A 121,896-nucleotide genomic window follows, 5' to 3' on the forward strand; every position below is an offset into this window, starting at 1 on the left:
CTACTCCTCAAAAGGAAAACCCACAGGTCCCTCCTCCAGGTAACCACCTTTTCTGGGTCATGACAGTGACACAGCTGGTCGGGGCTAGGGAGGGTGGAGTGAGCTGGGCTCGGGGGCACAAACAGCGGCATGCTGGGCACAGCCAGGCAGGAGGGCCCAGCGCTGCAGGTGCTGGGGCAACACAGAACAATACCAGATTCATGCCTGCCCTTGGGAAACGTAGACTCTAGTTAAGAAGACCAAAGTAGGCTGGGCATGGTGGCTCACGCCTGTAATACCAGCACTTTGGGAGGCCAAGGTGAACCGATCACGAGGTCAGGAGTTCGAGACCAGCCTGACCAACATGGCGAAAGCCCATCTCTACTAAAAATACAAAAATTAGCCAGGTGTGGTGGCACATGCCTGTAGTCCCAGCTACTTGGGAGGCTGAGGCAGGAGAATTGCTTGAACTCGGGAGGCGGAGGTTGCGTGAGCCAAGATTGCGCCATTGCACTCCAGCCTGGGTGACAGAGCAAGACTCTGTCTCAAAAAAAAAAAAAAGACCAAAGTAACACACACCTAGAGCAAGCCAACAGCAAAAGCATCCCACAGGGGCGTAACACTTGCCAGTGCAGAATGGCAGAGCAGTGAGATCTTGCAGATCATCTCGTCCAACACGCTGTCTCACTGCACAAGAAACTGAAGCCCAGAGAGGAAAAGCAACAGGCCAAGGACACATAAAAAGGATGGGACTAGAGCCCACTAGGCCAGGACTCATTTCATCTTGCAATATGGACAGCCTGGAACAAACCCTGAGACTAGGATGGAGACACAGGGAGGGGGACCTCAACACCCCACTTCAGACAAGCTCATTCATACTATTATCCACCCATCGACATTGACTGGGCACTTCTCAGTGCCAAGCACTGTGCCGGGTGCTTCAGATGGCAACGAATAATCCCGTCTAGGGGAGAGTGGAGTGCACCTGTTGCCCTCCAGGAAAGAACACGGGCTCTGTGACCTCCCTGACCTGCTGCAGCCTCCTTTACCATCAGGAAGCTCTCAGGTCTAACCTCACTCCTTTCTGCTGCAACATCAGCCCAGTTTCCCTTGGCCCCAGAGGCACTGCTTGCTGGCCTGACCTGACAGGTGGGGAGGGTGCTTGTATGGCCCAGGGCCCTCTCCCAGCTCCTGAGTCAGCCTGATCCATTGTTCCAATGACTCTGCCTGCTAAGGTGGCTTGAAAGCCCAGCGAGCCCTGCCAGCTGAAGCTTGTGGGTGAAGAAGGGGCAGAGAGAGGGAGAACTGAGGAAGGCTGATGTTGGGTGGGGAAGCAGAGGGGGTAGAACAGGCAGGTCTCACCCACTGCCTGGCTTCTTAAAGTCAAAGTTTATAGGGTTTTTTTGTTGTTGTTTGGTTGGTTTTTTATTGTTTTGTTTTGTTTTGTTTTTCTGTTGTTTGTTTGTCTGTTTTGAGATGGAGTTTTCGCTCTTGTTGCCCAGGCTGGAGTATTGACACGATCTTGGCTCACCGCAACCTCTGTCTCCCGGGTTCAAGCAATTCTCCTGCCTCAGCCTCTGGAGTAGCTGGGATTACAGGCATGTGCCACCACGCCCGGCTAATTTTGTATTTTTAGTAGAGATGGGGTTTCTCCATGTTGGTCAGGCTGGTCTTCAACTCCCAACCTCAGGTGATCCGCCCACCTCAGCCTCCCAAACTGCTGGGATTACAGGCATGAGCCACCACTCCCGGCAGAAAGTTTGTAGTTTTAAAGATGTAGAGGGGGGCTTGGCACAGCGGTTCACACCTGTAATCCCAGCACTTTGGGAGGCCGAGGTGGGTGGATCACCTGAGATCATGAGTTCAAGACCAGCCTAACCAATATGGTGAAACCCCGTCTCTACTAAAAATACCAAAAAGTTAGCCAGGCGTGGTGGTGCAGGCCCCTATTCCCAGCTACTCAGGAGGCTGAGGCAGGAGAATTTCTTGAACCCAAGAGGCAGTTTGCAGTGAGCCGAAATCGCACCATTGCACTCCAGTCTGGGTAACAGAGTGAGACTCCAACTCAAAAAAAAAAAAAAAAAGATGTAGAGGGAGAAGATCCTAAGCCTTGTGGTGCTTCCTTCTCTTTATATAAATAATATTCAGAATTAAAAATGTTAAATCAACAGACAATAAAATAAAATCAGAAAAAAGAAAACTCTTCTAAAATACTGTCACCTAGAAGTAGCCACTATTTACATTTTAGTATTTAACCTTCCAGGTGTTTCTATATACAAATATCTTTCAATTTATTCAGTCAGCGCATATTTATTGGACACTTACTATGTGCCAGGCACTATTCTAACAACGGAGATATAGCAGTAAACAAAACAGATCATTGCTGAGTGCAGTGGCTCATGCCTGTAATCCCAGCACTTTGGGAGGGCAAGGCAGGAGGATGGCTTGAGTCCAAGAGTTTGAGGCCAGCCTAAGCAACATAGTGAGACTCTGTCTCTACAAAAAATCAAAAATTAGCTGGGCATGGTGGCACACACCTATAGTCCCAGTTACTTGGAAGACTGAGGTGGGAGGATCACTTGAGCCCGGGAGGTTAAGGCTGCATTGAGCTATGATTGCACCAATGCACTCCAGCCTGGACAGCAGAGTGAGACCCTGCCTCTAAAAAAAACATAAATAAGTAGAAGGGCCGGGCGCAGTGGCTCACGCCTGTAATCCCAGCACTTTGGGAGGCCGAGGTGGGCGGATCACGAGGTCAGGAGTCGAGACCATCCTGGCTAGCACAGTGAAACCCCGTCTCTACTAAAAATGCAGAAAATTAGCCAGATATGGTGGCACATGCCTGTAGTCCCAGCTACTCAGGAGGCTGAGGCAAGAGAATCGCTTGAACCCAGGAGGCAGAAGTTGCAGTGAGCCGAGATCACGCCATTGCACTCCGGCCTGGGCAACAGAGCGAGACTCCATCTCAAAAAAAAAAAAAAAAGTAGAAGGAATACATTCTAAGATAATGATAAAAAGTAGAGTAAATATACAAGCCAGTAACATAGTCCTTTACTACCATGATCAAGTAATAATATGTACTGTATGTAATTTCATGTGCTATATATTGATACAATTGGCAGCACAGTAGGTTTTTTACACCAGCATCTTCACAAACACGTGAGTAATGCCTTTTGATACATTATGATGGCTACGATGTCAATAGGCAAGAGGAATTTTTCAGTTCCATTATAATGTATGGAACCATTGTCATATATGCACCATACATACAACAGAGACCTTGTTATGCAATGTGTGACCATACTCATGTGTCTCATATAGCAGTATATTCTACTGCAATAGATGCATCATCTATTCATATTAATACGTATTTCCAGGCCCAGTGTGGTGGCTCACTCCTGTAATCCCAGCACTTTGGGAGGCCGAGGCAGGTGGATCACTTGAGGTCAGGAGTTCGAGGCCAGCCTGGCCAACATGGTGAAACCCTGTCTCTACTAAAAATACAAAAATTAGCCAGACATGGTGACGGGTGCCTATAATCTCAGCTACTGGGGAAGCTGAAGCAGGAGAATCATTTGAACCAGGGAGGCAGAGGTTGCAGTGAGCTGAGATCATGCCATTGCACTCCAGCCTGGGTGACAGAGTGAGTCTCCATCTCAAAAAAAAAAAAAAAAAAAGCCAGGCACAGTGGCTCACACCTGTAATCCCAACACTTTAGGAGGCTGGGATAGGTGGATCACAATACGAGGTCAGGAGTTCGAGACCAGCCTGACCAACATGGTGAAACCCTACTAAAATATAAAAATATAGTTTTTATATCTACTAAAAATATAAAATTAGCCAGTCATGGTGGCGCACGCCTGTAATCCCAGCTACTCAGGAGGCTGAGGCAGGAGAATTGCTTGAATCCAGGAGGCAGAGGTTGCGGTAAGCCAAGATTGTGCCACTGCATTCCAGCCTGGGCAACAGAGTGAGACTCTGTCTCAAAAAAAAAAAAAAAAAAAAAAAAAAAAAAAAAAAAAATATATATATATATATATATATATATATATTTCCCATAAGTGGGATCATATTACACATATGAATTTAAGCAGGCTTTCCCCCCATATCTGTCAATAAACACATCCTTAGATTACTGTGAAAGGCTCAGAATATTCTCTTGCAAGATTCTCAGGGGTTTTCACAAGTCCACTGCCTGATATCTTCCCCAGAGGAGATCTGAGCCTTGGTCTAGAAACCTCATCTGATCACAGACACACACACGCACAGGCACACGATCACGCATACACACACTGGAGTCCATAGGAGCCAGAGATGGTGGTTCACCAGGCAGCCCAGTTTAATCCAGTCCTGCTCTCAGACACCTGTCCAGGATTTTCCAGGGCCCAGACCCATTCCCGGTATTTCCTTGCAAGCAGGAGCAGGAGCAGGAGCCAGTTTCTCCCACTCTTGACTCCCCCTGCAGGTGGCCAGGATTCTTGCAACCCAGATGCCTGGGAGCTGGGCTGGACGCCTGGAATGGAAGCAAGGGGCAGTTCATGATCTTCCTGGAAGCCTCTTCTGTGCCACCACCTCCCTGGTGCCTGATGTGGGGATAAGGCCAGAGGCCCCCAAATGGGGACTCAGAGCGCTGGTGATTCCCAGGCCTTTTTCTAGACCTTGAGAAGTCCAAGTAGGCCCTGGGCCAACCTGGGAAAATTCACAGTGCATAGACTCTCTCGGAAGCTCTCTTGGGATCCTGGAGACGCCTTGGGCAGAACACAAAATGAGGCTGAGGATCAGGGAGAGAGGGGCCCTAGGGGCTGATGGTCAAGATCAGATCAGGGGTCTGACACTATGGGTTCAGACACTGTCTTCACTACGGCCTAGCCATGCGGCCTCAAGCTAGCGACTTAACCTCTCTGTGCCTTCCTCCATTTTCCAGCTATCATAAGGGGATAATCGGCCAGGCATGGTGGCTCATGCCTGTAATCCCAGCACTTTGGGATGCTGAGGCGGGTGAATTACCTGAGGTCAGGAGTTCGAGACCAGCCTGGCCAACATGGCAAAACCCCATCTCTACTACAAATACAAAAATTAGCCAGGCGTGGTGGCAGGCACCTGTAACCCCAGCTATTCAGGAGACTGAGGCACAAGAATCACTTGAACCTGGGAGGCTCGGGTTGCAGTGAGCCAAGATCGCCCCACTGCACTCCAACCTGGGTGACAGAGCAAGACTCAGTCTAAAAGAAAAACAAAAAATCCGGGCGTGGTGGCTCATGCCTGTAATCCCAGCACTTTGGAAAGCTGAGGCGGGTGGATCACCTGAGGTCAGAAGTTCGAGACCAGCCTGACCAACATGGAGAAACCCCATCTCTACTAAAAATACAAAATTAGCCAGGCATGGTGGTACATGCCTGTAATCCCAGCTACTCCGGAGGCTGAGACAGGAGAATCACTTGAACCCGGGAAGCAGAGATTGCGGTGAGCTGAGATCACGCCATTGCACTCCAGCCTGGGCGACAAGAGCGAAACTCTGTCTCAAAAATAAATAAATAAATAAGGAGGGATAATCATTCCTATATCCTAGGGCTGTTGTGTGTGTTAACCAAGATGACACGTGCAGAGTGCTCAGAACAGTGCTTAGCACAGCAGTGCCCACCAACTATTCGATTTTTTTTTTTTTTTTTTTTTGAGACAGAGTCTCGCTCTGTCACCCAGGCTGGAGTGCAGTGGTGCTATCTCGGCTCACTGCAAGCTCCGCCTCCCAGGTTCATGCCATTCTCCTGCCTCAGCCTCCAGAGTAGCTGGGACTACGGGCGCCCGCCACCAGGCCCAGCTAATTTTTTGTATTTGTAGTAGAGACAGGGTTTCACCGTGTTAGCCAGGATGGTCTCGATCTCCTGACCTCGTGATCTGTCTGCCTTGGCCTCCCAAAGTGCTGGGATTACAGGCATGATCCACCGCGCCCGGCCTCGATTTTATTATTATTATCATTATTATCATTACTATCTTCTGAGCCCCACTCCCCACCAGGCTTGGCCTACTAGATGCTGACTTGCCTGGATCTCCTCTTGCTCTCACTGTCATCTGAGGACAACCATCCCTTCTGGCTCCCTGAGATGAGAGGGGAAGAGACAGAGAGAAAGAAAGAAAATGTGTAGGGACAAGGGTATACAGGGAGCTTGTAAGATGTGTGTAAATAAATGGGGGGGGAGCATGAGTGCGAAGGTGCAGAGATCATCTATGATCATGCAGGGGCATGTGCGGGCCAGTAAAATCACAGGGGCTATGAAAGTGACACAGTTATGTGTGAGTGCGCCAGGCATCGGTGTATGTGGAAGGGTGGGGTGGGAATGTGTACCTTCTGGGATGGGTATAGTGGATGCTTGCATGCATCAGTGTGCAAGGGTATGTGTGAGAAAGACAGAAGCTAGGCATGTGTGTATGGGGGTGTGTTATAAATGTGCAGGTGCGGGTGTGTGAAGGTTGTGTGTGAATGTTCACCTTCCCCACCTCCACCCCAAACACATATCTCTTGGTAAGGGGGCTTCAACAGAGACAAAAGTACCCCAGGCTGAGAGAACAGTGTTCCTGACTCTGGAACAAACGATATTTTTCTCTTTCAAAGCTTTCAGATTTCCTGAAGAAGAGCTGCTAGCTCAACCAAGCTCAGCCTTAAACCCGCCCCTCTGATCGAAACTAAGGAAGGAAACCAGCACCAGCCACCCCCGCCCTGCACCCCCACCCCTGCCAGGGAATGCTCTATGCCAGCAGAACGCACGCCACGCCCCCCATTTCTCCCTCCCCGCTTGGGCCCACGTGCTCTCCCCAGCCACTCAGGGTGCCCAGGGCAGCTCCCAACCACCAACAGAAGTTTAAGCCCCTCTCCAGGCTTTGGGAGCACTTTGCTACCTGCCCAGGCAGGCACTACCCTAGGGCAAGCAGGCCACTCCCTGCCAGGGGGAACTGAGAGGTGGGGGGTAGGGGGTGGCAGCTTCAGAACACACAACCAACCCCCTTCCCGGGAGGCAGGCACTCCACCCCACCCCGCATCTCTTCAAGAAGACAAAATCAGGAAAGAGGGCTGGGTGGGGAGGGCATCTCAGGAGGAAAGGGTCACTTAGAGGCAGGGTTTGAATGTCAAGAATGTCCCTTCCTTTCATTCAAGGGTCCCAAAGAAGACCATTCTTCCAGGAAGTTGTCTCAGTTGTCAGTAGTATTATATGTATCAAGAATAATTAGGCCAGGTGCAGTGGCTTACGCCAGTAATCCCAGCACTTTGGGAGACCAGGGCAGGTGAATCTACTTGAGCCCAGGCATTCAAGACCAGCCTGGGCAACAAAGTGAGACCCCCACGTCTCTACAAAAAAAAAAAAAAAAGGAAATTTGCTGGATGTAGTGACTCATGCCTATAGTCCTAGCTACTTGGAAGGCTGAGGCAGGAGGATCACTTGAACCCAAGTGTTTGAGGCTGCAGTAAGCCATGATCGCACCACTGCACTGCACTCAGCCTGGGAGACTGAGGGAGACCCTGTCTCAAAAAAAAAAAAAAAAAAAAAAGAAGTAGAATTATCACTTAATGTTCAACTACTACATGCCAGGTGCTTTACATAGCATACCTCTGATTAATCGCATATTATAGATGGGGAAACTGAGGCTTGGTTGTCCTAGATCACACAACCAATAGTGGCAGAGTGAGAATCTGAACCCAGGACTATCTGTAAAGCATTTCTCAGGTCTATGCCTGCATCTGTCTGTTCTCCAGCTGGAATAGCCACCCCTCCACCAGAGGGGATGGAGGAATCCAAAGAGAGAATGCACTCAGGCCAGATGGGGCAACTAGCAGAGCCATGGGCTGGGCAGCTGGTGAAGGCTCCAGTGAAGGGGAGTGTAAGGGGCCTCGGGAAGAAAGGGAGAGAGATTGTTAAGTGAAAGAAGGGATGAGGAGGGGGGCCAGGCCTCTGTGCCACCTGATTGAGAGGGCAGGCGCATGGTTGCATGCAGTGTGGGAGGGAATAGGGTGCAGAGATGGTGGAAAGGAGGCCTGTGGCTGAGCCCAAGTGCCTACTTCCCTGTGCTGTCACTGCCCCAGGGAGGCCTGGGCCATTTGCCTCAAAGCCAGTGGTGGGCCAGGGGCCTCAGACCCCAAGGAGTGTACATGCTGGGAGCTTCCTGAGCAACCAAGAGCCTCCAAACTCTGGAACGTGCCAGGGTTTCATTCCTGGAGCCACCTCATTCCCAGCCACAGAGAGGAGTGCTCAAGCCCCAAGGGTCTCCAGGGAAGAGAAACTCAGTGGGACTCCAGAGTGACCAGCCAAGAAGGTTCCCAGAGGGGGAACAGAGAAGAGGGGCACCTGGCTGGAGATTCAGGAGACAGGAGATGGGCAGGGAGCAGGGAAGGTGCGGAAAGCAGCAGAGACAGCAGGGGAGGGGAAATGAAGAATGTGCGAGGAGGAAACTGGAATGAAAGTGCCAGCTGGGGCTGGAGCACATCACTTTGAGGAGGAGACAGAGCAAACCTCACCTAAGGCCACCACCCCCAGCCCCATCCCAGCTTCCCCAGGCCCTGCTAAGTGCCAGGAAGAAGCAGTGTCAAATGCAAGGAGGAGCAGGGCGTCAGTTCCCCACAGCCCCTTCCAGGTCTCTGGAGCTCTATTCCGGAAAGGAGAGGGGAAAAGTGTCACTTGAAGCCCCCAGGCCTCATGAAGGCCTTTTGCAAGAGGGAGGCACAGAACTACATCAAACCCCCTTTAAAAGTTTCTTGGCAAGCCTGACCCACCACAGGGTAATAGGCTGGTGCTGCCACAAAGGGGACTGAAGTTAGGTGACTACAGCCATCTCTGAAAGGACAAAGTCAATATACAGAAGGACTAGGTCCAGGGACCCTGGTCAGGCAGGGATAGGTGGCCCCATGGAAGCTGGGAAATAGTCAAAATGTCTTCTCTAGATCCCCCTCCCACATTTGACCCTCTGCCCCAGTCTTTTTGTGCCAAACCACAGCCCAGAGTCCCCATTCTCTGGGACCTCTCAGAGGAACTCTGCTCTCTAGGTGGTGGGGGTGGGGCCCCCGTTACATTATTTTCAGACTCACTAAACACCTATTAATTTGTAGGGGGCAGGAAGACTGGGAAACACTAATCCAACCCCATGGGAGCCATACAGAAACCATATGAAAAAATGAGGATAATGGTCCCTGCCATGGGTTATAGTGACAATTGAGGTTTCCAAGTACTTAGCACATGCCTGGCGCAGTTGGTTACTTGTGGGGAGGGGCAGAGAAACGGACCCTAACGCACACAGACAGGTAGAGAAGAGGCAGACAATTGCAGGGCTGCTGGAGACAGTGCCTGGGCCCAGACACCCTCTGGCACTGGCCAGGCTCATTTGCATGTCATTTGCATGTGCTCTGACACTTGTCACTCCTGTCGCTTCAGAGCCTCTGGGTCACACATTGTCTCTGTCCCTTCCTCATGTCACTTCCTGGATTCCCAAGGGCTGAGGGGACCCCACAGAGAGAAGAGAACCCCGAGTCTGGGGGTCAAGGAGCCTGAGGGAGGACCCGGAGTCTGAAAAGGGTGGGTGCTTTGGCCGCCTGGAAGCCTGGCTTAGGGCGACCCCTGCAGGGCAATCCTAGAATGGAGGGAGGAGGCGGAGAGGTGAGCTCGGGCTCCCCCCAGCTCCCAGGGCGGCACCAGCCTGGCCCTTTTACCTCCAACACGCCCTATGCTCCCTGGCACCCTGGAGTCTGAAGGCAGTCCACCGACCTGGGCCAGATAGAATCCAGAAACTCACAGCTGCCCCAATTAGCTAAAACAAAGGGGGTCAATGTGGGTTGTACCAAGCATCAAAGCAGGAATATCTGGGGGCTCCAGGCCATCAGCAACACCATCCAGATACCACTGGACCTGCACCAGTGCCTACCCTGGGTGCCACAGCCCCATCCTGCCACCCAGCACTGGAAGGGATTGTGATTTTAACTGGGGAAGAATTTAGGGAACAGAGAGGATTGTGAGGGACTGGAGAGAACCTCACATAGCCTGTACTGAAGGTGGACCCACCAAGGTTTCTCCAGCTGGGGTCCCATCCACAGAGGACAACATCGGTGGGAATAGACTGCAGCTGGCGGGATTGAGGTCAGGCCAGGGAGGGAATCCCCACCATAGTGGCGTTACTTGGGGCCCACTGGGAGACACCTAGTTCCCTTCCCACCCAGAGGCAGTTCTGCCTGTCCAGTTCAGCCGGGAGGGAAACAGCAGAGGAAATGCAGCGACTGCAACATTTGACTAAGGGGAAAAAAAATGTCAAAAATGCTCTGAGCCTGCAGTTTGCTTGTTGACATACACAGATGCTCACACTTTTGCCATTGGGTTCCCTCCACCCACCGCCCCTGCCTTGGCTCAGCGTGTGAATGGGGGCAGAAGGGAGGGCAGGGCAGAAGGGTGTGTGTGTGAACAAGTGAAGTCATTCTCTCTGGGTGGCTCCTTTTAATTAGCACCCTGAAAAAACTCCCAGCCAGCAAAATTGAGTCTTGCCAACTGGGAGCCCCATCATTCTGACTCATCCAGGCCCTGGGGGCGAGAGTAGGGGCACGAAATCTGAGAGTCAGGAAGGGGGTTGTTGAAAGCCTGGGCATTTGAGAAGGCTTCTCAGTCTTCTGGAGGACCCTCAGGAAGGACGTGGTCACATCTGAGAGTCAGTTGGCCCCTGGGAAGCTTGGACTGAGTTGGTTCAGAGCAAGAGAATGGAGGTTGGCAAGGCATCAGAGAAATCACCGCTTTCCCCAGCTCCCCCGAGGAGACCAGCCCCTGAGCTTGGCCAGGGTCAGCCCTGGAGGTCATACTACAGGACATTACATCAGGTCCAGGCCTGGGTGAAGCATTTGGGCCATTTCAGTTGTACTCAACATTCTAAGCAAAGAGTCACCTGATATCTTATGGCCAACCCCCAGAATCTAGTCCCCGGAACTGGAAGCAGCAAGTTTACTCTATGAAGGGGACAGAGCAAGCCTCAGGCACCTTCCCTCAAGACCCCTCGCCCCACAGTCCAGAGGACTGTCCATGCCCCTCCTCTCCCTCAAAACTTTTCTGCAGGCAACTGCCTGATAAACCTCCCAGAATCTGTGCCAGCCTCCTGGCCTGGTGTGTTCAGTTGCTCCACTGTTGCCTGGATCTGACACTCTCTTCCCCTATCAGGCTGGGAGTCCCAGAGGCCAGGGCCCAAGCATCTCCTTGCTCTGGTCTTCAACAAAAGCCCTTAGGACCATATAGTCCACGGGAGGGGCACAAACCTGCTCCCTGTGAAAATGGGCAGTGGGGGAGGTGGTGGGAGCCCTGAGACTCAGGGCTTCTCTGGATGGGGAGACAGGAGCCCCAGGTTCAATCCCACTGCTGCTGCTACAGAATCACTGTGTGACCTCAGATGTGAAATTTTCTACCTCGAATGTAGACCCAGTAGCCTTGGGGGTCCCTTGCAGTCTCTGATACTAGGATTAGCTAGTAACCGAGGGTTCATTGTCGGGGGAAACACCAGGGCAATGGGAAAACACTACTTGGAAGACCAGGCTGGTATGGCCGTGATTGAACAGGAAAGGATTCTTACTGCCAGGGTCAGGAGCAGGGATGCCTTCTAGCTCTCCCTGGCTCTAGAGCACCATTTCCAAATGCCCCCAGCTCCAGGAAGGAGTTCAGGCAAGAGCTGGGGAGCTGCACAAGGCAAAGTAGAGCAGAGCTGCCTAAAACTGTCCAGGGCCCAGAGGGCCATTCCCAGGGGCTGGCGGTCCCCCTCGGGCTACTTCCCAGGCCAAGCAGCCAAATCCCCAAAACCGGAATCCACCAACCCAGAGGACCACCGCCCCTGCTGACCGCCAAACCGTCCCTGGAGAACCAGACCATTGTGCCCTCCCACCAACCACAACCACCCTGGGGGCCCCCACCCTGGAGCTCATGCTGTTGGGAGAGGGTAGGGCCTGATTTCAGGTGACAGTGGAGAAAGGATGGGGTGACTGCTCTTGGGGACAGAGAGTGGCGTGTTGGAAGAATGAAGGCGTCCTGTCCCTGGGGCTGAGTGGGAACCTGAGCAGGGCAGGCACCGCCCGACGCGGAGGCCTCCACCCCCAACCCAGCTGGGCTGCCTGCTCCCATCACACCCTGGGCAGTAAAACTTGCTTTTATGGTTGTTGCGGGGGTTGTTTTCCTTGGTGGTGGGGGCAGGGGGTTCTGTTTGTGTCTTTGTATCTTTGTGCAAATACACCTGTGTTGATATGTGCCTGCTCCTATACATGTATTGATGTCTGAGGTTTTGTGTGTGTGTAAATCTGCATGTGTCCATGCCTCTGTGTGTGGATATATCTGTGGGGGAGATCATCATAGCTACCATTTATTATTTCAATGTACTCTCCAGGTGTTGTTTCCTTTAATCCTCGGACAATCCTTTAAGGAAGATATTCTAGCTATCCCCATTTTACAGATAGGGCCATAAGGTTGGAGAGATCCGATAATTGACCCAAAGTCAGATCACCAGTAAGAGGCAGAACCAGGAGACTTCCCTCTACTGCTGAATGTGTCTCTCTGTGTGCCCGAAAATAAAGAGCTATATATGAGAATCGTGTAACATCTGTCTGTGTGTGTGTCTGCACCGTCTAAACCTGTGCATGTGTGTGGGGTGTGTGTGTGTGTTTTGTGGCCCAGGTGCAAGTCAGGTGCACCTGCCAGCAGCTGGCATCACCAAGGTCTTAGGGACAGTGGCCCTCTGAGCATATTTTCTGACTGTATTGTCCCTAGAACAATTTCTGAAGCAGATGACAGCGTGTGGTGTTGCTGACTGTGGACAGAGAACTTCTGCCGTCAAGACCGTAGCAGGAAATGCCCCTGTGCCCCTGAGCCTGGCAAACAAGGCAGCCTGTCTCCTTCAAGGAGGAGCTGAGTGCCCCGCAGAGACATTCCGGGAAGAGCTCAGAGGGGGGTAAGAAGGAAGAAGAGCGAGGCTGCCTCCCACCCCCCGCAGAGCCACCCGTGCCCCTAATCCACAGGTGGGAGTGGCGGGGAGTGGCCCCTCGAAGAGGAGCTGAGACGTCTCCGCTCGGTTCCCCTGAGAGCCCTGTGCTCCGTCACCGACAGCCTCTCTCCAGAAGTAGAGACCATGGAGTCTGGCTGGGTGCCGCGTCAGGGGTCTCTCGGGGCGGCTAGAGGCCCTGGGAACCTGGAAGCCCGCGGGGCGCGGCGGGGCGGGGCAGAGCGCTAGAGCCGGGTGGCGGCCGCCGATTGGCTGGGCCCGAGCGCTCCCACGGCGGCCGGGGGCCCCAGGGCGGCGCCGGCCGCGCCCGCTCCGCGGTGACTCATCCAGCACCCCACCTCTGGAGCTGGACGGGCGCCCGGCCTCTTCCCACCCCAGACCCGCCCGCTAAGCCGGGAGAGCCTGACTCAGCAGGGGGAGCCTGGCCTGCCTTCCGCCCCCTTCGCGTCCTCCCCCGGGGCAGAGGAGAGTGTTGTGGGGAGAATGCGTTTCTGTCCCTGTGGGAGAATTTGTCCCGCTCTAGGGAGGAGAATCTGGTATCTGTTCTTCTGGGAGACTGTGTGTCTGTCCATGGGCGGTGGGGCCTTCTGTCCCCACAACGGGAGGTTGTGTGCCTGTCTTTCTGGGGGTGTCTCTGTGTCTTAAGATCTTTATGAGTGTGGCCGATGGACTGTGGTCTTTTGGAATCTGCCTGTTGGTCTCTTTGGAGCATCACTGACCTCCACCACTCCAGATCATCTCTGTGCCCCCCTACACCCCACTTCCCCAGAAGTGGGGAAGAGCTTAGCAGCTCTGTGCCTCTGTCTCACAGCGGCCAGGACAGGCCCCTCAGGGGTTAGCTCTGAGTAATTCTCCAGCTCTGGCTCTGCCCCCTCCACAGTGCCAGGGCCCCTGAAGGTCTGGGGCCAGATGCTACCCTGCAGGCCAGGCTCAATCCCTACAGCAGTGCCTGAAATATCTCAAAGTGATTTTAAAGCAAGATCTCAAAAGTGATCTTAAACCAAGTGATCCCTCAAAAAGGGAAAAGGACCCACAATTGTCCAGAGACTACTGTGGGCCATGTGTGCCATGCTAGGAGCTTCGTGTTCACCTTATCGATGCTTCTCACAGCAACTCCAAAAACAAACATAATCCCCATTTTACCGGGGAGAAACTGAGGCCTACGTGGTGGCTCAAGGTCACACTGGCACAGTATATGAGCAAATCTGGATTTGAACCCAGGACTCTCTGGCTCTAAAGTGTATGCTCTTTCCACGGCTGTGGCTGTTCCCTGAGCGCCTTAGCCAGGAGTGGCCTCCACCTGGCCCCACAGCAAACCTGGGGGAAACTCCACCACCTCCACAGGGAGACCAGCCTTCAACTTCATCCAGGCTTTCCCATACCAAGAGAGGATCCCCCAGGACTGTGAGAGGGACTGGGGTGGGAAGGAGAAAGAAGCCAAGAGTCAGTACATGTGGGGTTTGGAGTAGGCAACAGGATATGCCAGATCCCGGGGCTGGGGAAGAGGACCCTGCAGCTCGACCCACGCACACTTTGTAGGACACACACACACACTCACATACACATGCACAATGGCTGCTGGACACAGTGCACAGATCCAGCTGTGGGGGTCATTGCAAAGATGCCCAGACACACACACGTGCATGTTTCATGTGGTGCACACCTGATATATAGAGCTGTTACCAACAGACATGAAGGAATCAGTGGAGTCATTACACACAGATTCACAATGGTGTGCAGGTCATTACTCACACACACACACACACACACACACACACACACACACACACAGTCAGAACCACCAAAAAGAGGATGATGAGGGAGTGAGAAGAACGTTTGAAGCTGTTGTAGGAACAAACCAGCTCAGGGGCCTGACCAAACCCACTCAAGCCCCGACCCAGAAAACCTAGACCTCTTCCTCTGCTCCCCACAGGCACTCACAATGGACAGCCCACCAGTGCCCCTCTGCCCTCTGGGCCTAAGACCCGGACTACTGATGTACACACAGAGGAACAGGCATGCACACACACATGCCTTTGAGAAAACACCTATGTGAACACAAACTCACAACAGATGTGTTCCCCAAACATAATATGCAAAAGCCACATAGGCCTTTCCAACAAGCATGTACACACAACAGTCACTCGGGCGCACAACCATCCCACAAACATATATCCATGCAAGACTCTCACACAAGCACATCCAGTGCCAGTCACACAAACACACAACCACCCATGCACTCACACAGACCCATGGATCCATGTACACAACGTAGGAAGGAGGAATACAAATGCACACACAAATCAAATGCACACGCAAATCAAATGCACACATGAGTTAAATGCACTCACGATGGGGATATGTGTGCACAGACCATGAGCATGACACACCTTCCTCCCACAGCACGCACCACTGCCCCTCAACCTTCCATCTTGGCACAAACAAGGCCTGGGCTTGCTCCATCAGCTCCATCTCCTCCATGCCTGAGACAGGCCCTGCCCAACCTGCCCCAGCCTGCTTGAGTGGGGCCCCGCCTGCTCCCAGCACCAGCTGCCAACCCAGCTCAGCACAGGGCAAGCTGCCCACTGCTCGGGCACGTCGCTGCCCCACCCCCTCCTCCTTAGGCCTGCCATCTCAGCATCTGGGCCTCAGCCTAGGCCGCACCTAGCCCATTTCTGCAGGTGAGTGGGTAGGCAGGGTGCTTGATCCCCACAGCTGGAGGTGAGGAAAGGGACCAGGCAGTTAAGACCCCACGAGGAAGGGGCAGCCTGGCTCAGAGCCTCTCACCTCCAACCCTGTGCCTTCTTTTTCATTTTTATTTTATTTATTATTTACCTATTCTGAGACAGGGTCTCACTCTGTTGACCAGGCTGAAGTGCAGTTGTGCGATAGCTGCCTGCAGCCCTGAACTCCTGAGCTGCAGCAATCCTCCTGCCTTAGCCTCTCAAGTAAGCTAGGACTATAGGCACATGCCATCATGCCCGACTAATTTTTTAATTTTTAATTTTTCACAGAGACAGGGTCTCACTGTGTTGCCCAGGCTGATCTCAAACTCCTGGCCTCAAGCAATTCTCCCATCTCTCAAAGTATTGGGATCATAGGCATGAGCCATCGCACCCAGCCCTTCTCCTTTTTAGGTGGACCCCTCCTCACCAACATTGGGTCCCCACAGGTAACTTCCTGGTTGCAGTCAGCAAACACATCTAGAACTACAGTTCCACTGTAAACAAGGTATTCTGTCCACACTGCCCCTAACCAACAAACACATCTACACACACACACAGACACACACACACACACACACAGGCTTTCAAGCACACACACCACCACTGGAACAGATACCTAACCAGCACTCCCTGTCACAGGCCCACAGCACACAGCCCTGCACGTGCAACTCAATCATATATACTCCCAGCACACCACACGGTGTCCCAAACCCCCATCTCACACATAGTTTCATGCATAGTCCCCATAAAATATGCACAGCTGGACACAGCGTCTCTATGCATGTCTCAACACACAGACTTGCACAGTGTCAGGAGGCTCTTGTCATTGTCCCAAACACAGTCATGCCAGCTCTGCACTGGGATAGCTGGCTCTGGGGGACAGGTCTTTGCACACTGCCCACCCATTGGCTTTGCAGTTCCAGGACATCGGAGTAGCCTTCGTTTTATCCCTGCTGCCCCTACCCAAGAGCCATGATAAGCCTGGCTGGGGCAAGGAGCTGCAAAATGTCACTGCCAAAGCCATGCCCTCTCACAGACCAGCCCCTCAGGCATGGGGAAGAAAGCAGAAATAAGCCAATGGCTGGTAAGAGCTCAAAACCGTAGAAGCCCTATGGCACCTGAGGTGGACCTGGGAAGAGGACACATAAACCCTTGAGCCTGCTGGCCCAGGAGGGAGCTGTGCAAGGGCCGGGCAGACCCAGGAGGGAGCTGTTCAAGGGCCCGGCAGACCCAGGTGCTGGAGTAGTAGGGGCAATGACGGTGGCAGGAAAGTCATCAGAGATAGGGCCTGAGGTTAAAAAGCAGTAACACCCCTAGAGCAACTCAGGGCAGGCCAGGCCCTTGGAGGGCGCCAGACTCTCCTCCCTGTGCCCTTCCCCCTCCGCCTTTCAGCTTAGGAGTCAGGCAGCAGGTGTTCAAAATGCTCCCACTAGCCTGGGCGACGTGGTCAGAACTTGTCTGTACAAAAAATAAATAAAAATTAGCCAGGCAGGGTGGCACACATCTGTGGTCCCAGCTACTCAGGAGGCTGAAGTGGGAGGATCACTTGAGCTTGGGAAGTTGAAGCTGCAGCTGCAGTGAGCCTTGGTCACACCACTGCACTCCAGCCTGGACAACAGAACGAGACCCTGTCTGGAAAAAAAAAAAAATGCAGCTCTCACTGGGACTTCTGGGGGCTGACTCTGCTCTGCTTCCTGACATGAGTGCTGGTAGCATGATCTGTTCAGTTTGTGAAACTTCATCACACTGTAGACTTATGACTTGAGTACTTCTCTCTATGTATGTTACACTTCCATGAAAATTGTTTTTGTTTTAAATAAATCTCCCCGTGTGTATGAAGCTCCACATCTTTCTGGGTTGGTGTGCACATGTCTGTCTGTGCCTGTCTGTACCTGTCTGCGCCTATGCACATACAATCTCCCATAGGAATTATTCCTTGTCTCTGGTGCCTGAGGCCCTCCATATGTGCACCTGACAGTACACACACGCGCACACGCATGCACACACCCACAGCCCCCTGCCTGCGTGTCTTCCCTCCATGATGGCAAGGCTGCCGCTGCAGAGGGTGGGGAGGGAATGTAGTAAGGCCTTTCTTTCATTTAACAGCAGATATTTACAACCATCTGCTCTGTGCCAGGCACGGGGATACAGAAGCATTCCAGTCAGACTGGGCCCTGGCCAAGCTCACCGTCTGCTGGGGAGGCTGTGGTGTGGTGAGAAGGGCCCTGTGGGGTAGCACAGGGTAGGGGGAGCCCAGCCTCGGAGGGGCAGGGACGGCTTCCAGAGGAGGAAATCCTAACTAAATTGGGAAGATGAAAGGCTCACAAGTGGATGGGTCAGCCATAGGAGGTGCATTGCAGACAGGGGGACAGCAGGCACAGGGGCTAAGGGTGTGAGGGGGTGCGACTTCCTCAGGGAACCCCCAGGGGATTCAGCTGCCTGAGTGGAAGGCCACGGCAGAGGTGACTTCAGCGGGGTCAGGCGGGCCTGGAGTGCCAAGCTCAGGGGCTTGTGTGTCTCCAAGGAAGGGTTTGGGCCAGGCTGGGACATGATTGGGATCAACTGGAAGGAGTGCTGTGGAGGAAGGCGCACTGAACTGAGAGTGAGGACACGGAAGTTCTCACCCTGGCTCTGCCCGATGCTGCCCAACTCCCCTCTCTGAGCCTCCAAAACGACAGCGTGCTGCACCTCGGAGCCGCTGGCTCACAGGCGGCTGCTTTCTCCTGGGGCCTGTCTGCTGCCGGCTTGCCTGTCCTCCTGGGTCCTGCCCACGCGCTTCTGCCCCCAGGCCCGTGCAGGCGTGGACCTCCCGCGAGGGCCTCAGCAGTCTCCAGGACAGAGAGTGGAACCCGCCACCTGCTGGAAAGGCCGGAGCCGGCGCAGAGCTAGCGCGGGGCAATGTGGCGCCCTCTGCGGGGAGCCCCTGCTGCCTCGCGCCGGCACTCAAACCTCCAGTACACAGTGCAGTGGAGGGCACACCAGCAGCAGCACGCCTGTCTCACCCTGCTCCTCAGTGCCCTCCGCCCTCAGCTCCCCCCACCCACCCCCCACCATGGCCCCTGCGTTGCCAAGGGCACAGGGCATAGGAGGACGTGGACTGATCCACCCCAAGCTCCGCTCACCAAGTCATGCCCTAGCCTACATTTCCCATGAGGATGGGAGCTTCCTCTGATTTGCACAAAGCCCCCCTGTCGGTTAGTGGTGGCCTGCAACCCAACAACCTCCCAAGTCAGCCTCCTGGGATAGGGAGGATGTAGTGAGGGGGTGGGAGGGTGTGCAGGCTCGGCTTCCAGAAGCCGGGAGAGCAGTTTCTTTCCCTGCTCCTCTGCTGCCTCCTAGTGGATGTCTGATGTCTCTCCGGTTTGCACAAATCCATCCCGCTTCGGTCAATCCTAGCCGTCTTGGTGCCCATTCTTCAGAAGTTCAAGCAGGCTGACAGCAGGCTGCAGGGAAAGAGGATAATCTACGGCTGCCCACGCTTCTCTGTGTCCCTTGGGTCCCCAGCACAGCACTGTCCCCCAGTGCCAATACTGGATTCTCAAAGTCTAGAAATGAAGGCAGAAGCTGGTGTTGGAGATTTTGCCCCTTTAATCAGCTGCACCTCAATCCCCTCTGTGCTGGCTCAGGTTCTTATGCTGCAGGAATCAAGGCGAGCCTTGCCTCTCTGGCCTCGGTCTCTCTGCTGTGTTTCCTGTGGCTTGTTTGATTTTGTTCAGGACAGGTTGTTTTGTTTTGTTTTGTGTGTTTTGGGTTTGTTTTTTTTGTTTTGTTTTTTGGCTTTTTGTTTGTCTGTTTCGAGCCAAGGTCTAGCTCTGTCACCCAGAATGGAGTGCACTGGCACGATCTCTGCTCAATGCAAACTTTGGCATACCCCCCCAACCCCCGCCCCCAGTCAAGTGATCCCAAGTAGCTGGGACCACAGGCATGCACCACCACCCCCGGGCGTGTGTGTGTGTGTGTGTGTGTGTGTGTCTCAGGGTCTCACTCTGTCACCCAGGCTGGAGTGCCATGGCGTGATCTCGGCTTACTGCAACCTCTGCCTCCCAGCTTCAAGCGATTCTCCTGCCTCAGCCTCCTGAGTATCTGGGATTACAGGTGTGTGCCACCACACCCAGCTAATTTTTTGTGTTTCTGGTAAAGACAGGGTTTCACCATGTCAGCCGAGCTAATCTCAAACTCCTGACCTCAAGTGATCTGCCCGCCTCGGCCTCCCGAAGTGCTAGGATTACAGGCATGAGCCACTGCGCCCGGCCCCAGCAATTTTTTTTTCCTTTGGTGGAGATGGGGTCTAGCCATGTTGCCCAGGCTGGTCTCAAATGCCTGAGCTCACGCAATCTGCCTGCCTCTGCCTCTCAAAGTGCTGGGATTACAGGCATGAGCCACTGCACCCCCAGCCATTTTTTCTTTTGTTTTTTGTTTGTTTGTTTGTTTTTTGTTTTTGAGACAGAGTCTTGCTCTGTCACCCAGGCTAGAGTGCAGTGGCACGATCTCAGCTCACTGCAACCTCTGTCTCCTGGGTTCAAGCTGGGTAGCTGGGATTACAGGTGTGCAACACCACACCCAGCTAATTTTTTGTATTTTTGGTAGAGACAGGGTTTCACCACGTTGGCCAGGCTGGTCTCAAATTCCTGACCTCAGGTGATCTGCCTGCCTCAGCCTCCCAAAGTGCTGGAATTACAGACGAGCCACCGTGCCAGCCCTCTGCTCCTACCTTGTTTGGATTTTGTGAGATTCCATCTTGAGCCTGGAGAACGGTACATGTATGTGCTTCCTGTACTGAGTAAAAGAGAACCATTCAAAGGAGGGGAAATTGAAGAGGAAAACTAGTAGACAGTATTGGGGTTACAAACGTGAGCCACCCCGTCCCTGGCCGTTTTTTCTAAACATTTGAATTAGTTGCCAACATTTAAAAATCAGAGGCATATGCAGGAGGATCACTTGAGCCCAGAAGGTCGAGGCTGCAGTGAGCTATGATGGCAACCACTGCACTCCAGCCTGGCAACACAGCAAGACTCTGTCTCTAAAAAAAATAAATAAATAAAATAAAATAAAATGAAAATAAAGAGATTTCATGTAAAAATCCAAATTTCTAATTTATTTTGCAAAGTTGAAAATTCTGGCCACTCTGGAACCACATTCCCAGGTGGCTATGATTGGCAGAGGGTGAGTAAAGAGGCTGCCTCAGATCTGATCCCAACATTTGAGGAACCAGGAAAAGGTGCAAAAGGAGAGCCATAGTTCCCAGCTCTTCTCACCTCAGCTCCTTCCTGCAGGCCAGGGGCCTGGCACACAAGTCTGTGGATGCCCCAGCTGCTCTTCCAAGTGCTATCTGTACTAGGCCAATAGAAATATGTAAGTAACCATCCTGGCTAACATGGTGAAACCCCGTCTCTACTAAAAACACAGAAAATTAGCTGGCTGGCCATGGTGGCTCACGCCTATGATCCCAGCACTTTGGGAGGCCAAGGCAGGCGGATCACGAGGTCAGGAGTTCGAGACCAGCCTGGCCAACATGGTGAAACCCCGTCTCTACTAAAAATACAAAAATTAGCTGGGCGTAGTGGTGGGCACTTCTAATCCCAGCTACTCCGGAGGCTGAGGCAGGAGAATCGTTTGAACCCAAGAGGCAGAGGTTGCAGTGAGCTGAGATCATGTCATTGCGCTCCAGCCTAGGCGGGGCGAGACTCTGTCTCAAAAAAAAAAAAATTAGCCAGGCGTGGTGGCATGTGCCTATAGTCCTAGCTACTCAGGAGACTGAGGCAGGAGAACCTCTTGAACCCGTAAGGTGGAGGTTGCAGTGAGCCGAGATTGTGCCACTGCACTCCAGCCTGGGCAACAGGGTAAGACTCCATCTCAAAAAAAAAAAAAAAAAAGAAATATATAAGTAAATTAAATACAAATGGAAGCCACTTATGGAACTTTCTAGTAAACACATTTTAAAAAGTAGGTGAAATTAATTTTAATAATATATTTTATTTAACCCAATATACTCCAAATATCATTTCAATATGTAATTAATATAAAAAATTAATAATATGATATTTTACATTCTTTTTCCCTTATATTAAGCCTTCAAGATTGAGTGTACAATTTATATTCTCAAAACATCTCAATTCGGATTAGCTGCATTTCAAGTCACGTAGCCATATGTGACTAGTGGCAACCTTACTGGACAGTGCAGATCTAGACACCCCTAATTCTCACCCCAGCTGCCCCAGGACTAATAGTATGCAGGAAGTGGGGCATGGGGAAGAAGTCCAAGCAGCTCCTGGAAGAATGCTTAGGCCATTTGGACAGGACTTCAGGACACAGGCCCTTTCTGGGCATGTGCACTCCCTGGACCCCTCGGATTTCTCACCCGGGGGGAAGAGCAAAGCCAGAGGAGAAACAGAAAATTAAACCACACTTGTGTCTACATTTCAATCTATGTGAGAGAATAAGAGCCCCATATGCTTCAAAAAAAGTAAGGCAGGCTGGGCGCGGTGGCTCACACCTGTAATCCCAGCACTTTGGGAGGCCAAGGCGGGTGGATCCCCTGAGGTCAGGAGTTCGAGACCAGCCTGACCAATATGGTGAAACCCCATCTCTACTAAAATGACAAAAATTAGCCGGGTATGTTGGCATGCGCCTGTAGTCCCAGCTACTTCAGAGGCTAAGGCAGGAGAATTGCTTGAACCTGGGAGGCGGAGGTTGCAGTGAGCCAAGATCACACCACTGCACTCTAGCCTGGGTGACAGAGTGACAGTCCGTCAAAAAAAAAAAAAAAAAGTAAGGCAAAGCATAATTCTTTGTGAACACAAGGAATATACCAAAGTTTCAATGAGCAAACAGCATTATGTGTCTGTCTACATTTTCTTTTTTTTTTTTTTTTTTTTTGGGAGATGGAGTCTCACTCTGTCACCCAGGCTGGAGTGCAGTGGTGTGATCTCAGCTCCCTGCAACCTCCACCTCCTGGGTTCAAGCGATTCTCCTGCCTCAGCCTCCCTAGTAGCTGGGATTACAGGTGCACGCCACCACACCTGGCTAATTTTTTGTATTTTTAGTAGAGATGGGGTTTCACCATTTTGGCCAGGCTGGTCTCGAACTCCTGACTTCTTGATCCTCCTGCCTTGGCCTCCCAAAGTGCTGGGATTACAGGCGTGAGCCACCATGCCCAGCATAATGTCTGTCTGCATTTTCTTATAGACTTACTTTGTTCTTTTACCTTAGCTGCCTGCCCCCATTGGCATTTAAGATTTTTATTCCCTTGGCCAAAAAATAAATAAATAAATAAATAAATAAATAAATAATAAAAAACCAAGGTCTTATATTCTGTCAACTTTTAACAATGAGAGTCAGAAATATGCCTAAGTATTGATGTTATCTGAGCATTAAGTTTGAGGATAGGCCAGGGCATGGTGGCTCATACCTGTAATCCCACACTTCTGGAGGCCGAGATGGGCGGATCACTTGAGCTCAAGAGTTCGAGACCAACCTGGGCAACATGGTGAAACCCTGTCTCTACCAAAACTACAAAAAATTAACTTGTTGTGGTGGCATGCACCTGTAATGCCAGCTACTTGGGGGGATGAGATGGGAGGATTGCCTGAGCCCAGGAGGTAGAGGCTGCAGTGAGCTGAGACTGAGCCACTGCACTCCAGCCTGGATGAAAAAGTGAGACCCTGTTTCTAAAACAAAAAAACAAAAGTTAGAGGCTAGCCACCCAGATGGCCTCCCAGAAAAGACAGACTTCAAAGGAATGGAGTCAGTGTTCCCAGGGTTTTACTTCTATAGGCAGAAACAGGGAAGTCTAACAGAGTTCCACATTTTCCATACAAAGCCCGTGCATAGGTCACACCGATTTGATTGATTACAGCTTGCTACATTCCAGAGAAGATTGCGTTAACATTCCATGAGGAGGGGTAATGATCTGAGGGAGTCTTATCTCTGACACTATTTGGTTATTTCTAATCTTTTACAGGAAAAGGAGGAAGTCACAGCTGCATGTGTGTGGCACGGGCCACATAGTTATCCTCCACTCAAGGCTCAAAATAATTTAAGTTCCAACACCTTTAAGTTTGAATTATTTAATTTCACAAGTCTTACTGTTTTAATAAATACCCAAAAGTAGACGGAGCTGGAAGGAAATGTAGTGTCAGGGGACCACCTGGAAGCCAGGAGACGGTGGCACTGCGGGGTGTTTGGCTGGACACTCCCCACAATGCCCTCCAGGGGGCGCCAGGAGCCTGGATAAAGAGACCCGCAGGAGCAAAGGTGGTGACTGTCCCTCTCCACCCCAAGGCAGGCCCAACTAGCATGGTCCCACTCGGGTCCTCTCCTCCAAGCCTGCAAGTTTCTCCTAAGTTAGAAGCATCTGGGCAGGAAAAATAATCTGGAAAAAGCTCAGGTTTAGAGCCCTTTGTTCTGATCCATGCGGCCACCAAATAGCTAGGCAACCCTGAGAGTCTGCCCCTCCGGGGCCTATAAAATGGGGTTTTAATCGGCCTCACAGGGCACATGTGTGGATCAAACAAGGCAGAGCCTTCCTGAGTGCTTTGGAAACTGAAACCCAATACAGACATGAGGAGGAAAACCTGAATGGAGCTCTTTCCTGGCTGGAACCATGGAGGTGTCCTGGAAAAACCTGAGCTTTTTTCCATATTATTTTGCCTGCCTGAGAAAGAAGTTTGCCCAAACGATACTTCAAAAGGCAAGGAGAGCCAAGCTCAGTGACTCACACCTGTAATCCCAGCACTTTGGGAGGGCCGATCACCTGAGGTCAGGAGTTCAAGACCAGCCTAGCCAACATGGAGAAACCTCATCTCTACTAAAAATACAAAAATTAGCCGGGCGTGGTAGCAGGCACCTGTGATCCCAGCTACTCGGGAGGCTGAGGCATGAGAATTGCCTGAACTCAGGAGGCAGAAGTTGCAGTAAGCCAAGAGCACACCATTCATTGCACTCTAGCCTGGAAAACAAGAGCAAAACTCTGTCTCAAAAAAAAAAAAGAAAGAAAGAAAGGCGAGGAGGAAGCTTATCTATGGAAAAGTGAAGCACTATCACAAGGAATATAGGCAGATAGATAGAACTGAGATTCAACTGGCTCAGATGGCAAGCAAAGCTGGCAACCTCTATGTACCTGCAGAACCCAACCAAGTTGGCGGTCATCAGAATCAGAGGTATCAATGTGTGAGCCCACAGGACCAAAAGGTATTGCAACTTTTTCACCTTTGTCAAATCTTCAATGGAAGCTTTGTGAAGCTCAACAAGGCTTCCACTAACATGCTGAGGATTGTAGAACCATATATTGCATGGGGGTACCCAAATATGAAGTCAGTAAATGAACTAATCTGTAAGTGTGGTTATGACAAAATTAATAAGAAGTGAGCTGCCTTGACAGAGAACACTTTGATTGCTTGACCTCTTGGTAAATACAGCATCATCTGCATGGAGGTTCTGATTCATGAGATCTATACTGTTGGAAAACTCTTCAAAAAAGCAAATAACTTCCTGTGGCCCTTCAAATTATCCTCTCCATGAGGTGGAATGAAGAAAAAGACCACCCATTTTGTAGAAAATGAATGTTGGCAACAGGGAAGACTACATCAATAGGCTTATTAGAAGGATGAACTAAGGGTCCACCATAATTTTTTTTTTTTTTTTGAGATAGAGTCTCACTCTGCTGCCCAGGCTGGAGTGTAGTGGCATGGTCTCGGCTCACTGCAACCTCTGCCTCCTGGGTTCAAGCGATTCTCCTGCCTCAGCCTCCTGAGTAGCTGCCACTACACCTGCCACTACACCCAACTAATTTTTTGTATTTTTAGTAGAGACGAGGCTGGTCTCAAACTCCTGACCTTGTAATCCGCCCACCTCGGCCTCCCAAAGTGCTGGAATTACAGGCATGAGCCACTGTGCCCGGCTACCTTGATTATTTTTCTAATCTGGTCAATTAATAAACAGTTCCTGCTTTCAAAATGAAAAAAAGAAAAAGAAAACCTGAATAGAGGTTATGGAAAGTGAATGTGCTGCCCTGGGGTGGGTGAGGGACACAGAAGGGGTCAGAGAGATAGTTCATCTCGAAGGGGATCCTAAGGGAAAGAGCATGCATCTTTATTTATAGTTTGCAAAACATCTTTACGTGCATCACCTTAATAAACATTACTGCCTTTAATCCTCATGAACACACTGCAATCTGATTGTCCCCATTTCACTGGCAGCAAACTGAAGTTCAGAGCAGGGAGGCAACATCCTCAGGGTCATAGATCCTGTGTGACTGGCAGAGCCAGGGTGCCCACCTAGGTCTTCTGCCCCCTCACCCAGGGCTTATCCCACTGTGCTGACTTTAATCATGTGTCCCTTGCAGAGGATGCCAGGGCCCATCTTCCTGAAACTGCTTCCATCAACTCCCTTCCTTATTCCCCATGCCTCAAGAAAAACAAAAAAAGAAAAACAGTCCAGGCAAGGTGGCTCACACCTATAATCCCAGCACCTTGGGAGGCTGAGGTGGGTGGAGTACCTGAGGTCAGGAGTTCAAGACCAGCCTGGCCAACATGGTGAAACCCCATCTCTACTAAAAATACAAAAATTAGCCAGGTGTTGTGGCGCGCACATGTAATCCTAGATACTGGTGAGGCTGAGGCACAAGAATTGCTTGAACCTGGGAGGCAGAGGTTGCAGTGAGCTCAGATCGTGCCACTGCACTCTAGCCTGGGCAACAGAATGAGACTCCATCTCAAAAGAAAATAAAAGAGAAAAGAAAAGAAAAAGAAAAAGAAACAAGAAAAGAAAAGGGCCGGGCTCGGTGGCTCACGCCTATAATCCCAGCACTTTGGGAGGCCGAAGCGGGCGGCTCATGAGGTCAGGAGATCGAGACCATCCTAGCTAATGCGGTAAAACCCCATCTCTACTAAAAATATAAAAAATTAGCTAGGCGTAGTGGTGAGTGCCTGTGGTCCCAGCTACTCGGGAGGCCGAGGCAGGAGAATGGCATGAACCCGGGAGGCGGAGCTTGCAGTGAGCCGAGATTGTGCCACCACACTCCAGCCTGGGTGTCAGAGAGAGACTCCATCTCAAAAAAATAATAAAATAAAATAAAGTAAAAATAAAAATAAAAAAAAGAGAAGGGAAGGGAAGGGAAAAGAAAAGAAAGAAAAACAATCTCCAACGTCACCCACTGCTGCTGAGATCAACTACAAATATCTCAGCCCTGCATCCCAGGCCTCTGTGACCCACCAAAATGTCCAGAGAATAAAGTGGGTTGGCTCAAAGGTATTGTGAAAAGCACCAAGTCCAGCCCCTCTTCTTTGTTCAAGAAAAGGGGACCAAGGCCCAGAGAAGGCAGGGATTTCCCAAGTGTCCCAGAGCAAGCCAAGAATGTGGAAGCCAGTTTGCTTCCCCGCCAGTGTTTTCTCTGCTCATCACCCAGCCACCTCTGGCAACCACACCTCTGAGACAAGCTGATGTGCTCAGTCTTAGGATTTGCTTCAGCTGGGAGTAACAAAGAAAAAAAAAAAAAAAGCAGTGGCTCAATCCAGACAGATATTTATCTCTCAATTCCCAGACCTATAGAGATAGTCTGTCCAAGGCCAGTATGGCACTACTTTATGGAGGGGACCCAGATCCCACCTCTTTCTTGCTCGGCCAAGGATGACTTCCATTCACCAGGTCACTCATGGTCCAACATGGCTGCTAAACTTCGGCCATTATGCGTGCATTCCTGCTGGCAGAAAGGAGGGGCGAAAGAAGCAGTTCACACTTCCTCTCCCTTTAAGGACACTTTTTTTTTTTTGTGACGGAGTTTCGCTCTTGTTGCCAGGCTGAAGTGCAATGGCACAATCTCGGCTCACCGCAACTTCCGCCTCCCAGGTTCAAGTGATTCTCCTGCCTCAGCCTCCCGAGTAGCTGGGATTACAAGCATGCGCCACCAACCACGCCCAGCTAATTTTGTATTTTTAGTAGAAACGGGGTTTCTCCATGTTGGTCAGACTGGTCTCGAACTCCCGACCTCAGGTGACCTGCCCACCTCAGCCTCCCAAAGTGCTGGGATTATAGGCATGAGCCACTGCGCCTGGCCTAAGGACACTTCTTAGACCCTGTACCCTCCACTTCTACTTCTATCCCTTTGAAACATGGCCACAGCTTAATCATAAACAATGCAGGAAAATGTCTTTATTCCAGAAAGCCGTAGCCCAAATAAAAAATAGGGTTCTAATTACTGAGGAAAAGGGGAGAACAGGTATTAGGGGACCACCAGGGTTCAATGCCTCACTAAATCCCCAGAGTCCACCATGCACACTCTTCCTCACCTTGCCATGTTCCAAACACCTAGTCCCTCCTCCATCCTGTGCCTGAGACAGGGACTGGTTCACCCTAGATGCCCAATGTTTGCTGAATGACTGAACAAATGAAATTGACTTTTCTGGAATATGTATTGTTTTTCCAGATCAGCTAGAAAGAGTTTGAGGACAAGGATCCTGTGTTATGTGTCTTTGTATTCTCCTCTGCCACCATCCTCCCCAGCTCCCAGGCACCAGGCACACACTCTAGACATGTTGCAAGCCAAGTTCTGCCCTAACTCTGTTCTGCTCACCCCTTCCTCAGGCACCTAAAGAGTGTCAGTTGCTGTCATGGGCTGGGTGTGGTCCAGAATCTCTTCAAGGCCACTTCATGGGGAAATACTTTCAAAGATCAATCCACCAGCTGTTTCTGGACTAGGTCTGAGCAAATTAATATATCTCCCCAAAAGGAAAGAGTTTAAAAGGGTTAAAATTGCAGAAAAAGAAATAGATGGCTGGCCAGGCATCGTGGCTCACACCTGTAATCCCAGCACTTTAGGAGGCTGAGGCAGGCGGATCATGAGGTCAGGAGATCGAGAGCACCCTGGCCAACATGGTGAAACCCTGTCTCTACTAAAAATACAAAAATTAGCTGGTTGTGGCGGCACATGCCTGTAGTCTCAGCTACTCAGGAGGCTGAGGCCAAACAATCACTTGAACCCAGGAGGCAGAGGTTGCAGTGAGCCGAGATCATGCCACTGCACTCCAGCCTGGCAACAAAGTGAGACTGTCTCAAAAAAAAAAAAAAAAAACTTATCAAACTCCCAAATTGTTTGGGCCAGGCTCGGTAGCTCACTCCTGTACTCTCAACACTTTGGGAGGCCAAGGTGAGTTGATCATGAGGTCAGGAGTTCAAGACCAGCCTGGCCAAAATAATGAAACCCCGTCTCTACTAAAAATACAAAACTTAGCCAGGCATGGTGGCATGTGCCTGTAGCCCCAGCTGCTCAGGAGGCTGAGGCAGGAGAATCGCTTGAACCCAGGAGGTGAAGGTTGCAGTGAGCCGAGATCATGCCATTGCACTCCAGCTTGGGCGACAGAGAGAGACTTTGTCTCAAAAAAATAAAAAAGATGGCTATCAATATGGAAATGGTTCATTCCTTTTTATTTGATAATTTTTATTGACCACCTACTATGTGCCTGGCACTCTGCTAAACACTGAAGAATCAGTGGAGAACCAAGCAGATATGGTGTGTCCCTGCCCTCATGGAGCTTACAGTGTATGGGGAAAGGCTGATATTAATAAAATACCTCTGCAGATGAATGAGTGACTGTAATTTACAAGGAGAAAATACAGGGTGCCTTGGGAACTTATCATAGAAACACGCCACTCAGTTTGTGGTGTCTAGAAGACTTTCTTGTCTTGTGGTGTCATAAAACTTTTTGTCTTGTCTTGTGGTGTCAGAAGACTTTCTTGGGGAAGCTGCGTTTGAGCGGAAAGCTTGGGAGTGACTAGGAAAGGCAGGGTGTTCCAAGCAGGGGGCCAGCCATGCAATGCCCTGAGCAGAAGCAAATTCCATGTAGGCTATGCCCTGAAAAGCCTGCACCACTGCATCAGAGAGCAAGGGACAGAGTGGCCAGGATGAGGCCTCAGAGGAGGAAGAGTAGGCACAGCCTGTGGGCCAAGTCAAGATTTAGGGCTTTATTCTGGGTGTCAAAAGTAAAGGGTTTTCCCATCATTCTGAGCAAACTATTGCAAGGGCAGAAAACCAAACACCGCATGTTCTCACTCATAGGTGGGAATTGAACAATGAGAACACTTAGACACAGGGTGGGGAACATCACACACCAGGGCCTGTCGTGGGGTGGGGGTAGAGGGGAGGGATAGCATTAGGAGATATACCTAATGTAAATGAAGAGTTAACGAGTTAACGGGTGCAGCACACCAACATGGCACATGTATACATATGTAACAAACCTGCATGTTGTGCACATGTACCCTAGAACTTAAAGTATAATAAAAAATAAAGAAAGAAAAGAAAAAAATAAAATAAAAATAAAGGGTTTTCCATATAAGGAAGTAACTGAATCTGATTCATATTTTTGAGAATGCACTCTGATTTTGGGGGCAGTGAACTATTCTGTATGGTACTGTAATGGTGGCTACATGGCCCCCACAGAATGTCCACACTAAGAGTTAACTCTAATGTGAACTATGGACTGTGGGTAATAATGATGTGTCAATGTAGGTTCATCAATCGTAACAAATGTATCCCTCTGAGGTGGGATGTTGATGATGTTGTAACAAATGTAGCCCTCTGGTGTGGGATGCAGGTGTAGGGGCAGAATGTGTATGAGAACCCTCTACCTCCTGCTCGATTTTGCTATGAACCTAAAATTGCTCTTTTTTTCTTTTTTTTTTTTTTTTTTTTTTTTGAGACGGAGTCTTTCTCTGTCGCCCAGGCTGGAGTGCAGTGGCATGATCTCAGTTCACTGCAAGCTCTGCCTCCTGGGTTCACACCATTCTCCTGCCTCAGCCTCTCGAGTAGCTGGGACTACAGGCGCCTGCCACCACACCCAGATAATTTTTTTGTATTTTTTAGTAGAGACGGGGTTTCACCATGTTAGCCAGGATGGTCTCGATCTCCTGACCTCGTGATCCACCCGCCTCAGCCTCCCAAAGTGCTGGGATTACAGGCATGAGCCACAGCGCCTAGCTAAAACTGTTCTTAAAAAATAAGTCTACTAAAAAAAAGTGCACTCTGGCAAGGGGCCCAAGTGAACCTTCTGTGATATAGGAAATGTTCTACATTACAGGTGTGAACATAAGTTAAAACTCATCAGGCGCCGGGCACGGTGGCTCACGCCTGTAATCCCAGCACTTTGGGAGGCTGAGGCGGGTGGATCACCTGAGGTCGGGAGTTGCCTGACCAACACGGAGAAACCCCGTCTCTACTAAAAATACAAAATTAGCCCGGCGTGGTGGCGCATGCCTGTAGTCCCAGCTACTCAGGAGGCTGAGGCGGGAGAATCGCTTGAACCTGGGCAGCGGAGGTTGCAGTGAGCCGAGATCGTGCCATTGCACTTCAGCCTGGGCAACAAGAGTGAAACTCCATCTCAAAAAAAATAAATAAAAATAAAAATAAAAAAACTCATCAGGTTGTACATTCCCCATTAAAGCACATTTTGCATTTTATTGTATGTACAATATGCCTCAGCAAGGAGGAAACAAAGGGACTTGTGATTGGCCAAGGCTGGCCCATTGTGAACCCTGTGTGCCTGGACAGAGGTCCTGTGATCTTAGGAGGAACAGTTCCTGAAAAGAAGTGGGGCGTGGCAGGAGTGGAGGTGGGGGAGCTTTGCATTACTAGAAGAAGGGGGAAGGGGTCCTGGCTAGACAAAGCAACTATGCCCACCACAATGTGTAAAAGGGCAGCGCGGAGAGTGAACTAGGGGGCCACCCACCATGCTGGTATCCTTCCCTGCCTTCCTTTCCTTGCAGTGGTGCTTCCTCTTCCTTTCCCAACAGGTAGAATCTATGATATATAATTACGTAGGGACATGCATGCACACATTTCTATCTATCCTTCATGAAGGGTATGTACTGTCCGCATTGTCACATGCCTTGCTTTAACATTCACTCCTCCATTCCCACCACCTTACACTCCAGTCAGCCTGGCCCTCGGTCCTTAGCCCACCTTCAGATCCCCCTACTACAGGGGAGCTCCTAGACCACCTTAGCCCAGATCAGCGGGCAGGCAGAGCAAAACCTTGGAATTAAAATATCTTCAGAAGAGTCCACAAATGCTTGGAAGACTCATCATTTTAATCCTGGGTGGTTGGGTCGGGAAAGGCAGGGTGGAGGGAAGTGGGGGATAATGGCTGGCTCATCTGGAATAGTCAAACAGGAACCTTCTTCTACACATGTAAATTTTCTAAAAAACTAAAATTCAGTCCCATAGGAAATCAAGCTTTAAAAACAAAAAGTCTACTAAAATTTAAATGTGCACACATTTTGCTTCAGCAATTCCACTTGTAGGAATTATTAAGATATCCTCACCATTGTCATAGCAAATACCAATAGAGGACTGGTTAAGTAAATTGTGGCACATCCCAAAGTGGAATATTATGCAGCTGTGAAAAAGAGTGGAGAAGCAACTTGTATACTGATATGGAAGGAACAGGTATTGGGTGAATGTTAAAGCAAGGCATGTGACAACACATATAGTACAATACCCTTCATGAAGGATAGATAGAAATGTATGCATGTATGTCCCTATGTAACTATATATAATAACTTCTACTTGGAATGAATCACAGGAAACTGGTAGCATTAATTGCCCTCTGGAACAGAAACTGGCTGACTGGGGAAGGGTCCTCTTGTACTTTTGAATTATGTATAAAGGCCGGATGTGGTGGCTCACACCTGTAATCCCAGCACTTTGGGAGGCCGAGGCCTCCTGGCTAACATGGTGAAACCCCGTCTCTACTAAAAAATAAAAAAAATTAGCCAAGTGTGGTGGCAGATGCCTGTAGTCCCAGCTACTCGGGAGGCTGAGGCAGGAGAATGGCGTGAACCCAGGAGGTGGAGCTGGAGCTGGCAGTGAGCCGAGATCATGTCACTGCACTCCAGCCTGGGTGACAGAGCGAAGACTCCGTCTCAAAAAAAAAAAAAAAAAAGAATTATATATAAAATGTATTTGTTACCTATTCAAAAAAAATTGTTGGCTGGGTGCAGTGGCTCACACCTGTAATCCCAGCACTTTGAGAGGCTGAGGCAGATGGATCACTTGAGGTCGGGAGTTCAAGACCAGCCTGGCCAACATGGCAAAACCCTGTCTCTACTAAAAATACAAAAATTAGCCAGGTATGGGGGTGCACGCCTGTAATCCCAGCTACTTGGAAGGCTGAGGCAGGAGAATCTCTTGAACCCGGGAGGTGGAGGTTGCAGTGAGCTGAGATCAAGCCATTGCACTCCAACCTGAATGACAGAGCAAAACTCTGTCTCAAAAAAAAAAAAATGTTTTCATTTATATGCGTTAAAAATCTAGTATTACTGGCCAGGCACAGTGGCTCATGCCTGTAATCCCAGCACTTTGGGAGGTCGACATGGGCGGATTCCTTGAGGCCAGGAGTTCAAGACCAGCCTGGCCAACATGGTGAAAACTCGTCCCTACTAAAAATACAAAAATTAGCTGGGCGTGGTGGTGGGCACCTGTAATCCCAGCTACTTGGGAGGCTGAGGCAGGAGAATCATTTGAACCCAAGAGGCAAAAGTTGTAGTGAGCCGAGATTGTGTCACTGCACTCCATCCTGGGTGACAGAATGAGACTCTGTCTCTAAAAAAAGGCTGGGCACAGTGGTTCACGCCTGTAATCCCAACATTTTGGGAGGCCGAGGTGGGCGGATCATCTGAGGTCAGGAGTTCGAGACCAGCCTACCCAACATGGCGAAACCCTGTCTCTACTAAAAATACAAAAAATTAGCTGGACGTGGTGGTGGGCACCTGTAATCCCAGCTACTTCGGAGTCTGAGGGAGGAGAAACTCTTGAACCTGGGAGGTGGAGGTTGCAGTGAGCCGAGATCGCGCTACTGCACTACAGCCTGGGTAAGAAGAGAGAAACTCCATCACTCAAAAAAAAAAAAAAAGCTAGGCTTAGTGGCTCACGCCTGTAATTCCAGCACTTTGGGAGGTCAGGAGATGGAGACCATCCGGGCTAACACAGTGAAACCCCGTCTCTACTAAAAATACAAAAAATTAGCCGGGCGTGGTGACGGGTGCCTGTAGTCCCAGCTCCTCAGGAGGCTGAGGCAGGAGAATCGCTTGAACCCGGGAGGCAGAGGTTGCAGTGAGCCGAGACTGCACCACTGCACTCCAGCCTGGGTGACAGAGCAAGACTCTGTCTCAAAAAAAAAAAAAGAAAAGAAAAGAAAAGAAAAAAAGAAAGGAAAGAAAGAAAGAAAGAAAGAAAGAAAGAAAGAAAGAAAGAAAGAAAGAAAGAAAGAAAGAAAGAAAGAAAGAAAAAGAAAAAAGAAAAAAAAATCTAGTATTGTCAAGAGTCAGGACACCACTTACATAAGCTTAGACTGATTCTACCTCCATGAATGGGGTTTTAAGTCCTGCCTCACAGGATCGTTGGAGACTTGAAATGAGATGACACACAAGCAGGTGAAATGGATATTTAAGAAATGTCAGCTCCTGTCCTTCCTAAGTTTCCTCATCTAAATGACCATTGGATTTCCAGCTCTTCTGTCTGTGTAGTTTCTGAAAGATAAATGGGAGGGATGGTGTCCCCTTAATGCTGGGTGACCTTGATCCCATGGTAGATGCACCAGAACCTGGAAGGAGCAAGCAGGGAGGGAGGGAAAGGGAATTCTCCCTGGAGCCATCCTGCCTTTCCCTGAGCAAACACCCAGGGCGTGGAAACTCCCAGGAGACTATCTGGTGGGGCCCCCGGCTGCCCCCAGCATGCCTGCTTCTGGGAACAGGGCCAGATAAGACAGGTGACTGGCTTCAGGGAGGATTGGGAGGGGCACAATTGAAAATATTGACTTAGGGCACCCATGGTAAGAGATCCTTCTCACTGGGTGCTGTGACTGCGCTGGGCTCTTACACCACCCACCTGATTCTTGCTGAGGGCCAGGCTACATGTGAGCAGAAGGCAGAAGGTTGGTATTGTTTCATGAAATTTTTGTTTCAGTTATATATATGTATATATACATATTTGCAGGTGGTGATAAAATGAATTTCTTACTGTGGACCACTGCCAAAATAGATCCCCTGCTCTGGATAATGGTGCTGTTAATGAGTACTACCAAAGAGTGAGATCCTCTAAGGTGACAGTGTGCAAATCCCTGGGCCTGGCCCTGGGGCTGAGTGGGAGGGGTTGGCAGTGGGGGGTTCCTGGGCTCAGTCTGGAAGCCCAGCTCCATCGATGTGGGTAGCTAGGGAGGCACTGTGTGGTAGTTAGGGAGGTGCAGAGATGGGGCCCTCAGAGGGGAGCCCAGGGGCTGGGAAGCTGAGGACCCAGAGACAGGAGCCCTGGAGAGAGACCGCACAGCAGAGCCTGACAGGAGCTTCCTGCACCAGCCTGTCCCCACTCACAGTACCCTCTGCCTGTCTCTGTCTAATCTCCATTGGTGTTTCAGAAAGTCTGGAAATGCCCCCATCTCAGTCGTGCTAAGGGCTTGTGCACTTAGCCCAATGCTGAATGGACAGGGTGGCTGCCTGGAACTCTGTGCTTGTGGCAGTGGAGCAGGACTGTGGGGATGCACTGCCCCACCCAGCTGTGTCCTAACCCCTCCTGCCCTGAACCTTGGAGGTTGTCTCAAGAGTCAGGCAGACCCCTTCACACACTGTGCACACCCATGCACACACAGTACACCCTCCACATGCAAACACAGAATGCACACACGCCCTTTATATCATACACACAGCTTGTAAAAAGGATAGGAAGGGGGTGGTGGCTGTGACTGAGTGGAGTGGGGAAGGGCCAAGTCCCACAATTTCTAGCTTCTAGAAATTGTGGGTATGACACACCCAATGGCTGAGAATAGACTCTGAACCTCTGAGGGGATGGAAAAGCCAGGATGCCTTAGTCCCTGACTGCAAAGATTGAAGGTGATAAAAAGACATGTCTGGCCACAAGGAAAGGCCATGTGCCTGGCCAAGGAGGAGTACAAGCCTGAGAGCTGGACAGCTCTGGGTTCCAATGCCAAATCTGCTAGTTTCTAGATGAGCCAACTACTTGGCTTCTCTGAGCCTGGCTTTCCTTATATGCAGATAGTCCTGATGCCAAGGTGTAGGGGAAGCACACTAAGCTCTCTGCTGATAATGCCCTCAAAAACTTGCTCTGCCTGCCTCTTGAGCCTTGCTGCACAGATCACATGAACCTTGGGATTTGAAAGCACACTGTAAACCAGAAAGCACTGTGCACAGGTCAATGACTATTATACAGGTGTAGATATCTATGGCAACAAGCAAGGTTTCAACCAGGTTTCAATAAAGGAGCCTCTTTAGGAACAGCTGAGGGGGTCAGACTTTCCCGCTGTGCACCCCCTGCTTCCTGGACCCCTCCCAGCTTCTCAGTCCCAAGAAGAGGCCTCCTGACCACCTCCCTCCCACCCCAGTGGACATCAGATGCACACACAAGCAAGGACATTGGCAGAGCTAGCTGAGGTTTTATTTTGGACCAAAAAAAAAAAGCAATTGAATTGTTTTGTAGCTGGAGGCATGGGCAAGGGGGGTCCCCAGGTAGTAAACTCCCCAGGTGGGCTGAGGGCTAGGGCTGAGCCTCAGGTGGGTCTCCTGTTCCCAGTGCTACCCTGCATAGCGGCCTCCTTCCCAGGCTCTGGGGCAGCGCAGGAGGGGTAGGCTGGGAGGGGCTGCCGCAGCTGTTCACTTGGGCAGGACGTCAGAGGACTCAGACACCAGCTTCCCATCACGTGTCTCGATCTTCTTCACAACCACGGCCCTGGAGGAGCTGGTGCGGCTGAAGGAGCTGGAGCCCGCGCCAGAGCCAAAGCTGGAGCCCAGGCTGTAGCTGAGGCCGGGGCTTGTGAGGCCCCCATAGGCCGAGCTCAGACCACCTGGTGAGGGACAGAGGTAGCCACATGAGTACAGAAGCCCACCCCATGGCAGGCTCCATGCCCCTTCTCCCTGCTCATTCCCAACATAGCCCCAGGGATGGGAGGTTAACCCAGCTCTGCCTGATCAGTGATTGCATGGTTCACTACTCCAGAACTGTCAGGGAAAACCAGGAGCAGGGTGGAAAACAGCTGCCATATATATAGCTGTGTGACCTTGGACATTTAGCTGCACCTCAGCTTCCTCAACTGAAGACGTTTACAGGTGTCATATAAAAAATAAATTACAGCCAGGCCCAGTGTCTCATGCCTGTAATCCCAGCACTGATCACAAGGTCAGGAGTTCGAGACCAGCCTGCCCAACACAGTGAAACCCCGTCTCTACTAAAAATACAAAAATTAGCTGGGCATGGTGGTATGCGCCTGTAGTCCCAGCTACTTGGGAGGCCTGAGGCAGGAGAATCTCTTGAACCCAGGAGGTGGAGGTTACAGTGAGCTGAGATCACGCCACTGCACTCCAGCTTGGGTGACAGAGCGAGACTTCGTCTCAAAAAAATTAAATTAAATTAATAAATAAAATAAATCACATAAAACCTGTAGGATACTTAGCACAGTGCCTGGCACACAGCTATGGTTTATTTGGGTGCTTTCTAATAGTAAAGTTACTAAGTAATAAAGTTATTACTGGGGTCCTGAATATGTGCCTCCCCACCCTAGGATTCTCCCAAGAACATGAGTGCTCAGGCTGAGGTCACTGTGAGCGACTGAGCACAGCCCCCTCCCTGGAGCTGAGGCCTCCCTGGGCCCTGCCTCCCGCCCTCATCCCAGGGCCCTGGGACACCCACCTGCATAGCCGCTGGTGGTCTTCGTATGAATACTCATGTTCTGCATCCCAGACTCCAGCCTGTACCCAGACAAATGGGGTGTCAGGACCAACTCCTAGCCCTTCTTGGCCCAGAACAACAGGACCCCAAGTCCCAAGGGGCTTCAGGGGGCTCCCACCGTCCCCACCCCAGGTCCCAGGGATAGGGAAGCAGGTCCGGTCAGAGGTACCCACACCCACCGGCTCTCCTCGCCCTCCAGCAGCTTCCTGTAGGTGGCGATCTCGATGTCCAGGGCCAGCTTGACGTTCATCAGCTCCTGGTACTCACGCAGCTGCCGCGCCATGTCCTGCTTGGCCCGCTGCAGGGCGGCCTCCAGCTCGGACAACTTGGCGTTGGCATCCTTAATGGCCAGCTCTCCACGCTGCTCGGCATCTGCAATGGCGGCCTCCAGGGAAGCCCTCTGTGGGGTAGGGGACAGGTAAGTAGGTCAGGTTGGGTATGCCTTCTCTTCTCCCGTGCTCCCACCCTCCCTCAGGGTCCTCCCCACCACCACCTAGGCTGACTCCCCCCAGCTCAAATTAAATGAGACTAAGGGCCGGGCACAGTGGCTCATGCCTGTAATCCCAGCACTTTGGGAGGCCGAGGCGGGCAGATCACAAGGTCAGGAGATCGAGGCCATCCTGGCTAACACAGTGAAACCCCGTCTCTAGTAAAAATACAAAAAAAATTAGCCAGCCTGGTGGCGGGCGCCTGTAGTCCCAGCTACTCAGGAGGCTGAGTCAGGAGAATAGTGTGAACCCAGGAGGCGGAGCTTGCAGTGAGCCGAGATCACGCCACTGCACTCCAGCCTGGGCGACAGAGCAAGACTCTGTCTCAAAAATAAATAAATAAATAAACGAGACTAAGGAAGCAGATCAGGGAGACATGAGCAGTTTCCAGGTGCTTCCCCTCCACACCCTTCTCACCTGCGACACTGTAAGGTCCCCCTACCCTAACTGGACTAGATCCCTGGGTTCTAGACTTTCCTTAAAGCAGCAGAGCTCAACCTTACCCTGATGCATATGACTGATTAAAGCAGGCTTGGGAGCATGTATCACGAGCCCCAACATACCTGCCCCAGTCCCCTTTCACCTCTGTCCTGGCCCAAGGGACCTTCCCTGCATCCCTTTGCTTCTCAGAAGCAGACTGAGAAGCTGAACTGTGGCTGCCCCTCCAACTCCTGAACCCTGGTCTAGGATTCCTTCCCCGACTCCCAGAAACTTCACTCTTCCTACATTATCTCCTCTCACCAGGATGTGTCCAAGGAACCCCTCCCACCCCCAACCCGGCCCATACCTGGCCTTTGAGGCCCTCAATCTCAGCCTGGAGCCGGCTGATGTTCCGGTTCATCTCAGAGATCTCAGTCTTTGTGCGCCGCAGGTCATCCCCGTGCTTCCCAGCCAGGCTCTGCAGCTCCTCATACTTGATCTGGTACATGCTCTCAGCCTCAGCCCGGCTGCGGTTGGCAATATCCTCGTACTGTGCCTTGACCTCAGCAATGATGCTGTCCATGTCCAGGGAGCGGCTGTTGTCCATGGACAGCACCACAGATGTGTCCGAGATCTGGGACTGCAGCTCCCGGATCTCCTGTGGGGGAAGAGGGCAAGTGGTGAGGCCCTGTCTCTGCACACAGGGAGCCCCCTTTTCCACAACAGCCTTTCTTAGGGTATAAGACAGGGGCAGCAGAGGAGAGGAGCAGGTGGGAGTCAGGGTCAGGGAGAGGGCAAAGTTCCTGAAAAAGGAACTGGGTGCACCAATACTAGGTGCACAGAGGGATCCAATGCAGCTCAAAGATTAGGAACAAGGGCTTTGGGGACAGAGTTGCTGCTGAATCACCACACCCTATGATGACCTTGGATACGTTATTTCACTTCTCTGAGCCCACTTTCTCGTCTGTGAAATGGGGTAATGACTCATCCCTCATGCGAGGGACAGAACATATAGACCCAATAAATACTAGCCGAGCAAATATTGGTGGCTGTAATTAGTCAGCAGTGGGCCTTTGTCTTATTAGTGTGCTGGGGGCTGGGAGGAGCCTCTGGTTGAGTCTCAGGGTGGAGGCGCTGACAAGGCTGGGGGACCCTCACTCTCCTGCGACCAGGAACATACCTCTTCATATAGCTGCCTGAGGAAGTTGATCTCGTCGGTCAGCCCTTCCAGGCGAGACTCCAGCTCTACCTTGTTCATGTAAGCTTCATCCACATCCTGGGGGATGAGGAGAGGGGAGCCTGAGCTGGGTTTCCACACCCAACCCCAACCAAGGGGCTCCCAAGGTCCACCCAATGGCCTGGTCACAGGACTTTCTAGTTGCCCACTTTGTGGATTGATCTTCCAGCCCAGCCTCTGCCCATCACATGTGCATTCTCAGCCCACACACCTTCACCTCTGCTTCCTGCAACACACCCTCTTCCACCTCCTTCTCTAGGGAGCCTTCTAGAGCCAGATCTCCAGTTCTACTGCTCTGTTTTCTGAACCATGTCCCAACACCGATGTCAAGAGTTCTGTCCAAATGCACCTACCACTCCATCCTTGTCTACCTTTCTGTGCACCCAAATGTTTACATAAATGAGTTTGTCCCACTACTTAGGAATATTTAGGGACAAAACCCAGAAAGCTTCTTGGTCTGAGTCTCTGAGCCCCAGCCTCCAGTGTCCAGATAGGAGAAGGGAGACTCCCTCACCTTCTTGATGAGGACAAATTCGTTCTCCATCTCTGTACGCTTATTGATCTCATCCTCATACCTGTGAGGAAAAGACTTACAATTAGAGGATGAAGGCAAAAGGGAGGTTGCCCTTGGTCTTTTGGGAGACAGGGGCGTTGTGAAAATCAGGAAAATTCAGTTCACAGAGATGCAGGATATGAGAAGGCTGGTCCTTCTGCCTTCCCCAGCTGCCCTCTCCACCCTCACCCCTCCCTTAGCCCGTGGGAAGCAGGAAATCTCTCTCCAAATCCATGAATACACATCGGATTGGACACCTTGAGAGTGTTAACAGCAGGGCCTGACATGAGACCTCAGACAGAACTTTCTAGAGTTTGCTAGAGGTCAAGGGTCAAGACTAAAGAGGGGCCAGAATGTTAAGTACAAAAGTGAGGCCCACAGGCTGCCTATCTCTCCCGTCTCAGGTTTACCATGTCAACATTGACACATAATTTGTTCTTCAAATCCAGACAGTTGAGATTGAAAGGGGGTGGGTACTATCAACAATTGTGCTAGGAACCTGGGCATAAACACAGACTGTTCCGAGCAAACCTCATCAGGTGGTCACCCTAATTAGATAGGACTGCACTTCCCACAACAGAGGGCCATGGGGACTTAGTCCCAAGGTCCCAAGGGGTGGAGGAGAGCACGGTGACTTCAGTTGGGTGGAGGGTGGGAGTTGCTCACTTGTTCTTGAAGTCCTCCACCAGCCCCTGCATGTTGCCAAGCTCCGCCTCCAGCTTCAGCTTCTCCTGGCCCAGAGTCTCCAGCTGCCGCCTAAGGTTGTTGATGTAGCTCTCGAACATGTTGTCCATGTTGCTTCGAGCCGTCTTCTGCTGCTGCAGGAGGCTCCACTTGGTCTCCAGCATCTTGTTCTGCTGCTCCAGGAACCGTACCTATACGAAGGAGGAGAGAGCAAAAAGGTCTACATCAGGCCAGGGCTCAAAGTCTGGAGGAAAGCAAGCAGTCTTTTCTCTTAATTCACTCCTCAAGCAGTAAGGTCTCCAGACCCCAGGCACCTGGTTAGCTGTTCTGGAAAGATCACCTATGACCAGGGGGAGAAAGCATGGCATGATGGTGAGGTGGGGAGCAATGTCCCTCAGCATTGGGTAGGGGAAGGAGACAGGTAAGGTAATTATGTTAAAGCTGCATTTGCAAACCAATAGGCCTAACTTCATTTACATAGGTTGTATATTACACATCAATAAAAATAGCCAAGCTTTCTTTGGGAGTCTCCGGCGCCCAGGCTGGAGTGCAGTGGCAAGATCTCAGCTCACTGCAAGCTCCGCCTCCCAAGTTCATGCCATTCTCCTGCCCCTGCCTCAGCCTCCCGAGTAGCTGGGGCTACAGGCACCTGCCTGCCACCACGCCCCACTAATTTTTTTGTATTTTTAGTAGAGACAGGGTTTCACCGTCTTAGGCAGGATGGTCTCGAACTCCTGACCTTGTGATTGGCCCGCCTTGGCCTCCCAAAGTGCTGGGATTATAGGCGTAAGCCACCGCGCCCGGCCAAAAATAGCCAACCTTTCTAAAGATGTTAAGATTGAAAAAGAGGCCGGGCGTGGAGGCTCACGCTTGTAATCCCAGCACTTTGGGTGGCCAAGGCAGGCGGATTTCTTGAAGTCAGGAGTTCGAGACCAGCCTGGCCAACATATTGAAACCCTGTCCCTACAAATAATACAAAAATTAACCGGGCATGGTGGCACGCACTTGTAGTCCCAGCTACTCGGGAGGCTGAGGCAGGAGAATCGCTTGAACCCAGGAAGCGGAGGTTGCAGTGAGCTGAGATCACACCACTGCACTCCAGCCTGGGCGACAGAGTGAGACTCTGTCTCAAACAAACAAAAAAACTTGTAACTCCTTCTAAACTGGAGGGGACAGAAATCTTTTAAGGGTACAGCCTAGTTCCCTCCACCACTCTCTGCAAATCGCTTTCTTCCCCAGGTCATTCTGCCCCAAAATTATTTTTTAAAAAAAAGTGATTATAACATCTTATCCTAATGGAATGTGGGCCAAGCACTGCTGAACTCTTTACATATGTAAGTTTGAATAGGCAAAAACTTTTGCCTATATGGATTTAGGGGCTCTCATATTCATTTTATAGATGAGGAAATAAGACTTGGCAAGGGAGTCCATAACCAGGAACCGGCAGAGCAGTGCGAACCAAGAATTCAGATTCCAAAGCCTATGCTTAGCTGCTCTCTATAAGGACCCCAGGGCTAGCAAAACGCAGTCAACAAGTCAAGTCCAGGCGCTTGGAGCGCCAAGGGCCCCCGACCACTGGGTTCCTGGGGCTCCGGTTCCTCCCGGCTTACTCTGCCCCAGGATTTCCCTCCTCCCGTTCCCACAATGCCTCCCAGGAGCCAGTCAGCGTGAAGGGCCCAATCCTCGGGGCCGCCGGGGGCCCGGGGCCCCTCAGGCAGCGGAGTCCCAGGGCTGCAAAACCCGGCCTGGCTCCTGCTGTGTGAAAGTGGAGCCAGGCCGCTGGGGCGGAGCAGGGACAGGACGCGAGAAAGGGACACGGGCTGAATGGGCGAGGGGCGTTGGTGGGCGACCGCGTTATCTGAAGCCATAAACTTAACAGGACGTAAACCCCGGGCGGGGCGTCCCACGCCCGCAGACTTTGAATCCTGCATGGGCTTTCCGAGGCCAGGCCCTGGCGCCTCCTCCACCCCACCCCAGCCCACCCCACCCCACCCCACCCCACCCACACCGCCCCCGACGCCGAGCTCCGCCAGGTGGAGGAGAGCGTCCCGAGACTGCTGCCCGCAGCCCCTCACCCCGCCCTCGGCCCCGCCCACGCTGCCGGCGCAGGGGCCGGGGTATGACTCATTCTGTGACCCCCGCACTCAGGCCTCCGGGCGCCAAAGGCCTCAATCAATATTTGCCCGTTTGAACCGAGACACCCACTTCCTTCTCCTAGAATGCTAGAATCACACCAAACCCCTATGTAAAAAAAAGAAAAGAAAGAAAAAAAATCACAAAGGCACCACTGGGGAGCCCTTGGGGTAGTGCTGGCGAAGAGGCGAACCTGGAGGAGGGTAGTCCCCGAACAGCTGGGACTGCCGCAGGGCGATAGCTTAAAAGACGGTCAGAACTCGGGTTGGGGTGAGAACAATAACCGCTATTATTTTTTATAATTTGGGGACAGAATGACCTGAGGAAGAACGGGATTTGTAGAGAGGGGTGGTGGGAACTAGGCTGTACCCTTAAGTTGTCTCTCTCTTCCAAGACCCTCCAGTTTAAAAGGGAAGAAGGAAGCCCCAGGATTCATCCCGGCTGTCCAGACCCTCTCCCCACCCTCACCCAGCCCAAACCAAGGTGCACGGGAGGGGTGAGTCGGAGGATGGAAGGGAGAGTGTCGCCAGGGCGGGTGAGGCCCAGCAGGACGCCAGCTGGGGGCTGGAGATGTGCATAGGGACCGGGACTACCAGGAGAAAGGGGCTGCGGGCACAGTCAGCCACGCAGGGGGGACCCTCACCTTGTCTATGAAGGAGGCAAACTTGTTGTTGAGGGTCTTGATCTGCTCCTTCTCCTGGGTGCGCACGGCCTGGATGTTGGGGTCCACCTCCAGGACAAGGGGGCTCAGCAGGCTCTGGTTGACCGTAACTGCGGTGATGCCTCCCATGCCGCTGGCCCCACCATAGCCGCCGCCCAGGCCACCGCGAAAGTTGCTGCTGCCCACTCGGGAGAAGCTCGAGGAGCTGATGCGGGAACCGGGCCCACTCGTGTAGGAGCGGCTGCTGAAGGCCCGGGGGCCAGAGGTGGACACCTTGTAGGACTTCTGGGTCACCCTGATGGACATGGTAGAGGCAGGAGTGGAGGCAGGCGGGCCGAACCAGGCGGAGATCCTAGAAGGAGCGGAGAAGCTGCTTCTTGGTGAGGAGAGCTCTCAGGAATGGCCTTTTATAAAAGAGATCCCAGCCCCGGGGGATGGGGGGGAAAGGCCTCGTACCTGAGTGGCTAGGCCCAGAGGGGGCTGGGCCTAACCCGTCACCTGCCACCTCCGGGCAGGACTCAGGTGGGGGCAGCAGAGAGCTGCCGCCACCCAAGGGCCCGTTCCAACCCTGGAGCCCACTCCAGCACCACCCCCAGAAACCCAGGAAAAGGCAGTTCAGTGAATATGAAACTGGAAGAAATCCTGTCCTGGCACAAGTGCCTGTAACAAGCAGACTTGCCTGGGCCGCCCAGCCACTACAACCCTGACTCCTGGGTCTTGTCTCCCTCCCTCCTGGGGGAAATAAACTGGAGGACTGGGAAGCATGGGAAAAAGGGGTCTCCTAGTATTTGGGTCTCCTCTGAGCTGCCGACACCCCAGAGAAACTCTCCTGTGTTCTCCCTGATTGAAGCGATTATGAGGGCCTGCCTGAGCTGGATGACAGAACAGCTGGAGTCCAAAGCCTTGAATCTGAAATCAACCATTTGCCTCATCTTTCCAGGTTACTGTTCTACCCCTAGCACCTGGTGCAGTGCCAAGAGGGTCTGGGTAGATATTTGTGGAATGAATGAATGAATAAATAAATGAGTGAATAAACATCACACGCGCACACACACACACACACACACACATACACATACACACACAGTGGCTGTCGTCCCTCTACATCTGAAGGTGCAAGATAAAAAGAGATCCAAGGCCAGGCACGGTGGCTCACGCCTGTAATCCCAGCACTTTGGGAGGCTGAGGTAGGCGGATCACGAGGTCAGGAGTTCAAGACAAGCCTGACCAACATGGTGAAACCCCATCTCTACTAAAAATACAAAAATTAGCTGGCCATGGTGTAATCCCAGCTACTCAGGAGGCTGAGGCAGGAGAATCACTTGAACCCGGGAGGCAGAGGTTGCAGTGAGCTGAGATCGTGCCACTGCACTCCAGCCTGGGCGACAGAGCGAGATTCCATCTCAAAGAAAAAAAAGAGCGAGATCCAACACAGCACTTTTCCTGAACATAACCCAGGGGCTTCCTCTCCTTCCAAGATCCTAGGATCCCCTGGGCCAGGTGAACACTGTAGGCCTCACTGAAGGGCCTAGAGAATGATGAACAGGGCTAGAAGGCAGAGAACGCAGGGGTTGGGGGGGGCAAGAGGAGATGGGAGCTATGTCAGGGACTTCATAGTTCTTGCTCTTTGCGGGAGTCACTCCCATTGCTCCCAGTGAGTGAATCATGGGAAGTGAGACAGGACGGCAGGGGGTACAGTGGAGTGGTGTGGCACTCGTGGTGCTACCTGGACCCTCCTGCTTTACCCAGGCTCCCAACGGGCCAGAGGAAATAGAGGAAGAGTCCCTGCACCTGTCTCCCATTATCAAAGTGAGTCAGGAGGGCAGGTTGGGACGTAGCACGCACCTGTGGGAGGTTGGAGATTGGGGAGCTGAGCAAGGCACCCCAGGCCTGGGTGGGGCCAGGCAGGGCATGCTGTGGGTGGAAGGCAGGAGGTTTAGGTCCCCAAGGCAGAGATTCCACCTGCAATTACCTGATGGCTGGGGCTGGGTTCTCTGGAAGATACTGCAGGGTGTGATGTGGGGACTGGATGAAACTGAACTCAGAGGACCAACAGATGACAGCCAGATCCCCTTGAGGAGAGGGACAGGTGACATAGCCCTGACCCAGGGAAGGGGGTGACCACCTACTGGGAGGACAGATGTACAGTTTCTTCCCCATCCTTCTCTAGGAGAGACACCCAGGCTCACAGAAAGACAGGCACATAGGACCCCTACCCAGAAGGACAGAGAGACCCAGAAGCCCCCTCCTTGGAGGACAGACAAACTTAAAAAGACAGACACACAGACAAGCTCTCTTCACAATGCACGCGTGCATACACACACACACACACACACACCCCACACATTGAAGTCCCTTCCAGAAAAATGCATAGATCCCAAGAGCGGGCACAGTGAGTGGCTCCTTCACCTCCCCTCCCCTCCCCAGGCCCTGCCTCCTGCTATGCTGAATGGAGCAAGGGAAATTCAGTTAGCACCTATTTACACCAGGCCTTCTCCCAGCTCCTTTAAACAATGCCTAATTTTCCCAAGAGTGATTGGAAGGCATGCTACCCCCTCCCCAACAAACACCCGCACCCACCAGGGCTGAGAAGCTTTTAACAGAAGACCAAAGGGAGAAGGACTGGGCCCAGTGCCAAACCTGGGACAGGGAAGGCGGAAGGAGGGAGGGAGGGGCTGGTCAGACGGGTATGGCAGCCCTGGAAAGGGAGGACAGGCGCTCTCCCTATCTTCCCTCCCCCACGCTGCTGTTAGAGGGAGCAGGGGGCACTCAGGTCCTGATCTAGGCAGCACAAGGAGCAAAAAAACAGCACCCCAAAGCCTTTCCTGAAATTCCAGTCCCCTCCACCCCACCTTTCTGGTTCCCTGGTTCTAGGAGTGTCCCTTGTTTAAGGTGAGGACAGAGGGGGTTGCCAGGGACCCTGCAGTATGCAGGCTGGAGGGCTGACCCAGACCTTACCCAGCCAGGGGAAGCCCTTTTTTTCTGGGGCAGCCCAGAACCGTCTAGGGCCAGAAGTGTTTGTGTCTCATTTGTCATCTCTCTATTGCCCAGAGACCCCAGCCAAACCTTCCCCCAGATGCCCCAAGCACAGCCTCGGTGCAGGAGAAGAGGCCAGAGTTGGCCTCTCTGATGGCCCCTGCCTGGGACTTCAGGGTTAAAGGCAGAAGGAGAAGGCCCCTGGGACTAGGGCCAAGTGGTGAGGGAAGAGAGAACCAGACTGGAGCAGGCCCACAGGTACAACTCCTTGTAAGGCATTGTGGTCTACACACAGCTGCCTGCCGGACAAAAGGGAACAACGTGTTTGCGGTGCCTGCCCTACCCAGACAACTCTGCCTCAAACCGCCTTTCCTGGAGAGTGAACCAGGGAAGGAGGAGACACTCACTCCCTGTGGGCCAAGAGTGAGGGCCAGGCCCCCTACTTCTGATGGTGCAGGATAATTCAGAGAAGGCCCTGAGACCCTGAGCAGTGGCATTAAGTCTTGGGGCCAGTGGGGTGGGGAGGTAGCTGTTATCATCACTCATGATCATGGGAAGAGATGGTCTGAACAAGTTTTTTTTTTTCTTTTTTGAGACGGAGTCTCGCTCTGTCACCCAGACTGGAGTGCAGTGGCGCAATCTCGGCTCACTGCAAGCTCCGCCTCCCGGGATCTGAACAAGTTTTGCTTAGAGATCAGGACTGATGATCTCATTCGCTGCAACCTTGTTCATAATAGCCAAAGAGTGGGAACAAAACAAATGTCCACCAAATGACGAATGGATTTCTTTAATGTGGCATATCCATACGATCTAATGTTACAATTAAAAGGAATGAACTACTGATGCATGTTGGATGCAGATGAGCCTTGAAACCCGTATGCTCAGTGAAAGGAGACAGTCATAGAAGATCAGGTACCCTATGATTCCATTTATATGACATGTGCACAACAGGCAAAGCATAGAGACAGGAAGTAGATTAGTGGTTGCCTAGGGAGGGGAGGAATGGAGATGAATGCTAAAGAGCACAGGGTTTCTTTCTGGGGTGATGAGAATGTTCTAAATTTGATGGTGGTGGGCAGGCACAATGGCTCTACCTATAATCCCAGCACTTTGGGAGGTCGAGGCAGGAGGATTACTTTAGCCCAGGAGTTTGAGACCAGCTGAGCAACATAATGAGACCCCCGTCTCTACAAAAAATACAAAAATTAGCCAGGTATGGCGGCACACGCCTGTAGTCCCAGCTGCCCTGGAGGCTGAGTTGTGAGGATCACCTGAGCCCCGAAAGTTGAGGCCGCATGCATTGAGCCAAGACTGTGCCACTGCACTCTAGCCTGCGTGGGAGACAGAGTGAAACTCTGTCTCAAAAATAAATAAATAAATAAACAAATTTGATGATGGTGAAGCTGCACAAGTCTGTGAACATACTAAAAATCACTGAACTGCAAGCTTCAGATTGTTGAATTATATTGTATGTGAATTACAGCTCAACAAAGTTGTAACAAAAAGATAACCACAAAAGCATAAATGAGCTACATATAAAAAGCAGGGGCTTTGTGCCCAGCATAAGGGGTCAGGGGAAAGAAGCAAAGAGTTTGTTTAGATGCCCCAGGTAAAGAGGCTTCCTGCCTCTGGGTTAAGGCAATGCCCGAAAAGCACCCGAAATCCCTTTAAATGATGGAGCATTTTGAAATGTTATTATTGGTATAGAAATAGCTGCATTTAGCATAGAGACAGCAGAACAATTTGTTTAAATAGGAAGCCACAGGTGGTGGGTACACCCCTCAGGAAGCAGCATCATGAATAATAGAGTCAATTCGATTGCTAATTTTGTGTTATGTGCCTCAAGGCTAAAATTTTTCATTGTCAAAGCTTAGCAAATGCTGACTTTTTTGCTCTTGATCAGTGATGGATCTGATGATTAAAGCCAGCCAGGATGGAAATGGACTGCCTAGAGAGGGAGCAACCTCCTGTACCTGGAGACATGGAGAGGGACCTTGCTCACCAGCTGTCCACTGGCTCAGTGGGAGGGGGTTCTCACATCTGCTAGGGTTTGAATTAGAATGTCCAAGTCCCGCCAACTCTGAAAGCTTTTGATCCACATCCACCACCATAGAGCTTTACGCACTGAAGATGAAAATCTGTGAATGTTCTCTGGTTTGAAATTTTGCTTGTGATAAGAGATATGATTAGAAATTATTAGAACAAGAGTGAGGGAGGACAGCACAGCCTTGTTGTGGAGGAAGGAGACACAAGCCCAGCAGCCTGAAGATGTTGAGGTCTCCCACACTTTTTTTTCTTTTTTTTAGAGACAGGATCTCACTATGTTGCCCAGCCTGACTCGAACTCCTGGATGCAAGCAATCCTTCTGCCTCAGCCTCCCAAAGTACTAGGGTTACAGCGTGAGCCACTGCACACAGCCTTTCTCACATTTTCAACATTCTCTCACCCTCCTCTCCACTGATGCCAAACCAAGAAGGTCATCCCACTGGGTGAGCATGAAGCCTAGGCGGAAGGTCCCAGCTATGGCTCAGTCCACAGAGTCCTTCCCCTTAACTCTGGTTCTCCATCACATCAAGATCGCCCGTGGGAGATTATAACAGTATACGTGCTCAGGTCGCACCCCGTCTGCATTTTCAAAGCTTCCTCGGTACAGCCAGAGTCAGGCACCAGGCTTTAGCTCTGGTCCCAACACCAAGACCTTTAGGAACACACTTTCTTCCTCTTCCCAGAGGAAATAGGCCAGAGCTCAAATCCACAGCACTGCAGGTTCCTGCTTAGAAAGGGTGATATACTCTGTCCCTCAGGAAGGAAAACAGAGTGGTTCAGTCCCCAGAACCTGAAACTCCACCACCGTTGGCCAGGGCCACAGAGACAGAGACAGAGACTGCGAGAGGACAGACACAAATGGGTCCCACTCCTGACAGTGAAGACAGCGGTACTGGGGACTTGAGTGACAGGAAGTGGAAGTTATTGAGAGGATTTCAAGGAAACTTCAGAAGCTGACATTGCGATAGGGGAAGCCCTCATGGTGTTCAGGCAACCGGACAGGAGTGCAGGAAAAGAACAAACAGGAAGGACCTGGGGCTCCGCTATAGGCATCCTGCCCACCCCCACCCCAGCCCTGAGGATTCCCCTGGCCTGAGCTGCTTAGCACTGGAGCTGATATCCAGAGGCCCACTGTTTTGATTTTCCTGCTGGGCAACCTGAGGACTAAGGTGGGAGTTGGGGACAGGGACTAGAGGCCTTTATTCCTTCCTGTATTCACCTTTTCATTTATCCACATATTTGCTTATCAGGCAGTAGTCTAAAAAATTTCAGGAGATGAAGTATTTGGGTCCTCTCAAACCAAAGGAGGTAGGAGTCTCCTTTGACCAAGGCAAGGTATTTCCTGAAAGTCCCTGTTGAGAAGTGACCATCAGGCCAGACGTGGTGGCTCACACCTGTAATCCCAGCACTTTGGGAGGCCGAGGCGGGCTGATCACCTGAGGTCAGCAGTTCAAGACCAGCCTGGCCAACATGGTGAAACCCCATTTCTACTAAAAATACAGAAATTAGCCGGGCGTGGTAGTGGGCACCTGTAATCCCAGCTACTTGGGAGACTGAGGCAGAAGAATCGCTTGAACCCAGGAGGCGGAGGTTGCAGTGAGCTGAGATTGCACCATTGCACTCCAGCCTGGGTGACAGAGTGAGACTCCGTCTCAAAAAAAAAAGAAAAGTGGCCATCAGTAATCCTTCATCATTAAATCAGCATATTGATGGCTGACTATATACTGGGCACATGCTGGGAAGACACTGAGGGAATCAAGTCCCTAATGGCCTTTACTGTACATCAGGGGGAGACAGACAGACATATAGTCACTTATTCCAATACTGTAACAATAACACATACAGTGCAAAAAAAATGCCTTACAAATATTAATTCATTTAACCTTCGTAAGAACACTATAAAGTAGGTGCCATAATCTCTATTTTTACCAGATGAGGCACAGAGATGTTAAGAAACATACCCAAGGTCATGCAGCAGTGTGGCTCTTTTTCCATGCTCCTAACCACTATACACACTTCCAGTATAACGATGGAGAACAAGAAAAGTGGTATGGGCCGGGCGTGGTGGCTCATGCCTGTAATCCCAGCACTTTGGGTGGGTGGATCACTTGAGGTCAGGAGTTCCAGAACAGCCTGGCCAACATGGTGAAACCCCATCTCTACCAAAAAACAAACAAAAAAATTAGCCAAGTATGGTGGCACATGCCTGTAGTCTCAGCTACTCGGGAGGCTGAGGTAGGAGAATTGCTTGACTCTGGGAGGTGGAGGTTGCAGTGAGCTGAGATCGTGCCACTGCACTCCAGTCTGGGTGACAGAGTGAGACACTGTCTCAAAACAAAAAAAGGAAAGAAAAGTATTTGTGTTTTTAAAAAGTGGTCTGGCAGTTTAACAACCAAGAGACTGTCCTCAGAGCAGCAACCAGGCACCTACCACAGGGCAAGGTCTGAGGGAAAGGGACTGAGGGCGGGCACATTTTGATGGAAAGAGGAGCAGAGTCACAGCATTGGGCCCAAAGGTCCCCCAAGAAGGCAGGAGGACTCCTGCAGTGGGGAAGGCAGCAGAGGGGAGATTCCTTACTGCAGCGTTGCTTGAAATCAGTCTTACCTCTGATGAAAATTTCTGAGTCTCTGTTTTGCAACCCACTCCTCCCAGCCCCAGCCTCTTGGAAAAGTCCCCTTTACAAAGAGAGCCCTTCATGGTTTAGAAAACACCCCTCAGTCATCCCTTTAAAAACCCACAACTCTTGGGGTTGGACAGAACTGTTGAATGTCCTGACACCCTGGAACTTGACAAAGCATCCCAGGTAGAAGCCACACTTGCATGCCCTAGCACAGATGCCCACCCTAGGCCTGGCCCCTTTCTTGCTTTCCCAATCCACGGGACCAGTGACACTTCCATGCCTGATACAGAAGACAAAGTTGCATAGGACTGGTGAAAAGACGTGGGCAGGGGATGGTCCTCTGCAGTCGCCTGGCCTCCATGTCTCATCCCACCTGACACAGAGAGGCAGCCACAGTTTAGGCTATTCCCAGCCTTTTCCATGGCCATGGCCTCCATGAAATGATAATTCGTGTGTGGCAGGCTGGGGCAAATGAAAGGGTCTGCTGAAGAGCAGGTGTGGTCAGGCCAGGGGCTGTGGACACTCAGAGAGCTGATGGCCTAATATGTCTCACAGTCATAGCCACTTAGCACAGGCAGCGTGACCAGGTACACAGGCAGCGTGACCAGGTACCCTGGCTGGGAAGCGCTTGCTTGCAGAAAGCAACCTGGTTTTGTGAAATGAGGAGCTAAGGGAGGAGCAGGAAGGAATGGGGAGCCAAAAGATAGTTAAAGGCCTGCCTGCCTTGGGTTGAGGCTTGGGATCAAGGGCACTCATCAGACCTGGAAGCCATAAACATCCAGGTATCAGAGGAGGCTCAGCCGAGGTTAATCACCCACCATAAAAGCAACCACAGCCCATGGAGAGCAGAGTCAGGTGGCAGGGCTCCTCAAAAGTGAGCCGCCCCAAGGCCAGCCCTGCCCACCCCATCCCCACCTGCTGGAGTGGAAGGAAGCAATGACTCCAACCTTGGTGAAATCTGGCCATGCCCCAACACACCTGTCAGTTTCCTCCTCTGATATTGCAGGGTGGCCCTAACCTGATTCTGGTATTCCCCGCTTCACCACCACCGTCAACAAAAGTTTTATGATTCTATGTACCTTTCAAGGACTCTAAAGAATCTGGCTTCAGACTGAAAACAATGAGAATTTTCAGGAGGGCAGAGGTGCATGATGATAAGCAGGTGTTTTTGAGCACGTGTCTTTATATGCATGTATCCATATAAATACAAAGCACACATGTTTGATGGGTTATCTCCCAGAACAAACAGCCTCACAGGCCCACCCCCCACCCTGTGGGCACACAACCTCAGCCTATAGCACACACGCCCTCTTGTCCCTCACACACTCTCTCAGGTTCACACACACCCCACCTGCCCTCTCACTTGCATGGCCTGACGCACACGCCAAGGTGCAGTACCACCTCACATCCTCATCTCAGGCACAAGCATGTGCGTGTACCACCCGTCAGAGTCCCGTGCACACCACCTTCCTACGAACGTCACACACATACCTGTGCACACACAGCCATATATAACACACATCCAAACTCAAATACACGGTTACAGGTTTGTTTGTTTTTTCTTTTATACAGACAGAGGTTTCACTATATTGCCCAGGCTGGTCTCAAAATCCTGGCCTCAGGCTGAGAGAGGTGGCTCATGCCTCTCTAATACTAGCACTTTAGGAGGCCAAGGCCAGCTGATTACCTGAAGTCAGGAGATCAAGACCAGCCTGACCAACATGGTGAAATCCCGTCTCTACTAATAATATAAAAATTAGCTGGGCATGGTGGCAGGCACCTGTAATCCCAGCTACTCGGGAGGCTGAGGCAGGAGAATCGCTTGAACCCAGGAGGCAAAGATTGCAGTGAGCCAAGACTGCCCTATTGCACTCCAGCCTGGGCGACAGAGCGAGACTCTGTCTCAAAAATAAAACAAACAAAACAAAAAAAAAATCCACCGGGTGCAGTGGCTCACGCCTGTAATCCCAGCACTTTGGGAGGCCGAGGCAGGCGGATCACCTGAGGTTGGGAGTTCGAGACCAGCCTGACCAACATGGAGAAACTGTCCTTACTAAAAATACCAAAAAATTAGCATAGTATGGTGGCGCATGCCTGTAACCCCAGCTACTCAGGAGGCTGAGGCAGGAGAATTGCTCGAAGCCAGGAGGTGGAGGTTGCAGCGAGCTGTGATCATACCATTGCACTCCAGCCTGGGCAACAACAGTGAAACTCCGTCTCAAAAACAAACAAAAAATCCTTGCCTCAAGCAATCCTCCCACCTTGGCCTCCCAAAGTGCTGTGACTCCCAAAGTTACAGGTGTGAGCCCCAGCTCCCAGCCAAAGGATACACATTCTTGATTGCAAGTGGCTGAAACCCAACTCAAACAGACTTAAGCATAAAAAGATCATTTCTTATAATTGAGAAGTTCAAGGGTGCATTTGGCTTTCAGCCTAGCCAGATAAGGGGCTCAGTGATATCATCAGGACCAAGACTCTCTTCCTGTCTTTTGGCTATTTTCCTCCATGTTAGCTTCGTCCTCGGGCAGGCCATCTCCCTGCTGCAGGAAGGGCGACCACTAAGGGAGCACCTCTTTCCCGATGCTTCCTGCTGAAGTTCCAGGGCTGACTCTCCAAGGCTGATATAGGTCACATGCTCATCTCTGAACCAATCCCTGTGGCCAGGGGAATAGAATACTATCATGTTGACTAGACTAGACCACATAACAAGACCCTGTGGAGGGGTGATCAGCCCCACCCAACCTATAGAGAAAGGGGAAAAAAAATGTGATTTGGGCCAGGCGCGGTGGCTCACGCCTGTAATCCCAGCTCTTTGGGAGGCAGAGGTGGGCGGATCATGAGGTCAGGAGATCGAGACCATCCTGGCTAACACAGTGAAACCCCGTCTCTACTAAAGATACAAAAAATTAGCCGGGCGAGGTGGCGGGCACCTGTAGTCCCAGCTACTCAGGAGGCTGAGGCAGGAGAATGGCGTGAACCCCAGGGGACGGAGCCTGCAGTGAGCCGAGATCTCGCCACTGCACTCCAGCTTGGGCAACAGAGCAAGACTCCATCTCAAAAAAAAAAAAAATGTGATTCACCAAAAGACCAGGAAGAAATGCTGGACAGGGCCAGGAACCATGCCTCACGCCTGTAATCCTAGCACTTCAGGAGGCTGAGGCGGGTGGATCACCTGAGGTCAGGAGGTCGAGACCAGCCTGGTCAACATGGTGAAACCCCATCTGTACTAAAAATACAAAAAAATCAGCCGAGCATGGTGGTGCATGCCTGTAGTCCCAGCTACTTGGGAGGCTGAGACAGGAGAATCGCTTGAACCCAGGAGGCAGAGGCTGCAGTGAGCCAAGATCCCACCACTGAACTCCAGCCCAGCCTGGGTAACAGAGCAAGACTCCGTCTCAAAAAAAAAAGAAGAGAAAAGAAAAGATAAACAAATGCTGGACAGGCAGAAACAACAGATGTTCACTACATATGCTAACCAAAATGTACACCAATAAAGACGTGGAACCAGAGAAGCCAGGTATAAAGATATCCGTGTACACACCGAGCCCTTCTATAAATACAAATACTACCTGGCCAAAGTCTACCTTCTGTACCTTATCAACGGAATATTGATTTCAGATAAATAAATGATTCAGATGTATGCTATAGGACTTCAGGGGAAGGAGAGAGCCCTTAGATCAAGCTGAGCTTAGGAAAGTAAGATATGGATGGAAAGATCTGGAAATGTGATAAGCCACTGGACAGGAGCGGGATTCCTATGGAAGAGTAGAAAAGCTAGATATTGGGGAGGAGGGTGGGACTAGGGGTTTCAGAGGCCAGACAGAGCTTTTTCTGCAGGCTGCAGGAAGGGAGGAGCAGGATGATGAGCTTAAAGCAGTGCTTTAGGAAAATTAAGCTGGCTGGGGTGTTCAGGATAGATGGTAGGGGCAAAAACTAGGGGCAGGAGACTAGAAAGGGGGCTACTGCAGAAAGCAGGTCTGGAGGCCTGCAGTGTGGTAGGAGCAGGAAGATAGGGATGGACTCAAGCTAGAACCAACAGGAGGTGGCAGTTGACTGCATGGGCGTGAGTCCAAGGTCACTCAGCTGCACTTCTAGCAGCTCCCTGCTGAACCCTAGCACCTTCTGTTCCAGCTAGACTGTTCCATGCACTTGCCATGAGCCACTGGGCTTACCATCGTGTCATCCAATCAGTTTTAGACACAGCTCCTTGGAGACAGAGCAGGTTCCTCCAGCGTCTGTGTCTGGTTCCTGTCTCAGTGCCAGCATCTGCCCAGCAGGGTACTGGCCCAGAGTAGATGCTCCAGAGTAAATGTATAGACCCTCCCCTGAACATGCAGTTTATACTTGCCTCCTTAGCTTGGTTCATCCCACACACACCCCTTCACTCTGGTAACAGCACGATGAGGCTGTCTCAAAACCCACCACAGTCCTCAGCAGCAGAAGCAAGTGTGGACAAGCCCGCCTTCTCGCATGCTGACCATGCTGGAGCAGGGTATGGCTTTTGTCTGACTCTTAGGACTGACTGATGCAAGGAGGTGCCTGGGATAGAGAGGAGAATGGGCACCATATTCCAGTGAGACATAGCGCAGGAGCTGGGAGTGCCAGCCCTGGAGAAGAGGTTCCCAATGTGTATAGAACCTCAGGACTGCCTGGAGGAATAGGGGACATTCATCGGTGTGACCCAAGGGATATAACCAGCACCAATAGGAAGGATTCCCCCAGAGAGAGACTTCTGCTCCCTGTAATCAAGGACTTCCCAAAAGTTGGAGCTTTGTGAAAAGAGAGTCTGCGGCCGGGCACACTGGCTCATGCCTGTAATCCCAGCACTTTGGGAGGCTGAGGTGGGTGGATCACTTGAGGTCAGGCTTTCAAGACCAGCCTGACCAACATGGTGAAATCCAGTCTCTGGTAAAAAAATATATATATACAAAATTAGCCGGGTGTGGTGGTGGTGCACACCTGTAATCCCAGCTACTTGGGAGGCTGAGGCAGGAGAATTGCTTGAACCCAGGAGGTGGAGGTTGCAGTGAGCCAAGATCACACCATCGCACTCCAACCTGGACAAGAGTGAAACTCCATCTCAAAAAAAAAAAAGAAAAAAAAGAAAAGACTGAGTGTGGTGGCTCACACCTGTAATCCCAGCACTCTGGGAGGCCGAGGGGGGCGGATCATCTGAGGTCAGGAGTTCAAGACCACCCTGGCCAATATGGTGAAACCCTGTCTCTACTAAAAATATAAAAAAGTAGCTGGGCATGGTGGCACATGCCTGTAATCCCAGCTACTTGGGAGGCTGAGGCAGGAGAATTGCTTGAACTCGGGAGGTGAAGTTTGCAGCGAGACAAGATTGTGCCATTGCACTCCAGCCTGGGTGATAGGGCGAGACTCTGTCTCAAAAAAAAAAAAAAAAAAAAATTCGCCAGGCGTTGTGGCAGGTGCCTGTAGTCCCAGCTATTCAGGAGGCTGAGGCAGGGAGAATTGCTTGAACCTGGGAGGCATAGGTTGCAGTGAGCTGAGATTGCGCCTCTGTACTCAGCCTGGATGACAAAGCAAGACTTCATCTCAAAAGAAGAAGAAGAAGGAGAAGGAGGAGAAGGAGAAAAAGAAGAAGGAGAAGGAGAAGAGGAAGAAGAGGAAGAGGAAGAAGAAGAAGAGGAAGAGGAAGAAGAAGAAGAAGGAGAGGAAGGAGAGGAAGAAGAAGGAGAAGAAGAAGAGGAGGAGGAGAAGAAGAAGAAGAGGAAGAAGAAGGAGAAGAAGAAGAGGAGGAGGAGGAGAAGAAGAAGAGGAAGAAGAAGAAGAAGAAGAGGAAGAAGAAGGAGGGGGAGAGGGAGAGGGAGAAGGGGAAGAAGAAGAAGAAGAGGAAGAGGAAGAAGAAGAAGAAGAAGAAGAACAAGAAGAAGAAGAAGAAGAAGAAGAAGAAGAAGAAGAAGAAGAAGAAGAAGAAACAAAACAGAGTCTGCGTCAACTGGGAAGTTCATGAGGAGGGTTCAGGCAGAAGGTCAAGGGGCCTCTACTGTATCAGCTGGGTTGTTGGAGCCTCAGAAACATGCAGGCCTACTGTATGCGCTGCATGCATCACCTCATTTAAATTCATAAAGATCCCACCAGGCCGAGATGGAAAAGTGCCTACATTCACACAGCTGTGAAGGGAAGAACTGGCATCTGAGCCCCGCCAGACAGACGCCGCGCAGGTGCAGCTGCCCCGAGCCTGCCCATGCATGTTCTGCTGCCCCAAAGCCATGTGTGACCAAAACCCAAAGGACAGAGGGTGCAACCAGAAGAATTTCGCAGCCACTTCCTAATGGTGTTAAGAGTTACTTCACCAGCTGAAAATGCAGATAGTAACAACTACCTCAGAAGACTGACATGATCATCAGGTAAGGAACAGTGCCTAAAATAGCAGGTTTTCAAGACATGTTAGCTTGACTCTCACCAACCCTCCCTGCTTGTCCCCCAGCCTTTCCCAAAGCCTTTCTCCACACAATTTCCCCCATTCCCTCACCACCTTCAGACCACCCTCCCCCATGGAACTTGTGTTCACATCACTTTGATACATTTGCCTTGTGAGAGTTTAAGCCTTGTGTTTCCCTGCATGAAATAACCTCCTTGCAGAACAGAACAGTGTCTGCTGCCTCTTCCCAGGGTAGGTGGTCAAGTGGAAGAAAGTGCTAGCTCAGCAGGGTGGAGGGTAACTAGGAGGTGGCAATTGGGTCTATAAGGAGGAGCTTATAGGATAGTAATAAAGAAATAGCATGTAAAAATCCGCCATTATGCAAAACAGAAGCTTGCAAATCCAATTCCTAGGGAGCTAGCCATGCAAACAGAGCCCTGCCTACTGACGCCCACTTGCTTTCCCCAACTCTCAACCCAGGGCTCCTTTCCCTGCCAATGATGGTGGCAGTGGTAGTGATTAGGATTGGGAACCATGGTGATCATGATGGGTTTCTTTTTTGTTTTTTTGTTTTTGAGACAGAGTCTCACTCTGTCACCCAGTCTGGAGTGCATGTAGTGGCACTACCTCAGCTCACTGCAACCTTCGCTTCCCGGGTTCAAGCAATTCTCCTGTCTCAGCCTCCCAAGTAGCTGGGACTACAGGCATGTACCACCACTCTCTGCTAAGTTTTTGTATTTTTAGTAGAGACAGGGTTTCACCATGTTGACCAGGCTGGTCCCAAACTGCTGGCCCCAAGTGATCTGCTCGCCTCAGCCTCCCAAAGTGCTGGGATTACAGGTGTGAGCCACCATGCCCAGCCATGGCTTTCATTTTCAGGGTTCCTACCAAGTGTCAAAGTGTCAGATCTCTTACATATATTATATATTATTTTATTTTATTTTAGTCTATTTTATTTTGAGATGGAGTCTTGCTCTGTTGCCCAGGCTGGAGTGCAGTGGCACGATCTTGACTCACTGCAACCTCCACCTCCTGGGTTCTCAAGCTATTCTCCTGCCTCAGCCTCCCAAGTAGCTGGGACTAAAGACCTGCACCACCATGCCCGGATAATTTTAGTATTTTTAGTGAGACAGGGTTTCACCATGTAGGCCAGGCTAGTCTTGAACTCCTGACCTCAGGGGATCTGCCTGCCTTGGCCTCCCAAGGTGCTGGGATTACAGGCGTGAGCCACCGCACCTATTATTTATAATCCTAAACTAATCCATGAGGAAGGTAACATTGTTCTCATTTTACAGACAAGGAAACTAAAGCCCAAGGTCCTTTGGTTAGTGTGACAGAGACAGGAATTGAACCCAAGTCTGGAGTAATTTTAGAGCTTGAACATTCTCTTTTCAATTATGCTGTTTTATAGTCAGGATCCAATTATGTCCATTAAGAGATGTAATAATGTCAATAACTCAAAAGGGAGGATTCAAAACATGTTTATTATTTTATTTAGCAATCCAAAAGAGCTATATTACATTTATTTATTGAGCATCTGTACTACCTCTCCTACAGTAGGGATTCTGGCAGACTTGGGGGACCTCTCCCCATCAAAATGGACAGCCCCAGCCCAGGCACGGTGGCTCACGCCTGTAATCCCAGCACTTTGGGAGGCCAAGGCAGGCAGATCACCTGAGGTCAAGAGTTTGAGACCAGCCTGACCAACATGGAGAAACCCCATCTCTACTAAAAATACAAAATTAGCCAGGCATGGTGGCACATGCCTGTAATCCCAGCTACTTAAGAGGCTGAGGCAGGCGAATTGATTGAACCCAGGGGGCAGAGGTTGGGGTGAGCTGAGATTGTGCCATTGCACTCCAGCCTGGGCAACAAGAGCGAAACTCCATCTGAAAAAAAATTAAAAATGGACAGCCCCATGAGGGCAGAGACCTTGACTATGTTGTTGACCGTCACATCCACAGCATTAGAAAGACATCTAACAGGCACTCCACCAGTATATGATGAACGAATTCACAAATGGCTGAACCAGCCTGCCAGGTAAGCCTGTGCCCAGCCAGGCACAGTGGCTCACACCTGTAATCCCAGTACTTTGGAAGGCCAAGGGAAGATCACTTGAGGCCAGGAGTTCAAGACCAGCCTGGACAACCAGCGACATAGCAAGACCCTGCATGTGTGCATATATGTCTGTAAGACAGAAAATGAGACAGAGAGACTCTAGAGAGCACGCAGCTCAGCTAAAGAAAAGACCTGCTACCCACCACTCTGTAACCAACCTGCCCCCACCCCATTCCCTGGTCTCTAAGGACTAAGATAACCCCAACTCAGATACAATGACCCATTCATAGGCCTTTAGGAAAATCTGTTGACCTGGATGGTGGGAATGGGCTAAGCCCAGGCCAGCCCAGGCCAGCTTAGCCTCAGGGACCTGTTAGTCAAGTTCCCATGGCAACACAACTAATTGTGTGTTTATGCATTCCCTACAGAACTCCAGGCAGAGGCCATCTATTCCCCAAGGCCACATTCTACCTTCTCTCTCCTTCCTTGCCTCCCCAAGTTTCCTGGGTGACCATCCAGGGAACATTAAGAGAAGCTTAAGTAGCAACAGCAGCCTCCAGAACATGGAAGGCAAAGGAGGGAAAGCCTCTCTGAGGGAGAGGACCAGTACTTCTTGCTCACAATTGTCCAGCTGCAAAAGTCAAACTCCCTAGTCCTCCTCCTGGACCCACAGTTCTATGGCTTCGATGGCTCCCACATGTCACCACACTAAACCTCCACCCCCAGGCCCCCATGGCCTGACCCTATCCTACTTGACTGCCAGCTCCTGCACAAACTCCCTCTTCACTTATGCAGTGCACAGGCCCAGGGCCCCTCCTTCCTCTCTCTTTGTGTCCCTCTAGCCTGGCTCTACCCCCAAGGACTTCCTTCAGGAAGCCCTCCCAGATGGACTATTCCTCCCAGGCTTCTCCCTCCAGCCCTCCAGCCTGGAGCCTCTGATTGTGCATCCCCAGCTGTGGCCGGATCTCCCAGAGCTGGGCATGGGTTCAGCTATTCCCCCATGGCCTAGCAGTTTCCTTAAGGTGGTAAAGCTTTTAATTCTTACAGAAACTATAAAATAAGCATTATCTGCATTCTAGAGTGGAGAACACTGAGCCTCAGGATTAAAAGCAATGTGCACTGCTTGGCACAGTGGCTCACACCTGTAATCCCAGCACTTTGGAAGGCCAAAGTGGGAGGATGGCTTGAGGCTAGGAATTCAAGACCAGCCTGGACAACACAGCAAGACCCTGTCTATACCCCTCTCCCCCACAAAAAAATTGTTCTAATTATCCAGGCAGAGTGGTGCACACCTGTATTTCCAGCTACTTGGGAGGCTAAGCAAGAGGATAACTGGAGCCCAAGAGTTTGAGGCTGTAGTGTACCATAATTGCACCTGTGAGTAACAATGGCACTGGGTGACAGAGTGAGACCCTGTCTCTAAAAAAAAAAAAAAAAAAAAAAAAAAAAAAAAAAAAATGTAGCAAATGGGAGAGCCAGAACTGGACCCCGTCTGCCTCCAAAGCCATGTCTCTCCTCCCCACCTTATACCTCCCTCTCTCCCTGAAGACAGTACCATATGGCAGGCACTCCCTGTACCATAGGTTTTTATAACTGCATTTATTCCTCACAATTAAATCTATGAGGAGGCCAGGCACGGTGGCTCACGCCTGTAATCCTAACACTTTAGGAGGCTGAGGTGGGTGGATTACTTGAGCTCAGAAGTTCAAGGCCAGCCTGGCCAACATGGCGAAACCCCGTCTCTACTGAAAATACAAAAATTAGCCAGGCGTGGTGGCACATGCCTGTAATTCCAGCTACTCGGGAGGCTGAGGCAGGAGAATCGCTTGAACCCAGGAGGCAGACTTTGCAGTGAGCTGAATTTGTGTCACTGCACTCCAGCCTTGGCGACAGAGCAAGACTCTGTCTCAAAATAAATAAATAAACAAACCTATAAGGAAAGTACAAATAACCTCATTTTACAGATGAGGAGATGAAAGTTCAGAAACTTTCCATCTACTTCCTAAGTCATGTAGCATCTAAGTGCTAGGATCAGAATTCCACCCAGCTCTTCTGGCTCCAAAACCCAAAGTTTAGCTTCCCAGTCCCCTGGATCTAGGCAGACAGTCTGGGAGATGCAGGAGGCAGGAAGGCAGATTCTGCAGCCAGCATGAGAGCTTGAACTGATCGGCCAACACCTCTGATAAAGGAAGGTGCCTTCCAGAAGACCTCCAGGAGCTTCCCCGCTGATCTGGGGAAGCTCAGGAAGCCCAGGACAGCTGAGTGAGGGTTCCGTAGCCAGGCTCCCAGCTCTCTGCCCTCCCACTCGTCCTGTGAACTGACCCTCCCTCACATCATTGCACTTCTGCAAATTCCTACCACTACCTCCAAAGTGCTCTAGGATGTGTGATTAAAATCAAAGCGTTCTAAGGTTTATGATGAAAATTAAATGAAATTAAGTTAAATTTTTGTTTTGAGAATTGTTTTAGACTATTCCTAGAAGAATGTGCAGTAGCAGGAAAACATAAGTTTGGAAATCAAATAGCCTGTGTTCTAGTCTCAACTCGGTCTCTAAATTGCTGTGTGACATTGGACAAGTTACTGCTCCTCTCTGAGCTACAGTTGCCTCATCTATATAATGAAGGGGCAGGACCATTTATTCCTAAATTGTTTTGTTTTGTTTTGTTTTGTTTTTGAGATGGAGTCTCGCTGTGTTGCCCAGGTTGGAGTACAGTGGCTTAATCTCAGCTCACTGCAAGCTCTGCCTCCTGGGTTCACGCCATTCTCCTGCCTCAGCCTCCCGAGTAGCTGGGACTACAGGCGCCAGCCACCACGCCTGGCTAATTTTTGTATTTTTAGTAGAGACGGGATTTCACCTTGTTAGCCAGGATGGTCTCAATCTCCTGACCTCGTGATCCGCCCGCCTCGGCCTCCCAAAATACTGGGATTACAGGCGTGAGCCACCACGCCCGGCTCTAAATTATTTTTATTACTAATTATTAATTTTTGAAATTATTAAAATTACCTGTATTATTACATTTAAATTAATATGGATTTTAGAGCTTTGAATTGCCTAAAGTGCTTGCAGTGTAGTGAGAAAAGCATTATATATTTTTTTTTTCGAGACGGAGCCTCGCTCTCGCCCAGGCTGGAGTGCAGTGGCATGATCACTGCTCGCTGCAACCTCCGCCTCCCGGGTTCAAGCGATTCTCCTGCCTCAGCCTCCCGAGTAGCTGGGATTACAGGCGCCCGCCACCACGCCTGGCTAATTTTCGTATTTTTTCAGTAGAGACGGGGTTTTACCATGTTGGCCAGGCTGGCCTCAAACTCCTGACCTCAGGTGATCCGCCTGCCTCAGCATGAGCCGAGTTGTGAGCCACCCACCACACCCGGCCAAAAGCATTATACTTAAAATCATACATTAGGCCAGGCGCAGTGGCTCATGCCTGTAATCCCGGCACTTTGGGAGGCTGAGGCAGACAGATCACAAGGTCAGGAAATCGAGACCATCCTGGCTAACACGGTGAAACCCTGTCTCTACTAAAAATACAAAAAAATTAGGCGGGCATGGTGGCGGGCGTCTGTAGTCCCAGCTACTAGGGAGGCTGAGGCAGGAGAATGGCATGAACCCGGGAGGCGGAGCTTGCAGTGAGCTGAGATTGCGCCACTGCACTCCAGCCTGGGCGACAGAGGGAGACTCCGTCTCAAAAAAAAAAAAAAAAATCATACTTGATTTGGGCTCTCAGCTTTTGTTCTCTCATATGTAAAATAAATTAGATTGAGGCTGCAGTGAACTATGACAGGCCACTGCATTCCAGCTTGGGCGACAGAGCCAGACCCTGTCTCAAAAAAATAAATAAAAATTTAAAAATAAAATAAATTATATGATGATAATGTTTGTAAAGATAATTGTAAAGATAATTGTAATTTGTAAAGATAATTGCTTGTATAGGACACTACTGTATAGGACACTACTGTGATGGGAAAAGACCATGCACTCTTCTCTAAGAATTCACCGTTCCTTCTGTCTTTTGCCTTCCTCCCCTCAGCTAAAGGGCTCCTGGAGTGAAGTGGACCCTCAGCTGTACTCTGTGGTCTGCGGCAACAGCCAACGCACAGAGGAGCATCCTCTCCTTAACTAAGCACCGAAAGGGAGTGAAAGGGTAGACTGAAGGAAGGACTTACTAATTCAAGGAGTCATTGGAGCAGAAATGAGTGACCAGGAATGGGGAGGATGCGTCTGTGGAAAAGGAACAGGGCTGGGCCCCCTTCTCACTGGTCCTAGATGGGATCAGGCCTGCCCAGAAGCCAAGAAAAAGATGTTGTATAGACCTCAATGGGGCAAGGCCGGGATGATTGAGGGGATACCTTCAGGGGAGGAGGTGCTAGGCAGTTTTCTGAAAATGGTGCGTTCAGACAGCTCACTATTTCCTGTAGTAATTCCAGGAAAAGACTGAGTAAGACAAGGTCAGGACCGGGAGGAATGCAGCTGGAGGAGGTGTGTATGCACAGTCTCCCCAGGGTGAGCCTGTCCAGAGCCATAAACCTTATCTCCTTCCTCTGAATAGCTGGGATAGCTATCTCTGGCTCCCAGGGGCTCAGGCTGAGTCAGGGCTGGAGGCTGGGAGAGACTGTGGGCCCCGAAGCATACCTAAAACTGTGAGACCACTCAGCACTTAGGTATGAATGGCGCCATTTAGGGTCTGAAATGGTCACCATTTTCAGAAACCTGCTCAACACCTCTTCCCCTGCAGGTATCCCCCTCCGTCATCCTGGCCTTGCCCCATTGATACCTGAAGTGTGGCACATTCAGGAATGAGATTGGAGCAAAAGGGATCTCTTTGGCGGAGGTGGGGTCAAAGAGATAGATTAGGATGATTCATCTCCACAAAGGCTAAGGCTTTAGATTCCTACCAGCCAGCCCCAGGCCAGAAATTTCCCCTTCAAGGAAAGTTGGGCTCCAGGGCTGGGCAATACTATCACCTCAATTATCCCTCTGTTCCTGAGTTCTAGGGTTTATGCACAGTTCTTAATGGGGCCTAATAGTTTCTTTGTCTCTTCCAGCCCTCTATCTTAGAGGACAGGAGGTGGAGCCTACCAACAAAGGGACCCAGGTTCCAGTTCCAGGGCTGCGTTTCTCTCCCCCTCAGGGCCCATTACTCTGAGCTGGGCCCCAGGTAGGGGAGGAAGGAGGAGAAAGGAGGCAGTGTTCTCATGTTCTCTGTGTCCCTGAGAAATTCCCCACCTCCCTTTCAAGCTCCCTCCTAGCAGGCTGGTGAGACCTGCCCTGGAGACAGGCTGGTGCGAGAGGCCCCCTCTGCAGAGTGGAAGGGGGTGACATAATTGCCTGTCCTGAGACTTCTAGACATGTACACACTGTCCCTCTGCCTGGTGTGTCCCTGCCCCCCGCCCCCCACCACCTCTCCTGCTCGCTCAGGTATCCTCTCCAGTGCCCAGCCAGACTGATCTTCTACAAACACTGCTTTGATCCTGTCACTCCCTAGCCCAGAGCTTCCCGTTGCCTTCAGAATAAAGGTCAAATTCCTCATCTGGTGGCTGAGGCTTAGCCTTCCCCACCTGGCACTAGCTGCCCTCCCCACCCCACCCCCAGGACTGTGCCCTCCTCTCCTGAAGCACCTCCTTGTCACCTGCACCTGTTGAAACCTTACCCTTCCTGCAGGTCCTGGCTCCAGCTCACCCCATTCATTCCGCAAACATTTGCTGAATGAAAATCATGCATCAGGCACCTCCCCACAAAGCCTGCCCCAGTCACCTCTGCCGGAAGTGGCCACTCCTATAGAGACCCCAAGAATAGGGCTTTGTTACACCCCTGGGCTGGGTTACACTTGCTGTGGGCATGTCTGAGCTCCCCTCCCTGATTGTAAACCTGATCCACAGTCATTTAGCATGCACTGAACATCCACTATTAATGAGGCATTTTCCATATTTGTCTCATTTGACCCTCACAAGGACCTTGGGAGTTCAGTCTTCTTATCCTTATTTACAGATGAGGAATCCAAGGCTCTAAGAAGTAATGTGCCCAGCAAGTAGTAGTCAGAGCTCAAACCGGAGTCCTGTACCCTAAGTCCAGGGCCCGCACATCAGCGCCAAGGCATCTTCCTCAAAAGTAGGGGCGTGTCTTATACATGTTTCTGCTTCCCTCCACACCCAGCACAGGAACTTGTTTGATTCACTGAATGAATGAATGAATGAATGAATGAATGAATGAATGATTCAATTCTATCCCATGAGTCCTCTTCTCTACTCTGACCCTATCTCCTCTCTCCCACATTGCTTTTTTCCTATCTTCTGTCCCTTACCCTGGACCCCAAGGATTCCCCCCAAGGGAGGAAAGAAGCTGTGATTGTTTCATGGATACCAGAGATGGGAGCTAAGCCTCAGAAGGGTGTCCACAGCCTGGACACACCCCAGGGAGGAGATTCAGGACAGGAAGACCCCTTCACCTTCACCACCACTCAGTTTGATAGACCCAGGAGAGTTCCAGTCCTTCTCTCCACCCCTCCCCAACTCCAGCAGGAAATAGGTGGGCCCAAGGGAGCAGCAGGACAAGCCAGAGAACAGTGAGAGGGTGAAGAGGGGCCCAGATTCAGTGACTCACCACCCTTGGGCCTCCCCTGGGGAAAGGGTGGGGAGCCTGGACACTTGGAATTCCTGCCTGTCCCTAGGGAGACACTTGGGTGTTAGGAGGCTGAACAGGAGGAGGAAGAGCTCTGTTTGTCCCAAACTAAGGGGTGGCCATGGCAACAAGGCCAGAGCCATCAGGGCTGGGAGCAAAGGTCCTGGCCAGGGGTGGAGTCGCGAGGGCCCTGCTGCCTGCCTGCCAACTGGGCCACTGTCCACACCATGCCAGCCAGGCCTTCTCTGACTGAGCACCCCCTTGTGGGCAGAGCCGAGCCTGAAATCTGGGGATGGGCAGTCCTGAGGGGGAAGCCACCTGCTTTACAGACACACATGTTCTTGTCCTCTCCCAGTCCCTCCATGTGTCTTCTCAACTGCAACCAGAGACAGACAGCCTCTAGAACAGGGAGTGCTCAGCCAGGCGCGATGGCTCACTCCCGTAATCCCAGCACTTTGGGAGGCCAAAACAGGTGTATCACCTGAGGTCAGGAGTTCGAAATCAGCCTGGCCAACATGGTGAAACCCTGTCTCTACTAAAAATACAAAAATTAGCCAGGCTTGGTGGCAGGCACCTGTAATCAAGGAGAATCGCTTGAGAGGCGGGAGGCGCAGGTTGCAGTGAGCCAAGATTGCACCATTGCACTCCAGGCTGGGCAACAAAAGCAAGACTCTGTCTCAAAAACAAAAACAAAAACAGGGAGCGCTCTTGGCCTTTGTGCTGGGGAAAAGAAGGCATGGAGAACTGAGTCTGCTGCTGGGAAGTGAGTAGATTGGAGGTGTCAGTCTGGGAAGGCTTCCTGAAGGAGGATGTCTCAGGCTAAGGAAAAGACAGCAAAGGCTTCAGAGCAGAAGAGTGTGTCTCCTCTGAGAGCCCAAAGCAATGTGGCTGGAGTCACAGATGACACCATCACTCCTTCTCTTCTGCTAGTCACAAGAATCTTGGTGTCCCAAGGAGCCCCCAGTGCACCACCACCATCCTTAACAATGCCCCTACCATTATGCATGTCCATTCCCACCCTTACCTCCCCTTGGAGGTGGAGATGGCACTTCCTCTGCCCAGGGCCAGACCTCCACCAGTGCTCTGATCCACACACCCCTCCCTTCACACACAGAACCTTGTCTCATCAAATAGTATCTCTCCCTTGCCATACTCCTCCCACCCCCATCCCAGGCTGAATTTTATTCCCCTCTACTTGTAGTCATGCTCATGTCACTTCTTCCTTTAAAAAAAGAAAGAAAGGGGCTGGGCACAGTGGCTCACGCCTGTAATCCCAGCACTTTGGGAGTCCGAGGTGTGTGGATCACCTGACGTCAGGAGTTCGAGACCAGCCTGGCTAACATAGTGAAACCCCATCTCTACTAAAAATACAAAAAATTAGCTGGGCGTGGTGGCAGGTGCCTGTAATCCTAGCTACTTAGGAGGCTGAAGCGAGAGAATCGCTTGACCCCGGGAGGTGGAGGTTGCAGTGAGACAAGATCGTGCCATTGCACTCCAGCCTGGGCAACAAGAGTGAAACTCCAACTCAAAAAACAAAAATAGAAAGGGAATCATCCTTGACCCATGTCCCACACCCACTACAGCCCTCTCTCCTTGCCTCTACAGCCAAGCTTCCCAAGAGGGGAGACCATACTCGTTGTCAATTTTTCACCTCCTCCTACATCCCCAACCCTAGCCACCATCCATGGAAATGGCTAAACTAATGATCAACTCCTAGCCAAATTTGATGGACTCTTTTCAAATCTTTTCTTCCCTGCATCCCTGGAATAGTGGATACCACTGACCACTCCTCCTTCCTTCCTTCCTTTCTTTTTTTTTTTTTTTTTTCCAGATTCTCACTCATTCGCCCAGGCTAGAGTGCAGCGGTATGATCTCGATCTCAGCTCACTGCAATCTCCACCTCCCAGGCTGAAGCCATTCTCTTGCCTCAACCTCCTGAGTAGCTGGGATTACAGGTGCCCACCACCACGCCCAGCTGATTTTTTTGTATTTTTAGTAGAGACAGGGTTTCACCATGTTGGCCAGGCTGGTCTTGAACTCCTGACCTCAGGTGATCTGCCCACCTCAGCCTCCCAAAGTGCTGGGATTATAGGCGTGAGCCACCTCGTCCAACCGCCTTTCTTAAAAGACAATTCCTTTGGCTTCCTGACATTGCCTTCTGCATTTCTTGCTATCTCTCTGGCCACTCCTTTCCAGTCTTCTTCCTTGAATCCTTTTTATCTATTCACCACTTACACCTGTAATCATTAATCTTCTTGGTGGTTCATGCTCCCCTTTGAGACTCTAATGCACAATCAGAGATTGCTAGCATCTCCCATGCAGCTGAAGGGGCACATGCATTTGTGAAAGCCACCCACAGAGGCCAGATTAAGAGCCTTGCTCTTGAGTGTTAGGATTCCCACCTCCCTGCCTCCACCTCTTCAGGCCAATTCCCATCCACTCTCAGGGATGATGAATCCCAGATCAACATCTCCAGACTCTCCTCGGAGCTACAGACCCAAGTTTCTAATTGCTGCCTGGATGTCCCACCTAAGCCTCAAACTCACAGCTTCCAAACTCAAGTCATTATCCAATGCCATCCTCCAGGCCTCACTTCCTCTCATAATTCCTCTCTGGTGGACATCACTGCCTCCAAAGCAAGAAGCCTGGAGTCAGCAAAAGTGCTGAGGATGGCACTAGAACCTCTCACAGGATTGCTATGTTAAATAATGTGATACATGTAAAGCACATAGAATGGTGCCTGATACATCATAGATGTTCAGTGTTATTATTGTTACTATTATTGCTGCTTCTTTCCCTTTACATCCAATTAGAAGCCAAGTCCTGCCAATTCTATCATTTTTTTTTTTTTTCTTGAGACAGAGCTTCGTTCTTGTTGCCCAGGCTGGAGTGCAATAGCACAATCTAGGCTCACTGCAACCTCTGCCTCCCAGGTTCAAGCGATTCTGCTGCCTCACCCTCCTGAGTAGCTGGGAAGCTGGGATTATAGGCATGTGCCATCACACCTAATTTTGTATTTTTAGTAGAGATGGGGTTTCTCCATGTTGGTCAGGCTGGTCTCGAACTCTCGACCTCAGGCGATCCACCCGCCTCAGCCTCCCAAAGTGCTGGCATTACAGGCATGAGCCACCACGCCCGGCCCCCAATTCTGTCTTCCAAACTTTCCTTTTTTTGTTGTTGTTCTTTTTTTCCTTTTTTTGAGACAAAGTCTTACTCCGTCACCCAGGCTGAAGTGCAGTGGCACAATCACAGCTCATTGTGCCCTAGACCTCCTGGGTTCAAGTGATCCTCCCACCTCAGCCTCCTGAGTAGCTGAGACTACAGGCATGCACCACCACACCTGGCTAATATTTTTATTTTTTGTAGAGACAGGGTCTTGCTCTGTTGCCAGGCTGGTCTTGAGCTCCTGGGCTCAAGCAATCCTCCCACCTTGGCCTCCCAAAGTGCTGGCATTACAGGCATGAACCTCTGTACCCAGCCCCTAAATTTCCTTTGAATCTACTTTCTTCCGTATATTTCCACTGATTCTCTCTTAGTTTGAGTCATTATTACTACTTATCTAGATGATTGCAGTAATCTCCACTCTTGTCTTTTCAAATCTTTCCAAGACATCTGGCTAGCATGTTCTTGTCAAACTGCAGTTTTGATCATGATGCTTCCCCACTTTTAGCTTCAGTGTCTCCCCCAGATTCTTTTTTTTTTTTTTGAGACAGAGTGTCGCTCTGTTGCCCAGGCTGCAGTGCAGTGGCATGATCTCGGCTCACTGCAAGCTCCGCCTCCCGGGTTCATGCCATTCTCCTGCCTCAGTCTCCCGAGTAGCTGGGACTACAGGCACCCGCCATCAAGCCTGGCTAATTTTTTGCATTTTTAGTAGAGACAGGGTTTCACTGTGTTAGCCAGGATGGTCTCAATCTCCTGACCTCGTGATCCTCCCGCCTCGGCCTCCCAAAGTACTGGGATTATAGGCGTGAGCCACCATGCCCGGCCAGTGTCTCCCCAGATTCTAAAATAGTTTCCCTTGGTTTTTGGTAATTTCCTAGGGAACTTGTTGTAGAGATCCAGCCCCAATCCCAGAGAGTATTATTCTGCAGGTCTGGGATGATATTGGGCACCTGCATTCATGACATGTTCCCAATCATAGCTGGTACAAAACAAAGTTGAAAACTAAGGCAGTGCAAACTCTTCAAGGTCTAACAAGGCTCTTCTTGACCTGGTCTTCACTAACCTTTCCCACTTTATCTCCCACCTCTTCCTTTCTCCACTACTCATTGGCTCCCCATATATATATATATATATATTTGAGACGGAGTTTCGCTCTTGTTGCCCAGGCTGGATTGCAGTGATGTGATCTTGGCTCACTGTAAACCCCGCCTTCCAGTTTCAAGCAATTCTCCTGCCTCAGCCTCCTGAGTAGCTGGGATTACAGGTGCCCGCCACCATGTCTGGCTAATTTTTGTAATTTTAGTAAAGATGGGGTTTCACCATGTTGGCCAGGCTGGTCTCAAACTCCTGACCTCAAGTGATCCATCTGCCTTGGCCTCCCAAAGTGCTGGGATTACAGGCATGCGCCACTGCGCTTGGCCATATGTTTATGTTTTGTAGAGACAGAGATTTGCCATGTTGCCCAGGCTGCTCTTGAACTCCTGGACTCAAGTAATCTGCCCGCCTCTGCTTCCCAAATTGTTGGGATTATAGGCACCTGGTAAATCATTCTTTTTTTTTTTTTTTTTTTGAGATGGAGTCTCACTCTGTCACCCAGGCTGGAGTGCAGTGGCACGATCTCAGCTCACTGCAACCTCCACCCTCTGGGTTCAAGTGCCTGCCTCAGCCTCCTGTGTAGCTGGGATTACAAGCGCCTGCAACCACACCTGGCTAATTTTTGTATTTTTAGTAGAGACAGGGTTTCACCATCTTGGCTAGGCTGGTCTTGAACTCCTGACCTCGTGATCCACCCACCTCTGCCTGCCAAAGTGCTGGGATTACAGGTGTGAGCCACCGCGCCTGGCAAATCATTCTTAATAGTGAAAGAATGATTACTTTGTCCACAAGATCAGGAACAAAGCAAAAACATTTGCTCTCCCCACTTCTTTGTGTTTGTTTTTTTCTTTCTGACCTCTTCCCTGTAGGTATGTTCTCATCACTTTTATTCAACATTGTACTGAACGTGCTAGCCAGTGCAATAAGTCAGGAAGAAGAAATAAAAGGCATACAGATGGGAAAAGAAGCAATAAAACTATCTTTATTCACAGATAAAATGATTATCTATTTAGAAAATCCCAGCCATGGGCAGTATGCACACCTGTACTCCCAGCTACTTGGGAGGCTAAGGCAGGAGGATCACTTGTGCCCAGGAGTTCAAGGCTTCAGTGAGCTATGATCACCAATGCACTCCAGTCTGGGCAGCAGAATGAGGCTGTGTCTATAATAAAAAAAAAACAAAAACAAAAAAATCCTGAAGAACCTACCTACAAAAAAGCTACTAGAACTAATAAGAGAATTTAGCAAGATTGCAGGATAAATGATAAGTGATCAATACACAAAATTACATTTTTTGTGTGTTTTTTGTTTTTGTTTTTATTTTAGAGATGAAGTCTTGCCCTGTCACCCAGGCTGGAGTGCAGTGGCGCGATCTCAGCTCACCGCAACCTCTGCCTCCCAGGTTCAAGGGATTCTCCTGCCTCAGCCTCCCAAGTAGCTGGGATTACAGGCACTCACCACCACGCCCAGCTAATTTTTTTGTATTTTCAGTAGAGACGGGGTTTCACCATGTTGGCCAGGCTGGTCTTGAACTCCTGACCTCAGGCAATCTGCCCACCTCAGCCTCCCAGAGTGCTGGGATTACAGGTGTAAGCCACCATGCCGGCCTCACAAAATTACGTTTCTATATACTGGCAATGAGAAATTGGAAATTCAAACTGAAAAAGCAGTATTATTTACAATCAGATTTAAAACATAAAATATCTTCCAATCAAACTAACAAAATATGTGCAAGATTTGTATGCTGAAAAGTATAAAACATTAATGAGAGAAATTAAAGATGTATATGAATGGAGAGATATATTAAGTTCATGGATTGGAAGACTCAATGTTGTTAAGATGCTAACTCACTTGGAATTGATCTGCAAGTTTAATGCCATCCCAATAAAAATCTCTAAGTTTTTATATAGAAACTAACAAACCGATTCTAATAATGTAGACAAAAAAGCAAAGGGCCTAGAATAACCAAAACAATTTTTTTTATTTTTTATTTTTTTATTTTTTTGAGACGGAGTTATGCTCTTTTTGCCCAGGCTGAAGCGCAATGGGACAGTCTCGGCTCACTGCAAACTCCGCCTCCCGGGTTCAAGCAATTCTCTTGCCTCAACCTCCTGAGTAGCTGGGATTACAGGTGCCCACGACCATGCCTGGCTGATTTTTGTATTTTTAGTAGAGACGGGGTTTCACCATGTTGGCCAGGCTGGTCTCAAACTCATGACCTCAGGTGATCTACCCATCTCAGCCTCCCAAAGTGCTAGGATTTTAGGCGTGAGCCACCTCGCCCAGGCTCAAAACAATTTTTAAAAAGAATAGCCGGGAACGGTGGCTCACGCCTGTAATCCCAGCACTTTGGGAGGCCGAGGCGGGTGGATCACAAGGTCAGGAGTTCAAGACCAGCCTGGCCAACATGGTGAAACCCGGTCTCTAACTCAAAATACAAAAATTAGCCGGGCATGGTGGCATGTGCCTGTAGTCCCAGCTGCTCGGGAGGCTGAGGCAGGAGAATTGCTTGAACCCAGGAGGCGGAGGTTGCAGTGAGTCGAGATTGTGCCACTGCACTCCAGCCTGGGTGACAGAGTGAAACTTCATCTCAGAAAAGGAAAAAAAATAAAAGAAAAGGAAGGAGAAGGAGAAGGAGAAGAAGCCGGGCACAGTGGTTTACGCCTCTAATCCCAGCACTTTGGGAGGATGAGGTGGGCGGATCACTTGAGGTCTGAGTTCAGAACCAGTCTGGCCAACATGGTGAAACCCTGTCTCTACTAAAAAATACAAAAAATAGCCAGGATGGTGGCACACACCTGTAGTCCCAGCTACTCGGAAGGTTGAGGCAGGAAAATCGCTTGAACCCAGTAGGCAGAGGTTGGAGTGAGCTGAGATCAAGCCATTGCACTCCAATCTGGTGACAGAGCCAGATTCTGTCTCAAAAATAATAATAAACCAAAAGAAAAATGAAAAGAATAAAGTTGGAGAACTCCCATTATCTGGTTTCAAGACTTGCCATAAAGCTGCAGTAATCAAGACAGTGAAGTATCAGCATAAAGATAGATACAGGCCAGGTGCGGTGGCTCACGCCTGTAATCCCAGCACTTTGGGAAGCCAAGGTAGGCAGATCACCTGAGGTCAGGAGTTCGAGACCAGCCTGATCAACATGGAGAAAACCCATCTCTACTAAAAATACAAAAATTAGCTGGGCATGGTGGCGTATGCCTGTAATCCCAGGTACTTGGGAGGCTGAGGCAGGAGAATCGCTTGAACCCGGGAGGCAGAGGTTGCAGTGAGCCGAGGTCGCACCATTGCACCCTAGCCTGGGCAACAAGAGTGAAACTCCGTCTCAAAAAAAAAAGGATAGATACATCTATGGAACATAATAGAGTCTGGAAGACCCCATCTCTACTCAAAATACAAATACTCCAGCATGGGAAACAAGAGCAAAACTTCATCTCAAAAGAAAAAAAAAAAATAGGCCTGGCGTGGTGGCTCATGCCCGTAATCCCAGCACTTTGGGAGGCCAAGGCAGATTGATCACCTGAGGTTAGGAGTTCGAGACCAGCCTGGCCAACACGGCAAAACCCTGTCTCTACTAAAAATACAAAAAATTAGCTGGGGGTGGCAGGTGCCTGTAATCCCAGCTACTCAGGTGACTGAGGCAGGAGAATCGCTTGAACCCAGGAGGCATAGGTTGCAATGAGTCGAGATCGTGCCATTGCACTCCAGCCTGGGTGACAGAGCAAGACTCTGTCTCAAAAAAAAAAAAAAAAAAAAAAAAAAAAAAAAGGCCGGGCACAGTGGCTCACACCTGTAATCCCAGCACTCTGGGAGGCCGAGGCGGGTGTATCACGAGGTCAGGAGATCAAGACCATCCTGGCTAACACAGTGAAATCCTGTCTCTACTTAAAAAAAAAAAAAAAGGAAAAGAAAAAGAAAAAGGAAAACCGTTCGTGACCTTGAGTTAGGCAAAGATCTCTGAAATAGAACACAAAAAATACAAACCATACAAAAAATTTCATAATTTTTTTTTTTTTTTAGAGACACATTCTTGTTCTGTCACCCAGGCTGGAGTACAGTGGTGTGATCATAGCTCCATATAACCTTCAACTCCTGGCCTCAAGCAATCCTCCTGCCTCTGCCTCCCAACAGCTGGAATTAACGGTGTGAACCACCGTGCCCAGCCCATAATGGAATTTTATCAAAATTAAAACTTCATCTCTTCTAACAACATTGTTAAGAAAATACAAAGATAAGCCACATATTGGGCAAAAATATTTGCAAAACACATTAACTCAAATGAATCATAGGCCAAAATGTGAAACAGAAAACCATAAAAATTCTAGATAAGGCTGGGCGAGGTGGCTAATGCCTATAATCCCAGCACTTTGGGAGGCCGAGGCAGGTGGATCACGAGGTCAGGAGTTCAAGACCAGCCTGGTGAACATGGTGAAACCCCGTCTGTACTCAAAATACAAAAATTAGCCGGGCATGGTGGCACACACCTGTAATCCCAGCTACTCGGGAGGCCGAGGCAGGAGAATGGCTTGAACCTGGGAGGCACAGGTTGCGGTGAGCTGAGATCATGCCACTGCACTCCAGCCTGGGAGATAGAGGAAGATTCCATCTAAAAAAAACAAAAAAAAAATTCTAAATAAAAACAGAAAATCTTTGTGACCTTGAGATAGGCAAAGATTTCTTGTGATCATAGCTCATGGCAGCCTGGATCTTCTGGGCTCAAGTAATCCCCCTGCCTCAGCCTCCCATGCCTGTAATCCCAGCACTTTTGAAGCTGAGACTACATGTGCACACCATCACACCAGACTATTATTTTATGTTTTGTAGAAAAGCGGTCTCACTATGTTGCGGAGCTAGATTTCTTCTGTTGTTTTTGTTGTTGTTGTTGTTGAGATGGAGTTTCACTCTTGTTGCCCAGGCTGGAGTGCAATGGCGCAATCTGCACTCACTGCAACCTCTGCCTCCCAGGTTCAAGCGATTCTCCTGCCTCAGCCTCCTGGGTAGCTGGGATTACAAGCATGGGCCACTATGCCCGGCTAATTTTTTTGTATTTTTAGTAGAGATGGGGTTTCTCCATTTTGGTCAGGCTGGTCTTGAACTCCCAACCTCAGGTGATCCGCCCGTCTTGGCCTCCCAAAGTGCTGGGATTACAGGTGTGAGGCACTGTGCCCAGCTGCTAGATTTCTTAAATACAGCATCAAAGCATAATCCATAAAATAAAAACTTGATAAACTGGGCTTTGTCACAATTAAGAACTTCTCTTCAAAAGACATTAAGAGAATGAAAAGATAGCCACAGACTGGGAGAAAATAGTTGCAAATTTCATGAAGAAGAACTTGAATCCAGACATATTTTCAAAACTCTCAACATTCAATAATAAAAAAGAGACAACCAAATTTTTTAAATGGGCAAAAGATCTGAACAGATATTTCATCAAAAAAGAGATACAGGCCGGGCATGGTGGCTCACACCTGTAATCGTAGCACTTTGGGAGGCTGAGGCGGGTGGACTGCCTGAGCTCAGGAGTTTGAGACCAACCTGGGCAACACCGTGAAACCCTGTCTCTACTGAAATACAAAAAACTAGCCTGGTGTGGCAGCATGCACCTGTAATCCCAGCCACTTGGGAGGCTGAGGCAGGAGAATTGCTAGAACTCGGGAGGCAGAGGTTGCAGTGAGCTGAGACTGTGCCACTGCACAATCCAGCCTGGGCAACAGAACAAGACTCGGTCTCTAAAAAAAAAAAAAGAGAGAGAGATACAGATGGGGCAGGGTGCAGTGGCTCAAGCGTGTAATCCCAGCACTTTGGGAGGCTGAGGCGGGAGTATTGCTTGAGCTCAGGAGTTTGAGACCAGCCTGGGCAACATGGCAAAACCCTGTCTCTACAAAATATACAAAAATTAGCCAGGCATGGTGGCATGTGACTATAATCCCAGCTACTCTGGAGGCTGAGGCTCAAGAATCACTTGAATCCGGGAGGCAAATGTTGCAGTGAACCAAGATCCCGCCACTGTACTCCAGCCTGGGTGAGGGAGTGAAACTCTGTCTCAAAAAAAAAAAAAAAGAAGAAGAAAACAGGCCGGGCATGGTGGTTCATGCCTGTAATCCCAGCACTTTGGAGGCCAAGGCAAGTGGATCACCTGAGGTCAGGAGTTTGAGACCAGCCTGGCCAACATGGTGAAACCCTGTCTCTACTAAAAATACAAAAAAATGTAGCCTGGCATGGTGGCACACACCTGTAGTCCCAGCTACTCGGGAGACTGAGGCAAGAGAATTGCTTAAGCCCAGGAGGCAGAGGCTGCAGTGAGCCGAGATCGTGCCATTGCACTCCAGCCTGGGCAAAAGAACAAAACTCCATCTCAAAAAAAAAAAAAAAAGTTGCCAAAAATAAAGAGATACAGATGGTAAATAAGCACATGAAAAGATGCCCAATATCATTAGTCATTAGGAAAATACACATTAAAACCACAAGATACCATTACACACCCACTAGAAAGCTATATATATATATATATATATATATATATATATATTTTTTTTTTTTTTTATATATAAGGTCTTGCTCTGTCGCCCAGGCTGGAGTGCAGGGCCATGACCTTAGCTCACTGCAACCTCTGCCTCCTGGGTTCAAGTGATTCTCGTGCCTTGGCCTCCCGAGTAGCTGGGATTACAAGCATGGACAATGCCCAGCTAATTTTTTGTATTTTTAGTAGAGCTGGGATTTTGCTGTGTTGCCCAGACTGGTGTTGAACTCCTGGCCTCAAGTGATCCGTTTGCCTCGGCCTCCCAAAGTGCTGTGATTACTAGTGTGAGACTCCACATCCAGCCTAACTTTTGTTTTTCCTTTTTAATAACAGGCCAAGCACAGTGGCTCAGGCATGTAATCCCAGCATTTTGGGGGGCCGAGGCAGAAGGATCACCTGAGCCCAATAGTTCGAGACAAGCCTGGGCAACAAAGGAAGACTCCCCTCTCTACAAAAGAATTTTTTTTTTTTTTGAGACGGAGTCTCGCTCTGTCGCCGAGGCTGGAGTGCAGTGGTGCGATCTCAGCTCACTGCAAGCTCTGCCTCCCAGGTTCACGCTGTTCTCTTGTGTCAGCCTCCCGAGGACCTGGGACTACAGGTGCCTGCCACCAGTCCCGGTTAATTTTTTGTGTTTTTAGTAGAGACGGGGTTTCACCGTGTTAACCAGGATTGTCTTGATCTCCTGACCTCATGATCCTCCCGCCTTGACCTCCCAAAGTGCTGGGCTTACAGGCGTGAGCCACCGCGCCTGGCCTACAAATGAATTTTTAAAACCAGCCAGGTTTAGTGGTATGGGCCTGTAGTCCTAGCTCCTGAGGAGGATGAGGCAGGAGTATCACTTGGGCACAGGAGTTCCAGGCTATAGTAAGCTATGACAGAACCACTATACTCCAACCTGGGTGACAGAGCAAGACCCTGTATCTTAAAAAAAAGTAAAATAAAAAATAAAAATAAAAAAAGGACAGACAGTACAGAGTGTTGGTGAGGATACAGAGCATCATGTTACTGGGGGCATGCAAAATGGTACAGCTACTTTGGCAGTTTCTTAGAAGAATAAACTTGGCCAGGCATGGTGGTTCACGCCTGTACTCCCAGCACTTTGGGAGACTGAGGCGGGCAGATCACTTGAGGTCAGGAGTTCGACACCAGCCTGGCCAACATGGTGAAACTGTCTCTAGTAAAAATAGAAAAATTAGCCTGGTGTGGTGGCACACGCCTTTAGTCCCAGCTACTTGGGAGGCTGAGACAGGAGAATCACTTGAACCTGGGAGGTGGAAGGTGCAGTGAGCTGAGATCACCCCTGTAATCCCAGCACTTTAAGGCTGAGGCAGGCAGATGACTTGAGCCCAGGAGTTTGAGACCGGCCTGGCCAACACGGCAAAACCCCGTCTCTACTAAAAAATACAAAAATTAGCCAGGCATGGTGGCGTATACCCGCGATTCCAGCTACTTAGGAGGCTGAAGTATGAGAATCACTTGAACCCTGGAAGCAGAGGTTGCAGTGAGCCAAAATCAGGCCATAGAACTCCAGCCTGAGTGACAGACGGGGAGACTCCCTCTCAAAAAAAAAAAAGAAAAAAAGGAAGAAAACATATATCCACACAAAGATAAACAGCTTTATTCATAATTGCTAAAAACTGGAGCTGAGCACTGTGCCTCATGCCTGTAATCCCAGCACTTTGGAAGACCAAGGTGGGAGGATCACTTGGGGTCAGGAGCTCAGGCCAGGAATTTAAGACCAGCCTGGGCAACATATTGAGACCCTCATCTCTACCAAAAAAAGTTAGAAAAAGTAAAGAAAAAAACTAAGAACAAAATAAATATTCATCTACTGGTGAATGGATAAACAAATTATGGTAACTCTATGCAATGGAATATTATGCTGCCATTAAAAGGAAGGATAAATACTGATACCCTGCAATAACATAGATGAATCACAGAAGCATCATGTTAAGTGAAAGACGCCAGAGACAAAAAGCTACACACCAGGCCAGGCGTGGTGGCTCATGCCTGTAATCCCAGCACTTTGGGAGGCCGAGGTGGATGGATTACCAAGCTCAGGTGTTTGACACCAGCCTGGCCAATGTGGTGAAACTCCATCTCTACTAAAAATATAAAAAATTAGCCGGACGTGGTAGCTCATGCTTGTAGTCCCAGCTACTCGGGAGGCTAAGGCAGGAGAATCGCTTGAACCTGGGAGGTGGAGGTTGCAGTGAACCAAGATCATGCCACTGCACTCCAGCCTGGGCGACAGAGCAAGACTCAGTCTCAAAAAAAAAAAAAAAAAAGAAAAGTAAAAAGCTACACAAAAAAGCTACACACTTTATAGTTTATTTTATACAACATTATGGAAAGGGAAAAGCTATGAGGACAGAGAACAGATCAGTGGTTACCATAGCTGGGGGTGTCGGGGAGGAGGTGTGGGGGTGAGCAATGAACTTGACTATAAAAGAACACAGTGGATTTTTTTTTTTTTTTTTTGAGACGAAGTCTCCCTCTGTGGCCCAGGCTGGAGTGCAGTTGCGCCATCTCAGCTCACTGCAACCTCCTCCTCCCAGGTTCAAGCAATTCTCTTGCCTCAGCCTCCTGAGTAGCTGGGACTACAGGCGCCCATCCCCATGCCCCGCTAATTTTTTTGTATTTTTAGTAGAGATGGGGTTTCACCATCTTGGCCAGGTTGGTCTTGAACTTCTGAACTCGTGATCCACCCGCCTCACCCTCCCAAAGTGCTGGGATTACAGGTGTGAGCCACCACACCCAGCCTGGAGCTTTTTGAAGGGATAAAAATTATGTATTTTGATTATGGTGGCATTTCCACAGCTGCATCCATTTGTCAAAACCCATCAAACTGTATACCTAAAAAGGGTGAATGCTACTGTAGGCAAATTGTGCATCAATACATTAATTTTTTTTTTTTTTTTGAGATGGAGTTTCACTCTTGTTGCCCAGGCTGGAGTGCAATGGCGCGATCTTGGCTCACCACAACCTCCGCCTCCTGGGTTCAAGCGAATCTCCTGCCTCAGCCTCCCGAGTAGCTGGGATTACAGGCATGTGCCACCACGCCCGTCTATAAATCTAAATGTTTTAAAACAAGAAAACCCACAGATGCAGGAAGATCATAGGCTCAGCCTTATATGTGAAAAGCTTAAGGTTTCCTTGAAACCTCCAATTAGGGATAATATCCACCAGCAGGAGATATGGTTCTGAGTCTCAGAGGAGGGGATTCTGGTGGATGCTATAAAAAGCCACGGTGCCAAGTGTTCTATCTGCGAAATCTTACCCTTAGCCCCCGGGCTCCTCTAGCAAGTTTTTGCTCTTTTTTTTTTTTTTTTTTTTTTTTTTTGAGACAGTGTTTCACTCTTGTTACCCAGGCTGGAGTGCAATGGCGTGATCTCAGCTCACCGCAACCTCCACCTCCTGGATTCAAGCAATTCTCCTACCTCAGCCTCCCGAGTAGCTGGAATTACAGGCATGTGCCACCACGCCCAGCTAATTTTGTATTTTTAGTAGAGACAGGGTTTCTCCATGTTGGTCAGGCTGGTCTCGAACTCCCAACCTCAGGTGATCCGCCCGCCTCAGCCTCCCAAAATACTGGGATTACAGGTGTGAGCCACCGTGCCTGGCTTTTTACTCACTTTTTGAAGCCCTGTCTGAGCATTCATTTGACCTCCGTGAAGTTCTCCATGACCCCAGTCCTTCAGCACGTAGAACGCAAGCTCCATGAAAGCAGCAACCTTGTGGCTTTTCTGTGCTGTATTCTCAGATCCTAGACCATGCTGGCATTAGGTGCCTTACAAAGCGTTAATGAATTAATGAATTCTTCCTTTCTCTGACAGTCCTCTGGAGCTTGTCATAGCACCAATCACACTGTATTTTGTTTGTCCAATGATCTGTTCCCTCTAATAATAATCTCCTTGATTATTATTGTCTAGTTGTATTTATCTTTGTATTCCCAGGTCACTATTGGTGGAAGTGAACTAAACCGACAGCCTTAAAGCTCCATGTTGATGATTCTTCCAGGAGGAGGAGGCACACTTAACAAGCACCTGCTCCGCCCCAGGCCCTATCATACATGCTTAATCTCTGCAACAAACCGATAAGGAAGCTGGAGATCAGAGAAGCTCGCCGACTTGGGCACCCAACTTAGGCACCCAACTTGACCAAGGTCACCTAGCAAGGAAACAAGCAGAGCTGGGATTCAAACTGAGATCTGTCCAACTCCAAAATCTTGTTTCTCCATCCTCTCTTTTCCCAAAGATTCTTAACCCCATGATTTTCAGTGCCTTCAGCACCCTGAAGTGACATCACCAGCTGCTCTGACCCCAGATTCTGATACTCTCTCTCACCTTCCCCATCTCACGCTCCTGTGCTTTCTCTGCAGCTTCCAACTGCCGTGCCACCTCAGTCCCGGGCTTCCTCCTTTTCCACTAAACTCTTCTGTTTGCCTTTGCTTCCCCACCCAAGGCCCAGCCCTTTCAGCCATGTTTTAAGGCTTCTTTGTCCCTGAGCTTCCACCTCTCCTGCCTTCTCATCCCTCAGTGAAGCCCACCATTTTTTCTCTCCCACCCCCAGGATACGCAGTGTTTCTTGTGTGGCTGGTCTCATCATGAAGCCATGTTGTGTAACTGCTGTTGGGATCTCAAGACCACTGACTCACCTTCTTATGCCTCATGGTTAGAACACAGAGTTCACCTAATGTGCCACGGTGTCCTCCTGCCTCTGCCACACGCTTCTGATTGGGGAGGAAGGAGCCTAGAGAGGTTACACACAACACATCCCAGCTCTGCCACCTACTAGGATATCACTTTTCAGGTTGCAGCTTAAATGTCACTCCACTCCCCCAGAATCTCAAGCAGGATTAGTGTTTACTGATTTGGGCTTCCATTGTTCCCTGGACTCACCCAGGCATAGCACCAACCACACTTTAGTGCTATTGCTTGTTTAATTACTGATCAGCTTTACTAAACTGTCTCATCCTAAGGCAACCGTCCATCAGTTCTGCGACCTAACAACCGCTTGGCCTCCCGATTTCTCCTGTCCGTCGCTGATAAACTGCTTGAAAGAAAAGTCTACATTTTGCCTCCACTTGGTCCTCTCTCTCCTCCCTCTCAGTCCACACCCCGGCTCCAGGCTCCATCGCTCTACTGAAAGTGCTCTTTTTGTCCTCAGCCTCCCTGATCCTTTTGTGCACCTGGCCCTGTGGGCCCCCCTTCCTTGAACCTCATTCTTCTTGGCTTTCATGACGTCCTCTCTCCTGGTCTCTTCCTGGGAACTTAGAGATCTAGGCCTTCTCCTCTTTCTCCTCTTCTCCCTCTGTCTCTTCCTCTTCTTCTTGCCTCAAGTCCCTCTGTGCTGACTCTGCTCCTTCTTTTCCCTGATCCTTTCCCTTAGGCCACCTCACCCACAACTGGGTTTCACCCAAATCCTTGAGGGGGATGCTCCAGGTGGGCCCGTTGCACGTGGCCGTGCAGGGTGTTCAGTGTACAGGCACACCCTGCCAGGAAACAAGGAAGAGGCTCCCTCTCTGCAATTTGTGTAAAGGCCCCGCAGGTTAGCTGTGACCCTGGCATCCATACCTCCTGCCCCATGCCTCTCCCAAGCTCCAGCCCTGCTCTCCTAGCTGCTCACAGGATAGTTCCCTAAACACTGCTGGCAGAACCTGCCCAGCCTAGGCCAGGAAAGAGGCTGACAGAGACAGAGCCGGCTGACTGGATGATCTGGAGATAGGTTCTTGGCCACTCTGTTCTTCCATTTCACCCCCCTTTTCAAAGACTCAGTCTTAGCCACCCTGCCCTGAGCCCATGTTAGATGGAAAAAAATAGTGGTGAGCAGGGAGCAGAAGGCTGGAGAGTAGTAAGTGCAAAAGAACAAGGGGGCTGGGAAGAAAAGGAGCAAATGGGGCAAAGCAGACAGGAGGGGAGGTCAGCTGGCTTCTCAGCTGCCAAAGCTCTTCCAGGCACGTCATCTCATTTGGTCCTCATGAAAACTCTCTAAGTGGATATTACTATTTTTCTCATTCTACAGCTGAGGAGAGACCAAGCTAGTAAAGGCTGCTCAAGATCACTAAGCCAGCAGTGGGGAATATTGTGAAATATTGAAATATTTTATTATTTCATAGAGACAGGGTCTTGTTATACTGCCCAGGCTGGTCTCAAATTCCTGGCCATAAGCGATTCTCCCACCTCAACCTCTCAAAGTGCTGGGATTACAGGCATGAGCCACCTGGCCGAATCCAGGTCTTTTGACACCAAGTGCCCTATTCATCCCTTTGCCCTCCCCTAATCTCTGGGCAGATTTGAGTGAGGCGATAGGCTGGGGGATATGGCATTGGGATACTGGGGTTGCACCTGAGGAGAAGCCAACAGCACCAGGGTCAGAATGGGCAAAGGACATAAGCACAGGCAAGGCCATTCCTGGTGGGGCTGGGCCAGGGAGCTGAGGGGCTCCTAGAAGGGCCAGGTTCCCCGACTTCTCTGAGCTTCAGCGCCTGGAGGTTTCTGGGCAGCCACACGCTTCTCAGCGCTGACCCTTCCTCTTCCTTTATCCTTGGAAAATAACCCCTAGGGCACAAACCCAACCGAAGCAATGATACTAAGTGTCAGGGCATTCCTCGACTCTCCCACCCCTGGGGAAGAGGGCCTGGCCCAAGCCCTGAGAACCCGTTCCCACCTCCACAGGCAGTGCCAGGGACTCCAAATAGGGTGCTGAAATTCCAGAAGTCTTGATATCAGACTGGGTCCTGCACCCAGCTGCCACCCGCATCCTCCCCCTGCTCCGCAGCTGCCTCTGAAGCTTGTACCCTTGCCCCCACCTCTTGTCTCTCTGCAGTCTACCTGACTGCACTTTCTGATGACCCCCACTGACCTCTCCTAGCACCCCATGTTTATTAATTACTTAAACCTAAAGTATTTACGGAGCTCCACCTATGTGCCAGATGCAGGGCTGGGCAGGAGGATTCCCATTCCACCCCAGATTCCTTTTCCTTTGGGTTCTACCCCAGATCTCCCTCTGTCTCAACAGCTCTACCCTTAACTCAGCAGCCCTGGGATTTCTCCTGTGGGAGGGCCCCCTGCATGGGTATACCCTCCACTGAGAGTAGCTGAAAGGAGCCCAGGGGAGCCTCCCAGGCGATCCCTTCCTCCCTCCAGCCCACCCCACCACAGGGCCTTCTCACTGTCTCCAACACACTGGAGTCACCCTCAGTCTTTAAAGAAGAGGATGGGAATCAGTCTCTCCCTGTTTTGTGTATAGACCCCATCCTTACACCTCAGTTGCTGTTCCGAACACCTCCCTCCTCCAGGCTGAGCAAGGAATTTCCAGCCTAAATGTTAAAGCAAAGGCGGAAGGACTGCAGGCCTTCCAATCCTCCCTAATCCTCTCATCTCTCCACCACCTAGTTTCCCCAGAGCCATCAGCTCAAGCCCTTTGTGGGAGAATGTGGAGTGGGCAGTAAGAGCTGACCCACCCCTATCGGGTCATCTCTGAGTCTACTCTGAAGTTAAACCTGCCTCACAGGTTCCCACTCCCCTTCTGCTGGACGCTGGAATGCAGGACTGATGGTGGGTGGAGAACCATTTCCCCTCTTTCCGGATTCCCCCCTGCCGAGGCTCATTACTCTTTGTGTCTGTTCTGGGAGCTTCTCACCAGGGCCCCTCCTGCTCCACCCTTTCCCGGGACTGTCCTCACAATCACGCCATCCCCCTTTCCACCTTGCTTCCCACCCCCACCCCAGAACCCTAGTGCTGGGAATCTGGAGGCCGAGACCTTCACCCCAGCTCTCCAAGAGGCTCTCTGACAAAGTGAAAAAGCCCTGAGCCACAGAGGAATCTGGAAGTGGTGGAAAGGGGCAGGCTGGTGCTGGAAGCCCGAGGTCGGTATTTGCCCCATGCTGCAAGAAGTCAGGAATGTGGCCATCGACATCAGTAGGAGAGATAAAGTCTAGCTGGCAGCTCTCCCTCTCCAGCCCCCACGCTGCACCTCCACAGGTCCCAGAAGTTTCCTAGCAGTTGGGGTGGGGCAGGAATCAGACAAGGACCTGGGAATTAGCTTGGAGAAAAATTCTAGAATCTGTTTTGATTGCTGGTAGATTTCAAAGTGCCCCAGGGTTTTTAAATGACTCAGAGAGACAGACTTCAAACCCCTTGAGCCCGTCTTTCGAATTAAATTGACCCCCTTTATCTGCCCTCCTGTATATATTGAAGCCTTCCTTACTTTGAAGGAAGGCTCCAGTACAAATAATTAGTATTTGTTTGATGAATGAGTGAGTGACAATTTACACTCACATTCACTGCCACCTGAGGAAATAGACTGGACAGGTCTTACTGTTTTCCCTGTACAAGTGAAGAAATTGAAGTTCAGAGTTAGGTGACTTCCCCAAGGTTACACAGCTAGCAAAGTATCCAGGCTGGCTGACTTAAAGCTTAGCAATAACAGTAAAAGGCAGTACGTAGCTTGTTGACTCCACATACTTTATTATAAAATACTGCCCAACTTGACAGTTCTGGAATCCAGTGGGGGAATATAAAGGTGAAAGCAGGAGAGACCCCTCTGACTGGAACCTCTTACCTCCCAGAAGCCTTGTATGCAAAACCAGTGGGCATTCATTTGTATGTTATTTTGCATCCCGTTTGCCTCCCAGCCTTCAGCAGGCCCCGACCCTCCCCTGGCCAGCTTCCACCCTGACTGCCCCCTGGCTGGCTCCCATTGAGCACTGTGGGGCTCTCCCCACCATTAGGTGACAGATCAGGAACAATCCAGGCTCAGGCTCTTTATCTGTGCTCTGCCTCCCACCTGGCAGGTCCACTGGCCAGGCTTTTCCAGGGTCCCTTCTCTCCCAGGTCTGCCCTACTATTTGTCCTCCCCTTCCCCCTCAGCTGGTAGCTCGATAAGAATCAATAGGTCCACTCCAGAGCAAAGAACACAGCCAAATGTGTCATACCAGGCCCTGCCAGAAAAACGAGCTGCTGGAGCTGACAAACTTGAAGGCCAAACACCTAAGGGTTCCCCCCAACACTTCATTCAGCAGGGATGGTCATTCAGCTTCAGGGGGCAGGCAGCATGAAAGCCTCCCTACCTCCATCCTTCTCACACAGAGGCTGGGGAGAGCATCTTGGAGGATGCAGTCCCCTGGGGCCAGGCTTCTAATCCAGACAGCCCTTACAAGGGGGGACAGGGGAAGGACTGGCTTGGAGAAAAGTCCTAGAAAAGAGGGGAGGGGCACTGGCCACCAGGGCTGGGTCGCTGCTATGATGGTCCTAGGAGTGCCTGCCTGTCCTCTCAGGCCCCATGCGATGTAGGACACATTACTTTTATTTATTTATTTATTTATTTATTTTGAGTCAGAGTTTCGCTCTGGTTGCCCAGGCTGGAGCGCGACGGCACGATCTTGGCTCACTGCAACCTCTGCCTCCTGGGTTCAAGCGATTCTCCTGCCTCAGCCTCCTGAGTAGCTGGGATTACAGGCACACACTGTGCCTGGTTAATTTTTGTATTTTTAGTAGAGAAGGGGTGTCACCATGTTGGTCAGGCTGGTCTCAAATTTTTTTTTTTTTTTTTTTTTTTTGAGACAGAGTCTTGCTCTGTTGTCTAGGCTGGAGTGCAGTGGCATCGAACTCTTGACCTCAAGTGATCCACCCGCCTCGGCCTCCCAAAGTGCTTGGATTACAGGCATGAGCCACTGTGCCCGGCGATGTGGGACACATTATCATCTCTGTGAGAGATTTTTGGTCTCTTTTGTCACCGCCCTTCTCTCCCAGCTCCTAGAACTGGGCCTGGCTCACAGTAGGTGCTGAATGCATACTGGTTGAATTGTAAATGCTCAGGATTTGTTTAATTAAGGATGCAGGAAAGGTGATATACCGGTGTGCAGAAGTCAGGATGCATTCCCTGTCCAAATCACAGTGTTCCACTGAGGCAAGGCCCTTGGGAGTGAGGTCGGGAGAGGGGAGGGTGGTGGAGGGGGCTCAGAGACTGGGTTTGTTTTGGGGAGTCTGCACCTATTTGCTGAGTGAATGTATGTGTGTGTGCATTTGAGAGCACACCTCTGTATGATTCGGGTGTGAGTGTGTGTGAGGAAACGTGGGCAGGCGAGGAGTGTTTGGGAGCCAGGTGCAGCTGGGGTGTGAGTGTGTAAGCAAGCAGCTATGAGGCTGGGCATTGCTTCTCCTCCTCTTCTCCAGCTCCCAGCCTTTCTTCCCCGGGACTCCTGGGGCTCCAGGATGCCCCCAAGATCCCCTCCACAAGTGGATAATTTGGGCTGCAGGTTAAGGACAGCTAGAGGGACTCACAGGCCATTCCACCCGCACACCACCAGACCCCCAAATTTCTTTTTTCTTTTTTTTTTTTTTTTTTTTTGAGACAGAGTCTCACTCTGTCGCCAGGCTGCAGTGGCGCGATCTCGGCTCACTGCAACCTCCGCCTCCCAGGTTCAAGCGATTCCCCTTCCTCAGCCTCCCAAGTAGCTGAGACTACAGGCGTGCACCATCACGTCCGGCTAATTTTTTGTATTTTAGTAGAGAGGGGGTTTCACCATGTTGGCTAGGATGGTCTCGATCTCCTGACCTCGTGATCCGCCCACCTAGGCCTCCCAAAGTGCTGAGATTACAGGCGTGAGCCACTGCGCCCGGTCAAGACTCCCAAATTTCAAACTCGCCAGCACCTCCTCCACCTGGGGGAGAAGAGCATAATAACGTCATTTCCTGCCCTGAAAGCAGCCTCGAGGGCCAACAACACCTGCTGTCCGTGTCCATGCCCGGTTGGCCACCCCGTTTCTGGGGGGTGAGCGGGGCTTGGCAGGGCTGCGCGGAGGGCGCGGGGGTGGGGCCCGGGGCGGAGCGGCCCGGGGCGGAGGGCGCGGGCTCCGAGCCGTCCACCTGTGGCTCCGGCTTCCGAAGCGGCTCCGGGGCGGGGGCGGGGCCTCACTCTGCGATATAACTCGGGTCGCGCGGCTCGCGCAGGCCGCCACCGTCGTCCGCAAAGCCTGAGTCCTGTCCTTTCTCTCTCCCCGGACAGCATGAGCTTCACCACTCGCTCCACCTTCTCCACCAACTACCGGTCCCTGGGCTCTGTCCAGGCGCCCAGCTACGGCGCCCGGCCGGTCAGCAGCGCGGCCAGCGTCTATGCAGGCGCTGGGGGCTCTGGTTCCCGGATCTCCGTGTCCCGCTCCACCAGCTTCAGGGGCGGCATGGGGTCCGGGGGCCTGGCCACCGGGATAGCCGGGGGTCTGGCAGGAATGGGAGGCATCCAGAACGAGAAGGAGACCATGCAAAGCCTGAACGACCGCCTGGCCTCTTACCTGGACAGAGTGAGGAGCCTGGAGACCGAGAACCGGAGGCTGGAGAGCAAAATCCGGGAGCACTTGGAGAAGAAGGGACCCCAGGTCAGAGACTGGAGCCATTACTTCAAGATCATCGAGGACCTGAGGGCTCAGGTAAGGGGTAGGAGGGACCTCAACTCCCAGCCTTGTCTGACCCTCCAATTATACACTCCTTTGCCTCTTTCCGTCATTCCATAACCACCCAACCCCTACTCCACCGGGAGGGGGTTGGGCATACCTGGATTTCCATCCGCGCACCTAGCCACAGGGTCCCTAAGAGCAGCAGCTAGGCATGGGAGGGCTCTTTCCCAGGAGAGAGGGGGAAGGGGACAGGGTTGAGAGCTTTACAGAGGAAGTGGACAGCATGGAGGGAGGTAAGGAAAGGCCTGTAAAGAGGAGGAGACACTGGCTCTGGCGGAATGGGGACTATTGGAGGGTTAAGCGGATGTGGCTAAGGCTGAGTCATCTAGGAGTAAACAAGAGGCCTTCCTTTGGGAGGAGCCAATCCAGGGTGTAGGGGGCCCAGAGTGACCAGGTGCACTAGGGAAAAAATGCCAGGAGAGGGCCAGGAAGAGGACTTGTTAGTAGCGACTCACTTCTGGGCAGGCAGGCCAGCCAGCTAGCCAGCCTGCTGAGGCTTCCCAAGAGGGGCAGAGTGCTGGGATCTGGGAATCCAGGAAAGGAGGGAATGGGGTGGGGCTAGATGAAAAGGGATAGGTGTCCAGGGAGAGCCTCTGGCTATTCCTGGGACCAGGAAGTTTTCACTAGGATACATAACACTTTTTACACACTCACCCCACCCATCCCTGGCTTTCTATTCATGGAACAACCTCTCTCTACAATCCCTCCAGATCTTCGCAAATACTGTGGACAATGCCCGCATCGTTCTGCAGATTGACAATGCCCGTCTTGCTGCTGATGACTTTAGAGTCAAGTAAGTTTGGGGGCTAGAGAGCTGGGGGTCCAGGGGTGGAGCTAAGAAGGATCTGCTCCCCAGGCTGGGTCAGTTAGGGGCTCACAGTGGGATCCTGTTAGGTGTGGGTGGATGAGAGTCAGGGTCCATCAGTGTATTCATTTAACTGTTCATTTGTATAACCCCGTTTAAGAATACTGTCCTCCAAGTGCCAAGAATGGTGCTCAGGGGATTACCACCTAATTGCTGACTCAAGTTGCTGGTTTGCAATGGGCACAGAACTTCTCTTAGTAGGTGGCATGAGTTGAGAAGGTTCTGGATCAGAGATAGGGGCCCCTCTGATCACCTCCACTCCTATAGGTATGAGACAGAGCTGGCCATGCGCCAGTCTGTGGAGAACGACATCCATGGGCTCCGCAAGGTCATTGATGACACCAATATCACACGACTGCAGCTGGAGACAGAGATCGAGGCTCTCAAGGAGGAGCTGCTCTTCATGAAGAAGAACCACGAAGAGGCAAGCAGGGGCCACTGGCCAGGCCAGGGATTGAGGGGCCAAGAGAAGTCTGGGTCGGAGAATAGACAAGACAAACCAACTGCAAGTAGCCTTGCTAAGACGTTTAGAAATAGCAGCCTGGGCTCTTCTTAAATAAGACCGTTCTGATGAAGAGCATTCTCAGGGGGTCGAGTACACCCTGGCTCACCTGAATTACAGGTCAAAATGATATGGGTTAGAAAATGAGATGAGAACAGAAGTAGAAGCAGCTAACACTAGGAGCTGGGGGTGATAAAGGAATGACAGCAGATGGAGTTGGCAGCGCTTCCTAAAAGATGGTAGAAGGAGCAGGTTTGTGAAGGGGAGGGTGGATAAAGGAACAGGGTGAAGTTACAGAGAAACCATCAGTGAGTGGGTGGCATTTCTACCCACTGGAGTAGAAAGGCCAGAACTGGCATTGCCCTGAGTGCAAGCCAAGGGGTTCCTCCTGTCTCTTCTCCAACTGTAGGCCTCCTAGAAGAGGCAATCACAGAAGAAAGGCCTTGTTGGAGCTCTGACCCTGAACCCTCCTCACTTTTGCCCCTGTCACCTTTAGGAAGTAAAAGGCCTACAAGCCCAGATTGCCAGCTCTGGGTTGACCGTGGAGGTAGATGCCCCCAAATCTCAGGACCTCGCCAAGATCATGGCAGACATCCGGGCCCAATATGACGAGCTGGCTCGGAAGAACCGAGAGGAGCTAGACAAGTACTGGTCTCAGCAGGTGCGTGAGGGGAGGGGATGGCTGCCAAGGTGTGGGAGGGAGGCAGACGGAATGAGGGGCCTGATGGACTGTCCCCATCCTGCAGATTGAGGAGAGCACCACAGTGGTCACCACACAGTCTGCTGAGGTTGGAGCTGCTGAGACGACGCTCACAGAGCTGAGACGTACAGTCCAGTCCTTGGAGATCGACCTGGACTCCATGAGAAATCTGGTGAGTGCCTTCACATCACCTGCCCAGCTCCTCCTTCACTTGGCCTCAGACCCAACCCTGTCTCAACCCAAATCCTATCCCTCATATCATGAGTTCCTTTAGCTCAGAAAGAGTCAGTTTCCTCTTTGCATTTCCCTCCACTCCTATCCCTTATCCCAGTACTTGGCACATAGCAGGTGCCCAAAAAAGTTTCCAAAAGTGAAGGGATGAGCAGTCCTGGGACTCTGGGCTCACCCTGCCCCTCCTCTCTGTGCCCCTGCAGAAGGCCAGCTTGGAGAACAGCCTGAGGGAGGTGGAGGCCCGCTACGCCCTACAGATGGAGCAGCTCAACGGGATCCTGCTGCACCTTGAGTCAGAGCTGGCACAGACCCGGGCAGAGGGACAGCGCCAGGCCCAGGAGTATGAGGCCCTGCTGAACATCAAGGTCAAGCTGGAGGCTGAGATCGCCACCTACCGCCGCCTGCTGGAAGATGGCGAGGACTTTAAGTGAGTGGGGCTCTCCTACCCACACGTGCTGGGATCAGGAGATCACTTCTCCCCAAAGTCTGAGCTTTTGGAAGCACCCCATGTGTCTGTTCACTGGTATCCACTGAGCACTGGGCCGTTGCTCCGTGGGTGCTCCTGTGTCTTCAAGGGAGTAACAGTTACAGAGGTCTCCCCCTTGAAGAAAGCAAACTAAGTATTGTCCCTAGCTGTACTTAGTATGCAAATGAAGTTTGGCCTTGAGTTTCCCTTTTCTGGAGGAAGAGGCTGAGGGTGATTTGGAGATAAAGGTAGAGGTCAGGAGGCTTTTTCCCTCTACCTTTCTTGTCTCCCTTCTACTCCACGGGGCTGTTTATAACTTGGGCTTGGTCTTCTGTTACAGTCTTGGTGATGCCTTGGACAGCAGCAACTCCATGCAAACCATCCAAAAGACCACCACCCGCCGGATAGTGGATGGCAAAGTGGTGTCTGAGACCAATGACACCAAAGTTCTGAGGCATTAAGCCAGCAGAAGCAGGGTACCCTTTGGGGAGCAGGAGGCCAATAAAAAGTTCAGAGTTCATTGGATGTCACTTTGTCTTCTTTTGGCTGTTTTCATTGTGCACAAATGCCCTAACCCAACAGTCCCATCCCTGATCCAGCAGAAACCACCTCTGACCCCTGAGGGTTTCATATAGATTGGGGTGTAGAAGGAAGAGGGATCTGTATTCTTGGAAACACTTCTGAGAGACAGAGGAGGGAGCAGTAGATGTGATGGGTCACAGGCTGTGGGGATCCCTACAAGGGAATTGTGGAATCTTTGCCTTGAAGCGATCTGGTGTTCAAAAGGTCCCTGACTGATCATTAGCAGAAATCTGAACCAGAGGAGGAAATTAGGCCAAAGACAGAGGACAGAGGAGACAGGGAGACACATCTGGCCCTCCCCTACCCTGCTGCTTTATGCCCTTGGCCCACTGCCCAGGGCTTCCCACCCACAGTTTTTTCCTCCAACCCCAGGCCATACTCATCCTCCAAACCTATGGTGCCCTCAACTCTGTTCATTCACTCAACGGAGATATGATTTTTAGGGTGCTAGAGGTCTGGCTAGAAGTTGAGTAAATGATCATGGAAGTTCCCATCTAGGAAAGAGGTGCCCCTGAGTAAGCACCCGTATAGGTAAGGATGGGCATCTTAAAACTAACCGAGGCTGGGCACAGTGGCTCACATCCGTAATCCCAGCAGTGCCACCACACCCGGCTAATTTTTGAATTTTTCATAGAGTTGGGATTTCACTATATTGCCCAGGCTGGTCTGGAACTCCTGGCCTCAAGTGATCCTCCCGCTTGTACCCTTTGGAGTGATTGGATGCCACTTTGTGTCTTCCTTGGCTGTTTTCATACTTGTGTGAAAATGCCCTAACCCAACATGATTACATGTAGATATTCGTTGCAGCAGTTTTGCCAAAACAAAACTACTAAAGATCAAGGCACCCATCACTCAAAGACCTAGGTTAGGTTAATTTTTTTTTTTTTTTTTTTTTTTTTTGAGGCAGAGTCTTGCTCTGTCACCCAGGCTGGAGTGCAGTGGCGCGATCCGGGCTCACTGCAACTGCCTCCTGGGTTCGAGGGATTCTTCTGCCTCAGCCTCCTGAGTAGCTGGGATTTCAGGGGCCCGCCACCATGCCTGGCTAATTTTTGTATTTTTAGTAGAGACGGGGTGTCACCTTGTTGGCCAGGCTGGTCTCGAACTCCTGACCTCGTGATCCGCCCGCCTCGGCCTCCCAAAATGCTGGATTACAGGTGTGAGTCACCACGCCCGGCCTAGGTTAATTTTTAAAATGTTGGGTTAAGGCAAAAAAAATTTTTTTAATTTAAAAATTAGCCAGGCATGGTGACATGTACCTGTAGTCCCACTTAATCAGGAGGCTGAGGTGGAAGGATTGCTTGAGTCCAGGAAGTAAAGGTTGCAGTAAGCTGTGATCATGCCACTGCATTTCAGCCTAGGTAACAGAGTGTGACTCTGTTTCACAAAAAAAAGCTGGCCGGGCACAGTGGCTCACGCCTGTAATCCCAGCAATTTGGGAGGCCGAGGCGGGCAGATCACAATGTCAGGAGATTGAGGCCATCCTGGCTAACATGGTGAAACTCTGTCTCTATTAAAAGTACAAAAAATTAGCCAGGCAGCTGGGTGTGGTGGCTCATGCCTGTTATCCCAGCACTTTGGGAGGCCAAGGCGGGCGGATAACTTGAGGTCAGGAGTTCGAGACCAGCCTGGCCAACATGGTGAAACCCTGTCTCTACTAAAAATACAAAATTAGCTGGGTGTGGTGGCACATGCCTATAATCCCAGCTACTTGGGAAGTTGAGGCAGGAGAATCGCTTGAACCCAGGAGGTGGAGGTTGCAATAAGCCGAGATCATGCCATTGCACTCCAGCCTGGGCAACAAGAGCGAAACTCTGTCTCAAAAAAATATATATATATAATATATATATGTGTGTGTATGTATATATGTGTGTATATATGTATATATGAGTATATGTGTATATATGAGTATATGTGTATATATGTGTATATGTGTATATACATATGTGCATATATGTGTGTGTATATGTGTGTATGTATATATATACATATATACATACATATATATATATATATACATACACACATACACACACACACACATATATATGAAATAAAATTTAAAATCTTGCTGGGCATGGTGGCTCATGCCTGTAATCCCAGCACTTTGGGAGGCCAAGGTGGGTGGATCATCTGAGGTTGGGAGTGGAGAAACTCTGTCTCTACTAAAAATACAAAATTAGCCAGGCGTGATGGCGCATGATTGTAATCCTATCTACTTGGGAGACTGAGGCAGGAGAATCGCTTGAACCAAGGAGTTGGAGGTTGCAGTGAGACGAGATCGAGCCACTGCACTCCAGCCTGGCAACAGAGCAAGACTCTGTCTCAAAAAAAAAAAAAAAAAAAATAGCCATGCGTAGTGGCATACACCTGTAGTCCCAGCTACTTGGGAGGCTGAGGCAGGAGATTTGCTTGAACCCAGCAGGCAGAGGTTGCAGTGAGTGAAGATCGCGCCACTGTACTTCAGCCTGGGTGACAGAACAAGACTCCATCTCAAATAAATAAATAAATAAAACTAAATAAAATAAAATCTCCCCTCTCCACTCCCTAGAAGTAACCACTGTTAAATACCTTTTAAAATTAGACATATACAAGCACATTTCATTATGTTTTATATATGTAAAATTATCCAGCTCTGCATCTTGATTTCTTTTTTTATTTTTTTTTAATTGAGACAGAGTCTCACTCTGTCGCCCAGGCTGGAGTGCAGTGGCACCATCACGGCTCACTGCCACCTCTGCTTCCCGGGTTCAAGCGATTCTCCTGCCTCAGCCTACTGAGTAGCTGGGATTACAGGCACCCACCACCACGCCTGGCTAATTGTTGTATTTTTAGTAGAGACAGGGTTTCACCATGTTGATCAGGCTGGTCTCGAACTCCTGACCTTGTGATCCACCTGCCTCGGCCTCCCAAAGTGCTGGGATTACAGGCGTGAGCCACCATGCTTGGCTTTGATTTCTTAAATTCTACTTTCTTCATTTAACAATACGTCTCGGGGCTGGGCATGGTGGCTCATGCCTGTAATCCCAGCACTTTGGGAGGCTGAGGCGGACAGATCACGAGATCAGGAGATCGAGACTATCCTGGCTAACACAGTGGAACCCCATCTCTACTAAAAATGCAAAAAAAATTAGCTGGGCATGGTGGCGGGCACCTGTAGTCCCAGCTACTCTGGAGGCTGAAGCAGGAGAATGGAATGAACCTGGAAGGCGGAGCTTGCAGTGAGCCGAGATTCCACCACTGCATTCCAGCCTGGGCAACAGAGCAAGACTCTGTCTCAAAAAATAAAAATAAATGAAAATACATCTTGGACACCTTTCTGAATCAGTATACATAGACCTGCCCCATTCATTTGAGTAGCTGCTTAGTACTCTACTGCGTGGAGTACAAATTAATTAACCTAACCTAGGTCTTTAAGTAATGGATGTCTTGATCTTTTTTTTTTTTTTTTTTTTTTTGAGACAGAATCTCACTCTGTCGCCCAGGCTGGAGTACAGTGCTATGATCTCAGCTCACTGCAACCTCTCCCTCCTGGGTTCAAGTAATTCTCCTGGCTCAGCCTCCCGAGTAGCTGGGACTACAGGTGCATGCCACCATGCCCAGCTAATTTTTAGTATTTTAGTAGAGACAGGGTTTCACCGTGTTGCCAAGGCTGGCCTCGAACTGAGCTCAGGCAATCCACCAGCCTTGGCCTCCCAAAGTACTGGGATTACAGGCATGAGCAACCACGCCCAGCCTAAAAGCTTTTTCTTTTCTTTTTTTTTTTTTTTTGACAGAGTCTCACCCTGTCGCTCAGGCTGGAGTGCAATGGCACGATCTTGGCTCACTCCAACCTCTGCCTCCCAGGTTCAAGCGATTCTCCTGCCTCAGCCTACTGAGTATCTGGGATTACAGGCACCCTCCACCATGCCCAGCTAATTTTTTGTATCTTTTAGTAGAGACGGGGTTTTCACCATGTTGATCAGGCTGGCCTTGAACTCCTGACCTCGTGATCCACCTGCCTCGGCCTCCCAAAGTACTCGGATTATAGGTGTGAGCCACCGTGCCTGGCCATCTTGATCTTTAGTAGCTTTGTTTTTGCAAAAAACAGACACCAGCCAACGTTATAGGATGCGCAGCTGACTGAAGGTAAAACAGGAAGTCCCTGGGGAGCCTGAGCAGTACTTGCAGCTGAGTCAAGCTGATCAGAGTAATCCAAGACGATGCACCTGATACGATTAGCCCTCCCATTAGACAATGTCTCACAGTTCCCAGGGTGCTTATGCATTTGATCCTCATTACAATCCTGTGAGGTATGCAAGGCTGTGGGTATTATTGGCTCTGGCTCTGAGAGTTGGATACTGAGGTCCACAGGCATCATGCAACTTGTCTGAGGTCACAGAGCTGGAAGCTTAAAGCAGGAACCACATCTCCAGGTTCCCAGTCCGCAGGTCTTTCCTCTGTGTGCTATAACTTAACTGTGCGGGCTGCACAATAGAATCCCCGGGAAGCTTTACAAACAATACTGAGGCCTGGGTCCCAGCACCAGAGATTCTGATTCAGGTGTTTGGAGGGCAGGACTCAGGGCAAATGTTTGAAAAGCTCCCTAGGTGACTCCAATAGGCAGGCAAGGTTGGGGGCCAGACCCAAGCTGTACCTGGGGTTTGCAGCATGACATTCCTTCCTGATTCAGGTTATGGTTGTGTCAGATTTATTTATTTATTTATTTATTTATGAGACTCTGTCACCCAGGCTGGAATGCAGTGGTGCGATCTTGGCTCACTGCAACCTCCGCCTCCTGGGTTCAAGTGATTCTCCTGCCTCAGCCTCCCAAGTAGCTGGGATTACAGGTGCACGCCACCACGCCTGGCTAATTTTTGTATTTTTAGTAGGGACAGGGTTTCACCATGTTGGTCATGCTGGTCTTGAACTCCTGACCTCATGATCCGCTCGCCTCGGCCTCCCAAAGTGCTGAGATTACAGGTGTGAGCCACTGTGCCAGGCTGGCTGTGCCTATTTTAAACAGCGCACTGCTGGAAAATCCCGAGGCCTCTGGAACAATCCTACTCATTCCCCAGCATGGGAAGATGACTGAGGGGCAGCCTATTTTGTCCCCCAAGCACCAAAGGTTAAAATTATCAATCCCAAGGTTATAACATGGAGTCATCTGTTCCATATTATATCAGTCCTATTTTATCCATTCTCTATCAAAGTGCAACCCAACCCAGATGATAAAATTAATAAATGGTACTGGAAGATACAGAATGGCATATAGTGCCATTTGAGGGAAAAAAGCAACTCATATGTATATACCCTTGTACATGCAAACATCTCTACAAGGAGACAGGAAATTGGAATTCGTGATTGCCTCCGGGGAGAGAAATTGGTAGGGGGGAAACAAGGGGGAAGGAAGACTACTTTACATTGTGTGTCCTTTTATACCTTCTGAATTACTTATTACTAATTACAAAGAAAGCAGGGAAGGATTGTTAACTTTCCTTTTTTTTTTTTTTTTTTTTTTTTTTTTTTTTTGAGACGGAGTCTCGCTCTCGCCCAGGCTGGAGTGCAGTGGCGCGATCTCGGCTCACTGCAAGCTCCGCCTCCCAAGTTCACGCCAGTCTCCTGCCTCAGCCTCCCAAGTAGCTGTGACTACAGGCGCCCGCTACCATGCCCGGCTAATTTTTTTGTATTTTTAGTAGAGATGGGGCTTCACTGTGTTAGCCAGGATGGTCTCGATCTCCTGACACCGTGATCCGCCCGCCTCGGCCTCCCAAAGTGCTGGGATTACAGGCGTGAGCCACCACGCCCGGCCGATTGTTAACTTTTCAATGGTACAGGAATCTACAGAATTCCAGGGAAGGAAATGTTGCTGCTGTCTTTGTTCCACTCTTTTTTATTTCTTTTTTCTTTCTTTTTTTTTTTTTTTTTTTTTTTTTTGAGACAAGTCTTGCTCTGTCACCCAGGCTGGAGTACAATAGCACGATCTCAGCTCACTGCAACCTCCACCTCCCAATTCTCATGCCTCAGCCTCCCAAGTAACTGGGATTGCAGGTGCACACTACGCCTGGCTAATTTTTTGTATTTTTAGTAGAGGCACCATGCCTGGCTCCACCATATTCTTTCAATCAGTCATTCGATAAGTATTTATTGAGCACCTACTGTGTACTAAGACCTGTTCTAAGTCCAGAGAATACAGTGGTGAATAAAACAGACCAAAAAAATCCCTGTTCTTGTGGAGTTTAAATTCTAGCAGATGGAGACATAATAAACGATAATTTAGCAAGTAAATTACAGAGTATGTTAGAAAGAGTATGTGTTATGGGAAAAGATAGAGCAAGGTATGAGGACTCAGCAGTTGGTGGGGTAGGAGTATATTAGTTTCCTATTACTGCTCTAACAAATTACCATAAACTTAGCGACTTAAAACAATATACATGTTATCGGCATGGTGGCTCACGCCTGTAATCCCAGCACTTTGGGAGGCTGAGGTGGGAGGATCACAAGGTCAGGAGATCGAGACCATCCTGTCTAACACAGTGAAACCCCATCTCTACTAAAAATACAAAAAAATTAGCCGGGCGTGGTGGCGGGCGCCTGTAGTCCCAGCTACTCAGGAGGCTGAGGCAGGAGAATGGAGTGAACCTGGGAGGCGGAGCTTGCAGTGAGCGGAGATTGCACCACTGCACCCCAGCCTGGGCGACAGAGCGAGACTCAAAAAACAACAACAACAACAACAACAACAACAAAAACAATGTACACGTTATCTTACAGTTTGTTATCTTACCGTTTGGTATATCAGAAGCCCTATCAGGGCTTCTGCAGAGCTATTTTCCTTCTACAGGTTGTAGGTGGAACTGGTTTCCTTGACTTTTCCAGCTTCTAGAGGTCACCTGCATTCCTTGACTTGGTCCCATCTGCCATCTTTAAAGCCAGCATCTTCAAATCTCTCCCCACTTCCCTCTCTCCTGACTTCTGCTTCCATTATCCTCACATCTCCTTTCTCTGACCCTTCTGCCTCCTTCTTATAAGGATCCTTTGATGACATTAGATTTACCCAGACAATGAGCATAATCTCCCCAACTTAAGATCTTTGATTTACATGGCAAGGTCCCTGTTGCTGTGTAAGGAAACTCACAGGCAAAGAGGGGCGGTTAGGATATGGACATCTTGGGATGGGAGGGGACCATTATTCAGCCTACCATAGGAAGGGGGCAGCAGATTGCAGGATTTTTTGTTTTTGTTTTTCTTTTGAGATGGAGTTTCATTCTTGTTGCCCAGGCTGGAGTGCGATGGCTCAATCTCAGCTCACTGCAACCTCCGCCTCCCGGGTTCAAGAGATTCTCATGTCTCAGCCTCCCGAGTAGCTGGGATTACAGGCATGCGCCACCATGCCAGGCTAATTTTGTATTTTTAGTAGAGATGGGGGTTTCTCCATGTTGATCAGGCTGGTGTCAAAATCCCAACCTCAGGTGATCCACCTGCCTCAGCCTCCCAAAGTGCTGGGATTATAGGCGTGAGCCACCACGCCTGGCCAGCAGATTGCAGTTTTAAGTAGGGCAGCCTGGGCAGGAAGTGACATTGGGCCAAGACTGAAGGAGATGAGGGACCTAGCCTGGCATATCTTGGGGATCAGCAGCGAGGATGGGTCCTGGGTGTATGAGCAGCATCTCTCAGCCCCCGACCTGCACATTCAGGTTTGCCCTTGTATGTACCCTTAGGTCTCCTTGGGGCCCACAGGGCATTGGGAAAGGGTCGACTGCCAACGTACCTTGCCCCAAAGCTCCTCCTCATCCCCCCTGCACCCTGCCACTGAAGGCCCTCACAGGCCACCAGTCTAAGTCCAGCAGCCTCCCCTCTCTCCTCATCTTTTTCAGCCTCTGCAGCACTTGACCCTGATGTCCTTCTGCTCTTGACCTGCACACCACTGCGCTCCGCAGTCCTCTCACCTCTGCCTGCTGCACTTCATCCATCTGCCCTTTAAACACAGGCCTTGCAGGCTGTCCTCAGCTTTTTCTCTTCTTGGGCCTTTTTTTTTTTTTTTTGGAGATGGAGTCTAACTCTGTCGCCCAGGCTGGAGTGCAGTGGCACAATCTTGGCTCACTGCAACCTCCACCTTTGGGGTTCAAGCGATTCTTCTACCTCAGCCTCCCAAGCAGCTGGCATTACAGGTACCCACCACCAGGCAGCTAATTTTCTGTATTTTTAGTAGAGATGGGGATTCACCATGTTGGCCAGGCTGGTCTTGGACTCTTGACCTCAAGTGATCCACCCACCTCAGCCTCCCAAAGTGCTGGGACTACAAGTGTGAGCCACCGTGCCTGGCCATGGACAATCTTATTTTTATTCCCTGACTCTGTTGCTACCTCTGAGCTGGTATCTCAATATTTACCTCCAGCCCTAGCCTCTCTTGAGCTTCAGAACCGTGCTATATTTTCCAACTGCCTTTGTTTCATTTCATCATGTGGCATACTTAGCTATTTATGTCATCTTCCCCATGAGACTGGAAATGCCTTGAAGACAGGTACCCTATTTTTTTGTTTCTTTGGTTTGTGTTATTGTTTTTTGTTTGTTTGTTTTGTTTTGTTTTGAGACAGTTTCACTCTTGTTGCCAAGGCTGGAGTGCAATGGCGTGATCTCAGCTCACTGCAACCTCCACCTGCTGGGTTCAAGTGATTCCCCTGCCTCAGCCTCCCAAGTAGCTGGGACTACAGGCATGCGCCACCACACCCAACCATTTTTGTATGTTTAGTAGAGATGGGGGGTTCACCATGTTGGCCAGGCTGGTCTCAAACTACTGACCTCAGGTGATCTGCCCACCTCAGCCTCTGAAAGTCCTGGGATTCCAGGCGTGAGCCACCGCACCCAGCCTACCCTGTTTTCTTCATCCTGGTGTCATCCTGGATTGGTCATATAACAATGGCAATTACCATAATAACCAGTATTTGGTTTTTTTTGGGGGGGACAGAGTTTCACTCTTGTCACCCAGGCTAGAGTGCAATGGCACGAACTCAGCTCACTGCAACCTCTGCCTCCCAGGTTCAAGTGATTCTCCTGCTTCAGCCTCCCAAGTAGCTGGGATTACAGGCGTGCACCACCATGCCTGGCTAATTTTTGTATTTTTAGTAGAGATGGGGTTTCACCATGTTGGCCAAGCTAGTCTCAAACTCCTGACCTCAGGTGATCCACCCACCTTGGCCTCCCAAAGTGCTGGGATTACAGGCATGAGCCACCGCGCCTGGCCAGTAACCAGTATTTACTGAGCACTTTCTATGTGTCAGGCACTGTGCTAAGCACATTACATATATTAATTCACTTAATCCTAACAACAACCCTATGAGACGGATAGTATTACAATCCTCATTTTACAGGTGAAGAAACTGAGGCTCAGAAAGGTAAACTACCTTCCTTAAGGTCTCACAGCTAAATAAATGGCAAAGCCAGAATTCAAACCCAGGCAGTCTGGCTGCAAAATCCAAAGGCAGTAGTTGGAATGGATTGGCATTCAGCTCCATTCCAAATTGGTACCTTTCTGCTTCAGAAACCAAAGAGCTAAAAAGTGCATTTCCCAGATGTCCTTGCAGCTAGGAAGTGAATTATGTCGCACTAATTAGATGCAGATGAATACGATTCGGAAAGTGGAAGTGAGGTGAAGACCCTCCTCTGCTGCTTTGATTGTTCCTGCTAGCACGTCTGGTCATGAGGCTGTGGGATTTTTCTGGAGCAGTGTCCAGTGTCCAGTCATTTGCTTTGTAGGTATTGAGTATTGTGAGACAGTTGAACCACAAGGAGCAGTAGTGGTTTCCTGATCCATGGATCACAGCTGCAATTTGTGTTCATGGGTTCAGTCAGCTTCAGGATCCCCACCAGCTAGAGTAGTTTATTTCCTGCAACTAGAATTCAGGATGATACCTTCAAGGAAGGGATCTGAGAGTGGATATCTGAAGTCTCAGTTATCACATGTAATGACAAAATGAATAAATTAATTTACTACCTGGGATCACCAGGAATGACTGGCCTATTGAAGGTAAGGCTTTGGCAGGCTACACACTGTTGAGATTAAATCGTTATGGTGGGGAAAGGAAATCAAAGGCCCTGGTGTGGTCTGCCTGCTTAACTGCACTGGTGAGCTTAAAGAATTAAAAAAAAAAAAAAAAAAAAAAAAAAGGCCGAGCGTGGTGGCTCACATCTGTAATCCCAGCACTTTGGGAGGCTGAGGTGGGCGGATCACCAGGTCAAGAGTTTGAGACCAGCCTGGCCAACATGGTGAAACCCCGTCTCTACTAAAAATACAAAAATTAGCTGGGTATGGTGGCGCATGCTTGTAGTTCCAGCTACTCAGGAAGCTGAGGCAGGAGGATCACTTGAACCCGGGAGGCAGAGGTTTCAGTGAGCTGAGATCGTGCCACTGCACTCCAGCCTGGGCAACAGAGTGAGACTCTGTCTCAAAAAGATAAATAAATAAATAAACAAGAAAAAAATGGCCAGGTAAGGTGGCTCATGCCTGTAATCCCAGCACTTTGGGAGACCAAGGTGGGCAGATCACGAGGTCAGGAGTTCGAGACCAGCCTGGCCAACATAGTGAAACCCCATCTCTACTAAAAATACAAAAATTAGCCAGGCGTGGTGGTGCACACCTATAATCCCAGCTACTTAAGAAGCTGAGGCAGGAGAATCGCTTGAACCCAGGAGGTGGAGGTTAGAGTGAGATGAGATCACACCATTGCACTCCAGTCTGAGCAACAGACAGAGACTCCGTCTCAAAAAAAAAAAAAAAAAATTCATTTAACTTGGCCCAGGAATTTGGGTGGCCGAGGCAAGCGGATCACTGGAGGGCAGTTCGAGACCAGCCTGGCCAACATGGCAAAACCCCGTCTCTCCTAAGAATACAATAAATGAGCCGGGAGAGGTGATGCACCCCTGTAATTTCAGCTACTCGGGAGGCTGAGGCACGAGAATCGCTTGAACCTGGGAGGCAGAGGTTGCAGTGAGTGGAGATGGTGCCACTGCACTCCAGCCTGGGTGACAGAGCGAGACCCTGTCTCCAAAAGTAAATAAATAAATAAACAAAGATTCATCTGTGTTGTTGCATGTAACAGTAGTTCCTTTTTTTGTTGAGTTATATTCCATTGTGTGCATGCACTGCCATCTGTTTATCTATTCACCAGCTGAAAAATGTTTAGACTGTTTCCGATTTGAGGTATTTATGAATAAAGTTGCCATAAACACTCAATGTATGGATTTTTGCGTTTTCATTTCATTTTTCTTGAGTAGTTTTCATTTCTCTTGGGTACCTAGGAGTGAGATGCTGGGCCATGTGGTAAGTGGTTGTTTTTTGTTTGTTTGTTTGAGACAGAGTCTCGCTCTGTCACCCAGGCTGGAGTACAGTGGCATGGTCTCGGCTCACTGCAACCTCTGCCTCCCATGTTCAGGCAATTCTCCCACCTCAGCCTCCCGAGTAGCTGGGATTACAGGCATGCACCACCACGCCTGGCTAATTTTTTAGTGTTGGGATTACAGGCGTGAGCCACTGCGCCTGGCCAAGAGTATCTTTTATGTACAACTATTATGTACCCGTAAAAATATTTTTGAATGAATAAATTTATTTTACTCATAAAAAAACTGAGGCCCAGAGGGTGACTGACTCAAGGTCACAGAGATAGTGACAGGGCTGGGACAAGGATTCAGAGTGTAGAGCTTCTCAGCTTTTCTCACTCTGGTGGGTGACCCAGACCACGTGCAATGGGAATGTTGCTGACTTCATCTTCCTTCATCAAGAGTTGCTGGGGCTTCCCCAAGGGCTGGGAGTGGAGAGAGGCCGCAGGCCAGGGCCAGGGACTGGGTGGAGCTGGGAGTGAGTGTCTGTGCACGACCCTTCTCATCTCTGGTGAGCATAACCAGATTGGGACAGGCCTTCAGAGAAGGAAGGGGCAGGGGCAGTCGTGGCACCTGGGAAGAGGACACTGGAATTCTGTGCTCAGCTTACAATAATATCAAACCTTATGTAGCACTTACCCTGGGCCAGATAGGGTCCTAAAAGCTTGACATATATTAATTCATTTAATCCTCCCAACAATCCCAAGAATGCACTCTCTTTAGCCCTATTTTAGGAGCGAGGAAATGAAGGAGCTGAGAGGTTAAGGGACTTGCCCAGGAACGCCAGTTCGCCAGTGGCTTGCCAGGGATTTGAGCCTGGAGAGTCTCACTCTCTGTCCGCATCTCAGTCGCGCTGATCTCGGCCACACGTAGGTCCATAGGCTGGTCCTCCCTCACGAGTGGCCTCCGCGAGCCCCTGGCCCCTGGAGCGCCCTCCTCCCAGCCACCAGACCCTCTGAGGCCTGACTCCTGGCTAGGCGGGGCTAAGGGGCGAGGAGAGCTGGGGGACAAAGCCCCTTTACGTCGGGGTGGGATTCCCCTTAAAGCCACTGCCAAGACGGAACAGGATGGGGGACAGAGAGGGACTGGGGGAAGGCGCCAAAGCCCGGGACCGAGGAGGAGAGGGGAGGAGGTGGACTCTACTCGAGGGAGGATCCGAGGGCGGGCAAGCGGAACCCTCCTCCTTAAAGATCTCGCAGTGAGGTTAGGGAGCTGCTCCCCGGCTCTGGGAAGCCGCTATCCTGCCCATACCCTCCTTTCTCTCCGCTGCTGCCCCTGCCTCGCTCCCGCGCGCTCCCATTGGGTGGTGCCTGGGTGTCCCCGGCTCGGCAGCTGCGGCTGCTTCCCAGCCCCGGGGTCTCAGGGCCGTCCCGCCGGTCCCAGGGCACCGCTCCTGTGCCCCACGCCGCCGCTTCCCCAGTTGCCCCCTGACTGCAAGAGTCTCCTGGTTTTCGGCTTGTCCTGGGACTCCTGGGAGAGCCCACCGAGAGTTCTGGGGCACCTGCAACCTCCCTCGTCTCCTAAGAGGGTGGGGGAGTTCTTTTCTAAATATCATAAACCTCAAGGGGAAAAACCAAGGGGTGTATGTGTGCACGTTTGGGGTAATATTTGAGTATTAAAAAACAACCTTCCTCCCAAAATAAATATATGAATAATAAAAAATTAGCCTGCCTTGGCCGGGCGCAGTGGCTCACGCCTGTAATCCCAGCACTTTGGGAGGCCGAGGTGGGCGGATCACGAGGTCAGGATATCGAGACCATCCTGGCTAACACGGTGAAGCCCCGTCTCTACTAAAAATATAAAAAATTAGCCGGGCGTGGTGGTAGGCGCCTGTAGTCCCAGCTACTCAGGAGGCTGAGGCAGGAGAATGGCGTGAACCCGGGAGGCGGAGCTTGCAGTGAGCCGAGATCTCGCCACTGCACTCCAGCCTGGGCGACAGAGCGAGATTCCGTCTCAAAATAAATAACCAAATTAATTAAATTAAATTTAAAAATTTAAAAAAATTAGCCTGCCTTGGTGGTGCGCACCTGTTATCCCAGCAACTCGGGAGGCTGAGGCAGGAGGACTGCTTGAGACCAGGGGTTGAAAAACAGGCTGGGCAACAAAGTAAGACTCCATCTCTACAAAAAATTTTAAAATTCACCTGGCGTGGTCGCGTGTGCCTTTGGTCCCAGCTACACAAGGGGCCCAGACGGGAGGATTGCCTGAGCCCCAGAGGTTGAGGCTGCAGTGACCCATGTTTGCACCACTGCACTCCAGCCTGGGTGACAGAGTGAGATCTTGTCACAAAGATAAATAAATAAATAAGTAGAATGCAGAGCAATGAAACCCTCATATGTTGCTGGTGGGAATACAAAACGTGTACAACTACTTTGGAAAACAGTTGGGCCGTTTTTTCTAAGTTTAAAAATACACCTCCCAGCGCGGTGGCTCACGCCTGTAATCCCAACACTTTGGGAGGCTGAGGCGGGCGGATCACGAGGTCACGAGTTCAAGACCAGCCTGGCCAATATGGTGAAACCCTGTCTCTACTAAAAATACAAAAAAAAAAAAAAAATAGCCAGGCGTGGTGGCATGCGCCTGTATTCCCAGCTACTTGGGAGGTTGAGGCAGAAGAATTGCTTGAACCTGGGAGGCGGAGTTTGCAGTGAGCTGAAATCTTGCCATTGCACTCCAGCCTTGGGCAACAGAGCAAGACTCTGTCTCAAAAAAAATAGTAATAAAAATAAAAATATACTTACCAGCTCGGTGTGGTGGCTCACACCTCTGATCCCAGCACTTTGGGAGGCCGAGGTGGGTGGATCACCTGAGGTCAAGAGTTCGAGACCAGCCTGACCAACATAGAGAAACCCCGTCTCTACTAAAAATACAAAATTAGCCAGGCGTGGTGGTGCATGCCTGTAATCCTAGCTACTTGGGAGGCTGAGGCAAAAGAATCACCTGAACCCGGGAGGCGGAGGTTGCAGTGAGCCAAGTTTGTGCCATTGCACTCCAGCCTGGGTGACAAGAGTGAAACTCCATTCTCAAAAAAATAAATAAATAAAATAAAATAAATAAACAGATGGTTCAAGTTTGGCCTCTCCCAGTAGGAATCCTCTTTGTGGCCTTCCTAACATCTGGCCTCCGTTTGAAGAATTTATGACAGTATAGCCCCTGTTGGATAATAATTGTATAATTACTGGAACATTATTGTTCCTTCTACTGGGCTGAAATCTGCCTCCTACTAACCTTCTAAACTCAGCTCTGCCCACTAGAGTTACACAGAACTCCCTCTTCCATTAGATTTCAGCCATAAGTGATTATTCTTCCCCTAACCTGTATAAAAGCAGCCCCAGTCACGGTGTAAGGATTTAGCTGCACTGCTGGCCTCAACCTCACCTGCCTGAATGAGCTGGAAAATAATTATCTACACAGAAACAGCCCAAGGAATTAGAATGATAGTGATGCTCAGATCCGGGGAGGCTGTGTCCCCCTGAAGGCCCTGGTCAGATCCTGGTGAAGTGGATGGTGCTGCCACAGGAGGGATGTAGGGTAAACTTCTCAGAGACTCAGGGCACTCCAGTGATCTGGGCCCAAAGCACACAGTTCCTTTTCCTCTCCCCACAATCCACACTGGAGCAGCAGGCTCTAGTGGGCCCCTCCCAGGCTGGCAGAACTTTCCCTATCACCCACTCCCCAGAAGCAAAAAAAGTTTAAAAAGCACCAGCCTAAGGCTGGGTGCAGTGGCTCATGCCTGTAATCCCAGCACTTTGGAAGGCTGAGGCGGGCAGATCACAAGGACAGGAGTTCAAGACGTGCCTGACCAACATGGTAAAACCCCGTCTCTACTAAAAATACAAAAATTAGCCAGGCATGGTGGTGCATGCCTGTAATCCCAGCTACTCGGGAGGCTGAGGCAGGGGAATTGCTTGAACCCGAGAGGCAGAGGTTGCAGTGAGCCAAGATCATGCCATTGCACTCCAGCCTGGGCAATGGAGCAAGACTCCGTCTCAAAAAAAATAAATTATTGTACATTTAAAAATAACTAAAAGAGTATAATTGGATTGTTTGTAACATAAAGGATAAATGCTTGAAGTGATGGATGCCCTGATGAGATTATTATGCATTGTATGCCTGTATCAAAATATCTCGTGTACCCTAAAATAGATACACATACTGGGTACCCACAAAAATTAAAAACTTTTTTTTTTTTGAGACAGAGTTTCACTCTTGTTGCCCAGGCTGGAGTGCACTGGCTCAATCTCGGCTCACTGCAACCTCCGCCTCCCAGGTTCAAGTGATTCTCCTGCCTCAGTCTTCCGAGTAGTTGGGATTACAGGCGCCCACCACCACACCTGGCTAATTTTTTTTTTTTTTTTTTTTTTTTGGATTTGGAGTAGAGACGGGGTTTCGCCATGTTGGCCAGACTGGTCTCGAACTCCTAACCTCAGGTGATCCACCTGCCTCGGCCTCCCAAAGCGCTGGGATTACAGGCATGAGCCACCAGACTCAGCCAAAATTAAAAACTTTAAAAAATAAATTAATAACCACAGCAGTAGCTAGTAGCTAATGGCTACCAGATTGGACAGGACAGTGCAGCACCAGACTGTAAGCTCCCTTTGAGCAGAGACTGGACTATCTTGTTCACTCTTATGCCCTGATACATAACACAATTCCAACACATAAACAGCAGGTTGTTATTTTCTTTTTTAAAGACAAAAATTTGAAATTGTAATTTTTATTAAATTGTAAATAAAATGTTATTTTATTTTATTTAATAACCTATAGCATTTGCCAATATCCAAGGTATAAATACTGCTGTCATGGTTGATTTAAAATGGTTTAATTCTGGGAAGCAAAATTTTCAAATTTAACAATCTTCTCTTACTAGCTTTTGAATGAATAAGCAAATGAATGAACAAATAAATGAGCAAATAACAAACCAAGAGGAGTCTCTGCATGCCTCACCCAAGGAAAAGAGGACAAAGGAGAGTAGAAGAATATTTCAAGATGCCAGCAGTCCTCTCACTCTCTTTGCAGGTCCTCTTTGTTCCAGGAAAGAGAACTTAGTGGGAGAACAATTGAACTTCCTCAGCTTCGCTTCACACACACCCCAGCTTTAAGAAAGCCCAGGAAGAATTTGTTTTTTTTTTTTTTTTTGAGACGGAGTCTTACTCTGTCACCCAGGCTGGAGTGTAGTGGCGTGGTCTCGGCTTCTCAGCTCACTGCAACCTCCACCTCCCAGATTCAAGCGATTCTCCCGCCTCAGCCTCTCCAGTAGCTGGGATTACAGGTGTGCACCACCACGCCCAGCTAATTTTCGTATTTTTAGTAGAGACAAGGATTTCACCACGTTGGCCAAGCTGGTCTCAAACGCCTGACCTCAAATGATCCACCTACCTCGGCCTCCCAAAGTTCTGGGATTACAGACATGAGCCACCTCACCTAGCCTTTGGATTACAGACATGAGCCACCTCGCCTAGCCTTTTTTTCTTTTTAAGGAAAAAAAGAAAAATAAAATCTCATCTTAATCTGCTCCATTTTTTTTTCTTTTTAAAGAAACTTTCCCAAGTCACTTAAACAGTCTTCGTAATGGGAAGGCACTCAAACTATAAATCTCCCTGTCATTTAGGAATGCTCAGTGCAAATGTTTATAGAACCCGGGCACCACTTTCAACCTCTCCTTTGAAGAAGGGCTTTGTAATCCTCCTCTGGGGTCACTCCTACATTCCAAAAATGTTCAGGAAAGGAAGGGAAGGTGCCCACCAGTGGGACAGCTTAGACCCAGGTCCCCACCCTCAGGTTCGGCCCTAAGAACATAAAGATACAAGAAAGGTCACGAGGTTAATTCAAAGCCAAGGAATGTCATGGCAGTAAATGCTGCAGGTGTTCACGGGGAGGATGATGGCCATGATTTGTGGCAGAAGTGAAACCTGAGAGATGCTAAGACTTGTGCAGTGGGAAAGGTGAGAAAATAATGAGAACAAAGTCCCCAAGGCTTGGCTGCATGCCTGGCAGCTAGTAGGTACTGCATAAATACAAGTTCATTGGCTCTCCTTGAGTTGTCTGGCTGGGGTCCCAGAGACTGAAACTTTGCTCTTGGCTGCAGCAGGGGCAAGATCGCAGGGGTGGGTACATGCCAAGCCCCAGGCAGCACGTCACCAGAGAGATAATCTTGAGCTGGTGGGAGCAGCCAGGCATGCAGTGGGGCTGAGCTGAGCCAAAGCACAAAACAAAAAGGTCTCATCCCTGTGGCTATAATCAAGGATGCCAACCCTCCGGCTGCCCCAAGACCCCAAGCCTAGATAAGGAGACAGCATCCTGCCTGAAGAGTGTGGCTCTGTCCAGTCGGGGTCTCAAAGGCCTACTGCCCACTTTGGTGCTGCCTTTAGCCCTGTCTAGCACCAGACCCAGCCACAAGGAGCACCTCAGGACTATGGCATACTTCTGTTGACCGGATGGTCACAGCCGTGGTCAAATCAAAGCCTTCTTGGGGTTCCCTGGAGCTGTCACTCATCTGCCACCACTTTCAGGCCTCTGTCACCCTAACCCAGCCCTTCAACACAAGTTCTCTGGCTTCTTCAAGCTCCTATCAAGTAATACAAAATCACCCTTAAAAGGCTCTATAGTATTGTTCAATTCCTTATCTAATACTTTCAAACCCCAAAAAACTCTGAAAACCAAAAATTCTTCATAACTCACATGCAAAACCTAACATGAAGTTATTTATACTTTTTTTTTTTTTTTTTTTTTTGAGACGAAGTTTCGTTCTTGTTGCCCAGGCTGGAGCGCAATGGCACGATCTCGGCTCACCGCAACCTCCGCCTCCTGGGTTCAAGCAATTCTCCTGCCTCAGCCTCCCAAGTAGCTGGGATTACAGGCATGCACCACTGTGCCTAGCTAATTTTGCATTTTTAGTAGAGATGGGGTTTCTCCATGTTGGTCAGGCTGCTCTTGAACTCCCGACCTTAGGTGATCCGCCCACCTGGGCCTCCCAAAGTGCTGGGATTACAGGCGTGAGCCACCGCGCTCAGCCTATTTATACTTTTTATATATTCCATTTAGTGTGAATATTCATACATTTCACTGCAGCAATATTAATAAGACTGAGTCCATGATTACACGTGCCACAGATCCCCCCCTCCCCACTGTGGTTTTCCTTAGTATACATTTTATGTACCACATTTCCTTTGTAAAATCTGAAAGATTCTGAATCCTGAGAGTCATCTGGACCTACAGGTTAGGTTAAGTGATTGTGGGCCTGCAGCATAAGCCCAAGTTTAGAGTGAAAGAATTCCAAGCTGAAATGCCTACTCCCCCAAGAGATGCACAGGCCCCTGCCAGGCAGAACAGACAGGGCCTTAGAGCTGATGGTGGGAGGGTCCCAGGAAGACAAGGCAGGGTAGGGGACTTGGATAGCTCAGGGCAGTGCCTCTTCGCCAGCTGGTGCACAAGCGCAGTGTTTCTAGGCTTTCACAACCACGCAGCAGCCCAGGGTGTGCCTGCTGCTCACCAGGATGACTCCACCTCTTCCATCAGCCAGAGCTTGAGCAACAACTTATCTCCCCACCTGGGTTTCTTCATCATTGCGAGGAACCCACCTGGGAGCCCTGGGTGGGGACGAAAGGAACTAAGGCATGCAGCATACTTAAGGAACTCAGTGGGGGTGGGCTACTTTGATTGTTCCTTTATTCAGTGTTTCTTGACCACCTTGTACCATGGTAGACCCCTGTGGGCAAGACAATGTATAAATTACCGTGTTAAGGACAGACAGAAAGTACACAAATAATTAAAAGCAAAATTGAACTGAGCAGATTAAAGTGAGATTTCAGAAGAGAGTTTGGCCTGGAGAAAAGAAGCTTGGGAGGAAAGAATGCTGCCTGGGGCGTCAGGAGCCCTGGGTTAGGTCAGGCTGACTCATTTCGGTGACTTTCACAAGGTTCTTCTTCTCTGGGCTCAGTTTTCCTCATCAGCAAAATATAGATTTAGCCTTAGATCTCCTCTAAGATTCCTTCCATTTTCTTTCTTTCTTTCTTTCTTTCTTTTTTTTTGAGACAGAGTTTCGCTGTTGTTGCCCAGGCTGGAGTGCAGTGGCGCAATCTAGGCTCACCGAAACCTCTGCCTCCTGGGTTCAAGTGATTCTCCTGCCTCAGCCTCCCAAGTAGCTGGGATTACAGGCGCACACCACCATGCCCAGTTAATTTTTGTATTTTTAGTAGAGACGGGGTTTCTCCATGTTGGTCAGGTTAGTCTCAAACTCCTGACCTCAGGTGATCCACCCGCCTCGGCCTCCCAAAGTGCTGGGATTACAGGGGTGAGCCACTGCGCCCGGCACCTTTTTTTTTTTTTTTTTTTTTTTTTTTTGAGACAGAGTCTTGTTTGATCACGGCTCACTGTAACCTTGACCTCCCACGCTCAAGCAATCTCCTGCTTCAACTTCCCAAATAGCTGGGACTACAGACATGCACCACCATGCAATCTCCTGCTTCAACTTCCCAAATAGCTGGGACTACAGACACGCACCACCATGCCCAGCTAAATTTTTTTTTATTTTTAGTAGAGACGAGGTCTCACCATGTTACCCAGGCTGATCTCAAACTCTTGAGCTCAAGCGATCCTCCTGCCTTGGCTTCTCAAAATGCTGGGATTACAGGCGTGAGCCACTGAACCTGGCCTCCCTTCCATGATGCCAAATATCGGAAGGTCTGTCATTTAGGAGAAGATAAATTATACCTACTCTCTGTGATTCCCAGGGGTACAACCAGACAGAAGCGTGGAAGCCAAAGGAGGCAGGCTTGCTGAGATGAAGGACTTTCTGAGGTGCTCTCCTGCACTCAGGAGGCCGCCTCCTCCTCATCCCAGTGCAGCAGCCTGGGGTTTGTAAATTAGGTAGAGAGTCAGAATGGGGTGCCACACAGTCCCCTCCCTCCACAAGTCCATAAACTCAACCTCCAGAATGGCTTTGGGTTTGCAGAGCATTTGCCAATTCACCAAGCAAGTCTGATTTCATCCTGGGAGCAGACCTAAAAGACAGCAGGGCAGGAACTCAAGGAGTCTTCAAGGAGGCATGGGGGATGAGGGCCCTGGGAATGGGCAAGGGAATAGCACCTGGATATGATGTGAGTTACACATTAAGGGAGATGTTGGCTTATGCCTGCAATCCCAGCACTTTGGGAGGCCTAAGTGGGCAGATCACCTAAGGTCAGGAGTTCAGCCTGGCCAACATGGTGAAACCCCATTTCTAGGCTGGGCGAGGTGGCTCACGCCTGTAATCCCAGCACTTTGGGAGGCCGAGGAGGGCAGATCAAGAGGTCAGGAGTTCAAGACCAGTCTGGCCAACATAGTGAAACCCCATCTCTATTAAAAATACAAAAAATTAGCTGGGTGTGGTGGTGTGTGCCTGTAATCCCAGCTACTCGGGAGGCTGAAGCAGGAGAATTCCATGAATCCAGGAGGTGGAGATTGCAGTGAGCCAAGATCGTGCCATTGCACTCCAGCCCGGGTGACATTACGAGACTCCATCTCAAAAAAGAAAGGAAGGAAGGAAAGAAGGAAGAAGGAAGGAAGGAAGGAAGGAAGGAAGGAAGGAAGGGAGGGAGGGAGGGAGGGAGGGAGGGAGGGAGGGAGGGAGGGAGGAAGGAAGGAAGGAGGGAAGGAAGGAAGGAAGGGAGGGAGGGAGGGAGGGAGGAAGGAAGGAAGGAGGGAAGGAAGGAAGGAAGGAGAAACCCCATCTCTACTAAAAATACAAAAAAATTAGCCAGGCGTAGTTGCAGCCGCCTATAGTCTCAGCTACCAGGGAGGCTGAGGCAGGAACCCGGGAGGCAGAGGTTGCAATAAGCCAAGATCGAGCCACTGCACTCCAGCCTGGGCAACAGAGCAAGATTCTGTCTCAAAAACAAAATTTTTTTTTTTTATTTTAAAAATTAAAAAGGGAGGGGAAGGCCAGGCGCGGTGGCTCATGCCTGTACTTTGGGAGGCCAAGGTGGGTGGATCACCTGAGGTCAGGAGTTCGAGACCAGCCTGGCCAACATGGTGAAACCCCATCTCTACTAAAAATACAAAAAAATAGCTGGGCGTGGTGGCAGGTGCCTGTAATCCCACCTACTCAGGAGGCTGAGAATCGCTTAAACCTGGGAGGCAGAGGTTGCAGTGAGCCGAGACAGCGCCACTGCACTCCAACCTGGGTGACAGAGCAAGACTCTATCTCAAAAAAAAAGGGGGTAGGGGGAACTTATAGTCATCTATGCATATAATACACAAAATGCAAATTATACACCAAATAGCAGAATATAATCAGTACGGGGTTAGTGGTAACAAGGGCTGGCAGGGGCTGTGGGAGGAGTTTGTGTCCTCACTCTGCCCTCCCCTCTCCAGCTGGGTATTTCTGCTCCTGCCCCTGTTCTCTCTCTGTTCTCTCTCTCTCTCTCTCTCTCTCTCTCTCTCTCTGTGTGTGTGTGTGTGTGTGTGTGTGTGTGTGTCTTTGTCTGTTTCTCTCTCTCTCTCTCTCCCTCTTTCTCACTCCTCACATTGGCTCCCACCCTCCTCAACCATGGCCAGATGGCACCGAGGAGGAGACGCAGCCCCTGTCCTTGAAAGGTGTAAGGTGTGGCTGGGCAAACACCAGGCCAACCCATCCACAGGAAACCCCACGGGGCCAAGGCCCAGCAGAGTCCTCTCTGTTTTGGCACCAGAGACAAAGGATTGTTCCAAGGATTACAGAGAAGGAGCCAGGCTGGCTGGCTGGGAGGAGAAGGAGCAGGGAGAGGGGCTTCCTGGAGGGGTGGGCGTCACACTGATAGACAAGAATGAGTGGACTGTTCCTGAGTTGCAGAGGGGCCAGATGACCCCCTTCAAGACTGAAGTGCTTCAGATAGCACTCCTACAGCAAGCTCAGATAGCACTCCTACAGCAAGCTCAGAGACAGGTCCAGCATCCTCCACCTTTCCAGTCCTGTCCAGGAGAAATGGGGTGGGCGGGGATCCAGGACATGAAGAAAGGCACGTAGCCTGCCTGCAGGCAGAGATGGGTGAAGAAAACTCCAGGGGCTGAGATCCTAACACTTCTGCTGAATTTTATCTCCCTCCTGTAATAGCCGCTCCAATGGTCCCATCCCAGCTGCACAGAGAGATATCCCTGGACAGAAGTCAAACAGCCACAGTGGAATAATCCCAGTGAGGTCACTTCCTCCATCCTTCTGTCTGCATTCTCTGAGGCCCCCAGGAAGCAGTGCAGGACTGCACTCTGGTGCTTTTATCTTCCCAGGACATGACTTCTGTGGGGGAGAGGGGCCAAGGCAGTGAGGCCTGGGACTGGGGGTCACAGGAGAGAAAGGAGACACTCTGGGGAACCTCTGTGGGTGGACTGAACCTCTGGGATGTCCCCATGGGCCCATAAGCTTCAGACCAGCCCCCTTGCTCTCAAATTATGGCCCACCCGCTTCTCCATTCCCCACACCCACTGTCCCGGGTTGGGCTGAGGTGCCAGCATGGAGAAGCCACATGGCATGCAGTGTACGGAATCCTTCCCTGGACTGCGCCAGGCCCTCTGGCCCAGAAAGGTTCATCCTGTCCTGTGCTACCTGGGAGGTAGGGAGGGACTCAGGTCCAAGCCCCACTGTGGACAGAGCCCTGGCCAAGCATAGACACAGGGCGTCAAGAATCCCAGGAGAGGGAGGGTCTCATGGCTCCCCAATCCCACCCATCCTGCATCTTCATCAAGGTACTTCTGGGCCCCTTGAGACAGTGGCAGCAGCTGAAGGTGAGGAGTCAGGGGATAAGAGAGCATGAGACCTTCACCTCTCCACCCCGCACCTCTCTAATTTGCTTCCAGAATTATCTTTAAATCCACATTGTTGCCCTATCACGACTCCCCCCTGAAACACCTGTGATGGCCTCTCATTGTTGAAAGCATAAAATCTGATCTTCCCCCTGCATTCCATCTCCCATATCCACCTCCCTACTCAAGTGCCCCGTCTGCCCTTCACTAAACCTACTGTTCCACCTGAACTAATCTCAAACAACGTTTCCCAAACTGCCTCCTGCCAGGAGTTCTCCCCACCCTTCCATGTCCTGCATCCCACGTTTTCCTCAAGGCTCAGTGCAAATCACGCCTCCTCCCTGAAGCCTTCCCCGTAACTCGGCTGCCACCCTCAGGCTGCCTGCCAATGCTGTCTCCTCCTCTGACACCTCTTATGAGCACCACTCATCAAGATGGTCCCTTTAGTACTTGGCGTGCCTGGCCCCACATGTTGGCTGGCATTGTTTATTTGAATGAACATTGCCTTGGTACAATGATGGAGCCTGCTCTGTCCTCCTAGAAGAGACAGGAGAGAGAAGCCCATAGCAAGGGTCAAAAACTCCCAGCCTGAACCTGGGAGATGTCCATATACTGATGAAATGAGAGGTTCCCCTCTGGGTTCCAATGCACAAGCCCTGTACCAGATGAGGGAGCCATAAGGGATGCAGACAGAGACTCAAAGACAGAGACAAGGGCTGAGGGAGGGGGGATGGAAAGAACTGGGGAGCCAAAGACTGCAGCGGGGAAAGAATGCAGTGTCCATCCTAAAAGAAGGAAAATGGAAGTTTCCCAGGGAGGAGGGTGCCTGATCTTATCTGCTGTTTACATTCCAGAGAGCCCCTGCTTCTGCTTCTCATCTTAATTAGAGAATACTTGAGAAGCCCTGCCGCCGTGCAGAGAGAAAGGAATGCAGGCCCCCACTAAACCCCAGCCTGCCCCCCTCACCCCTGACCTCCTGCTGGCTATGTGGTGGGACTGATGGGAGTCTGGGTTCTGGATCCATTTTCTGTTTTCTGTTTTTTTGTCTACAGTGGGCTGATCCATTAAGCTGGATTCCTTGAGAGAGTATGTGAGAGGGTCTGGGAACTGTCAGGGCTCCACTCCTGCAGGAAACAAACAAACAAACAAACAAACAAAATTAAAAAGTATTAGAAAGAGCCACTGAGAGGAACAGCTGAGATTCTCTCAGTCAGTCTGCCATTCACCCCCTCAAACATCGCCCTCACTCCACCACCATAATGTCCAGGCAGGGTGCTGACACTTCACCGTTCACCTCCCACCCTGCCCCGGGCTGTCCTCCAAATGTGTGTCAGACACAGTGCTGGGGGACTTATACTTCTGTCATAGTCTCTGTCTTCAGTAGCATATGGTAAGAGCCAGGATCCGCTATTAAACATGCTGTGAGTGGGTAGAGACAAAGTCTTGTCTTGTAGGGTGAGCAGGCAGTGAGGTCAGAAAGGGCATCACAGGTAGAGGAAAAAGCATGGGCAGAGGTCTGGAACCCAGTCCCTCTTCATACCACCCGCTGACCCTTTCCCCTCCCCCCCACATGAGATTTCTCCCCCTCTCTTCTCTCTTCTCTCCCTCAACAATTCCAGGGTTGCCCACCTGAAAACAAGCTCCCTGGACCACCTTCCCTTGCAGCTCTCTGTTCCTTCTCTCTTTTTTTTTTTTTTTTTTTTTTGAGACGGAATCTCACTCTGTCACCCAGGCAGGAGTGCAATGGTGTGATCTCAGCTCACTGCAGCCTCTGCCTCCCAGGTTCAAGTGATTCTCCTACCTCAGCCTCACGAGTAGCTGGGATTACAGGTGCCCACCACCACACCCAGCTAATTTTTGTATTTTTACTAGAGATGGTGTTTCACCACATTGGCCAGGCTGGTCTCGAACTCCTGACCTCAGGTGATCCACCCGCCTCAGCCTTCCAAAGTGCTGGGATTACAGGCGTGAGCCACTGCGCCTGGCCAGCTCTCTGTTCCTTCTCATAGCTAAGCATCTTACATCATTCTCTCTCGTTTTGTTGTTGTTTTGTTGTTGTTGTTGTTGTTGTTGTTGTTGTTGTTTGAGACAGAGTTTTGCTCTTGTTGCCCAGGCTGGAGTGCAGTGGCGCGATCTCGGCTCACTGCAACCTCCACTTCCAGGGTTCAAGTGATTCTCCTGCCTCTGCCTCCCAAGTAGCTGGGATTATAGGCATGCGCCACCACACCTGGCTAATTTTGTATTTTTAGTGGAGATGGGGTTTTATCATGTTGGTCAGGCTGGTCTCAAACTCCTGACCTCAGGTGATCCACTTGCCTCGGCTTCCCAAAGTGCTGGGGTTACAGGCTTGAGTCACTGCATCTGGCCTTACATTATTCTCAAAAGAGGTCTACACACAGGCTTTCCCCTTCCTCACCCAGTTCACTCTTCAGCCCCTCCAGGCTGGCTCAGCTCGTATGGCTCCTCAGAAGCTGCACTAGCCAAGGTTCCCAGAGACCTCCATGTTGTTGAAATCGATGGACACTTGACATTCCTTTTGTTCCTTGACCACTTAGCTTCCAGCAGCTGCATGCTCCCTCCTTCTTTTTTTTTTTTTTTTTTTTTTGAGATGGAGTTTCACTCTTGTTGCCCAAGCTGGAGTCCAGTGGCATGATCTTGGCTCACTGCAACCTCCATCTCCCAGGTTCAAGCGATTCTCTTGCCTCAGCCTTCCAAGTAGCTGGGATTATAGGCGTGTGCCACCACACCTGGCTAATTTTTTGTATTTTTAGTAGAGACAGGGTTTCACCATGTTAGCCAGGCTGGTCTCGAACTCCTGACCTCAGGTGATCCACCTGCCTCGGCCTCCCAAAGTGCTGGGATTACAGGCATGAGCCACAGCACCCAGCCTCTCCCTCCTTCTTGAAACACTCTCCTTCCTAGTCTCCCAGACACCTCGTGCCAGGCTTTTCTCTAGTTATAGTTTCTCGGTCCCTTTTCCCCACTCACCCTCCTTGACATGGTCTGTAACTTGATGTTTCTGATCTATAAATTGACCTGATATAAAGTTGATGTTCCTCAGGGCTGGGTCCTGGCCCCTATTCTCTTATTAATAGGGACTATTTTCTTGAGTCATCTCATACCTTGCCCTGGTTTTAATTGCATCTTCTATAGACCAAAGACTTCCAGATTGTGATGTCCAACCAGACCTTTCTTGTGAGCTCCAGAGCAGCCTATGGAATATTCTACTTAATGCCTCTTTTTAGATGACTCTTAGGCATCTCAAATTTAACCTGTTCAAAACTGGATTATTGATCTTAGCTCCCACCAGCTTCATAATTCTTGTTCATCTTAGTAAATGACACACCATCCATCTAATTGCTTGTGCCAGAAACCTGGGAATCATATTTGACACCTCCTTCTCTCTTGGTCTACCCTATGGATCTAATAAATTAATAACCCTACTTCCACAGTAAGTCCAAATCTATTCCTTTCTCCCCATCCACACCCCACATCCAGGCTGTAGGCATCTGTCCTCTGTACTATCACTGCAACATCTTCCTAACAGAAAGTCTTCTCATGGCCACCAGTAACCACTCAGCCTTCCTCCACACACCAGCCAACATGGTCTTCTTTAAAAATAAATCTCAGCCGGGCTTGGTGGCTCACACCTGTAATCCCAGCCAAAGTGGGCGGATCACCTGAGGTCAGGAGTTCAAAACCAGCCTGGCCAATGTGGCAAAACCCCATCTCTACCAAAAAAAAAAAAAAAATTAGCCGGGCATGGTGGCAGGTGCCCATAGTCCCAGCTACTCAGGAGGCTGAGGCAGGAGAATCACTTGAACCCAAGAGGCAGAGGGTGCAGTGAACCAAGATGGTGCCACTACTCTCCAGCCTGGGTGACAGAGCAAGACTCCATCTCAAAAAAATAAATAAATAAAAATAAAAATAAATGTGTGCCAGGCCCAGTGGTCCCAGCTACTTGGGAGACTGAGGTGGGAGAATCTCTTGAGCCCAGAAGTTTGAGACCAGCCTGGGCAACAGAGCAAGACCACCTCTAAAAAATATATAAATAAATAATAAATAGATAAAACTAGATCTCATAATATCCCTCACCTACTTAAAACCCTTCCGTGACCCAGGAAGCATCCAGACTCCATGGCCAGTGCCCTGACTCTGTGTTCCAGCTCCTCTTTTTGCAGTCTCCCCTGCTGACCAGCCTCCAGCCACACCATTCACTCCACACACACACTCCTCCCTTAGCTCCCTCCCACCTCCTCATCAGCGATCTCTCCCTCACCTTCCGAGGCTCTGGCTAAATGCTCTGGTATACAGAAGGAGCTTGATGAGTATGGGGAAGGTATGGGAACAGAGGAAGGGAGGAAAAGCCATGGCGACAGGGTGACACTTATAGCAACAAGTTGTATGGTGAGGGGGGCAGGTTAAGGGATGAGGCTGCAGAGCTCCCTTGAACTATCCCTTTAAGCATTTTGTAATGACTCCTATCCCTTTAAGCATTTCATAGCAAGATCTGCACCTGTTTGAGTTATTCTGTTTTATTTCTGGCACTGCATCAATATAGCCATTTGTTTTATTAAATGACTCTGATGGCATTTTTTTTTTTTTTGAGATGGAGTCTCGATCTGTCACCCAAGCTGGAGTGCAATGGCATGATCTCAGCTCACCGCAACCTCCACCTCCTGGATTGAAGCTATTCTCCTGCCTCAGCCTCCCGAGGTACGCACCACCATGCCCGACTAATTTCTTGTATTTTTAGTAGAGGCAGGCTTTCACCAAGTTGGCCAGGCTGGTCTTGAACTCTTGACCTCAAGCCTCGGCCTCCCAAAGTGCTGAGATTACACATGTGAGCCACCACGTCCGGCACTGATGGCCTTTTTGACTTGGTGACTCCAGCTGTCCCTGAGAAAAGCAGTCTTGCCTCCCTCTGCCCCCTGGTGGCCTTCTAGGTGCAGAGACCATTGTTCCAGTCATCCTGGCTACTAGAATGGCTTTGATTTTCTGGCTTATAGCACCACCATTTGGCCAAATTTGCTAATAGGCGGCTGCTCCATCCACATTGACTTCCAATTTCTTTTCAACCTTCTCATTGGCAGAGTTCATGGAATCAGAGCCTCTTGGAGCTTAAACAACGTCAGTGGACGTAAGAGCTCTCCAGAGCCTCAAGCAAGCTTGCAGTTCATTCTGGAGGGCCATGCTAGCGGCACAGACAGAATGGCAGTGATCATGGTGCAGGAGTCGAGGAACTGGCCCTGTGAATGTCAGGCATGTGTCCCCCTGGGTTTCCTGGTCCTTCCCTATTTGCCCTTGCCCTGACACACCTCTCATCCTCCTTCATGCTGCCTCCTGCACAATGCTTCTCCAGATTGGCTCAGTCCTATTTACACAGTCTTTGATCTGGTGTTTATGTCTTTTTTTTTTTTTTTTGAGACTGGTCTCAAACTCCTGACCTTGTGATCCACCCGCCTCAGCCTCCCAAAGTGCTGGGATTACAGGTGTGGGCCACTATGCCCGACCTATGTCTTTATTTTTTTTTTTATTTTTTTTTTTGAGACGGAATCTTGCTCTGTAGCCCAGGTTGGAGTGCAGTGGCACGATCTCGGCCCACTGCAAGCTCTGCCTTCCAGGTTCACGCCATTCTCCTGCCTCAGCCTCCCGAGTAGCTGGGACTACAGGCACCCGCCACCACGCCCAGCTAATTTTTTGTATTTTTAGACAGAGATAGGGTTTCACCGTGTTAGCCAGGATGGTCTCAATCTCCTGACCTCGTGATCCGCCCGCCTCGGCCTCCCAAAGTGCTGGGATTACAGGTGTGAGCCCCTGCACCCCCGCCCGACCTATGTCTTTATAATAATACCTAATATTTATATAATGCTTTGCAGTTTATGAACTATTTTATTTTATTTTTTATTTTTATTTTTTTGAGACAGAGTCCCACTCTGTCACCCAGGCTGGAGTGCAGTGGCATGATCTTGGTTCACTGCAACCTCTGCCTCCAGGTTTCAAGTGATTCTCCTGCCTCAGCCTCCTGAGTAGCTGGGACCACAGGCACGTGCCACCACGCCCGGCTAATTTTTTGTATTTTTAGTACAGACAGGGTTTCACCATGTTAGCCAGGATGGTCTTGATCTCCTGACCTCGTGATCCACCTGCCTCAGCCTCCCAAAGTGCTGGGATTACAGGCGTGAGCCACCAGGCCCAGCCTATGAACTCTTTTATACAGAACTACCACTCTTCAAGTGCTTACTGTGTGGCAGGTACTGTGCTAAGGATTTGAAATAAATGATCCCTAAGCTTTCCAAGATAGGTAAGTATAAGTGGTCCCATGTTATGAAAAAGGAAACTGCCAGGCGTGGTGGCTCACGCCTGTAATCCCAGCACTTTGGGAGGCTGAGGAGGGCGGATAACCTGAGGTCAGGAATTGGAGACCAGCCTGGCCAACATGGCGAAACCCTATCTCTACTAAAAAAATACAAAAATTAGCCAGGCGTGGTGGCAGGTGCCTGTAATCCCAGCTTCTCAGGAGGTTGAGGCAGGAGAATTGCTTGAACCCGGGAGGTAGAGATTGCAGTGAGCCCAGATTGCACCATTGCACTCCAGCCTGGGTGATAGAGTGAGACTCCATCTCAAGGAAAAAAAAAAAAGAGAGGCTGGGTACAGTGGCTCAGGCCTGTAATCCCAGTACTTTGGGAGGCCAAGGTGGGCGGATCACAAAGTCAGGAGTTCGAGACCAGCCTGGCCAACACAGTGAAACCCCATCTCTACTAAAAATACAAAAATTTGCCAGGCATAGTGGCGCACGCCTATAGTCCCAGCTACTCAGGAGACGAGGCAGGAGAATCGCTTGAACCCAGGAGGCGGAGGTTGCAGTGAGTTGAGATCGCACCACTGCACTCCGGCCTGGGCAACA

General features: G+C 50.2%; 2 protein-coding genes, 1 non-coding gene and 1 pseudogene across 7 annotated transcripts, besides 55 other annotated features; 2 read left to right on the plus strand and 2 right to left on the minus strand.

The window, feature by feature from the left end:
• Positions 8,957 to 9,457: an enhancer, noted in NCBI's record as "H3K4me1 hESC enhancer chr12:53263818-53264318 (GRCh37/hg19 assembly coordinates)". NCBI's record gives its function as "activates a minimal SCP1, AML or CMV promoter by ChIP-STARR-seq in primed H9 embryonic stem cells {active_cell/tissue: H9 hESC(primed)}" and the evidence as "EXISTENCE:reporter gene assay evidence [ECO:0000049][PMID:30033119]".
• Positions 9,272 to 9,351: a silencer, noted in NCBI's record as "silent region_4484". NCBI's record gives its function as "represses an Ori minimal core promoter by ATAC-STARR-seq in GM12878 lymphoblastoid cells {active_cell/tissue: GM12878}" and the evidence as "EXISTENCE:reporter gene assay evidence [ECO:0000049][PMID:35858748]".
• Positions 9,458 to 9,958: an enhancer, noted in NCBI's record as "H3K4me1 hESC enhancer chr12:53264319-53264819 (GRCh37/hg19 assembly coordinates)". NCBI's record gives its function as "activates a minimal SCP1, AML or CMV promoter by ChIP-STARR-seq in naive and primed H9 embryonic stem cells {active_cell/tissue: H9 hESC(naive and primed)}" and the evidence as "EXISTENCE:reporter gene assay evidence [ECO:0000049][PMID:30033119]".
• Positions 9,462 to 9,511: an enhancer, noted in NCBI's record as "active region_6399". NCBI's record gives its function as "activates an Ori minimal core promoter by ATAC-STARR-seq in GM12878 lymphoblastoid cells {active_cell/tissue: GM12878}" and the evidence as "EXISTENCE:reporter gene assay evidence [ECO:0000049][PMID:35858748]".
• Positions 13,147 to 13,376: a silencer, noted in NCBI's record as "silent region_4485". NCBI's record gives its function as "represses an Ori minimal core promoter by ATAC-STARR-seq in GM12878 lymphoblastoid cells {active_cell/tissue: GM12878}" and the evidence as "EXISTENCE:reporter gene assay evidence [ECO:0000049][PMID:35858748]".
• Positions 23,728 to 24,022: a silencer, noted in NCBI's record as "tiled region #10657; K562 Repressive non-DNase unmatched - State 12:CtcfO". NCBI's record gives its function as "represses a minimal TATA promoter and a strong SV40 promoter by Sharpr-MPRA in K562 cells {active_cell/tissue: K562}" and the evidence as "EXISTENCE:reporter gene assay evidence [ECO:0000049][PMID:27701403]".
• On the plus strand, positions 24,682 to 25,332 carry RPL7P41 (ribosomal protein L7 pseudogene 41; annotated as a pseudogene).
• Positions 32,935 to 33,113: a silencer, noted in NCBI's record as "fragment chr12:53287796-53287974 (GRCh37/hg19 assembly coordinates)". NCBI's record gives its function as "represses an EF-1alpha promoter that drives an FKBP-Casp9 reporter gene in an ReSE screen in phorbol 12-myristate 13-acetate-treated (for megakaryocytic differentiation) K562 erythroleukemia cells {active_cell/tissue: K562(+PMA)}" and the evidence as "EXISTENCE:reporter gene assay evidence [ECO:0000049][PMID:32094911]".
• Positions 34,028 to 34,322: a silencer, noted in NCBI's record as "tiled region #10212; HepG2 Repressive DNase matched - State 5:Enh". NCBI's record gives its function as "represses a minimal TATA promoter and a strong SV40 promoter by Sharpr-MPRA in HepG2 cells {active_cell/tissue: HepG2}" and the evidence as "EXISTENCE:reporter gene assay evidence [ECO:0000049][PMID:27701403]".
• KRT8 (keratin 8) lies at positions 36,114 to 88,783 on the minus strand. Of its 4 annotated transcripts, none has more exons than NR_045962.2 (9): positions 88,379 to 88,783; positions 43,581 to 43,950; positions 40,787 to 40,995; positions 40,082 to 40,142; positions 39,511 to 39,606; positions 38,698 to 38,988; positions 37,602 to 37,822; positions 37,384 to 37,442; positions 36,114 to 36,541 (listed from the first exon to the last, which is right to left on the minus strand). NR_045962.2 is itself a non-coding variant. In NM_001256293.2 (9 exons), the coding sequence occupies exons 2-9, from the start codon at positions 43,902 to 43,904 to the stop codon at positions 36,351 to 36,353; spliced, it is 1,452 nt and encodes a 483-aa protein (NP_001243222.1). In that variant the 5' UTR covers positions 43,905 to 43,950; positions 88,638 to 88,783; the 3' UTR covers positions 36,114 to 36,350. The 4 variants fall into 4 exon arrangements, 3 of the variants coding, with proteins under 3 accessions (NP_001243222.1, NP_001243211.1, NP_002264.1); NM_001256293.2 differs by having other exon boundaries at positions 88,638 to 88,783; NM_001256282.2 differs by lacking the exon at positions 88,379 to 88,783 and adding an exon at positions 65,335 to 65,392.
• Positions 37,812 to 37,907, minus strand: MIR9898 (microRNA 9898). Its single transcript, NR_162090.1, has one exon. It is a non-coding gene; the product is annotated as a microRNA 9898 (primary transcript).
• Positions 37,838 to 38,337: an enhancer, noted in NCBI's record as "H3K4me1 hESC enhancer chr12:53292699-53293198 (GRCh37/hg19 assembly coordinates)". NCBI's record gives its function as "activates a minimal SCP1, AML or CMV promoter by ChIP-STARR-seq in naive H9 embryonic stem cells {active_cell/tissue: H9 hESC(naive)}" and the evidence as "EXISTENCE:reporter gene assay evidence [ECO:0000049][PMID:30033119]".
• Positions 40,356 to 41,200: an enhancer, noted in NCBI's record as "H3K4me1 hESC enhancer chr12:53295217-53296061 (GRCh37/hg19 assembly coordinates)". NCBI's record gives its function as "activates a minimal SCP1, AML or CMV promoter by ChIP-STARR-seq in naive H9 embryonic stem cells {active_cell/tissue: H9 hESC(naive)}" and the evidence as "EXISTENCE:reporter gene assay evidence [ECO:0000049][PMID:30033119]".
• Positions 42,770 to 42,939: a silencer, noted in NCBI's record as "silent region_4486". NCBI's record gives its function as "represses an Ori minimal core promoter by ATAC-STARR-seq in GM12878 lymphoblastoid cells {active_cell/tissue: GM12878}" and the evidence as "EXISTENCE:reporter gene assay evidence [ECO:0000049][PMID:35858748]".
• Positions 56,962 to 57,463: an enhancer, noted in NCBI's record as "H3K4me1 hESC enhancer chr12:53311823-53312324 (GRCh37/hg19 assembly coordinates)". NCBI's record gives its function as "activates a minimal SCP1, AML or CMV promoter by ChIP-STARR-seq in primed H9 embryonic stem cells {active_cell/tissue: H9 hESC(primed)}" and the evidence as "EXISTENCE:reporter gene assay evidence [ECO:0000049][PMID:30033119]".
• Positions 57,464 to 57,963: an enhancer, noted in NCBI's record as "H3K4me1 hESC enhancer chr12:53312325-53312824 (GRCh37/hg19 assembly coordinates)". NCBI's record gives its function as "activates a minimal SCP1, AML or CMV promoter by ChIP-STARR-seq in primed H9 embryonic stem cells {active_cell/tissue: H9 hESC(primed)}" and the evidence as "EXISTENCE:reporter gene assay evidence [ECO:0000049][PMID:30033119]".
• Positions 82,678 to 83,272: an enhancer, noted in NCBI's record as "H3K27ac-H3K4me1 hESC enhancer chr12:53337539-53338133 (GRCh37/hg19 assembly coordinates)". NCBI's record gives its function as "activates a minimal SCP1, AML or CMV promoter by ChIP-STARR-seq in naive H9 embryonic stem cells {active_cell/tissue: H9 hESC(naive)}" and the evidence as "EXISTENCE:reporter gene assay evidence [ECO:0000049][PMID:30033119]".
• Positions 84,462 to 85,057: an enhancer, noted in NCBI's record as "OCT4-NANOG-H3K27ac hESC enhancer chr12:53339323-53339918 (GRCh37/hg19 assembly coordinates)". NCBI's record gives its function as "activates a minimal SCP1, AML or CMV promoter by ChIP-STARR-seq in primed H9 embryonic stem cells {active_cell/tissue: H9 hESC(primed)}" and the evidence as "EXISTENCE:reporter gene assay evidence [ECO:0000049][PMID:30033119]".
• Positions 86,008 to 86,302: a silencer, noted in NCBI's record as "tiled region #15494; HepG2 Repressive non-DNase unmatched - State 1:Tss". NCBI's record gives its function as "represses a minimal TATA promoter and a strong SV40 promoter by Sharpr-MPRA in HepG2 cells {active_cell/tissue: HepG2}" and the evidence as "EXISTENCE:reporter gene assay evidence [ECO:0000049][PMID:27701403]".
• Positions 86,688 to 86,982: a silencer, noted in NCBI's record as "tiled region #294; HepG2 Repressive non-DNase unmatched - State 2:TssF". NCBI's record gives its function as "represses a minimal TATA promoter and a strong SV40 promoter by Sharpr-MPRA in HepG2 cells {active_cell/tissue: HepG2}" and the evidence as "EXISTENCE:reporter gene assay evidence [ECO:0000049][PMID:27701403]".
• Positions 86,688 to 95,629: a biological region, named in NCBI's record as "KRT18 locus control region". NCBI's record gives its function as "regulatory_interactions: KRT18".
• Positions 86,962 to 87,804: a locus control region, noted in NCBI's record as "5' portion of locus control region". NCBI's record gives its function as "regulates integration site-independent and copy number-dependent expression; required for tissue-specific expression of KRT18" and the evidence as "EXISTENCE:transgenic organism evidence [ECO:0001131][PMID:7692231]".
• Positions 86,962 to 95,629: a locus control region, noted in NCBI's record as "8.5 kb fragment; contains enhancers and other regulatory elements for tissue-specific, copy number-dependent, and integration site-independent expression". NCBI's record gives the evidence for it as "EXISTENCE:transgenic organism evidence [ECO:0001131][PMID:7681143]".
• Positions 87,275 to 88,098: a DNaseI hypersensitive site, noted in NCBI's record as "HSS a, b and c; the nucleotide coordinates are approximate for this feature". NCBI's record gives the evidence for it as "EXISTENCE:in vivo cleavage assay evidence [ECO:0001075][PMID:7680099]".
• Positions 87,373 to 87,747: an enhancer, noted in NCBI's record as "Alu2 element". NCBI's record gives its function as "enhancer (PMID:7667273) or enhancer blocker and insulator (PMID:10625605)" and the evidence as "EXISTENCE:reporter gene assay evidence [ECO:0000049][PMID:7667273]".
• Positions 87,373 to 87,747: an enhancer blocking element, noted in NCBI's record as "Alu2 element". NCBI's record gives its function as "enhancer (PMID:7667273) or enhancer blocker and insulator (PMID:10625605)" and the evidence as "EXISTENCE:reporter gene assay evidence [ECO:0000049][PMID:10625605]" and "EXISTENCE:transgenic organism evidence [ECO:0001131][PMID:10625605]".
• Positions 87,436 to 88,029: an enhancer, noted in NCBI's record as "NANOG-H3K27ac-H3K4me1 hESC enhancer chr12:53342297-53342890 (GRCh37/hg19 assembly coordinates)". NCBI's record gives its function as "activates a minimal SCP1, AML or CMV promoter by ChIP-STARR-seq in primed H9 embryonic stem cells {active_cell/tissue: H9 hESC(primed)}" and the evidence as "EXISTENCE:reporter gene assay evidence [ECO:0000049][PMID:30033119]".
• Positions 87,438 to 87,712: a mobile genetic element.
• Positions 87,629 to 87,639: a promoter, noted in NCBI's record as "RNA polymerase III promoter B box element". NCBI's record gives its function as "required for expression of associated Alu element; activity promotes copy number dependent expression of KRT18 gene" and the evidence as "EXISTENCE:transcriptional activation assay [ECO:0000170][PMID:7692231, PMID:10625605]".
• Positions 87,629 to 87,708: a promoter, noted in NCBI's record as "RNA polymerase III promoter, including A and B boxes". NCBI's record gives the evidence for it as "EXISTENCE:transcriptional activation assay [ECO:0000170][PMID:7692231, PMID:10625605]".
• Positions 87,642 to 87,663: a protein binding site, noted in NCBI's record as "includes three HREs (hormone response elements); consensus sequence AGGTCA". NCBI's record gives its function as "promotes enhancer activity" and the evidence as "EXISTENCE:protein binding evidence [ECO:0000024][PMID:7667273]".
• Positions 87,717 to 87,799: a promoter, noted in NCBI's record as "Lazarus element". NCBI's record gives its function as "cryptic promoter in the absence of the canonical promoter, or a positive regulatory element in the presence of the intron 1 enhancer" and the evidence as "EXISTENCE:reporter gene assay evidence [ECO:0000049][PMID:9756890]" and "EXISTENCE:transgenic organism evidence [ECO:0001131][PMID:9756890]".
• Positions 87,717 to 87,799: a transcriptional cis regulatory region, noted in NCBI's record as "Lazarus element". NCBI's record gives its function as "positive regulatory element in the presence of the intron 1 enhancer, or a cryptic promoter in the absence of the canonical promoter" and the evidence as "EXISTENCE:reporter gene assay evidence [ECO:0000049][PMID:9756890]" and "EXISTENCE:transcriptional activation assay [ECO:0000170][PMID:9756890]".
• Positions 87,740 to 87,859: a silencer, noted in NCBI's record as "silent region_4487". NCBI's record gives its function as "represses an Ori minimal core promoter by ATAC-STARR-seq in GM12878 lymphoblastoid cells {active_cell/tissue: GM12878}" and the evidence as "EXISTENCE:reporter gene assay evidence [ECO:0000049][PMID:35858748]".
• Positions 87,778 to 91,829, plus strand: KRT18 (keratin 18). Of its 2 annotated transcripts, NM_199187.2 has the most exons (8): positions 87,778 to 87,861; positions 88,096 to 88,513; positions 89,251 to 89,333; positions 89,673 to 89,829; positions 90,404 to 90,568; positions 90,654 to 90,779; positions 91,042 to 91,265; positions 91,645 to 91,829. In NM_199187.2, the coding sequence occupies exons 2-8, from the start codon at positions 88,097 to 88,099 to the stop codon at positions 91,763 to 91,765; spliced, it is 1,293 nt and encodes a 430-aa protein (NP_954657.1). In that variant the 5' UTR covers positions 87,778 to 87,861; position 88,096; the 3' UTR covers positions 91,766 to 91,829. The 2 variants fall into 2 exon arrangements, with proteins under 2 accessions (NP_954657.1, NP_000215.1); NM_000224.3 differs by lacking the exon at positions 87,778 to 87,861 and having other exon boundaries at positions 88,041 to 88,513.
• Positions 87,870 to 87,949: a silencer, noted in NCBI's record as "silent region_4488". NCBI's record gives its function as "represses an Ori minimal core promoter by ATAC-STARR-seq in GM12878 lymphoblastoid cells {active_cell/tissue: GM12878}" and the evidence as "EXISTENCE:reporter gene assay evidence [ECO:0000049][PMID:35858748]".
• Positions 87,975 to 88,010: a protein binding site. NCBI's record gives its function as "stimulates promoter activity" and the evidence as "EXISTENCE:protein binding evidence [ECO:0000024][PMID:7537848]".
• Positions 87,990 to 88,039: a silencer, noted in NCBI's record as "silent region_4489". NCBI's record gives its function as "represses an Ori minimal core promoter by ATAC-STARR-seq in GM12878 lymphoblastoid cells {active_cell/tissue: GM12878}" and the evidence as "EXISTENCE:reporter gene assay evidence [ECO:0000049][PMID:35858748]".
• Positions 88,009 to 88,070: a promoter, noted in NCBI's record as "minimal KRT18 promoter". NCBI's record gives the evidence for it as "EXISTENCE:reporter gene assay evidence [ECO:0000049][PMID:7537848]".
• Positions 88,030 to 88,623: an enhancer, noted in NCBI's record as "NANOG-H3K27ac-H3K4me1 hESC enhancer chr12:53342891-53343484 (GRCh37/hg19 assembly coordinates)". NCBI's record gives its function as "activates a minimal SCP1, AML or CMV promoter by ChIP-STARR-seq in primed H9 embryonic stem cells {active_cell/tissue: H9 hESC(primed)}" and the evidence as "EXISTENCE:reporter gene assay evidence [ECO:0000049][PMID:30033119]".
• Positions 88,447 to 89,646: an enhancer, noted in NCBI's record as "CDK7 strongly-dependent group 2 enhancer chr12:53343308-53344507 (GRCh37/hg19 assembly coordinates)". NCBI's record gives its function as "activates an origin of replication core promoter dependent on BRD2, BRD4, P300/CBP, MED14 and CDK7 cofactors, with strong dependence on CDK7, by STARR-seq in HCT116 cells {active_cell/tissue: HCT116}" and the evidence as "EXISTENCE:reporter gene assay evidence [ECO:0000049][PMID:35650434]".
• Positions 88,513 to 89,258: a DNaseI hypersensitive site, noted in NCBI's record as "HSS d, e and f; the nucleotide coordinates are approximate for this feature". NCBI's record gives the evidence for it as "EXISTENCE:in vivo cleavage assay evidence [ECO:0001075][PMID:7680099]".
• Positions 88,558 to 89,212: an enhancer, noted in NCBI's record as "600 bp sequence in intron 1". NCBI's record gives the evidence for it as "EXISTENCE:knockout evidence [ECO:0001091][PMID:7526151]" and "EXISTENCE:reporter gene assay evidence [ECO:0000049][PMID:1696235, PMID:7537848]".
• Positions 88,701 to 88,724: a silencer, noted in NCBI's record as "N-gamma negative regulatory element". NCBI's record gives its function as "decreases reporter gene expression in F9 embryonal carcinoma cells" and the evidence as "EXISTENCE:reporter gene assay evidence [ECO:0000049][PMID:7526151]".
• Positions 88,814 to 88,913: an enhancer, noted in NCBI's record as "E100 fragment". NCBI's record gives the evidence for it as "EXISTENCE:knockout evidence [ECO:0001091][PMID:9756890]" and "EXISTENCE:reporter gene assay evidence [ECO:0000049][PMID:1696235, PMID:7526151]".
• Positions 88,832 to 88,878: a conserved region, noted in NCBI's record as "conserved region". NCBI's record gives its function as "required for enhancer activity" and the evidence as "COORDINATES:sequence alignment evidence [ECO:0000200][PMID:1696235]".
• Positions 88,840 to 88,849: a protein binding site, noted in NCBI's record as "blocked by DNA cytosine methylation". NCBI's record gives its function as "promotes enhancer activity" and the evidence as "EXISTENCE:nuclease protection assay evidence [ECO:0001106][PMID:7508123, PMID:7526151]" and "EXISTENCE:protein binding evidence [ECO:0000024][PMID:9271368]".
• Positions 88,858 to 88,864: a protein binding site. NCBI's record gives its function as "promotes enhancer activity" and the evidence as "EXISTENCE:nuclease protection assay evidence [ECO:0001106][PMID:7508123]".
• Positions 88,948 to 88,966: a silencer, noted in NCBI's record as "N-alpha negative regulatory element (Nalpha18)". NCBI's record gives its function as "decreases reporter gene expression in F9 embryonal carcinoma cells" and the evidence as "EXISTENCE:reporter gene assay evidence [ECO:0000049][PMID:7526151]".
• Positions 88,948 to 88,966: a protein binding site, noted in NCBI's record as "N-alpha negative regulatory element". NCBI's record gives the evidence for it as "EXISTENCE:protein binding evidence [ECO:0000024][PMID:7526151]".
• Positions 89,070 to 89,084: a silencer, noted in NCBI's record as "N-beta negative regulatory element (Nbeta15)". NCBI's record gives its function as "decreases reporter gene expression in F9 embryonal carcinoma cells" and the evidence as "EXISTENCE:reporter gene assay evidence [ECO:0000049][PMID:7526151]".
• Positions 90,853 to 91,453: a DNaseI hypersensitive site, noted in NCBI's record as "HSS g; the nucleotide coordinates are approximate for this feature". NCBI's record gives the evidence for it as "EXISTENCE:in vivo cleavage assay evidence [ECO:0001075][PMID:7680099]".
• Positions 91,068 to 91,248: a transcriptional cis regulatory region, noted in NCBI's record as "construct 10 fragment for positive regulatory element in exon 6". NCBI's record gives the evidence for it as "EXISTENCE:transcriptional activation assay [ECO:0000170][PMID:7680099]".
• Positions 91,106 to 91,139: a transcriptional cis regulatory region, noted in NCBI's record as "33 bp K19/K18 substitution region". NCBI's record gives its function as "promotes expression of KRT18 in liver and intestine" and the evidence as "EXISTENCE:knockout evidence [ECO:0001091][PMID:9346889]" and "EXISTENCE:transcriptional activation assay [ECO:0000170][PMID:9346889]".
• Positions 91,128 to 91,134: a protein binding site. NCBI's record gives the evidence for it as "EXISTENCE:nuclease protection assay evidence [ECO:0001106][PMID:9346889]".
• Positions 91,981 to 95,629: a locus control region, noted in NCBI's record as "3.5 kb portion of locus control region". NCBI's record gives its function as "required for copy number-dependent, insulated expression in liver" and the evidence as "EXISTENCE:transgenic organism evidence [ECO:0001131][PMID:7681143]".
• Positions 103,822 to 104,465: an enhancer, noted in NCBI's record as "H3K27ac-H3K4me1 hESC enhancer chr12:53358683-53359326 (GRCh37/hg19 assembly coordinates)". NCBI's record gives its function as "activates a minimal SCP1, AML or CMV promoter by ChIP-STARR-seq in naive H9 embryonic stem cells {active_cell/tissue: H9 hESC(naive)}" and the evidence as "EXISTENCE:reporter gene assay evidence [ECO:0000049][PMID:30033119]".
• Positions 110,146 to 111,073: an enhancer, noted in NCBI's record as "OCT4-NANOG-H3K27ac-H3K4me1 hESC enhancer chr12:53365007-53365934 (GRCh37/hg19 assembly coordinates)". NCBI's record gives its function as "activates a minimal SCP1, AML or CMV promoter by ChIP-STARR-seq in naive and primed H9 embryonic stem cells {active_cell/tissue: H9 hESC(naive and primed)}" and the evidence as "EXISTENCE:reporter gene assay evidence [ECO:0000049][PMID:30033119]".
• Positions 111,074 to 111,999: an enhancer, noted in NCBI's record as "OCT4-NANOG-H3K27ac-H3K4me1 hESC enhancer chr12:53365935-53366860 (GRCh37/hg19 assembly coordinates)". NCBI's record gives its function as "activates a minimal SCP1, AML or CMV promoter by ChIP-STARR-seq in primed H9 embryonic stem cells {active_cell/tissue: H9 hESC(primed)}" and the evidence as "EXISTENCE:reporter gene assay evidence [ECO:0000049][PMID:30033119]".

Source organism: Homo sapiens, chromosome 12 (assembly GCF_000001405.40).
Source record: "Homo sapiens chromosome 12, GRCh38.p14 Primary Assembly".
Classification (NCBI taxonomy): domain Eukaryota; kingdom Metazoa; phylum Chordata; class Mammalia; order Primates; family Hominidae; genus Homo; species Homo sapiens.

Coding starts and splice junctions, on each gene's coding strand:
- KRT8 (NM_001256282.2), bottom strand. CDS start 65,372: ATGAATGGGGTGAGCTGGAGCCAGGACCTGCAGGAAGG. Junction 37,823..38,697: donor TTGAGGGCCTCAAAGGCCAG/GTATGGGCCGGG, acceptor CCTACCCCACAG/AGGGCTTCCCTGGAGGCCGC. Junction 36,542..37,383: donor GACCACCAGCGGCTATGCAG/GTGGGTGTCCCA, acceptor GTCCCTCACCAG/GTGGTCTGAGCTCGGCCTAT.
- KRT18 (NM_199187.2), top strand. CDS start 88,097: ATGAGCTTCACCACTCGCTCCACCTTCTCCACCAACTACCGGTCCCTG. Junction 89,830..90,403: donor TGAAGAAGAACCACGAAGAG/GCAAGCAGGGGC, acceptor TGTCACCTTTAG/GAAGTAAAAGGCCTACAAGC. Junction 91,266..91,644: donor GAAGATGGCGAGGACTTTAA/GTGAGTGGGGCT, acceptor CTTCTGTTACAG/TCTTGGTGATGCCTTGGACA.